Here is a 144,179-nt window from a genome sequence, read left to right on the forward strand (position 1 = left end):
ATGAGAAGAGAGACTTTGGATTTTTCCACACCAATCCCTTTTTCGGTAAATAATCTAAATGCCACATGTAATATTAATGGCAGCAACATACTGACAAAGCATTTTACATGGGAAATATTTTATTTGCGCAACTTACACTTGAAAAGAAGCAGAGATTATTACCAATAATGCATGAATGGAGAAAATTAGGAGATTGTCCAACTTGTCACAGCAGCCTGAGATAAATTAATTGAGAAATCGAGTCACTGTATTTAACAGACTTTTCTTTGAAACTTTAGTATGGGTATTCCGTATTCTTTGCAACTCAATATTTTTGGTATTCAAGTCCATGCTGACCAGGGGTAGAGTTTGGAGGGGGTTGTTATGCTCTAAGGAATGTATTGTTTACTTATATTTAAGGAAAGTACATCTATAAGATATAGTGCTACCAACAGAGAGAATATATGGCTTGTCCTTGATTATTCCCACATTTAATTAGAAACATCCCCTCTTGAACCTGCACTTATTCAACACTATTTGTTTAACAAGTACCAGGTGCCAGGCATAGCTCTGCTCACTGAGGACTGAGCACTGGAGAAGATCCCTGATCTTGTAGAGACTGCATTCTTATTGAGAGAAATAAACATAAACAAGGAAGAAGGAAATGCATAAATAAGGTGATTTTAGATCATGATAAGTGCTATGAAGATATTAAGAGTGATTAGATAAGAAACCACCAGAATATTTTTAACCTCTATTAAATGATGGCGTAAATAAGACAAACCAAGGAATTTTGACGAAGAAGACTGCATCTTTTACCCTGCTTGAGAGATGGGGGGTTGGAAGATGATTTTCTTCTGTACTACTTTCTGAATCTATTTTCTGTTCCACAGGCCCCCTGGAACTAGAGTGGGCATGAATGTGCTCAGCAGTGAACACCATGGGGTTAAAATGAACATTGACTTGCCATTATAATGAAATGCCCCTCCCTGTGCTCACATACACAAAAACACAATTTTTAAAAAATGCTTGTTAATTCCCACTGATGCAAATAAGCAAATACTTATCTTCCTTACCATCTCTTTTTTTGATAGCATATATGTTTATTGTTCTATTACTTAGAGTTCAGACTGCTATAAAAGTGCTTTAACTGAAGGAGGGAACGATGCCTTTGGCATTATTATATTCAAATAAGAATTTAGAAAAGAGAAAAAAAAAAAAAAAAAAAAACCACCAGAGAAGGGTAGTTTAAATTGAGTGATCAGGAAAGTCCTCTCTGAGTAGAAGGCATTTGGACAGAGGCCTGCATGAAAAGAAAGGGCATCAGATAAAGATCTGAAGGAGGGGCCTTCTAGGGGCGGAACAGCAGTGCAAAGCCCTTAGGGGAGACTTGAGAAACATAGATAGTCCAGTAAGGCTGAAGCTCACTGAGAAAGTGGAAAGTGTAGTATAGCTGGTTGAAAGCACAGGTCATGGCGAGATCAGTAGGATCAGGTGGGCCACAGTAAGATGTTTAGGAAGCCAGAAGCTTTCAATAGGGTAATGATATGGCAGGATAGATGTTTTTTAAAGAGTACTCTGGTTGTTGAGTAGAAACTAGATATTAGAAATCCAAGCATGGAAGATGAGAGACCTTTTAGGAGCCTTGTGCAATAAGCTAGAGGTCATCATGGCTGAGGTGGAGAGGAATGAAAGGTTTCAGGAAAACTCCCAGTAGTAGAGCAACAGGACCTTACTGTTTGATTGGCGAATGAGAAAAATATAGCCATCGAGGTATTTAAGTAACTGGACAAGTATTAGTACGTAAACAAAATGGGAAAACCACAGGGGAAACTAAAAATTCTGTTTCTGACATTTTAAATTCGAAGTGCTATCAGACTGAAAAGTGAAGATGTCAAGTAGACAGTTAAGTTGGGAATTGTAGGGACAGGTAAGATCTGAAGATATACAGGGAATTGTAGGGACAGGTAAGATCTGAAGATATACATTTTGGACATCAACATATGTATGATAATCAAAGGCATGATGCTCTGTGGGATCATATAGGGAGAGAGTTCTGATAGAGAAAAGGGCCCAGGACTCCAGTTCTGGGGAGCTCCCACATCTGGAGGTCTAACAGCAGAGGAGTAGCCAGAAATCAAACCTAGAAAGGGTCACAGAGATAGGAGGGGAAACAGAATAGCACATTTTAGGAAACAATAGTAGCTTTCATTTACTGAGAAATACCATATGCCAGGCACCATTCTAAATTCTGTTCCTGTATTAACTCTTTTAGCCTCCACAGCAACCATGACACAGGTTAAACATAGTACTATGTTCTCCTTTATAGAAAATGAGATGGAGACAGAAAAATTAAGAAAATTAATTATTTCAAGGCAGAGGGAATTATGTCAAATATTCTGAGAGACTGAGTTTGAATAAGATAAAGACAAAAAGTAATCCTTGAGTCTGACGAGATGGAGGTCATTGGAGGTCTTGGAAAAAAACAGTTTAATAGAATAATGAGGGAGGAAGTCCAACAAAAGTGGGTTACCTAAAGAATAGGGGGACTTTTCTGAGAAGTTTTGCATTGAAAGAGAAAGCGAAAAACAAATTAATTGGGGGGAAACACAGTATTAAGAATTTTTTTAAAAAGACAGGAGATGCCAAGAAATATTTTTATTCTGCTGGGGATATATATGGAGAGAAATCAACGCACAGGAAATATGATGGGTAATTGCAGTAGTAAAATCCTGAAAAATCAGACTGGGATCCAAACTGCAAGTAGAGAGAAACTGACTTCTGATGGGAACCGACACATGATGCATTTTAACAATTACTAAGGCAAAAAGAATGCAGATACAGAGGCAGGGAAGACTGGTAGATTTGATGTAGAGTACGTGAGGAAGTTCATGACTACTTCTATTTCCTAAAAGAAGTATGATGTAAAATCACCATCTGAACCTGAGGGAGAAGAGGGACTGTATAAGGATTAATAAAAGAGAATGTAAAAATAGCAAATCTACCAAGAAAGCATAGAGGGAAGGATGGGTAGTGTTGCCAGTCCCATTAAGATTGGGGTCAGGAGTATAATGAGACTGACCAGCTCTGTGGCTTCTCCAGCAATATTCAGCTGTTCTGGAGCAGGTGTGGGGCTGGGAAATGAGTTTTCCCAGGTGAGTAAGTAGACGGGGTTGGTTTTTCCCAGGAGAGTTTGATGAAGATCCACATCTGGAAGTTAGTGCAGTGTAATATCCATCAATGTGCCTTTGCTGGACTAAAGTGAGAATTTCTGCTGTCTTCACTCCCTGCCTCCCTCTCTGAGTAGGAGAACTTCCACTTTGTTTGTAAGATGCTTTTGGAGCTGTCACTCTCACGAAGTCCAGTGTTGAAGTATATGGGTTCATATACATTCATTCACAAACTGAATCTCAGCAAGTTGTCCTTTCCTATTCTCTAGGACCCCCAAAACCCTTGGGGATCTTTCATTCTTGCAGCAAAGTGGAGTCTTTCAAATCATGCCATCTGATGTTTTATCAATATACTTAGTCAAAATTTCTCTTTACAGTTCTCGAATAGGTAGCTGTTGCTTGGTTTCTTGAACTACTTGGAGTCATTCTTTTTATGTCTGTCATTGTCACCATGGCTATTCGTTAAGAGAGTTGGTAGAAACTACATTTAAGAATACTACTTATACTAGAATTCTCGACCTGGGCACCTTCTACAACATCACACTTCGAAAAAACCTCTTGCCGTCAAACTTATCGTTAGACAGTAGAGTCTTTGTGTGAAAGACAATGTCTTATTCAATCTGGTATCCGCACACACAGTCCTGTGCCTAGCACAGAGTGGGAGCTCAATAAATGTGTCTTTGAAAAAACAAAGAAGTGGATTATCCTGCTGAGGAGTCTGAATAACACACACACAGAAAAGCACGAAACCAAGAAGGGAGAAGGAAAGGAAACATTAACTTGTGAGAACACGTATAACTGAAAAGAGCGTGGAATTAAACATTCTGTTCCAGATCACTTGGTGAGATGATTATAGTATGATAATTTAGACCCACATTTTGTTTGCCTAGATATCCTACACCAAATATGTGACTATTCCGTTTCCCACTTCTCTTAGACCAAGGTCACTGATTGTTTTTCTCTCTTTAAGAAGCTGTTCCAGAACCAGCATCATGAGATCCTAAAGATGTAGTAGATTCTGAAATATTGGAAGAGAAACCCAAGACAGTCATTTCATTCATAAAGAATCTTAACAGGTAAGTCTTACAATTTGATGTAAGACTGAGTGCCCATGCGTATCACCTGGAAAAGATTCAACAAGTAAGAAGTAGTTTGTCTCCAAATCATCTGCCTTATTTTTAGTAATATCTATCCTATAAATATTAAATATCCAAATTTTAATTATATGTACATATACTTTTTCTTTTGCTGAAACATTCAATATATTTTTGTATATTTAACTCTAAAATAACTCTAAGGCTAGGGATAACTGAAAAGTGTAATTTCTTCATTTTGTCCTGCATCACTACTCTATATAGTTTATTCTATAAAATGAAAGCAAAAATTATGTGAATTTAAATGATTAGTATCCAAGTTTTAGAAGCATAAAATGAAGCCACGCTAAGACTACGAGTGAAACTTGTCCAATTATAAAAACTTTTGATGAATTTATATTATCTGGATATTCATGAGTAACCTGTTAATATCAGTTCATCAAAAGATAACAAAGCCTTCCAACATGGGGGAAATAGTGATTAAAGAACTTTAAAAAATGACTGTAGGTTGCCTGCCTTTGACATGGCTAAAACTGTTATTATTTTAAGTTTTCCATTTGCATTAAAGTGATATATTTGCATGGGTTTATTTTTTAATAACATCTTTATTGAGATATAATATATGCACCACATATTATAACACATAATTATATATACAGTGTATAAAATCATGGTAAATACAATATATTTGATTCATGTTTTCCACTAAACATGGAAAGCCAGTGTGTTTCTACCTTAATTTGTAACATCTATAAGTTAATCAGGGCAACAACAGAGAAAGGTAACTACTACACAAACAGTTTCAAAGAAAAAAAAGTTTATCTTTAGAAAATCAAGAACAATGTGGACTCAAGAAAGAAACAGAGGCTCTCCCACTCTTCTCCTAGACTTTCCCCTGAAGCGAATTAACTAATTAGTTAATTCTACAGCCTCTGTTGAGAACCTATCCTATGCCAGACACCAACTATACATCAATGGACAAGACAGATGTAGTTCCTTCGATGGAGGAACTCAAAGCTCAGTAGGAGAGAGGAAAACATATGCTTAGTGCTAGGAGAAAGCTAGGAAGGAGATCTTCCTTGAGACAGAGTGCTCAAAAGGTGACAGTTATGTTGTCTCGTCAAACATAAGTTTAGCCCTATCCCCACCCCAAATTCTTATCCCAGTTCCTAGCACACTGATCTGGAGGCAGTAGGACCAAAAAGAATTAGAATGCTCTTTCATTCATTCAATACACACTTTATGTGCGTTTCCTAGGTCTCAGGTCTGTTATGAGTACTGGAAATACAGATATAAAAGTCTCTAATACAATGTCTGTGGTGGAGAAACTAATATGTGAACAATTACGATAAGCAGCCATGAGTACAGAAAACCAGAAGAGAAATTGGGGGCCAGCGGCATAACTCAGACTGAGAAGTCTTTACCTAAAAGGTAATTTCTGAGCTGAGATTTGAAGAGGTTAAGAGTTAGCCAAGGAAAGGGTCAGGACAGAATTGGGAAGAGGAGAGAGAAATACTAACGCTTATATTTACTAAAGAGAGTATAATACATCTGAGAAGTTACAAGTAGTTCCATTTGGCTGATGAGATGGTATAGTAAGTGGTAAAAAATAAGTTTGGGGATGGTGTCAAGCACCAAACAATGAAAGGTCTAAGGTGCCAGTCTAGGTTTTATCTTATTATAAATAGAGAGGTATTGAAAGCCTTCGAGTAATAAGAAGTAACATGATCAAGTGTGCATGTTTAGATAGATCATTCTTTAAGTAGGAGAAAGATAGGTTGTAAAGAAAGAAATCTGGGAGCAGGAAGAACAATTAGGGAGGTGTGACTAATAAATCAGGTAAGAGATAACCCTCCAAAGTAAGACGATGGAGAAAGAGTAAAGACTCAAGAGATGCTAGGGAGGTAGAACTAGCGGAACATTCTTGTTGGAAGGGAGGTGATGAGTAAGGAAAGAATCTAAGATGATCCAGCTTTTATGGCTTGGGTGATTTACTAATGCTAATGTCAATAATTGAGAGAGGCAACAAGGAAGAGAAAGTGATTAGGGGACTAGGGACAAGAAGCAGCTGATATTGAGTGCGTTCTATGTGCCAAGCACTTTTCTTCTGCCACAATTTGATACCATTGTTATTTGTTGCTGAATCCTAAGGAGGTCTCTCCAGCCAGGTTTTCTTTCCTGAGTTCCAGATCTGTTTATTCAAATGCCTCCTAGATATTTTCATTCACATATTTTGATGGCGTGACAAAACTGAAGAATTCCAAAGTGGAGTCTAGATAATGAAATTAAATTTAGACACTAAGAGGGAATGTGTGTGAGTTTTGTTATTGTTCGTTTTGTTAGATTGTTATTTTTTCACTGAAAACTATAGAAAGGAAGAAAAAGGTAGGCATGGATAGAACGAGTTAGGAGAAATGGCAGGATGTGAAGGAACACTTGCTTATGGACATCTTTTTTCTCAGTAAAGCAAAAGCAAGTTCATCCACTGGAACAGTGCAGGTAAATTGGCAAGTTAAAAGACCTGAGGGGAAAATGATGAAGGTTCGAAATAGCTATGGAGAATCAGAGAGCTGAAATAGAACGAATAAAATGATGAGTAGGTATCATTGGCAGTCCAACTAAAATGAAGAGCTTGATTTTTCAGTAGCCTCGACCTATGTGGCTATTTGATTTTTGCCAGCATTGCTTACCAATCCAGGTACAGGAAGGAAGAACACAGGTGGTTGGGCTGATCCAGGATTGGACTTTGCTCTACAGATGCAGCAGGATAGTAAAGGCAAGAGTTTGTCAGTATAGACAATAGAATTTTTAAGTTTGGGATCAAAGGCTCAGACTTAGTATCAAAGAAAATACTTCCAGGAAGAAACTTTTAGATTGAGAGGAAAAAAATGGAATAGTTATGGAACTGGACACCAATAAATTGTAGAAATGGGTACTGGAATAACAGGAAGCTAAGCCAGAGAGTGAGATACTGGCATAGAATATTTCAGAAATGGAGAGTCTCCATGATAAAAAGCCCAGATTTGGTTGGAGGTGATGATTGAAGAGGAGGGAAGAAAAGGTCAGTGGCTTTGACAACACCAAGAAAATATGATACTCATTTGTCAGGTGGCCCACCCAATATTTGGAAAAACCTTAAAGGGCACTAATCCAACTTCCTTAAACAGAAACTTATATTAAGGCATAACCTTCAATAAATCTTGGCCAAGTAGCTGTCATCTTAATCATAAAGTAGTGACCCCAAACAGAACACTCTCTAGGAATGATTTTACTCATGTTCTTTAAAGTAAGTGTAAAATAAAATCAGGGATACTTTTTGTTTGTTTGAAATTAATGATGATTTGCATACAGTGGTTTGTAGTTTCTACTTTATTTTCAGAAGAAGTCGCTGACATAATGTGGAGAGAGGGAACTTTTGATTCACTCTGGGTCAAAACCACTTGAACAAAACTTCTAGTGAGAGAAGGAGTCAAGGATGTAACTAAGGTTCTCTTCGAGTGGACATTTAAATTACTTTTCATGCACAGGCATGAAACCAATCTCCGTTTTCCCAGCCCAGCTACTCTTGTTCAGCCAGCTCTACTACCTTCAATACCCAGGTTTGGCAACGTATCAGACAGCTAAATCCTATTTTTTTAACCTTTATATAAACACATCCCTGGACTTCATATGGAACCAAACATGATCCAAAACATCAATCAATACCTAACCTTGGAGCTTTGAATCTATCAGAAGATTCTACCATTATCGGCCTCTATCGAAAGAAAACTTAAAGCTGCTTGCTTCCTCAGCCTCTTTTTCTCACTTTCTCTCCAAAAATGAGTCAAGATCAAGGAAAAAAGTTCAATTTCCCCTCCTCCCTGAGAAGGAGTGTCGCTTATTGCCAGCTGCAAGGCAAGAATAGGCCTGTTGAGCAAGAACAAGTTAATCAAACCCTAGTAAAAAGCATTAGAAGATACATGCACATGCTTCTTAAAATTTTCCTGAAAACTTTCTTTATAGCCTAACTATCTTCACCCACTGGCAGAGAAAAATGAATCTGAGAAGAGAGCTAACTATTAAGAGACAGATGCCATGATTGCTTCATTTACCACACACAGTTCCTTCAACAGTCCTGCAGTTGAGTTTGCCTATCCTTTCCTTCTGCACTTTCAGGAAGCTTTAGGAGCCACAGCTGATCTGATTCTGGGACCTGGGTTTGGTGTTTGGAATACAAGCTTTTGTGACATGGAGATTAATAGAAATAGTAATAACTGCTAAAACAAAGCCCCAAACAAAACTCCAAAAAACCAAGTGTTAATTGGATAATATGCATGGCTACATTTAAAAGCTCTAAAAATTGTAATATAGAACATTTAGTTATATTTCTTGTACATTACTGTTGTTGCTATAGTAATTTCTCTTTCGCTGTTATGGACAACATTAGGTCATAACTGCTGTGCTCACATTTAACACATGACTGCCTAGATAATCGTAATGCTTACTCTGTCACTGGCTTTCTCGAGCAATCTGTCAGTCAATATTCCTAGACATTTGTTTTTCTTTACCATGTTAAGCAAAACATAAATTATAAACAAAATTTATACATTTATTTGTAAATGTAATTTCAGGATTTTGCTGAATCCTTTCATTACCAGAAAAGAACTCATTTTCCTTCAAACTAGCTAAGAAGTTGGACTTATTACAACTATTTTGCAGATTTCCTAAGTCAAGCACAAGTAAACTTAAGAGTGTTAGAATCTGGCCTTTTTCTACAATTTAGCAGGATAGAAGGGCCTTTACATTATGCCAAATAATGTGTAACACAAGAAGCTTGACACCAACAGTGGTGAAAGCTGTGCCATAAGACCAGGTGTTCAGCACTCAGGCACAGACACAGGCTCGGGAGGGGGGGGGAGTTACTGCCTAGCTAATGCAATGCAGGTTACATTTGAGAGTGATTAACTGAAGATCCAAAGGGAAGACAGTTGTCAGAAAATATTTTTCCTTAGTATGGTGGCCATCCCGTCTTCAACACATACCACCCTGTCAGAACAAACTACTTGCAGTTTCTGACTGTGCCGCACTGCTGCATAACTCACGACCCACCATAGGATCATGCCTTCCCAAAATTGCCTCTACTCACTTCTCTGCCTGGTGAACTTCTATTCATTCTTTATAATTCAACTAAAACAAGCCCCAGGTGGAACATCCCCTCATTCTTCTCTATGCCTCAACAGCAGATTGTCTATACCTAATTACAATATATATTCCACTGTTGACTGAAGCTGCTTACTTGCGGGTTTTGTCTCCTTCAAGTCAGGAACTGTGGCTTCTTCATCCTTGTATTCCCAGTGGCATGTACAGTGAGTGCCTGGCACTTTAGAAACACAGAAAACAATGTTGGATTGTGTTTTAATAAAGGCAGTATTGAGATCAGTGAGATGGAGAGGATAATAAGAATACTGACAAAGGAATGTTATTTAGTGGTGTTATAAATGAAGAAACAACCTTTGATTATGTGTAAATTAAATGTTATAGATGACATCCAACTTAGCATAAGAGATGTCGGTATGTTCAGAATTGGTAGCAAAAACAGTGGGCTACTTTTGATGTAACAAGAAGCGTTAGAAAAATAGGAGGGAGAAAGTGAATATAAGCAAATGATTCAAGGGCTTGGGATAAAAAGATCATTACAATGTAGTCAGATGGATATTTTTGGTAACAGTTTGGTAACAGTTTTAGTAGAGAATAAAGATCCAATAGATATATAAAAAACTGTAGTATACATGAAAAAGAATCATTTCATTAAAATGCTTATATTAATGAATGAAGCAAATAGAAAGCAATAAAAACACTGAGTTTATGGTTTAACTATAAAAACACCTTGAGAACACAGATAACAGAAGGATAAGTATTAAATGATCAGATAATTCAGAGTAGAATAAAGAGAAGTGATAAGCTGGTGTTAAAAGGAAGGTAAGGAACAATTGACTTGTTAAAGAAATGTACAGCAAAAGCCCAGGTGGGGAGTAAAAATGACCCAAGTATATCTGAGGAACAGAAGCACCAACCCAATGAGGACAAAGCACTGTTCTGATGGGTGGTAGATGTTTGAGTTGACACCAAAAATCAAGCCTTTCATTTCCATAGATCTTCAAATCTTTTTCTACTGTGCTGACAACGATGCCAATGGATGTTTGACTTATAATGAAATAGTCTACTAGGAGAGGAGACACCAGAACAAGAGCTACAGGAGCTATTTGATGCTGGTAACAATATGATGTTCTCCTATGTTGAACTAATAAGAGCATTTGGACTGACTGGTAAGGGGCTTCAGGGGCTGGGACATGGGTGAAGGCCAGGAGACAGGTAGCCTTGAAGAGCATTTTGTATTACAGCCCCAAACTAAGTAACCCACAACTTATAATTTTTAGTTTAAAATTAAATCCAAAAGCAAAGGTTATAAGAAAACCTCGAAAGTAACAAATAAACATGGCATCCCATGCCAAATGCAATGATAAATAGAGTAACAAATCAGTTTAACTGCATGAGTAGAGGGTTTATGTCTTCTGGAGGCTAAGGAAAAACATAGTAATGAGTGTTCCTCTGTACTTGCTTAAAGGATTTTAGGATGACCCTCTGAAGACGGAAACTTTAAAGCTTGACTAGTAGAAAGGAATGAGGTAAAAACAAAACTAGAAGGCTACTTACTATTCATTGATAGAATAAAAAGTTAAAGCAATATAAGTGAAATGAAATCATATAGAATCTAAAGCACCTTTTAAAATTATACTATTTCCCTCATCTGCTTCTTTTCTATATAGTTTTCATAGACTCCATGGTGTAAGGAATTTGAAAACCCTTACATTAAATATCTAGGGGTAGTTTCTTAACCAGTGATGTGAAGAACAGCAGAAGGAAATATGGGTGGCTATGGAAAGGAAGTGTTCAATCAATTAAATGAGAAAATTCTGATGTGAAAAAAAAAGGAGACATTTTTAGGTCTAAATTTTTTGAAGACATTAGAACTGACATCTGAGGCTGGGAGATTAATAGAACACACTTGGCCATAAAACAAAATTCCACGTAATCAAATGATAAATTCAATCTATTTACTTTTAAAACTGGAGAATAATAAATGATTAAATTGCTGTCATTTCCCTCTCATTTGAGAAAATATACAATAGCCAGCAGAGAGCTGTTTTGAACCGTTCCATCTTGGCATGGGAACACATGAGCTGACTACCTGCCCCTCCAGTGCTATAGCTACATTCTCAGGGATCACATCTGCTGCATGGTGAAAACATCTATGACATAAAAGGACCCACAGGGCTGTAGATGCCTGGATACTGCCAAGGTCTTGCATTTGCCAAATCCCATTGACTTCCCTGGGTCCTGTATTCAAGACTTTATAAAGGTCTTTGCTTGATTTTGTCCCGTCCCACCTTCATTTCGGTGAAGAAGAAGAAGAAAAAAAAAAAAAAAAAAAAAAAGATGGGCTAGCATTCCAAAATACAAATTGCATGGTTGGAGGAACGATTCATCCAAAGCATCCATTCTGAGGTAGTCATGGATCTGAAACTTCCGCCTCGTTCCCAGGACATCCTTGTTTTTTTCCCCACACCTGTTTACTGCTACAGGGAAGATGAACAGGCTGCCATCCTAGGCCAAGTTCTTGAATGGCTGCCACCTATCAGGTCTGGGCCTATCTCTGGCTCTACCTGACAACTGGCTGCATTCCAGCATCTTCTTTTAATATCAGGGAAAATGAGTGATGCTAAATAAATGAGAGTTAGAGAATCAGAGATAAAATGCATCCTGGTGCAGAAGTTCCTTTTAGAAGCTCCAATAAAGAATATGAGGCAGGCTCCCATGGGAGAAAGTTCAGGTCTCTATTTGTACAAGCCAGCTATATAAAAATTTTGATTGACCAAGTGGGAGGTAAGAAGGGGTATACATGGCTTGACAGTTTAAAGATCACTAAGCTACACCCCAAACGAGTTCACAGGGTCCCCCAGCCAGAGGTCTACACAGTGCCCTAGTCAGTGCAGCATTCTTCCCAAACCTATGAAGAGGCACTATCTGTGTATTCATTGTTTTTAGTGGAACTTCCATCCTAAATGACATTCAGCTAGTTCAAAATATTTTTTTGAATTTTATTTTTTTTATACAGCAGGTTATTATTAGTTATCTATTTTATACATATTAGTGTATATATGTCAATCCCAATCTCCCAGTTCATCCCACCACCACCACCCCCGCCACTTTCCCCCCTTGGTGCCCATACGTTTGTTCTCTATATTTGTGACAGACAAAATATTTTTTAACACAGTTGAACATTTTCTCAATTTGGCCTTTGGTAATTTGGAATGCTTGAACTTCCAATTGAGTTTCCATACTCTATTAAAAAACAAAGGCATCATTATATACATAAGCACAGTCTATGCACCATAAACCTGGAAATGCTAGGGCAACTTAGAAAACATCAAACAGCAGACAACCCAAGAGAGGAAACTGAAAGCTTGGAAGCAAGAAGATGGTAAGCAAGGAAGGGAAGAAGGTAGGTTATGCAATAAGTAGTACGAAATCTGGAACTGGAAGCCAACACACTCAACTAGACCTAGAGTCTGTCATACAGAGTGAAGTAAGTCAGAAAGAGAAAGACAAATACCGTATGCTAACACATATATATATGGAATTTAAGAAAAAAAAAAAAAGGTCATGAAGAACCTAGGGGTAAGACAGGAATAAAGACACAGACCTACTAGAGAATGGACTTGAGGATATGGGGAGGGGAAAGGGTAAGCTGTGACAAAGCAAGAGAGAGGCATGGACATATATACACTACCAAACGTAAGGTAGATAGCTAGCGGGAAGCAGCCGCATAGCACAGGGAGAACAGCTCAGTGCTTTGTGACCACCTAGATGGGTGGGATAGGGAGGGTGGGAGGGAGGGAGACGCAAGAGGGAAGAGATATGGGAACATATGTATATGTATAACTGATTCACTTTGTTATAAAGCAGAAACTAACATACCACTGTAAAGCAATTATACTCCAATAAAGATGTAAAAAAAAAAAAAAAGAATCCAAGGTGTAAGGCTGAAAAGTGCCTACAGGAGATCCTGACAATGTTTTGCTGCCATTGGGATGCTTGTGAATGTCAGCCCTTTCACCTCAGACTTCCAAACCCCCTGATGTAAAAAGTGTGATTTCCAGAACCCAATGTCTATCTACGTTGTCAAAATTATTTTGCACAAATTATAGCTAATGATTTAGCCATAAAAAAAAAAGTTAATTGCGCTCTCACAAACGGTAAAGCTGGCTTATCCATTCTCTTGGATCTGTGAAATAGATTCAGAGGTACATAAGTAAATTTCTTCCTTGTTCTCATCTCCTTGAGACCCTAAATGAAAAATTGTGTGTCAGTTGAATTCATTGTAAGAGAAAATATTATTCATAACTAGGATCTAGTTTAAATCTCTAAATCTCAAAATATTTTTTACTCTAGAATAAATAAGAAGAGGGAAGCTCCAGAAAGAAGACTATATACTCAGAGCAGTAGCTTGATTTTATTTTATAACAATTTCATCCTGTTTTCCACAATATTTTAGCAAGAAGTGTTACAGAGGTACATCTGAGTTAGATGCTAAAACTGGCTAGCTCTTTTGAATATCAATCAGTTTCAAAGAAGTTTTTGTCTTTTGAAACAGACTTTAAGTTTAAAATACCACCATTATTTAAAAAATAGGTGAAGAATTTTTGGTTTGAGTTAATTTTTATAATCTAATTCTAAAGAATGGTTTAGTATAATTTAAATGTTAACTACACATATGCATAGACTTAGTATTAACATTATATATTTATATAATGCATATATATATATATATATATATATATATATATATATACACACACACACACACACATTTGTATTTGCTTTTTTTCTATTGGCCAAGGCTTTAACCAGTTGTTCACAGTGGCATATTTAAGCATCTAGAAGCACCTTCTTATTCATAAGGTGAACTTGCTATATACAGTGGGCAGAATCAGGATTGGAAGAAGAATTGATGATTTTTTATATGTTAGCCTTGGGCTTTTCTAAATGCCTGATCTCTAACTACCAGTTCCTTCTATTTGAGAACAAAATGCCTAGACATCACTCAGAAATATAACACCACACATCATCGTTAACTTGAAATTTAATGTTACATGCTATTTACCTAATATGTTTATACTCGAAGTTACCATTTTCTGCTAAAAGTAAGGAATACTCATGGACTTCAGCTACAGTTTCATGAGGGTAACTAAAGCAGAATTAGCATAAATATATAAAATTCTTCCTAGCATTAGTTTTTGACATTCTAATGCAGTGCTGTGCTAAGAGTAATAGATCCTTCAACAGCAAAATTATTTGTTTGTATCTAGACTCTCAATAAGAAACTATTTTTTGTTACCTTGTCTTTTACTTATTTCTGACCTGGATGGAAAATTGACCTTAATATTAGGACTAAGGACTTACGGCTTAGTAGAAATTACCTTTTAAAAGTGTAGATGTTATATTAAATTCAAGCTAATTCTGCCTTTGTAATAAGAAACAATCGCTTACTGCATAAAATACGTTACTGAAAGTGTCAAAACTAACTGTAGATAGAAACTAACACAGCAATGAAATAGTTTTAGTTGTATAAAATTCAGTGAGGACTTCAGGTTTTATTATTTAATAAATGAAAATGCTTTGTAATACCTGAGATATTTAATGTTGGTGTTAGACTTCTTTGAGTAGATTTACACTATAATTGTTTTATTTGAATAACATAGTATAATTTTACATGTAGTTTTGATTTTTCAATGTGACCTTGGATTGTATCAATATTTTGCCTGCTGGAAAAAATCTGCTGGTTTTATCACACTAACTAGGCATATTATCAGTAATCTTGTGGGTTATATGAATTAATTTTCTTAAATTATGTCTTGTTTACCCAAAAGTAAAGAGAATTACATAATTATAGTGTGCCTTTTGGTTTCCATATCTTGAAAAATAAGACCATTCATGCCATTCCCCACCCTCGTCCCAAGTCAGAAACCCAAATACCCAAGTGATTAGGAACTTGTAACATTTTGCAGAATTCGTAGAAAAATGACAATATGTCATTTTGACATATGTCTTAATTGTACAGATTTCTAAGACACCACTAGCTAAAATTTGTTAGAAAAATGTTTTTGCTCTCTGCAAAAACTTTCACTAGCATTTTTGCATGAAACATATGTCTTCGAAAGCTGGCTAGGGCTTCCCTGGTGGCGCAGTGGTTGAGAGTCTGCCTGCCGATGCAGGGGACATCGGTTCGTGCCCCGGTCCGGGAAGATCCCACATGCCACGGAGCGGCTAGGCCCGTGAGCCATGGCCGCTGAGCCTGCGCGTCTGGAGCCTGTGCTCCACAACGGGAGAGGCCACAACAGTGAGAGCCCCGCGAACCGCAAAAAAAAAAAAAAAAAGCTGGCTAAAAATTATACTGTCTCAGAAGTAAGAAGGATAAGAAGCTCTTTCATAGAATTCACATAATTCTTAAACTTTGTCATATAAGATTTGTTTTCTATTTCAAATTGTTTTTGATAATACCAATTGCAAATAAGCATTCTCTAATGTGATTTTATATTTATAAACCAGCTGAATTACTTAGAAACAAGAATGAAAATAATTATACTTCCAATATTAAAACAGATCACTGTATTATCCCTTGAAGTCGATTTTGTCACCTTATACTCGTTCTCTCATTTTTAAACCTTTTCAAAGTGGAGTCATTCCATTTTCGCAACATTTTGGGATCTGGTGAATAGCTGAGCTATGAAGAGAGAGGACAAGATATAACTGTGAGAGCCAAGTGCGTCCACTGACACCTAAAATACCACCAGGTGAATAGAAGCCTTAATAAATAGTTGAATAAATGAAGGAAATGAATAAAACACATTTTCCTAAACAACTTTCAAAAACTGAAAGCATGATGATGTGAAAGAAGTTAATCTATTCAGTATATCCATGACTAATACCACAGATTTGAGGGCTCATCCTGTGTGGGCCATTATGCTAAATGTTTTAAACACACGCACGCATGCACACAGTGTATTAAACATTCAGTTTAACGGCCAGCACAGTGTATGCGTGTGCGTGTGTGTGTATATGCGTTCAAGATAAGCCCATGAGGTAACCATCATCACACAAATAAGAAATTCAAAAGTTAAAGATTAGTAAATGTTGGGGTAAGCCTTCAAAGTCATGACCCTCAGACAATCAGAGCTTGAATTCAATACCTGATTCAAAAAATAAATTCATGAGGATGTTCCTGATGAAGCAATTAATGGCATAGATATTGTGTTACAAGACAAGCCAGTGGTGAGTGTGGATCCTCTGGTGCACACAGAGAGGCTTCTTTGACATGTATTCTTGCCTCTCAAGTGTTCCCACAGTACCCTGCACATACATCTACTATGCGCCCCAGCACTTTACATTATAGTTACTTCTGTGTCCATATCTCCCACTAGATCACAAGCTCTTTGAAGGAGAGGCTGTCCTTATCATCTGTAAATTCTCCTGGTGTCCAGCATACTGTCTGCAATGGGACAGGCATCCACTGAACATCAAGTCACTTCCACTCCCCACCCCTCCATGGCAGTTCCTGAGTTCTTGCTTCTAAATATTCTCTCTTCAATTCACTACAGTTGTGTATTTCAAAGAAGGTTCTTACCATTTATAAATAACAATGGTCCACAAAATGTTTCACAACAAACTGAACTTCTTTCGTGTTCATTTCATCACAAGTTTTATGCCCCACAATGTCGAATTATAATGTCTAATCTGCCTAATTACAAGGCAAAGCTGGGAGCACGGCACTGAGACAGGTCATCTGAACATAAATATTCTTGTAGTTTTGGTGGAAACAGGAAATGGGTGGGAAAAAAAACAGGATGCTACATCTTGTCTCAGCAGTGCCTCACCACTACTGGTTCCTAGAAGGGAAGGAGGGCAGGGGCAGAGAGATCACCTGAACAGGTTTTTCTGAATTGGAGTCCTCTGAGGATCTAGTGTGGTGGATTCCTGCAGTTGGAGAAGGGTGCTGTGTATCACAATCTAGCGGGAGAGGTGGTCAATAAGTTGTTGGATAGGTAAGGTTCAGAGACGATTCATTAAGGACAGTACTCCCAAACCTAAGTTGATAAACACCACTGGAGACTTTGCCAGAAGATATCCATGTTGTATTTGGGAGTCTGAGAATGTCCCCAGATTGTAATACAAAGTGTCTACATCCTCAAGAGAGAATCTCTAGCTTTCTCCAACTTCAATCATAAACCACCGCTTTAACCCGAACATCACTCCCCTCCAATCCCGGACATTCAAATTCTGCCTCTATGTCTATGTGAAGGGATATTAAAAGTTATGGCTCTAGAGGAAAAACGATTGATGTCTTAATTCTCATTTGCATTTGATACGATGACCAGCAATAGAAATACTTGCAGAGGTTCTTTTTAAAAAATAAATGAATAAATACCTTCTTGAAAACTTTACTTTATTAGAGAATCTAGCCCAAGCATGGAAAATTTAAAATCACTCTATTTACCAAACCTGGCTAACAATAAGCTTAATAAAAAAACAAAAAACAAAAAACCAACAATGATCAGTAAATACCTACACTTAACATTCTTAATTATGGGACAATTTTAAGATCCATGTTGATGTACTTGTAAGGTAAATCCCTCTGTTTAATAATAATAAAAAAATTCTCACATGTAACACTGTTTTCACACTCATATACACATATAAACGTTGGGAGACCTGTCTCAGAAACATGTTTATAATGGATTTACATAATATTGTGAAATAAAATCTGAATAAAAATTTTATTCCAACAACATTTCTCTATTTTTAAATAATGTTTATTGTTTAAGTTTTTATCACAGTGGAGATTAATTTATGCTTAATCATCCAGTGAATGCCTACTGTCACCTTTATCCAATTCCAAAAAAGCAAAATCAACTCATTCATACACTCTAAGTCCTGTTGCCATCCCACCATTCATTGCCTGTGTCTTTTTTCCCTTTTAACGGCAATATTATAAGATTGTGAAAAGGTATAACTAATAGGCTTATATGTGTAATACCATTTCTTCAAGTATTCAGACAGCAATATATTTGCCTGCATTGTACATTAGAAAACTACTTGTGACATTATTTCTAAGTACAGGAGAGTGGCTCCTGGTGGGAGTGTGATGAAGTTGTATGTCATAGTGTATGATAAGGATTTAAGCATTCTAGAATTTTCACAACTCTTCCCATGTTAGCGAATGTCATTAGGTAAATGTTGTATTTTTCTACTCTCAGCTGTCAGACATAAGATGTCAAACTACAAATAAATAAAGCATACACTCAACATATGTAGTGCAAATGCTAAGTAAACAGAATGACAGGGAATAAACTCATAGTTGCCAGCAAGTGAATGGTTCAGTTGGGAGGTCCTGATTTTGTGATGTCTGTGACTTGCACCCCTGTCCTCAAATGAGTACTATTCCTGTCCCATGTCAGCCACAATGGATTGAAGTGAGGGGGAAGGCAGTGAGGAGGGGAGTGGGAACTCATTTTCCCAAACAAGTAGTACAACTTCTCTGTCACTTCTGTATATCATGTAAAGTTTGACTTGGTAAACCAGATTTCAAACCTCTCAGACAAAGCAGGTACCAATATGGAGAAAAGTAAATGTTCCAATGAAAAGAATTAAATGTTGGCACCTATGTAACAGACTGTGTGGTCCAGACAACAAAATAGGAATAAGGAGATGGTTTTTTAAAGTTAAAACTTTGGAAATACCACACCTGAACATTCAAAAATTACATTACAGAAAAGCCATCAAACAGTTACAAAACATTCAAATAACAACCCTGCTTAAAGATGCCATAGAAGCAGTAATCTTCAGTACTCTGAACAAAAGTCAGAGCTTTGTTGCTCTGTTTTAATTATACATTTAACATACTGTTATTCATTAAAATGAAATAGAAAAAAACTATAAAATTCTCCCAGAGGCAAATTATTGGTAGGGAGAAAATAGAAGTAAAACGTGACAACCAATTTATACATTTACTTAATTGTATGTTTTTTTCCCCCAGAAGTATCCACAGTCTGTAAGAAAAGTAAAACTAAAATAAAACAAAAAACCTAAAATGAATAAACAAAAAAACCCTAAAAGTACAAAAACCGGTGTCATCTATCTTTTCATTTTCTTCCTCTGCATTCAGTTTTGAGGGAAAAGTGTTCTTTCATGATAGTGTTCTGAGCTTCCATATATTAAATTCTAGAAGAGAAACATTTGGATCCTAACCGTCTTTCTATATCATTCTTGAATGTGTTGTACCGTCAACAAATATAACAAGCAGCTGGCTGAAATAATCTTAATTAGGAAACATCCACACACATACACACACACATACATACACAAACAAATCTTTTTAAGAGAAAAGAAAACATTCCTTATCTGGAACACACATATATCAAGACTTAAAACTAAAGTCTGACATGGTCACTTAACTGATTTAAATAATTAAGGCTTCTAAAAGGTTCAGTGCCAAAACTCTCTGCATCAGTGTTCGAATAAAATACATTTTTGCATTTTAGGTTTGTGCTTTTTACAGCCAGCTTAATTCCACAGAATTTCATTAGTAAGATCAGATAAGGGAGTGTTAGAATTGTTTACTGATGTTTTCCTTTTAGTAGTTGTTAGACTAAATTATAGCAATAAAAATTCAACAGATTTGTTACTATCAGGTGGGCTGTTGGCTCATTTCACCTTCTTTTCATGTTTAATGTGGCCATTTCTTTTATACTTGCCATTGGGGATTCCATTATGGTAATGTCCATTAACTGTGCTATGCTTATTTCTAGACCACAAACTTTTGATTTTTCTGTAGATAAATTTTGTGACCCAGGACAAGAGGAAGTAAAACAAGGCAGCACCAAGCAAAAGCACAAAGGCAACATCCAGTAAAAAATACTGACAGAAAGAGATTTGATGGACAGCGGCACGTAGGTGATGGGCTCCATTGTGGCGGAGAATGTAATCGATCCAATAGACAGTCCGATTGATGGGGTGACCAGGTTGATCCTTGTGGATTTCTGAAAGCTTCTGAGCCCTCTGACGGTAGCTATGAGGTGGAGGTAAGACACAGAATGATCATGTAGCTACAAGGCTCAGGATCATAACTCCCTAAAGTTAAAAATGGGGAAAATAATAAAAATAGCTATCCTGTATTAAGTACCTAGTATGTGCCAGGCACTGTGATAAGTGCTTTCAACACATTATCTTATACTAACACAGTAAAATAAATTTTACACAGATAAGGAAAATGAAAATCAGAGAGATCAAGTGACCTGACCATGATTATAAATTTGAGATTCAAATTCAACTTTTTCTGACTCCAAATCCCATGCTCCTTCTACACTACACCATGCCTCTTATATACACATAACCCTTCTCTTCATATGCTTTTAAATATTATTAATCAATGAGTCTCAACCAGGAAGAGGAGCAAATTTATTAGATTCTAAAACAGAGGGATGGTGGAAAAAATGCAGAATTTTGTCCCAACACCTTTTCCTTTTAGCAGTGACATTTAATTTTGTTCTGATTTAAAACAGTACTAGGTGACAGAGTGAGATTATTATATTTAGTAAACAGATGAAAAGGAGTTGATAACACTATGGAGCCATATGTGAGTGACATTATATGCAGTAGAGATACATATATGCATATGCATATACATATGTATAACGAAAACACTCAAATGATTGATAAAAATCAGCTGAAGAGGATCATCACAAAAAGTGATCAAACATAACGTAAACATCTTAATTTAAAATATTTAACTGTACATTTATATGTCAATCTTTGGTACAAAGCCCCTTTGAACATGGATCTCTGATTAGAGTTTGCATTGTTCAAATGTAAGAAATAATTTCCACATGGAAGGATTACAAAAAACATCATGGAGGGTGTGGCCCTCGAGCTGTGCCTTATACAGGAACAAAAGTTTGGACATGTGAAAACTTGCTAGGCCAAGAGAAGAGTGTGAACTAAGTAATAAAGGTGGGAGAGTAAGAGTATGCCCAGAACAAATTTATTTGGAAAGAGTATGTAGCACAGGGGTGTTTGGCTGGAAATTAGATTGGAACGTGAGTCTCCTTCACTTGTGTTCAGAATGACAAGATATGCAGCCCTGTTCTTAGAATCAAAGACCATTAAATCAGAGAGACTGGCTTTAAGCCAGAGCTTTGGGGAGAGGATTAAAAAAAGGAAGAGACCGATGGTGGGAAGATCATCCAAAAGACTGCCTCGTGGCCATAATTTCCTGCCTCCCAGGGTCCATAATCTTTCTCCTAAGCCATACTGTCTACCATGTGTTGAAAAGTTTGTGAAAAAACTATAGAACACTGTAAAATGTTGTTACCTATTGTTATTTTTAATTGTTTTCTTGGATTTTGAATACTTATATGAGTAAATTTTTTAAAAGAAAAAGCACATTTTCTGTGTCATCCTAGCCTTACAACAAAATTACTGTTATATAATAAACTCAGTTGCTTTAAAAGTGTAAAATCTCATCCAGATATTAAGAGGCCATCCTTGTAATATTCCTGGTACTATTAAGAGGCCTTGCTTTGTAATCTATCATTATTTCTAGTCAATGGCAAAAGGTAAATTAGAACCTTTTGATTACTCTGTTTTGTGAGAAAATTCTTACAGGATAAAAGGATATCTTTAAAATATGGAAGTGAAACATGGTATCTTAGAAAATGAAATTCAACCTTCTATTTTAACATAGAGGAAGGAGGATTAAAAACAATCTTGGTCCTCAGGTACCTTAATGTCATGAGACTATGGCCCATTCTCTAGAGATGATTAAACAGACTGCATGTGACAAAGATCCTTCTGCAGGGACTCTGGCTTCATTGCCACCTATGAAATTCCAATAGGCTCACTGGTCCAGAACCAGTCCTTACCTGCCTCAGCTTACGTGAGTATGGAGTAGGGCCTCATCGCTCAGACCTTTACTTCTCCCCAAGAGCAGACTCATAAAGCTCACTACCCAGCCCAATTTTCCAAGATTCTCCCTTTCAGAGGTAGCAAGTGGCATTGTCCTTTCAGCACAGTTTGCTTTACAACCCAAAATTTCTCCCAGTAGGAATATAAAGTTTGTGGGGGAAAAAAAAGAACAGTGTGATTAAAATGGTCACTTAAGGCCACTTCTAAACTCTCCTTTCAAATGTCTTGGATAAAATTACTTTTAATAAAACAAATTACCTCGTAAGGGGCTCATGTGATTTGCACATTTTTACAAAAGGGGAAGTATCTCCTATCAAAAGTAATAACCGGGCTTCCCTGGTGGTGCAGTGGTTGAGAGTCTGCCTGCCGATGCAGGGGACACGGGTTCGTGCCCTGGTCCGGGAAGATCCCACATGCCGCGGAGCGGCTGGGCCCGTGAGCCATGGCCGCTGAGCCTGCGCGTCCGGAGCCTGTGCTCCGCAACGGGAGAGGCCACAGCAGTGAGAGAGGCCCGCGTACCGCAAAAAAAAAAAAAAAAAAGTAATAACTAAGGGCTGGATATGTGTTAAGTTCATAAGGATTAACTACCCATCTTTCTCTACAACTTGCTTTAATAAAATCTCCAGATTCAAAAGAATTCCTTCCAAAGAACAAAAGCAATAGCTTTTATTAAATAAATCCAAACAACTCGTATGGGAAGAAGGAAGACATTGTTCAAGTTGAGTAAAAAAGAAATAAGTAATACTTCTTTAGCACTATTGGTTTAAACTAGAATATCTTGGACACAATATTAGTGAATCAAATCAGCCTTTTCAATAATTATGGCATGTTAAATATGGAACATAATCATGTATTTGAAACAAAAAAGATGAAATGCCTTAAGTTTACATATAATTACTTTTAGCAAAGAACATACTACCTGAATCATTGTCATTTTTACAATGAATAGAGACATCTTCCTACCCTGAATGTGCAAAAGGCTTTAGTTAAATAATTAAACTTTTCAAGGGTTATATGCAAATAACTATTTATCTTCTATGGATACTTTGTGGAAGAATATAAATTTATTCACTGAACAAAATAAAACCTATTTTGAAATCAAGCACACATGTATACTTGAAGATGGCATAGCTGGGATTTAATCGCAGTGTGACCTAAGACTATAGCCTGGTCTCTGATTTGGCCCCTTTTACACCTCACAGAACACAGCCAGACTGATTTTGTGTGGATGATCCAGACTTTTGCTTTTTCTGCATAACCGACCCAATCTCGGCAGCTCTGCCACTATCTCTCTACAAACTCTACTTGAGGGCTGCATTTTACAAATCTTCCTTTAAAAGCCTGTATGATACATATCATCTTCCATAAGAACATCACATTTTGAAAAACACTAGACTTTTAAAAGAAAGGCTACAGAACACAGATGAAGGGATCTCACAGGTACCTCAGATCAGCAAACATATTGATCCAAGTGCCAAGAGCTGTGACCAAGACACTGGATCCTCTAAGGGGTCAGCACATGAAGGCCACCTCCAAGCCAACATAAGACAGCATAATGAACTGCAGTGCACTTGAACCCAGCCTTTTACCTAAAAGCTACATCGCTTTATATGAAAGAATTGTTCTTAGTGTTGGTTGTTTCTTAGAATATGGCAGAGTTTCTCAGTCTACTGTTATACCATCTACCCTGGGTATAAACAGAAGAAGCTCATGCTCTTCAGACATTAATGCCATTTGAAAGGCAAGATCAATTAAATGTCACATAAAAATGGGAAATATTGTTGCTTTGTTTTAAAACTACACAGGCCAACTCTCTATTCTTTCAGGCTCAGTTGTGAACTGGGTTAACTCAAGACACGTCAAGAATTTAAGAAAAAAAATAAAGATTCTGACTAGTCATTCACCTGAGTAAAAAAATCTCAGCATTTCATTGACACCCCGCACTAGGGAAACCCAGCACCAGGCAGTATCAAGAGTACCAGCTTTGGAATCAGACAGTCCTGGTTCAAATTCCTACTCTAATAGCTTTGTAACTATGGGCAAATTACGTAAGCTCTCTGAGTTTCAAGTGCCTCATCTCTATGATATGAATAAGGAGAATGGTGATATATAGTTTTATGAGCATCAAAATGAGATAAAGGACACAAAAATGGACACACAGTAGGGACCCAATGGTTCCCATGTTAGTTTTTCCTTAGTTTGTCAAACCTTGGTAGAATATTATTCAAGGTCATACAAGGCTGGCCAAATGATTGCTATTTCTATTTTTCAAATGACAGAAACATGCACAAGGCATTATACACAGGAATCTCTAAAGGATATTTCTATAATTGGTTTATTGACAACCTCCTGGCAATAATAAGTTATTGACAATGTGCTGTGGTGTATATATTTAATCTGCTTTACTATTAATTGAAACCTTACCTGGGATTATTGATAACTTTCACTAGTGCTTCATACAGCTCTCCTTCAGTAACTGTCTTCCATTCTAGCAGTATCCCCATACCTTTTGCCTGTACCCGGGTCATAGTATCATAATGGTCTCCAAAGAGTGGGATTCCCACTACAGGAACACCATGATACATAGTTTCAAAAATACTATTCAAACCACCATGGCTCAGGAAGGCTTTAATATTTGAATGCCCTAAAGAAGGATTAAAAAAGAAAACAACTTAGAATATTGCGTATTATTCTAGGAAGAGATCTTCCAGAAATTTCTTAAAAGCTGATATTATAATAAATATGCATTTCAGATATAGGATTTTTAAAGGCGCAGTTTCACAGATTCCTGCTCTATACCAATTACAATGCTTGTTATATACATAATTATCTGATTTATATATATCAGTTAAAAGCCATTTTTAAGCTAACATTTATAACTTTAAGAATTATATCACAATATCTTCTCCCAAAACACAAATATCAACTGCATTCAAATGGCTAATAATTAACAGGATATCAATGAAAGCAAGAAATGACAAAAAGTACCAGGGGGCAATCACATTCTACTAAACACAGACACTCACCTTCTGGCTACTCAAGCATTTATCTATATTAAAGTCAAACACACTTTGCAAAAAAACATATGTAAAAATGTGGGGCTGGATTCCAGATGTCCATGAAGAGTTTCTGTGCTTATCCAAAGAGGAACATTTTATGGTGCTTAGCATTTACAACATTCAAGTCATATCAGCACCTGTGCTACACAATCTTAGGGTCTGATTTTACATTTTAGGTATAAAAACATGTAGGGACAGACAGTTACAAAAGTTACTTGTAAGAGATGGGACATCACGTAACATCTAGCTGTCATGGAGATAAAAGAGGTAATTCATCAAAATTAATGAGGTATTTAAAAATCCAGATCTCCTTATGAGCAGAAAGTTTTGCATAAAAAGTGTAAGACAAAGAAACACTGCACTCAGGATAGGTGCTATATGGCCAGAAAGGAATTATAGCTTGCAAAAACACAAACATTTAAAATAAATATACATCAAGTAAAAAAACGAACTCTGTGTGTGAACCTGGGTCTCAGTGGGGCTCCAGGACTCTCCCACCTCAACATCTAGCGGGCTGGTCACTCAGTGTCCCTTGCTCTGACCCACAAGCGGCTTCTCAACCCAGCCCAATTAAGGGATCTACCCTCGCAGTGGATTTCAAACTTTCTTTTCAGTAGTAGAACCAACCCTTTTTCTTTGAACAAAACTTTATTATCACCAAGCCCAGCAGTGAAAAATAATGCAGAGCTGGTGTATGGAGAGCGGGGGGGGGAGTGTCATGAGAGGAGGGGAGGGGAGAGACACTGATTTGGTTCCTGCTTTTCATCCTGGAGGAATCTTCTGAGCATAGTTAGAAACCAACAGAGGACCCACAAAGGTCATGGCTAGAGTTAAAAAGGATGTTAATCTCAGAAAAGGCAGAGAGCTGAGATTCTGAGGAACCCAGAAGAGATGTGAACTTGAGGAGGGCCTCTGGGTGTAGCTACACCTCGCTGTAGAGCCTCACAGAAAAAAAACCATGAGATCAATTTAGATGCTCCCAGACAGCAGTGTCCCCTGCTGAACTGAGATGGCTGATGGTCAAGATATCTTATTTAAATTTACTGCTTCCTTCCTACCTTCTATGGAATCTGAAGTCATAATAGTAAAGACATAAAAAAGAAAAAGAAAAAAATACAAACATCAAAAAAGGTGAACTGTCTTATTTTTTTCTCAGCTTTACCATTTATAGAATAACATTTATAATAAACTAAACAAAAGGAATTATTTATATATATACTTACTGTTTTTTAGTTACAAAATTCAATTTGCAGGGTTTTAGGGGGTCAATTTAGCTTCTAAAAGATGTTCTTTAAAAGTCTATTTTTAAGAATAGAACTTAAAGCTACTTTTACATAATCTGTTAGATTAGTATTATTGAACAAATGATGGTTGATATTGCCAAAATCAGTAACATTTTTATAATTTCCTTAATAAGTAATATCTTAAAGGATAATATGGCCTTATATTTTCCTAGAGATTTAATGAATAAAACAATTTACATTTTACTATCTGTGCTTATTAAACAGAATTAGATTCAGATATCTTAAAAGATATGCATATAATTGGTATTTTAATTTTGAGTTGAGGATCGGAACCCCAAGAAATAAATCAGAAGAAATAAAGTGTTCAAAAGTGCCCAGTGATTTAGGGTAAAATCTAGGCAGATAATCCAAGTAAAGTTAAAATAAATTGACTGTTTTTTTGGCTTTCTGCTTCTCTGTGGTTTCAAACAAATGAATAATTTCAAATTTCTCTGGGTTCTTGGATACATCTGTAGTAAAACTATAACACAAATTTAAATTTTCACTGTTTTAATTTTACTACTTTTAGCTGATCGGCATAACTAGGTATAACTTTACTCACCACTAGCTTATATAGTATTAAGTATATTTTTCAGAAAACTAAAATTTGTGACTGATCTAAAAATTTTAATTTATAGGCCTAAATGATTATACTTTAAAATTATTTGCCAATAACTAAAGGTTTGACTTGTTGGTCTGAAATCTAGGACTTAACGCACTAGATAACATAATGATTCTATCATACACCATACATGTATTGTATAAGCCACTCAAGTGTAAAACTCACATTTACACAATTAAAATCTAAAAGCCAAGTAAGCACCCACATGTCACTGACTTACCAAGCAGGTCATTTTGTGGTAACCATTCTATGAGCTTGGTGTTGTTTCCCAGATTCTTTGGTTTGGTTCCAGAAAACCTGAAATTTACACCAGACTATGAATCTTCCAAAAAATCACTTTACTCCTGGTATGAACTCTCTGATTAAATTTTTGGATTTAAAATAAATGTTACATGATCTTTTGCTGATATCCTTAAGAGGGAAGCCATGTTTTAGTAACAACAAAAATTTCAGTTTCTTTTTCACATTTTCATTGACTGAGGGATAAATAAGAAACACTCTGATTATACTGAGATCTATTTTCCTTCGCTCTCCTCCCCTATCCACAGAGATGGGGGAAATAGCAACCAAATGACCCTATGCTAGAAAGTCATTTTCTACCAGCATCTAGAAGGTGAAACAGGAAGCACCAGCAAGGACCACCAGTGGGCAGTCAATAGCTCCCATCTGGACGCCCAGAAACTGAGGGAAGGCTCGAGAATTGGAAGAAAGCAGGAAGTACTCTTCTCTAGCTGGGCCCCAGCTAGAGAATTATGTGGGGCAAAGGACAGTTAGGCTGTTGCCCCTACAGCTCTGTGGGGCAAAGGACATAATTAGGCTGTTTCCTGCCTTGATCTTTGAAAGATAAACCATAAAGTGCTTATCAACTGAGAGAATGGCAAGAGATTGAAATAAGCAGATACAAACTGTTCCAAATAAAGTAGAAGGGCACTTTCTGGGTTAAGCCTAATAGAAGAAATCCAATAGGACTGGAATGCAAAGGGAGAAGCCTTAAACCATTGGAATAAAATATGTATCCATTTCATAGCTTAGCCAGGAGAAGGAGGAGCTAATCCTCCCACAGTTGTTACAAAGGAGAAACCCCTATTACTCAGAGCCTACTTGTAATGGCTTGACACTGGGGCCGACCTTGATCACTGCTGTATCCCTAGAGCCCAATGGTGGGGACAGGTACTAAGTAAATACACACTAAATAAGTGTTCAGATCCAAGTGTAGACACTGGGTTAGAAACTCCAGAGACAGACACATGTTGGCAGTGCCTGCCAAAAGAAGTGGGGTCTGTTTTGACTAGCATTAACTGGCAAGTTACTGTATTTTTAAATGCCTGGTCTCTTGGATAAAGGAAATCGAAAGTATTTATAGACAAAGTGGGAGCCCAAAAGGTTCCATGAAATATTTTACCTATTTAATCATTCATCCATCATTTTTTCCTCATTCCAACACTGACTTGAAGGAGTATATAGAAATGCATGCAATTACACATTTTAAAGTGATAATAAATAACAGAAGGGTAAATGAGGGTAACATAAAAATGCACCCATCACAAGAATAGATCATTGTGCATCAGATCTTCTTTTTATGCTATGAGCTAGATGTCTTTTTAACCATCACAGAGTATTATATAAGTTAATCCCTAGATTTCGATACACTAAGAAACAAAATGAAAATTCAAAGGCATCCTGCTAATATTGCCAGGGCATCAATGGGCTGTGCTTTACTCAGACCTGCGGGCTAAGTAAGAGGATATGGAAAATCAACAGTGAAGAAACAATCTAGATTATTACCTTACCTCCAAATCACTTTTTGGGGCAATCTCCCCAGAGCTCCTGCCAGTTTGTTAGCAATGTCTTCTGACAGATACTTGACACCAGCTCCGAAAGATACCAGGACAAAGCCATGTTGATTAGCACCATTTACCCACCTTTGGAGATCCTGCAAATCAAAATGTGGCACTTAATTTTATGAAGAAGGAATACAGTTCATAATCAGTGTCATCACAGCCCAGTTTTTTAAAAGCCTTCAGATAATTTTCCTAAATAATTAAATAGTGAAGATAATATAATATTTTCCTTTAGATAACTGTTTTTTTATTCTTTTTTTTTTTTTTTTTTTTTGCGGTATGCGGGCCTCTCACCGCTGTGGCCTCTCGCGTTGCGGAGCACAGGCTCTGGACGCGCAGGCTCAGCGGCCATGGCTCACGGGCCCAGCCACTCCGCGGCATGTGGGATCCTCCCGTACCGGGGCATGAACCCGTGTCCCCTGCATCGGCAGGCGGACTCTCAACCACTGCACCACCAAGGAAGCCCGATAACTGCTTTTTTTAAAAAAATATTTCACTGAACAATGCTAACTAAAATAAGGAGGGCAGATAGTTAATTTGGTTAGGATCAATAAACAACAACAACAAAAATCAGTAATTAATGACCTAAGAGCTCAGACAGAAAAAACAAAAACTTGAAACTCATGTTTAAAACATGGTCAGAGATAAATTTGTATGAGGACATAAGTGAAAGATTAGACACATGACAAAGACATTAACTACCACCCCCCCACACTCACCCAGGGAGACTTTTATTTTAGGAGTGGGCTGCTTTTATCTTGGTCTAAGTTTGATAATTTTCATTTCTGAAGAGCATACTGTATTAATGACTGAGAAAGAGAAGGAATTAGCTAATGGTTCCAAACATCCATAGGCCTAACAAGTTTTACTACTTCTCTAATTATTTCTTCAACTCACACAGAATAGAAATCATGCATACTGTATAGTGAGGCATCCAGGGGTTCTGGAAATCTCTGAGCAGAAGCTTTCTCTCATTGTGTGGGAAAATGCTAAATTCTCAAACATGTCCATCTACAGCTAATAGATAAGGGGCCATGGAATATCTGATGTTAAATAGGGACAACTGTCAAATTTCAGGAATACTCATTTCATAGGAAGACACATTAACACATTTCTACCAGTATTATTGAGTTAACTGAAGATGAAAGAAGTTCGTTTTAAGGGATACCACCCTTGCTTTATGTTATTCTGTAGGCACCAGCTTTTTTTTATGGTAAGTTATCCCTCTGAATAAGTCTTTGTCAAAGACACTGAGCTTCAGTTTCCCATATAAAAATGAATAAAGCCACAGCACTTTGAAGAATACATAATTCTGCTGTAAGGAAAACAAACATACTGTCTACTGGCAACACCTATGCCATAATATAGTCATGAAAACAGGGGACAAGCCCACTGTGTATTCATAATGTGCAGAGCAAGCTGTCACTGTTACATCCTGCGGACCCCGTAGGTCTCTCGTTCAGGATGAAGAAGTTACCGAGATGACTGTGTCGCCCGTGCTCTTTGCATTTCACACCACTTTCTGGCATAACCTGATTTGCAGCTGGGAGGTAAGAAGTACAGTAAGGGGGCTTCCCTGGTGGCGCAGTGGTTGAGAGTCTGCCTGCCGATGCAGGGAACATGGGTTCGTGCCCCGGTCCGGGAAGATCCCACATGCCGCAGAGCGGCTGGGCCCGTGAGCCATGGCCTCTGAGCCTGCGCGTCCGGAGCCTGTGCTCCGCAGCGGGAGAGGCCACAACAGTGAGAGGACCGCATAGAGCAAAAAAAAAAAAAAAAAAAAAAAGAAGTACAGTAAGAAGTATCATCGCAATAGCATCACCACATAGCTCAATACTAAGTATTTATATGGAATGTTAGCCCTCTTTATGTCTTTATTTTCTTTGCTTTCTTTCCCTTTTCTTTTCCTTTTCTCACTTAATGAGATCTGTGTTAACTGGCTCTATCACACTTATATCCTTAGCAGGGAAGAGGGGACCACATTTTATGCCTCAAATGAATTAGTGAATAGTGTCATTATATGACCAAGAGTGATGATGGAAAGGAGGTACATCCTTCCAGCTACTGAGTAAAACAGGCTATAATTATTTGGGAGGGAAGAAAACCTTATCAAAACACCTCATTTCCCAGGAAACTCTATTTGTTTATGAACATATAAAAGAAATCGAGAATATATCAACTGTGGATTAAAGCTTTTAACTTATATTCTACCACATTTACCAAGACTATCACGTGCTGGAAATTTAACAGCGTAACTTGTAGATTCAAAGTAAGAAACAAATTTAGAATTTTCAATTTATATATAGTCTTAAGCCAGATATACTTAGAACAAATATAAACGCTGCACAGTAGAATAAACTGAATTCATAGGGTGTTTTCTCCCTATGGTTTGTCTTCAAATAATTTATCACCTACTATCCAATTCTCTAAAGACAAAAATTTCAGGGTCAATGCCATTTACAAAATGTTTACATTCAGAAATACTAAGCGTTATGGGAATAACATTATTTAATTTAAATTTTGTTTCCCGAGGACTTAAAAGGTCTTTGAGTTTCAACTGACTCTTCGTATACATGTTTGTTCCTTGTTTTGCATGATATAAAATGAAATCCATAAACCTATTTTTCCAGCTTTTTTCCTACCATAGTCATTAGCCGTAACAAGAATATATTCAAGTATATAATCTTTATTTGTATGGAAGGGAATAGAGAAAAATTTATTCATTATGGTTCCCTCCACGGAAAGCACTCAGCATTTTTAGAAGATAACACTGCACTTGGCTTAGAGGGGAGAGTGAGGCCCCGAGGTGATATCCCAACTGCTATGTCCTGAGCTGGAGACGGAACAGGGGAGTGAGAGGTCGGAGTAGAAAGAGTAAGGGGCAGGGGCCATTGGGCCGCTTGGGGATGTAACCCCTCCCCGTGATCTGTGATCTCCAACCTGCAGCCTCAATTCAAAAAATGTCTGGTGTGACTGATGTTTTATGAGAACATAGAAAGGGTTGGGTTTGGGGTTTGGCTGATACAGTGACCTTCTGGTAGCATAGAGCCAGAGGCCGAAGGGATCTAGAATTTGCTCAACTTATAGTGAAGACTTTGGAACCAGAACTTCACAAAAAGTGTGCTCAGGTCTCCAAAGGGCTGGAAGGCCAGGTGGCATCTCAACTCTATATATACATACCATATTTTCTGGAATTTAAGACCCCATCAGTTATAAAATATAAACTGATTTAATAACAACTCTTCACTAAACCTCCCCCTTCATAATAAATATAATTAATGTTAAAAAAAATTCCCAATTCCAGAAACTTACCACTGTTAAAAAATATAGGTACTTTAGAAACCCCCTGTCCTGGAGCAAATACCAGCTTAAAAAATTGGACTGAAAAAAAACCCCTCACAATATCAACAAAAATAATACATATTTAAGACTAGAGTAAACCTAAGGATGCACATAAAGAAAACAAGAAAATTTTACCGAAGGACAAAAAAGAAAATCTATTCAAATGGAGAGATGTAACATGGGCTGGGAAGGAAACATCAAAGTTATGAAGATGCTGATTTTTTATAAAATTAAGTTCAATGCAGCCTCAGCCTACATTTCAAAAGGATTGTTATGGAACTTGAAAAGCTGAGCCTAAAATTCATTTAGAAAAGAAAATGTTCAAGAGAGGCCAAGAAATTTTTGAAAAAGAACAGAGAGAGTTTACCCTTCAAGATATTAAAATGTACTCTAGAATCTAGAACCATCACAATGCATGTCTTCATTATTAGGAGAAGGAAGATAGGAAGTCAGCGTTTTCATCAGCAGAGAAAGGAGGCCTCCAGCTACTGATTCAGAAAAAATAGTGAGTTAGATCCCTCCACTAACACAAATTACAGAAGGATTAAGAAGTTAAATTGAATTAAAATACATGAAGTACCTGAAGAAAACCCCCAAAGATAATTTTCGTGTATTTGGGTGGGGAAGGTCTTCCTGAGCCAGTCACAGACTCCAGAAGTCATAAAGAAAAGACTGACAGATCTGACTGTAGAAAAACAAAAATCTTCTAGAATATGAAAGACATTTTAAAAAGCAAAAGAATAATAAATAGATGCAGAAGTATTTGTAACACAAAAAACAAAGAATTAATATCTAAAACAAAATAATGAGGGGAAAAAACCCTGCAAACAACATGAGAAAACACCTCTTTCACAGAAGGAGAGCACATGGCATAAAACATGGAAAGATGTTTAGCCTCAGATGGATAATCAGAGAAACGTAAACTCAAATTGTTTTCATCTCTTGTTCTCTCGGTAGTCTGTAGAGTACTCTATTAGATGCTGTCCATATACTATTACTTAATTGATTTTAACTTAAGAATTGACTGTAGTATTTCCCTTTAAGTATTACTGTTTTATAATTTTCTGTCAACTATTTTGTTTTGCTAGAAGGATAAAATGCCTTTTCCTAAGTGAACTCTGGGTTTATTTTCCAATTATTTAGCAAACTTTTCCCACTTTAAGATTATCTTTTAAATAGCTCTACCTTTTTTTCAGTAATTTTACAGTTTCATTTCTTTAATTTTTAACCTTTCCTCAACAGACTTTTTTTGGAGGAAAGAATGAGACTGGGATCCATCTTTATTTTTAACCAAACAGCCAGCCTTCTCAACACTACAGAGTATTTCATCTTGTCCTCATTTATTTGAAATGCCACACTCTCAGTCAATTTCTAAATTCTATTCTTTTCCACTGATCTATCCATCCATTCCTGTGTCCGTGTCAAAGAGTTTTACTTACTGCTCTTTTATAATACATTTTTATATTTGCAGTGATAGATTTCTCAATACTTTTCATTGAAGGACTTTGTTTTTTAAACACATCAACTGCCATTTGTTAGCAGTACCACTTTTTCTTATGTATGTTATGGATATTTGTGCATATATGTACAGAATACACACCTCACATCATGTACCTTACGAGTTTAGTAACTGCATTCAGTCCTTTATACTTAATTGGCCAGCACTGCATGCTCGCTGCTCCACTAGATGGCAGGGCAAGAACAGAGCATGGAAGTCCGGGCTCTGCTGAGTTTCCCAGGCTCTCAGCCATCATCAGAGGCCCAAACCCAGAGCCTGTCTCTACGGTTTTTCCTGCTCATCGTCCAGGGGAAAAACTCTGTCATTTCCACAATGTAAGTAAAAGCAAAATCGTCACAGGAATAGAACAAATACTGAGCAGGAAAGCAGCAATAGTCATAGGTGCTTCCCTCACTTTATTATCATGACTACTTCCATTTCTATGCAATTAAAGTAACCAATTTAGATACTTACCTATACTTTGCTATAATTTTATATACAAAACTTTTGAAAAGACAACGTTGCAATAAGAATAATCATTTTATCTTCTTGTAGAGTTAAATAGGGAAGGTGTCTTATGCCATTTGTGGAAAAAAGTAGAATAAGGAAATATGGATAACATATTTATCAGAATCAAATGCTATATACTAACATGTTTCCTTTTTTTTTTTTTAACAGTTGTGACCTGGTCCACATGATGCGTTTCCTGGTATGGCCAGATTCCTTTCGCTAGAGTAATTATACACCAAATGCCTTGACTTGGTGGGTGGAAGAATAAGGCAATGAAAAGTATATCATCTTCCCCCTCCCCACTTCCCTCCCTGGAGCGCTGTTCAGGATGAGTGGGTAATGTAACCTGGCCCTGTGAGACAGCAGATGGGGGTGGAACAGCAGCCAAGAGATGTACCAGAGTTAGACTGGGGCAGCAAAAGCCCCCAAAGTTGAAAACTTCCAATAACTTTAGGTAATATTTTGACATGGTGAATGTCGAGAAATGGATAGTGAAAAAATATTCTAAGAAGGAGTAGAGAGCAGATTCTGAGAATTTTAGAGAAGACAGTCATTGGCTGACTCCTTTCTCCTTTTTTATACACTTAGCCTCCTATCCAAAAACAAAACTTCCTCTTAACTGTACACATGTAAAACACATCCCAATTCCAGAAATGTAAAAGTAGACTTTTAAAAGATCATCACTTCAGAATCAATGAAAGAATATCTAATGAAAAGGTGGATGGTACAGGCCCACCTCTATCCTGTCTAGGCTTAATTTTGAGGACATCAGGAGGTGGATAGACCCCTAAGGAAACCTTTAACAGCTCAGAGCCTGGGGACAGACTGGGCTGCAGAGGTTAGCACTAGATCTGTCCTGACGGCAGCCTATGACCCAAACCTACTCCTTTCTCCCCACAAAATAGAGCCTTGAGAGGGGGCCAGTGCAGTGGAGACACCAATAACACTGCATCCTTTGTCAGCCCCATCCATTCTGAGGCAAAGAATGCCTGGACTGTGAGAGAATCCTACACAGAGATGGTGATGGGAGAAGGGGGGTGGGTGTTGGGACCTCTGTTCTTGTTCCCAACACCAATATCAATAGGCCTCTTTTCCCATTTTAAAGGGCCTGATACAAAGAATGCTCCAATTGGGTCAGGTGGGCTGCACAGAACTGAAATATTCATTCTGCAAAATCTAGTAGGTAAGATAATAATGAACATTTTTGATATAAAATGTTTTAAAAACACCGCGGGACATCAAACGTGATCTTTGACTACTGCTAAGATAGTTAACCAAGACTTAGTAAACAAACAGTAATTAAAAATACCATTGAAAATATAAAAGTGACCATTCAAAACGAAAACGGTCCAACCATCGTTTTTACTGAGTTAATTGGCAAAGAATTTGGTTTAAACCCCGATTCCACAGTTTGCTGTGCAATCTCCATCAAGCACCCATTCTCTGTGAGGCCCAGCTTTCTCTTCTTAAAAAATGCTGATAATACTTCACAGGGACATTGTGAAGATTAAATGGGATCAAATATATAAAGGTGCTTTGAAACATAAAAATTATGGTGTTATTTTCCCAGGGCAGGAAGTCTGAGAAGCAACACACAGATGATGGACTGAAACGACAGCCACATTGAGAAAAGGAAAAAAATAAAGTTATTCTGCAGCAAGACATTTTCTCTCTCTTCGCCATGTTTTTGATCCTTCAGAATAAAGCCAGTTAAAACAAATACATAAATGAGAAAAAGTACAAAAAATGTTTTATATGCAGTATCAAATCTAGTTGTCAGTTTTTCAGAACAGTCAAGTAATTTCTAAGATTATCCAAAGGGGTTAACCCACAACTAACCTGAAGAAGCAATAGAGTGATCAATGTCAAGGTGATGGTTCTATTAAAAAAGAAAAATCTCAGAAGATGCCTTCATTAACACAGTGAACATCTTCAGGAGGATGTAAAAAGTACCTAGAAGGGTGTATTCATTTCCACTGAGATTCTGAAGTATCTTTTTTCTTTCTTGTAAGATTTTTAATTGTTGCCATCACAGTTACGATTAAAAGAAGTAAGCAAAATTTGAAACCCTGATTTGACTTTGAAGACAGTTAAATTTTCAAGGTTCTTAAGACCTTCAAGAAACTCCACACAGTCAGGATGTCCCAAGGATATGATCACGGCAAGGTACCCAGGCACTATGGAAAGTAACCACTGGGTGTAAAAAGATGAAAATCTCACCAGGAAAAAAAAAAAAAATCAACGCAAAAAGTGACAGCTAAATCTTTCTTATGTTACAAAAGGAAAGCAAGAAGCCAGAGGTTTGGGGAGGGTGAGAGAGATTTGAGCACGATGATTTGTAACAGACAAGGGGGACAGGGTATGAAAGGGAGGGATAAAGATGCAGAAAGAGTAGGCGTATGTTGTCCTGGCACATGTGAGTGTGGTGTACAGATCTGTGATCCTGGAACATTCCAAAACAATCTGCCGTCAACTCTAAACATTCACATTCTTGCAGGAAAAAAAAGGACCATGGCTAACAAATACTTCTTTATCAAATAGTGCCTCGGCAAGTGAGGAGTCCATTCATTAATTCAGCAAATATTATCGACTACCTGCTATGTACCATACCTGGCATTCTTCTAGGCACTTGAGACATACCAAAGAATAAATTTATCCCCAAAAATTCCTGTCCCTGGAGAGTTTACATTCTTAACAACATGGCCACAACCTAACTTTCTACCCCCACCTGCCATCAGGTTTCCACCCCTCACCTACTCTTCCTTCTTCAAATACAGCCTGCCCCTCGGTGCCTGGCATATCCTCTTCACCTCATAGTTATTTATCACAGTTCTCACAAAGGATACTAACTCTCTGTGAGATGTGCTCTCTCAGAGGACACACATCACATACCTTGTAGTGTGTGAGTTTAGGCACAAGATTTTCTCTCTTCCTGGGTTGTGAGACATCGTAGGTGCTCACTACTTATTTCTTTTCATAAATCAAGAAAGGCAGTAGTAATCTACATCCTTAAAAAATAAACAGGGCTTCCCTGGTGGCGCAGTGGTTGAGAGTCCACCTGCCGATGCAGGGGACACGGGTTCGTGTCCCGGTCCGGGAAGATCCCACATGCCGCGGAGCAGCTGGGCCCGTGAGCCATGATCGCTGGGCCTGTGCGTCCGGAGCCTGTGCTCCGCAACGGGAGAGGCCACAGCAGTGAGAGGCCCGCGTGCCGCAAAGAAACAAACAAAAAACAAACAAACAAAATAAATAAACAATAAATGTACTGTTTTATTTTTTCATTCAGTTCCTTAGATAAGTAACACCGTCTCTTCCCTAGAATTTGAGCTAACGAAGAGAATGTTGGGCGTTTTAAAATTCGAGTTTAACTACATGGCCTGCCTGGAGAAAATAAAGGTAGGTTTGCCAGCTAGTCCACCCATCTGCCTTCTTTCCTTCCAGGAAAAGCAAAATGAAAGTTTCTTTGTGATAATCACAATATTATGCCAGAAAGACATGACTAAGGAGGCAAAATTCATGTCTCGTGTGAAGGCGGACAAGGGAAAATGGCTGTAGTAGAGTGAGATGGGTGCAGGAGGAGACCGTCACAGGACAGGATGAGGAGACCGGGGGAGGTAAGGTGAGGCTCTAAGGCTGAGAAGAGGAAGGAGTGGGTGCAGGTGGGTGTTTGTTAGAACCAAAGACAGTGAGGGGTTGGGAGAGGATGGGGCTAGCATGATTTTCAGGTTTCTGCCTTGGAATGATTCTGTAATTAACCAAGAGAAGAACCCTATAAGGAGAAGCAGGTCTGAGGAGGGGGGAAGAAGAAGAAGAGTTTATATTTGAACGTAATGAATTGAGATTTCTGTGTAATATCCAAGTGGAACTACTTAGAAAGCAGTGGGAAACAGAAAACTTGGGAGGGAAAATTGGGCTGCAGATACAGTTTTTTAGAGCTCTCAAATACATCAAGAGGAAACGCATGAGTGTTACGGACAACCGGCGACACAGTGGCCTCTTTAAGGAGAAGTGAGAAAAAGAGATTCTGGGTCTAGAATACCTAACAGAATAAATCAGTTACATTTCTGCTCAGAGCACTAGTTAGAACATGGTCCCCTAGTTCAGTAAGTAGGAGTGCAGAGGACCCATGGCACCCGCCTGCAGTTCTAGCCCAGGGAACCCCGAAAAGGGTCGAGTGGGCCCTATACTCAATCCAGTTCCTTCGGGGAGGATCCCAAAGCAAATCAAAACCACGAAATGACCATCAGTTACTCTGATTCCAGAAAGAGTCCTACTTAATCTGATGGCTTTAACTCCGTGGAGTCCCCTGCTGGGCTCTCCAGATGCCCTTCAAGCTGAGAGAAGCTGAGCTTTTCTCTGGAGTCTAACTCACTGAATTCAGTGCTATTCAGGCAGAAAAGACAATGACTTCTTGACTAGCAAAACTAGCACCTGGCCTAAAAGAAGGTGATATAAAACACAATAAGCAAGTTTGAGAAAGGGAGTCTATACCAATTTTTATTTTTCTTAGGACGATTTTCCACTGAGAAATTCCTGTATATCTGTGTAACTCCCTGTGCTATCACAAAATATAGCGTAGTAACATAAAGAAATGGACATGGTAGTTCACTGACAAGTATGTCTTTGCTATATGTCTGAATTAAGATGCCTTTGATTAAAATTAAAGGCAAGAGAAGAGTGAAAGAGCATATAACAAAAAGAAACTGGAAAAAATTACCTAGAAGGTGAGTATTCATTATTTACTTGTGCAAGAGAAGGATGAAATCATTTCATTCCTTTTACAATCTAATTTGATTATAATCCTAACTATTTGCTCTCCAAAGTATTAACAAACCTATAATTGCCTCACTGGGAAATACAAATCAAAAATTCTAGATAATCTATTAATTTTTATTTTTTAATTTAAACTTCCCTCCATCAATTTCAGCATGTGATCAACACATTTAACAGCAAGTTATTAAAAAAACAAACAAACAAACAACTAGATACAGGGAATCGGTAAGTAGGCTATTTGGTAAAAACAACCTAGAAAGATACAAATTATTAACCATATGTGAAAATTACAGCAAAAAACATGGGAAGTATATTGTGTGGCAGACTGTATTTTCCCAGCAATAATTCAAGCATTAGTTCCAGTCTTGCACATGCTTTCAGAACCTTACTGCTCCCTCTCACGACGGGGCTGTGTCCACACCCCTTGAACCTGGGAAGGCTTGTGACTTTCCTGATCAATTGATATAGTAGAAGTAACGCTATGTGACATTCAAGGCTAGGTCATAAAAAAGGCTACAGATGCCAACTGCTTCTCTCTCTTGGAACATGCACTGTTGATGCCCAATCACCATACTATGAGCAAATCCAAACCACACATGGAGAGGCCACAAGTAGGTGTTCTAACTAACAGCCAAAACCAAAGTCTCAGCCACCAGCCAATATCAACAGCCAAACATGTGACTGAATGAACCTACAGATGATTCCAGCTTCTAGCTCTCAAGTTGTCCAGCTAAGGCTGCAGATAAATGGGAAACACTAGGAAGCCCTTCCCACTGAGTCCTGCCTGAATTCCTCATCTACAGATTCTGTGAGCCAAATAAATGGTTGTTTAAATGTCACTAAAGTTGTCCTTACAGCTCTAGTAACTGGAATATCTCAACAGATCTTCATTTGGTTAGTTTCTCAAGAATCACAGATGGACTCTAAAAACAGGGCTAAGAGGGCTTCCCTGGTGGCGCAGTGGTTGAGAGTCCACCTGCCGATGCAGGGGATACGGGTTCATGCCCCAGTCCGGGAAGATCACGCATGCCACAGAGCGGCTGGGCCCGTGAGCCGTGGTTGCTTGAGCCTGTGCGTCCGGAGCCTGTGCTCCGCAAAGGGAGAGGCCACAACAGTGAGAGTCCTGTGTACCGCAAAAACAAAAACAAAACAGGGCTAAGAGATCCACATTAAGTCCCTAGCGTAGCATTTTTTTCTCAGAAAAGACTGGGAGAATAGGAAGTAACTGACAGTCACTGAATACCTATTCTGTGACTTTCAACCCATCTAAATTATTTCTTCTAAGAAAATAAGATAATGAATAAAGGTGAGGCCCAATAATACAAAAGAACCTAATTCTGAGCCATGGACCTGTGGTCCTCATCAATACTTCAACAGAGAAAAACGTAATATTTACCTGGTAGTTTTCCAAAATAATTCTTATAGCCACATTCCCTTTTGATGTGTACTGATATTAGCAACAGGGACTGAGTACAGTGCCCTTAATTAATCTGCAGCCATATTCATGTCATCAATAATTCAGCAACAGTTAAACTGTTACTGGTTGCTTTCTTTGCTCCAGGTAACAGGGGCCAGGAATACAAAAGAGCAAGACATGGTTCCCTGCCCAGAATGTCACAGTCCAGGTCAGATGCACAAGCTTCACTATCAGCATCGCATAAATACTGCTTTTGCCCCATTTCTTCCCTCCATGCTGGGGAAATGGAGACTCTAAGAATAAATAATTCAAAATATCCATTTACATTAAATTTCTGTAAATTCATTCTTTTTTTGTTTGTTTGTTTTTTTGTTTTGTTTTTGCATTATGAGGGCCTCTCACCGTTGTGGCCTCTCCCGTTGCGGAGCACAGGCTCCGGACGCGCAGGCTCAGCGGCCATGGCTCACGGGCCCAGCCGCTCCGCAGCATGTGGGATCTTCCCGGACCGGGGCACAAACCCGTGTCCCCTGCATCGGCAGGTGGACTCTCAACCACTGTGCCACCAGGGAAGCCCTGTAAATTCATTCTTGATTTCAGAGTTGAATTTCGAATGGAAGAGTGTGGCAACAAGCAATGAAAACTTGTAGGCTAACAGTTCCAAAACCAATTGGAAACACACTGATAGTTCAATTAAATAAAATATCAAAAAAAAAAATTCCTTGGCAACTAAAGAATCCCTTCATAAATCAAAGAAAATCTCCCTTTTTCTGATATTATAATACAGATATTGCTGTTTCTAGATTCTAAACTTATAAAAAAAAGAATAGTAAATGCAAAAACTGGTAAAAACTAGTGTAGTTCATATGACTTCCAGGGTAAATCATTCAATTAGATCCTTGCAGGTCAATAACAGCATCAGAGTGCACCTGAGTCAGCTTCTCCCAAATGCCTAAAGAAATACATAAGAAGCTAGACAAATACCAAAATATGCAATGAGACTGAATCCTAGGACCTAATGGATATTTCCATTAAGTCTTGTGTCTTTCCATGTTGAACATGAGTGGTGCACATGGCTGTGAAGAAGGCAGGAGAAGTCTTTGGTTTCCTTTGGCTGTCAGCTTGGGGTAAGAGGCTATACAGACTAGAAAACTAGGAACTGACCCACCTCTTCCCCTCCATCTCACTCCCCCTTTAGATAATCTATTTCTACAACTCTTCAGGAAGTACGACTCCTACTATACAACAAAGCCAATGACCCAAAAGGGTCTGGGCAATGGCTCATTGATCCTGGGATGAGTAAGTGAGTCATCTCAGGGAAAGCATTTCTCCCTGGGGCAGAAACATGCAGAGCCACGGTAACAGTGCCAGCTAGACTGTGTAACCTTCCATGCACTACCCTACGTAAAGACAATTTACGAAACAAATCTCACTCTCTGCTTGGATAGAGAAAGGGAAGCTCAGAATAAGATGAAGACCCTAGCTGAGCCCAGCAAAGGCTATACCAATGGAGGAAGGCTGTGTGGGTTGTTATGGCTCCTGGTCTCTCTCTAGGCATGCTCTGACAGGAGCACTCCCTCAGCATCTTCAAACTCTCAAGTCAATTCTGTGGAACTACAACTTGGATTGATCTGTTCTTCTATTTCACCATTATCATGACTTCCTTCCATCAACACAATTAACCACTGTGCTCCTAGAGAAGCTTGCAGTAGAAGTCTATCTTTGAACAAGAACCCCCAAATTTCCTTTCTCACCAATCTGCTTTTTGTCCTAATGCCTGGGCCCTCTCAAAAGTTTACTGCCCAACCTGAACCAGTGTATTTTAAAAGTCTTATTCAAGTACTCTCCACTCGGTGCTTGAGTACTCAATTTCTCTTAACTTTACCCATGAGAAAAATCTTAAAATTGTCATTGACAATGCAAGGTCAGTCTGTTTCTCACTTCTGACCCTGAACCACACCAGATCATTCCACATTCTCTTAGCCTATCCCATCCTGCTCTCACTGGTAACTGGGTTCTCTGCATCATGGTACTCCTAGCTATCCAAATTCAACAGGCCCTTCAAGGTCAGAACAAACACCACCTTCTACATCAATCTTTGCTCTTGCCAAGTTTAAGAATTTATTCTTTATTTCTCTTGATAGTACTTTACATCTCCATTATGGTACTGTCCATATTTGAACTTGTTATAAAATTATTTGCATACATATATCATCTCCTTTAGCAGACTATAAATTCCTTGAATACCAAAGTACCTAAAGTAGTGTATGGCTCATGACTCATCTACACTCAATAAATATTCATTGGATATATGTCTATCCGATGGGTTACATTAAGTTTTCATTATTGTTTTGTTAAACCAAACCCATGCAAACATCCATCAACTTATAAACAGGTTTATTCTTAAGGTTCATTTGTAAATCTTTTTCTGAAATCTATGTGCATTTTCACAAAATGTTATTGTTATCCATGGTAACTTAGGATAATTGAAGTTGGCTTCAGTACTTCAAAGATATTCTGGATAAATAATTAACTTAAAGGTCATGTGGGAGATGCCATAAGAACCTAGTTGTGATGGATAACATTGTTCCAGTGGGAACCTTGGGACAACAAATTCACCTTCTCTACTCCTATTCCTGGGCATCAGTGATGGATGGACTTGCTGCATCTGTTAAAAAAAAAATCATCTCTCTGCATATCTTTAAGTGTAAGCAACTTAAAGAGTTTATGAATCTGAAATATGGTTGTAAAAGAGGAGACATGAAGGAAACCCGTAACAGAGCATTACAGCAAGAGAGCAGAAGTGATGTATATATGGAAAACCAGCCAGTATTTGTTTTTAATCTTGAAATTGTCTTAAATTTCACATAAAATTAAAAATGTGAGACTTTTATCTTATAAAAGAGAAACATAGCTAAAGAAAAGGGCTTAAGTAATACTTCTCTTAGAAGAGGAGTCTTCAAGTATTCTCAATTGAGGAAAAATGGAAAGAATAAAGACTTGCCAAATCTTTTTAAGTCCAATTGTTCACATATTTTCCTGATATACGTGATTTATTTCACTATGTGGCTCCAAAGGAAAATTTGTATGATGATCATCCACTAGAATGAAAATTGGAAAAATGCGTAAACCAATTTTCCCTCTAAATTAACAGCTACAAGGAAGTTTGCTGGCAAAAATCTCAACTATCTCACCTAGTTCTGAAAATATGTCTGAGACTAGGCAAACTGAGAACAAAAGTACAGAAGAAATACTGCGAAGAACAGAGATCAGGTGTTTCAAGGATTGATCAAGTAAAGAGTTTTTGATGAGAAGTGAGTTTGCACATCTACAGGAGAAAAAGCCTTTCTATGGAAAAGCAAGAAATGAACATGGTCAATTAAAGAGCGTGTGCCAGAGGGCTCAAAAGTTAAAAAAACAAACAAACCGCCCCCTACCCCAATTTTGTGAGTTCATCTTGGATTCCTGCTACCTGACAGTTGATTCTGACAAACTGAATAATCCTCAAAATAAATGAAAAACCAACAACCAAAAGTCAAAAACAACACCAAGAAAGAAATTATTTTCATGGAATTAGAAATCATAGTCACAATATTAGACTAAGTATTGCAAAAAAATGTAAGAATGTACATATATTAATTTAAAGTAAAAATGGACAAATTAGCTTTAATATATTTGTAAGTAGTAGCTGTATACAGATGGTTTCTAAGCATACAATCCTTAAAAAAATAGCTCATTGGGCCTCCCTGGTGGCGCAGTGGTTGAGAGTCCGCCTGCCGATGCAGGGGATACGGGTTCGTGCCCCGGTCTGGGAGGATCCCATATGCCGCGGAGCGGCTGGGCCCATGAGCCATGGCCGCTGGGCCTGCGCATCCGGGGCCTGTGCTCCGCAACGGGAGAGGCCACAACAGTGAGAGGCCCGCATACCGCAAAAAGAAAAAAAAAAAAAAAAAAAAAAAAAAAAAAAAAAAATAGCTCATACATAAGAGAAATGTGAATGTGGGAAAATTACCCCACAAGTGCTATTTGTAATACTGTAATCTGCTCCAGGAGGAGAACATGCAGATAAAACGATAAGAAAAAGGGTTCCAAGGCTGGTCAATTGCCAGTCATTTTGAAATAATGCAACTCAAAAGGCAATGAATGTGACCACACAGCTGGAATCACAGTAAAGAACTTAGCACCTGGGAAAAGAGAAACCAGTGATCCCTACACACAACAGGTCCTCAGGGCAAATGCAGAATCTCCAGCTCAGCTTGGGAAAAATCTCTGCATACCAATCCAGTGTGGTAAAAAAAAAACAAAAACCCAAAACTCAAAACCCACTGGTCCAAAACACTGCTGCTTTTAATTAACAGTTCACATACCATTTTAAGTCAGTGTTTACTCAATTTAAACAATCACATATAAATCTGTACTTCTCAAAGTGACGAAACACCCAGGTGTAGGAGGGAATGCATACACCACAAAGCTATAAAATAAGTACATCCTGGAATGTTAATTTTAATCTACAAATAATGTTAAGTCCTTTTTTTAAAATAATAAAACAAATGAAGGTATAAGACTGTAGGAGAGAGTGCTAGTTGCCTAGCAATATCTATTTTCTCTACTTCCTTCGTAACAATTCCCAGCTTTTAGCTAGGCATATTGCAGCCCAGGTAAAGAGGACATTTTCCAGCCTTAGCTGAAGCTGAGCATGAAAAGGTGAGCAGCCAATGTTCTGGACAATGAGATGTAAGAGAAAGTAATTGGGCCTGCCAATGGCTGGAACACAGCAGCCATCTTGGCTATGAGGACCAGAGCTGCACTCCAGGATGGCAGAACAGAGAGCTGGATCTCTGCTGATGTCTCAAAGTTGCCATACCACCCTGGACTGCCAACCTTAGAAATTCCTTTTTGTGACACAAAAATACATTTCCATTGTGCACGACTATTTATTTGTTTTCTGTTTTTTGTGTTAAAACATAATTCCTAAGTAATGATATTATGAAGAAGAATGCAAAATAGGAGACTTCAAATAAATGTCCATGGTTATGGCTGACTGCATATGGTTTTCCCAGTATCACCCAGGTGAACAAATTCATTACTCTGTGGTGTAGGTTTAAGAAGTACCGCATTGCAAATTATTAATAAGAATGCTAATTTCTGGATCATTTGGGTTGCTTTAAAGCTAGAATACTCTACCCATACTATATCATCAGTCTCTAGTACCCTGGTGGCTAGGAGTTGCACCTGAAAATCCAACCTCATGCCAGCATCACAGTCTGAAGAGCTAAAACTCATGACAGTCCTACTAATTTATTTTATAATTGAAGAAACTGAAGAAAGACATAAACTGAAACCAGGAAATCAGAAGTGGAGCTAGAACTGAGTTCCAGTCCTAAGTTCTAGTGCCCTCTATTATAAAATGGTGGGACGGCCGTATAGTCTATGAGACAATACAGACTATTTTAAATTCCTCAGAAGAATAATGTTATATAAATTGAAGATATTAATTCAAGTAATCCACAAAGAATTTTTTTTACTTGATCAATGAAAAGATACTATGTTGCATTATATATCCTCCAAGACTACATTTTACCTTCCCCTTTGCAGTGCACTGGAAGGTAGTGAAAAACAGTGATATTCATGAAAAAAAAACTTAACTAATTTTGTTACTGGTAAACGCTGTGCTTCTTATTTTCTCTTTTATTTTCTTTCCTTTAATTTTTTTTCACTTTAGTGCATATGTATTAATCCACCTGAAGCACAGCCAATGGAGTTTTTAAAAATGTGCCAACTGCTTCTTCTTCATAAATGTATTTTTATTTAATTATGATACATGACAAAATTGGACTAAAAGTACACCTATGTCAAATCTCATTCTTGTGTCATAATGGAAAGATTTTTTAAAAAGGCCTTTCTCTAAAACCATTACATACAGCCTAAATAGTACCCTGGATCTGATTTGACTGAAAAAATATAAAGAATACAAAATAGGTTATCTGTGTGTCTGAAGACACATATAAGTGATGCTACTGAGCATACATGTTCATGACACAATCCTGCTTCCTCACCACAGGTAAGAAGTGCATACTCTTCATATGCTTCTGAATGTTAGTAAAGCACATAAATGTTACCACATACTGATCTGCTGAGAGTGAGCTCAATACACTGGAATGACATTCCATCTTACATACTGAAGATAAATAAAGGGAATCAAACCAAGAAATGTTCTGTTTTATATGCCCAGGTACTGAATAGGCAAACGACTTTGGAAGAAAAGCTAAATTCATTACATTTTAGATTCTTCATGGTAGAAAACTTCCCCAGTTGGCAAACAAATGACACCGAATTGACATAACATAACTATAATAATAAGCAAGAAAACTATGCTATACATGAGCTGGGATATCTGCTCGTGTTCACAGGTCTTCCACAGTTTTGTCCTGTAATAAGCATGAGGATGAAATGAAATGGTGTCTGTAAATCACTCAATGCCATGCCTCTTCATGGTAATCCCACACCAAAGGACATCCACCAGTATTATTTTCAACGACCCTTGGTAGTGAAATTCTTGATGCTTATTCCCATTCAAGGAATTCTACAATGGCTTTCCTAACAATTTTGACCGATTCTTAGACTTGTTAATTTAATTGCTCATTAATTTTTTTCTTCTATAAATACAGTCTGAATTCCTTCCACAAAGCATCCTTATTTACTTTCAGTTCTTAACGATGGTTAGGAAGTCTGTATCTCTGAGCCTTGTAATGTAGTAGGTGTTTTATGAATACTTAATTATAGTAGAAGCTGACGTGACTTTAATGAGCTAAGAGCACATTAGCAATATTAATATGTAAAGACCCAAATAAATAACTAGCGATGTGATGAGCCCCAGTAAAGGGGCACATCAAATTATTAATGGAAGAGGCAAGCACACTGCTTTCAGCTATAGAGGGACCAGGCAGAGAAGCATGTTCACCACTGCATACTCAGTACCCAGTAGAGTATCTCACAGATACTTAACACTCAGTAAGTTTTAACTGAACAAAGGAAAGAAGGAGATATGGGATTTTAATAGGCTAAAGCAAGGATAGGACATCTTAGGCAGGGAAAGATTTAAAAATGCATAGACCACAAATTATAAGTTGCATTAACTCGTTCTTTTGGTGCATATTTATGAAAGGCCTATAATATTCCAACTCCAAGGACACCAAAATGATGAAACAAGATGCCTACCTCAGGACACTCGTAGTCCAGTGAAGGAAAGATGAGTAAATGAATCCTTGCAATTCAATATGATGTGCTAACATAGACTATGGAATTCTGATAAAAGTATCTAAGGGTTCAGGAAGTCTTTCAAATGAAGTGATGTTAAAAATGTGGACCAGATCATTTGTGAGTGAATTGTGAGAAATAAAATTAGAAAGGTAAGCAGGTAGTCCTGACTGCAAGTATCAGGTTTTTGAACTTAATCGTTTATGTATGGGAACCACACAGAATTTATTAAGAGAGAAATACCAGTGCTGTATTGTTTGAAGATTAATTAGTCATTGTTTTTAGGGTAGATTAGGCTCAGGGAAGAAGAACACTGTGAGTGAAGTCTGGGAAAAAGGTGAGCAGCCTTTGTAACTGTCACACATGAGGTCATTACAATTTGCAGAAAATGGGAATGGAAAAATGAAATGGAACAGAAAGGGACAGAAAACATATCCAAGGAAGAACCACCAGTATTTGTTGAAACCAGAAAGAAAGATGCATTGAAGTAGTTTAAGAAATATGTTATTTCATTTTTGATGTGTCATGGCTTTTAAGAGCTTTCAATAGAATATTAAAAAGGAATGCATGTGGTTGGTTGGCTATTGTGCAAGATTTAGAGTTTGGTGTATATTTCTAATACAACATCTGGTTGAAAACCAAAAAAAAAAAAAAAGAATGCCTAAGTTAGCCAAAGTGATTCCCTTTCTATAACTCCTTATGTACTATACTTAAAGTCTTTGTTTCCATCTAAGCAACTAACATAAATGTTACAAGTGCATTCATGCATCCAACAGAGATCCACTGAGGACCTACTGTGTATATGCCAAACACCGAGCTCAGAACTGTCAGAAGGAAATAAATTTGAACGATTTATCTGTGAAATAGTACCTTACTCTACAATAATGGCAGGAAGAAGCTATTTAAAAGTCAAGTAATACTAACCTCACTCAGGAATCCGTGATAACGTTTATTCTAAGCCCCACAAGGGCTTTTTTATCAGTACCAAATGGAATACCACAAAACACATAACTACTTCTACCTGTTATTTTATGGCTCAGGACTTTTTTTGCCCCCAAGGATTTTCCCAACTAATTGTCTCAACTGTAGTTAGGTGTCATCCACCTTACTTAGGTGCTTCATCATCCACCAATACTGTGTAACTATTAAAATTTAAACTTAACGGTTATAGTATTTCTTTCCATCCTTCTGAACATAAGTGCCTAATGGCCTAGAAGCTGCTTTCAATGCCACTGCCATCATCTTGCATCCAGAGTTGGTTTTATAACTTTATGTTTAAACAAAAAAGTCAGAGAGAATGTGACTGTGCATCTTAAGCACTGGGTCCTGCCATTTCACAGTTTTTACCTTGGACCTTAAGCCACAATTTTACAAACTAAAACACCATTAAAATAACAAGAACAAAAAGCAAGCATTTTTGTTTTTCTTTTAGGCCCCCCCAAAATCCTTTCCCGTTTGGGAGAAAAACAATCTTTTAAAGGGTCAGCTGTTTCTAATTTTGTTCTGATTAAAGTGTGATACATATCAGAGATCACATCTTATCTCAGAGGGCCACCGGTAATATACACAAAAGAAAACACCATATTCTGCATTAAAAAGAATTTCTTGGACTTCCCTGGTGGCGCAGTGGTTAAGAATCTGCCTGCCAATGCAGGGGACACGGGTTTGATCCCTGGTCCAGGAAGATCCCATGTGCCATGGAGCAACCAAGCCCATGCACCACAACTGACTGAGCCTGCGCTCTAGAGCCCACGTGCCACAACTACTGAAGACCGTGCACCACAACTACTGAAGCCCACGTGCCTAGAGCCTGTGCTCCACAACAAGAGAAGCCACAATGAGAGACCCACACACCACAACAAAGAATAGTCCCCGCTCGCCGCAACTAGAGAAAGCCCGTGTGCAGCAACGATCCAACACAGCCAAAAATAAATTAATAAAAAAAAAAATTTAAAGAAAAGGAATTTCTCTAAATGCAAGAGGAAAATAGTGTCTTTAGACAATTCCACCCTATTAATTTTTCTATAAGTTATCTTTTTACGGGACTTTAAAACAACATATTTTTTAAATAAATACATTTTTCTCTTATACCAACAGAAAGTCAAACAGCAAACTTAAATCCTGTTGCTTACAAACTAAAGCAGATGAAAGAGAAAAGAGAAAAAAAATAAAATGTTTTATTTACTGAATTGTTGAGTGCTAGTTTATTCAGCTGTCCATACTGGGTGGTTCATTACAGCTGCTCATTCAAGTGAAAATGGAGAAGTGAATTCAGGAAGCAAAATATTCATAGCCCAATAAGTTGGTAAAAATAACAGGTTTCGCTAAAGAATCTCATATTGAAAAGTATACATCAATAAAATTTGAACTAAAATATTATAACAATACGTTTTTCTTGCTTTAAGCTAACTGCTGTTGATTATTGCATGCCTAGTATATGCTGGGCATGGCATGAAATAATGTGCTTTACTTACTCTACTATCCTATTTAAACTGCAAAATACCACTATAAGGTAGCTAGTTTCCCCTTAATACAGATGAAAAACCTGCAGGCTCAAAGTGCCAGTATCTCAAAGATATAAATGGCTTTAAAAAGTTCCACCAAGGGCTTCCCTGGTGGTGCAGTCGTTGAGAGTCCGCCTGCCGATGCAGGGGACACGGGTTCGTGCCCCGGTCTGGGAAGATCCCACATGCCGCAGAGCGGCTGGGCCCGTGAATCATGGCCGCTGAGCTTGCGCGTCTGGAGCCTGTGCTCCGCAACGGAAGAGGCCACAACAGTGAGGGGCCCGCGTACCGGAAAAAAAAAAAAAAAAAAAAAGTTCCACCAAGGTTAATGTAAGTTGGAAAAGCTCATGATCTTTCTGCCAGCCATTAGTGCATCTGACCTCACAATTCTGTTAAATACCTGGGGATCAAGTTACCAATTTTAACAAGAGAAGGCTGTTACTCAGCTTGATGGTAGCACTAACTCCCACGTATACTCCCTTACAAAACATAATGAGCCCATTTCCTCCTCTTATTGATGTTTATTTCTTTCCCTTTAAAAGAAATTTCCACATGCTTAAAAACTATTAAATTTCATCTTGTAGCATTTCAAATTCACTTTTTTAACTATCCATCATGTTGTAATATGCACAGATGGATGGAAAAATAATGACTATCAATTTTTCCTTTTTCTGTCAAATTGCAAATGAAGATGAGAAGACTAATTCAGGCAATGGAGAAATCTAGACCCTGTAATTTCTTCAAGTTTAATTGCATCTAGTTTAGGTTCTAAAAATCTAATAAAATCCCAGCCATGCCAGGCTGGTTTAACATTCAAAAATAAATTAATCTATCACATCAACAGGCTAAAACAGCAAAAAATCACATGATCATATCAATATATACAGTAAAAGCATTTGACAAAATCTAACACCCATTCATGATAAGAACTGCTAGTAAATTAGAAACAGAGAAGTACCTTCTCAACTGCATAAAAGAACATCTACAAAAAACTGTAGAGCTAACACCATACTTAAACAAAATAAACTAGAAGCTTTCCAACTAAGATCAGGAACAAAGGAAGGATGTCGCCTCTCACCACTCCTTTTTGACACTGTATGGGGATGCAATACATTAAGATAAGAAAAGGAAATAAAAATTATATCGATTGGAAAGGAAGAAATAAAACTGTCTTTGTTCACAGATGACATGATGATTAGAAAGACCAAAAGAATCTCCTGGAACTAATAAGTGACTCTATCAAGGTTTCAGGATACAAGGTTAATATACAAAAGTCAATCACTTTCCCATATACATGCCAGCAATGAACAAATGGAATTTGAAATTAAACAATATTATTTAAATTAGCATCTCCAAAAATGAAATGTTTTGGTATAAATTTAACAAAATATGTACGAAGTCTATATGAGAAAAAGTATACAACTCTGATGAATGAAATCAAAGAACTAAATAAATAGATATTGCATGTTCAGACAGGAAGACTCAATATTGTCAAGATGTTAGCTCTTCCCAACTTAATCTATAGATTCAATGCAATTCCATCAAAATTCCAGCAAGTTATCTTGTGGATATCAACTGATTCTAAAGTTTATATAAAGAGGTAAAAGACCCAGAATAGACAACATAATATTAAGAAGAGGAACAAAATTGGAAACCTGATGCTTCCCAACTTCAAGACTTAATTTACAGCTATAGTAATCAAGACAGTATGGCATTATCAAAAGAATCGACCAATAGGTCAATGTGACAGAACAGACAACCCAGAAATAGACACACAAACTGCTCTTTGACAAAGGAGCAAAGGCATACAATGGAGCAAAGACAGTCTCTTCAACAAATGGTGCTGGAGCAGCTGGATATCCACATGCAAAAAAAAATGAATCTAGACACAGACCTCACACCATTCACAAAAATTAATTCAAAATGGATCACAAATGTAAATGTAAAAGACAAAAATATAAAACCCCTAGAAGATTACATAGGAGAAAACCTAAATGACCTTGGGTATATCAATGACTGTTTAGATAAAACGACAAAGGTATGATCCATGAAAGAAAGAACTGATAAGCTGGACTTCATTAAAATTAATATCTTACTGCTCTATAAAAAATAATTTCAAGAGAATGAGAAGACAAGCTTCAAACTAAGAGAAAATGCAAAAGACACATCTGATAAAGGACTGTTATCCAAAATATACAAAGAACTCTTAAAACTCAATAATAAAATGAACCTGATTTTAAAATGGGACAAAGATCTGAACAGATACCTCACTAAAGAAGATATATAGATGGCAAAGAAGCATATGAAAAGATGCTCCACATTCTATATTGTCAAGGAAACACAAATTAAAACAATGAGATACCACCACACACCTATCAGAATGGCCAAAATCCAGACACATGACAATACCAAGTACTGACGAGGATGTGGAACAATAGGAACTCTCATTCATCGCTGGTGAGAATGCAAATATAATACAGCCACTTTGGAAGACAGTTTGGCAGTTTCTTACAAAACTAAAAATATTCTTACTATCTGATCTAGCAAATACTCTTGGTATTTACCCAAAAGAGTCGAAAACTTATAACCATACAAAAACGTGCATATAAGTACTTATAGCTTAATCATAATTCCCAAACTTGGAAGCAGCCAAGTTGTCCTTCAGTAGGTAAGTGGATAAACAAACTGTGGTCCATCCAGACAATGGAACATTATTCAGTACTAAAAAGAAATGAGCTGTCAAGCCATAAAGGAAACTTAAGTGCATATTCTCAAGTGAAAGAAGCCAATATGAAAAGGCTACATACTACATGATTCCAACTATATGCCATTCTGGAAAAGGCAAAATTATAGAGACAGTAAAAAAAAAATAAGTGGTGGCTAGGAGTTGGTGGCGGGGGATGAACAGGTGGAGTGCATAGCACTTTAGGGCAGTTAAACTATTCTGTATGACACTATAATGATGACTACACGTCGTTATATATTTGTCAAAACCCACAGAATGTGCAACACCAAGAGTAAACCCTAATGTAGACTATGAACTTTGTGGGGTTATGATGTAATGATGTGACACAAGGTTCATCAATTGTTATAAACTTACTACTCTGGCGGGGGGTGTTGATAATGGGAGAGCAAGGGTATATGGGAAATCTCAATTTTGCTGTGAACCTATAACTGCTCTTAAAAATTAAGTCTTTGAAAAATTTAATAATTTTTTTTCTCCATCCTCCTCTCTCATTTTCCTATCATTTACTTCAATGGTTAATCTCTCATTTTATGAATCAGTAAATATTGCCAAAACACTCGGGGTCTTAATCTCGTAACACCTGTCATATAAATGTATATGAATAAAGCTGTAGCTAACATCCACTGAGGTTTACAGACATCAAATATTTTTTTCTTTTCTTCTTTTTAACTAACATTATGAAAAATTTCTAGACCAAATATTTTACATAAGACATAGCTTTCTCATCACTCATATGAATTGGAATCTATGACTGGGTTATTGAGAACAGTCACCAAACCAAAATTTAATATGATCCAAAGTCAAGTACTCCTTTGTTTATAGTAATGGAAACAAAATGAGGTTGAGCAAAGAGGGACAGATTTCTTACACGGTTGGAAGAAAAGGAATAAACTAAAAATGATGCTGTATTTTAAAGTAACATTATTACCTATGGAGATAACAATGCCACCAACAGTAGGGCTTTTGTGATCCCTTTTTTAGCAACTGATTATTAGTTGACAAAGATTCACTGCAAATTTTTAGTTCAAACTTCATCCTTAGCCCTCCTAAAGGCTATTAATTTAGCTTTTAAATTTAGATTTTGCCTGTCATGTTTGAACACAGTGACAGTCAAAAGTTTGTCAGAATTTCTCCACAGAAATTACTCTAAGATTAACAATAATGATTAAAGTGCCAGAAAAATTAGGGCTTCACTTTTAAGGTGAGACTATCCTGTCTTTTTGGTGGTATTTTCTAGGCTACATCTTCAAATTAAATATAATCCAGTAATATATGGCTCTAGGACATTATATATATATATATATATATATATATATATTTTTTTTTTTTTTACTTTAACACTATTTTTTTAAACACTTTCTTATTTATTTTAGATGGCAGTGAGCAGTTACTGGAGTCAACAGCTATAAATGTATTCATCCTAAAGAACATTACAGATGTAGGAACCTGAGGAATGTTTCTCTTCTAAGGAAAATTCTTAAAAAGTTTTCTAATATCTCTATACATGAAAATGATCAATCTATGAGGTCAAAACAGTGAAAACCAAAGTGGAGTAAGTGCCACACGAAAGTAAAGTCAACAATGAATCCAATAAAGCATCTGCCATCTCCGTTCCAGTTCAGTGCTTACCTGTGATCCCCTTTTCCTCCTATCAACTCTATTTCTGGGAGACAATGATAGGCAGCCAAGGAAAAATAAGTCTACATGTGCCAGGCACTTACAACTTATCATGTTTATTTTTACAATGGAATTATTTTTCTTATTTCATGGATGAAAAAAGTTGAGGTTCAGAGAAATTAAATAACTTGCCCAATAGCCTAAAACTAGTAACAGGGAAACCATGATTAAAACATAGTGCCAGGCCTTAAAGCCTGAGTCCATTCTAGTAGCAGGAGGCCTCCTTACATCAGTTCCAACAAAGATGGTTTCCAAATGAATGGAATGGTACTTGGATCTTATGGGACAAGTCAAGGGACAATAAAAGAAAAAAAGGCAAAGCAAACAGATGGTAAAGATTACAGGGCAGAGATTCTTCATTCCATATTAACAGGAGGCTGCCTTTCCTGGTATTACTTTCTGAGCGCATAATCCCAATCCTACTCTTTGCCTTAACTGTGTGCCTAGGCATAATGGGGATATGAAAATCTTTGTTCAGCAAGAGAGCTGGGACATCAGAATGTCCATAAGGTCAGGTTTGGGGATGGCAGCCTCTTCCAGTTCCTATGATGGAGGGCACGGTTCATATACTACTTGGCCATGGCATTTACAATAACGTCTAACCCTCAATAAATATTTGCTAACAGAAATGATGAACGAATGATATAAGTGAATTGAGTCCATAAAGAAGGTGACAGAGAGCTAGAGACTGCTGTCCTTCACAGGAGGAGAAAACCCACTCGGGGTTTTCTTTCACAAGTGGAACCAGCATGGAAATCCCAATGGGCTATAACACTGACAGACTACATGTAAGACCCTTTGGAGGTTTAGGGACTATGATGTTTTACTCTGAATCCTCAGCATCTAATGGAGTATCCTGCACAAGGCAGGAGCTCAACAAATACTGCTCAATAAGTGAGTGAATAAACAAAGGATATAGGTTATGAAGGACTGGGCATTTTCTTTTATAAGGATGAATAATGTCCTCAGGTGAGATCCCCATCAGAGCAGGAAAGTCTACGAGCCTTAGGGATCCTCAGTGAGCTCGGGATGGAAGCTCAGGAAGACCTTCTGCAGTAAGAGATGTCTAAAAATGACGCTGGACCTAAGTATGGATGTGCTGGTGACAGCCAACCTGTTAAGCTTAGTGAAATTGAAAAATGACAAACAAGCAGCTAGTAGGAAGGAGTAACTTTCCAATAAGTAGAGAACATTCAGCATGAATCAAAGGTCAGAATGACCAAAAATGTCAGCCACAGTGGTGGCAGAAGGAGGTCCTTGCTCCTGTCAAAGGAGATGAGTTTTAAAATGTGCCTCACACATGGTGACCTTCAATAAATTATTATGGAAAGAATGGCAGAGAAGGAAAAGAGGGACAGAAGGAAGGAGGGAGGGAGGGAAGGAGAAATGAATGCCCCCAAATCTGCCCAGCCTGACGTTTTCCTTATTACTCCTGTGAAGGAGCTTTAGTTCTGCGTTCCCCAGAGGGTCTTATTATAAGGCGGTGGTCTTATCCTGTAAGCATTTCATAGCACAGATCCAGAACCCAGGGATAGAAAAACTGCAGTGGACTATCCTTGGGACTCCCAGGTAAAAAGCTCCTAATGGACACTATTTGTTATTCCTAGGTTCTAATGCCACATTCTTTAGGTACCTATGTTCTCCTTCATAGCATTTCCAAATATCACTTAATGTGATTAGAAGTTTAATATCTGTCTCTTCCACCACACTTAAGTTTTCTTTTATTCCCAGGAGCTAACACAGTCTCTGGATTTAAGAAAGTGGTTCATGTATATTTGTTAAATAAATGAATAAATAACTTAAAAATGTATAAGTGTTATTTTATGGTCTGACCTTAAAGATAAATGCTATTCCGTCTTTATCATATATATATATATATACATATATATATATATGTATATATATATAGTTTATGTAAGAATTGATTTCAAGAAATGTGGCTGAGTTTTAAAGTATACAATATTATTCTGGTAGAAGAGATAGATGAGGTTACATATTTAGCTTGTAGTTCTAAAGGTTAGTTTAGCCCAAGCTCTTCATTTTGCAAATGAATAAATTGGGCCTATCTTGATGAAGCAGTTCTGGATCCCTTCACCTAAGTACAAATACAAGCTATCTGAAGCCTGTTGTGAATTTGCATCTTTCTGGGTACTTTAGTTTACCTGATAGCTAGAGCCTATTATTGATGGATGGACTTATAAAGGTGCTATGCACACTTCATTCTTTGATTATGCAGGGAATATATAACATATGAACTTAATTTTGTTTTTGTGTCACTGTAACAGAGTGATGTCCTTTGCGTCTGTAACACTAAATGGCCCAAGGGGGCTATGTTCTTTGAGTTACTTATATTCTTCTTCTAGTTGTTTCAGAAGGGGTCTCCTTTTTCTGCCAGATTATTCAATTGTTATTTTTCACTATTTTCAGCATGCCAACATGAAAAATTTATTTGCTTTTTTAATCTTCCATAGTCTTAGAAATAAAATAACCCAGCTGTTTTACAGGTATATAATTAGAGTGAATTAACTCTAGGGGAAGAAGGTCTAAGGGTATCTACTGTGAGTCACGTGTATGAATTTCAGTTCCCGGACATTTTGGCAGACATTTTGGCTTCCCAAATGTCTTTCTGATTTAGATTTTAGCTCTTGGTTTTCATCCAGATAAGCAAAACTGCCAGAAAAAGCCTGTTTGTTATTGAAGTTAGTGGGGGACATGGCACTAAAACTCAGATCTTTGGTTCTCCACTAAATGTTCTCTTAAAAATGCAGCTCATCTTAATATATATCTTTTAAAATCCATAATGTATAGTTCCCATGAAATGGCTCAATAATCCTTTACTTTTATATAATGCTCTGCAATTTATAGATACAAATACCATTTCAACTGATCTTCAATGAACATTTTTGACATAGACGAAAATATCATTATCCCCCTCATTTTACAAATAACTGCACATGGAAAGCTCAGGTGACAAAGCTAGTAAGTGGCAGTCATGGGACACTTCAGTCTCTCGAATTCCAGAACTCTTCTGCTACTTACAAGGACATAGGTTTAATAATATGAATTAGTGTAGCAGAGCTAGTCTACAAAGGCTAAAAACAAACAACAACAGAAAAAACTAAGAAGTATGTATTTGTTGAATTTCAGACAGTCATAACTTCAGTACTTCCCCGAATGCATCCTTCTAACAGGAAGTGTTTTCAACAAAATCTGTGCCATTTAAACATTTTCAATGCATTTAAATATTTTCTGCACATCTTTGCTTCTCAACACAGTGTTTGTCTGGCTTATTTAATCTGTGAAATCTACAAGAGTGTTAAGCACCCATTGTCTTAGCACCACATCAGGCGAGGACTGTGAGATCCGGTGCTGTAAAGAGCTAAAATGGCTGCATTCCCAGAATAAGTTAGAACTTTTAAGCATATAATCACCCACGTGAGTGGGTAAAAAGAACTGATATTAGGGACACCCAGCAAGTGCCCCTCATTCTCTGGAACCATTATTTTTCCCTTTTCCTAACCTGACTAGTTATGCTGCTGGTATTGATTCATCTGACTTGATGTCTTACTGACACAAGACCTCCGATTTCAGTATAAAATATTCACTACTCCTAGAAAGGTAATACGTTAACATTGCTATCAGCCATTAACACAGCACTGAATAAACTTCTTAGTTCTCATCTACACTACAGCTAACTGACTGCATCTAAGGTTTGGAAACAAGGTGTTTTTTTAACAAAAAGAAAAGGAAAAGGGGATTGATTTGGGAGCACTGGGCAGCCTGAGCCACAGTAAGGCTGACTAAAGGGACTACAGCGGGGTTCAAATCAGAGGTAAAACACAGCAGAGGAGAGGAGAGCAGTAGAAAGTCTGTGTGTGTTTAGTGGGGGGCGGCGGTCAGGTTGGGGGTTATTACTGAAAGGGAACAGAATAAGGAAAGCAAAGAATAGAAAGAGAAGTCGAAAAGCCACATGTAAACTTGACAGTTCTGACTAAGGCTGGCCACATTTGAGAGGGATTATAGATTTCTGTGAAAGGATGATATTGATAAAGTATTCCCAGCGGGTTAAAACATTTTGCTAAAGATTGCCTACTTTCCATACTCGGCACAAAAGCTTATTAATGAAACCACTACTGCGTAAAGATTATTTATTTATGTTTCTCAAACAAAAATGGCATTGTCTCGACTCCACTGGGTATGCTTTGTCCAGTTTGATGTTCTAATTAGCAATTCGTAGCATGATTAAATGCTAAATACACAGCTGTGTGAGGCTTCAGCTGGTAGTAACCAGTACTGCCTAATACTGACTTTTTAAAGAGAAAAACAAAAGTACTCAAATACTGGGTATAAAACTTTTGAGGCCCTATTCAGCTGAAAGAAGTAAAGTTATCAATATAAGCACAGATTATGTACAATGTGTGCATAAAGCTAATAGCTATGCAGTATTTTTCATCTCTGTTGAAAAGTTATTTGGACTAGGAACAAAATTAGCCTAAGCTAAGTAGCTGGTTTAGTTTAACTCACATAAATAACATATTACATATGATTGCCATTAAATCATCATAGTTTTAAAAAGACTTAATTACTAAGCAAGTCTAGAGGAATAACCTATAAATATTCAAACATTATTACAGGAAACCTATATACTTTTTTGAATAAAATGAATTTTTCTACATTCAACTGAAAATAAGTTGTACATAATAAACTAGTAGATAAATAACTCCACCTTTTATCGTTACCTAACTTTAGTCCTTATAACATCTAACACTTCTAAATAGTTTAAAACAATGGCAACTTTTCTATCTTCATAATAGAAAAGTGATCCAAATTACACATCAGCATAAATTTCTACCCTTTAAATCTGTAAAGATCCAGTAAATAAACCTCATTTGAAGTTTTATTTATGAAGCAAGTTACTTAAAACTCGATTGAAATAATTTGTAAAGAGAAAAAAATACCTTATTTTGGTAAGGCATTGTTAACAGAAAACAGGTTTCTGTTTCGTGCCTCAGATGACTGATAGTTCTCAATCTTATACGTATTTCAATGTATAACTCACACAAGTTTTCATGCATCTAAGCTTTGGCAACATAGTGGGCAAATTCCTTCCTTTTTCTACTGCTCTACATAATGTTCAACTAAGTATGAACTTTACCAAAATGAAATCAAATTTGCAAAGGCTTTAAGCATTTTCCTATTATTTCAATTTTTGCCTTGGAGAAGAATATTTTACAAAATCCATTCACAAATTTTCATTAAAAACTAAAAGATATAATCTTTAAGGTGAGAAGAAACCACATTATGTGTATGACTTGATGTATTTTAAAATTCTCTTTAAGGTTACACTTCAGGAAAATATCCTTCCATAAAAGTGGTAATTCAATTATATTCCCTGAAAAAAATGCATTTTGTGTATTGTGCAAAATAAAACCAAACGACGATCTGAATTTTAATCAGCTTTTTAAAAAGCAAAAATCATTTCTCTTAATACTATTTCTAATTATTCTTTATGATTTACCAGACAATCAAAGCTTTACCATATGTAAATTACAAAATCAATCCTCTTTCATAGCTATCCCTTGTCCACTCTCTGCAAGCCTCCACTTCTATGAACTAGGACTTAAAACACACCTACAGAGAGGTCTGCTTGACTTTGATTCTGTCAACATTAATTGCACCAAAAGTAAAAATGTTTTAATTTAAGAATATAAGTCTGGATTTTAATGTATGTATGGTGCTCAATATGTTCGATTTCACACCATCACTGAAGTGGAAAAACCTTTAAAAACCAGTTTAATCCCCATCCACTCACCCACCCATGGCTTAGTGATAAAGAAACAGGAGCCCATAAAGAGAAATTGATCTCTCCAGGACCTAGCTAGAGACTCTGAATACGCAGCTGACCCCTGAACAACTTGGGGGATAGGGCTGCCAACCCTCCCCACAGTCAATAAGCCCAGTATAATTTACAGTTGGCCCTCTGTATCTATGGTTCCTCTGTATCGGCGCATAAGTGGACCCACACAGTTCAAACCCCTGTTGTTCAAGGGTCAACGGTATATATTTGTCCGGTTCCCAGTGGGTGCTCCTTCAACTTTACCAATGGACCGTTGCAGCAGATGCAAGGCTGATTCTTAAAGGTGAGCATGAATTTAAAGTCCTTTGTTGCTATTATCTACTTAGCAACAATTAAAGTTGTCCGGTGACATACGACCACATGTATATGTCCCCAACTAACACATGGAAACATCTGATTTGTTGGCAATGATAACTGATGGACCTTCCCTTCCTGAAACACCCACTCCTTGGATTCTAAAACACCACTTGACTTCTCAGAGTTCTTGGAGGCTCCTCTGAGTTTACCCAGCTGCTACATGATAGAGTATCAGGGGCTCAAACCTAAGTCCTCCTCTTTCTCTACACTTCTCTGTAAGTAATTTCATTTATTCCCACCACTTTAGTACTGTCTTCTGGAAGATCAACCCCACCTTTGAATACACAGCCCTGGCCTTTCCTATCAACTACATGCTCACATGTTCAAAGGTCAACTGAACATCTGCACTCAGACATCCACAGGTTTCTCAAATTCAGTATGTCCCGACATGAACATTGCATTTTCCCTCAAAAATCTGTTCATCCCCCACTCTTTCCCATCCAGGAAATGACACCTACTGGTTATTTAAGTAGGAAACCTGCCTGTTTTCAAAGTATCCCCACTCCCCAAATTCGACCCCAGTTAATTCTACCTCCCAGTATACTTGGAATCATCCCTCTGCTCACCACCTCCACATCCATCAACCCACCTCTTTCCTGAGCTACAGCAACATGCACTTATTCGGTCCTCCTGTCTTCTCTCTTCCTCTCTTATAATACTTTCTCCACAAAGCAACCAGAGGGAGTCTTTCTAAACACAAATCCAATCACATTTAAACTCATCTAGTGAAATCCAAATCCCTTTTAGTGGCAGGATCTTTGCTCACCTCTCCAAACCCAGCTGAGCCACCTGCCCTAGCCTCACGCCTTCAGCTCTTCAGCCTCACTGATTTTTCTGGGGTCTTCAAAGTGCGAGTGCCTTCCACCCTGAGGATGGGTGTGTCCTTTGCCTGGAAAGCTTTCCTCCCCTTGGCTCTACCATCTCCTAAGGCCCTACCCTGTCTCCTTGTTCTCTATCATTGCACCCTGTTGGTTTCCTTCCCAGTGCTTCAGCATCGAAATTATACTTTTTTTTTTTTTTTTTTTTTGAGGTACGCGGGCCTCTCACTGTTGTGGCCTCTCCCGTTGTGGAGCACAGGCTCCGGACGCGCAGGCTCAGCAGCCATGGCTCACGGGCCCAGCCGCTCCGCAGCATGTGGGATCTTCCCGGACCGGGGCACAAACCCGTGTCCCCTGAATCGGCAGGCGGACTCTCAACCACTGCGCCACCAGGGAAGCCCAAAAATTATACATCTTATTAATCTGTCTACATCTTTACTAGTCATTTCTCCCATTAGACTATAAGCAGCACAAAGAAACTAACTTGCACTTAACATTACTAGCCTGGTGCCAGGCACATACTAGGAACTCAATAAACATGCACTGAATATATAACTAAGTAGCTATCTATCCTTTTTATGAGTGGCCATCCCTTTGTGTTTTGCAAAACCTTTTCCCTGCCACACACAGGGAAAAGTTCTCAAAAGACTTTGCAGTGAAAAAGAAAACATCAAGCTGGTTAAGCTGTTCCTCACACTGGGCTGACAATGGTAGGCAGGGAACTTAGTTATTAGCCTCAAAGTTTTAGTATATCAAGCCATTTGAGCTGCTTTTCACAGATAAAAAACTCTGGCAATTTACAATGTAAAAACAATTTTATCCCACTTTTGCAAAATAAATTGGGCAAATGCATCAGCTTTTACAACTTGAAATTATATTAATTCAAAATGTATGTATGAGGGCCTATACTTCGCAAAGTGCTGCAATACTAGGTATGAAAGTGGGTGGGATATAAAAGATGACTGAGCCGAGAGCACTGCTATCAAAGAGTTTCTTCCATTACTCTTTCTGAAAGGTCTTCAGTTTTTCAGAGCCTAGTGACTTTCTTAAAGATCTACGCAGATGAAATCTTTTCAGTTACTATCAAAAGGACTTTTCTCTAGATCTAACTGAGCATAAAACAATTCAATGCAACAGATAATTTTAAGTAGTTGGTATATTCAAAGATGTATAAAATAAGGTCAGCTTACTTTGACAGGTTTATTTTTACTATATCATATATCTAGGAGAAAAGAAGAGAAGCAAATCGAGGGAAAATAAATAATATCCTGGGGCTTCCCTCGTGGCGCAGTGGTTGAGAGTCTGCCTGCTGATGCAGCGGACGCGGGTTCGTGCCCAGGTCCGGGAGGATCCCACATGCCGCGGAGCGGCTGGGCCCGTGGGCCATGGCCGCTGGGCCTGCGCATCCAGAGCCTGTGCTCCACAGTGGGAGAGGCCACAGCAGTGAGAGGCCCACGTAAAAAAAATAATAATAATAATATCCTGAACATGGCATTAAGTTTTCCCTTCTTGCATTTGAACACCAATTTTCCCAAAGGCCACCCTGACAAAAAGCCACCCATGTGAAATAATCTAAGTATTAACTTTAACAGGCACTCTTCTCAGAAGGAGACAAACTTTTTTAGGAAAAAAGAAGACATGCCTCCCTCTCACAGCACTTTCTAGAATGAATGCTCTGTTAAGAGACTAATTAACTGACTAGATTTATACTGATAGAATCAGAATTCTTAAATCTCCTACTAAAAGGGATTCCTAAAACAGCAATAAATGTTGCTTTACAAAAGTATACCTTGATAGAAAGCCAAAAGAAAATGGTGGAGGTATGTGTATCCCACTCTGGTCCATTCAGTGCCCATCCAGCAGCACAACTGTTTTTAATTGTACAGAAGGTCTCTTGGGCTGCAATTGCTTTGTGATCAGGGTTTAAGGAACAGGCCTTCCACCACAAATACTCAGGGTTCTGGTCTGCATACTTTTATCATTTTTATTTTGGTGCCAATTCCTATTACTGAGTACAGGCATTGTGAGTGTCCTGCCACCCTCTACACTGTGTGAGGAGGAATTTTCTATACCCCATGATTTCAGTTGGAATTAGAATACATTCTGGATTAAGAAGTACCTGAAAAATTCCATCCCACTACTTCAATGCCTATTTCTCTCTGGCTATCTGTCCTGTTTTCTTGCTACAAAAATACCCCTTACAAAGCAACTCTCAGCTCCAGGAGAATACTGGGTTTATCAGGCAGGGGCCAGTGTTTGCCTTACATGCATGCTCAGGGTTTGTTAACTTGCAAGAGAGATGCCTTCAAAGTAAAAACATAAAAGTGGTTGTCGCAGTGTAAAAATACACTTGACCCTTGAACAACATGGGTCTGAACTACATGTATCCACAAACACATGGATTTTTTTCAATAGTACATACTACAGTACTACACGATCTGTGGTTGCTTGAATCCGTGAATGAGGAACTGCAAATAAAGATGAACTGTGTATACAGAGCAAACTGTAAATTACTCGTGGATTTTTGAGAGGAAGGAGGGTCAACGTCCCTAACCCCTGTGTTGTTCAAGGGTCAACTGTATTTTCTGAGTAAGCAAGCTAATGTAAAGATTGGACACTAAAAAACAAACCCTTTCCCATTTTGTTATATTTATAATATTGATATATTATAAATACAAAGAAATGTTAATGGGTAGTGAGCATTTACAAAATGCTACATAAAGTAAATGATATTCTGCTTACTACTAGATTTCAGATATAAGATTGTACAAAAGAACAAAAACAATTTCAGCATATAACTTCTTAGGATTTTAGAAATAGGCATTTCTGTAATATGATTTTAAAATCATAGCCTGTTTTGATCCAGTGCTGTATATTAAGCTGAGATAAAATATTTTTAGAATGTTGTAAAAAAAAAAAAACAGTGATAGTTTCATCTTCTCCAGAAGGATAGTCCCCCAAATTTGGCAATATCTAAATCGTGCCACTTCTTCTGCATACTTAAGGTCCTGTGTGGGTCTTCCCTTCATGAGCAAAAAGATTAGAAGATTAAAAAATAAAAACCGGGCTTCCCTGGTGGCGCAGTGGTTGAGAGTCCACCTGCCGATGCAGGGGACATGGGATCATGCCCCGGTCCGGGAGGATCCCACATGCCGTGGAGCAGCTAGGCTCATGAGCTATGGCCACTGAGCCTGTTCATCTGGAGCCTGTGCTCCACAACGGGAGAGGCCACAACAGTGAGAGGCCTGCGTACCGCAAAAAGAAAATAAATAAAAAATAAAAAATAAATAAAAACCATAATAACAAATGTTAAAGTCCCTAGAGGATCGACTTTCAAGATGGTGGAGGAGTATGATGTGGCAATCACCTTCCTCTCCACAAATACATCAAAAATACATCTGCAAGTGGAACAACTCCTACAGAACACCTACTGAATGCTGGCAGAGGACCTCAGACTTCCCAAAAGGAAGTCCCCCACGTACCTGGTCATGTGGCTGACACGGTATTGGTGTTCCAGCCGGGTGTCAGCTGAGCCTCTGAGGTGGGAGAGCCAAGTTGAGGACACCGGTCCACCAGAGACCTCCCCGCTCCATGTATTATCAATCAGCGAGAGGTCTCCCAGAGATCTCCATCTCAACGCTAAGACCCAGCTCCCCTCAACGACCAGCAAGCTCCAGTGCTGGACAACCTGTGCCAAACAACTAGGAAGTTAGGAACACAACCACACCCACTAGCAGAGAGGCTGCCTAAAATCATAATAAGTTCACAGACGCCCAAAAACACACCACCGGACACAGTCCTGACCACCAGAAAGACAAGATCCAGCCTCATCCACCAGAACACAGGCACTAGTCCCCTCCACCAGGAAGCCTACATACCTTCCTGAACCAACCTTACCCACTGGGGGCAGACACCAAAAACAATGGGAACTACGAACCTGCAGACTGCAAAAAGGAGACCCCAAACACAGTAAGTTAAGGAAAATGAGTAGACAGAGAAATATGCAGCAGATGAAGGAGCAAGGTAAAAACCCACCAGACCAAACAAATGAAGAGGAAATAGGCAGTCTACCTGATAAAGAATTCAGAGTAATGATAGTAAAGATATCCAAAATCTTGGAAATAGAAGGAAGAAAATACAAGAAATGTTTAACAAGGTCCTAGAAGAACTAAAGAGCAAACAAACAGTGATGAACAACACAATAACTGAAGTTAAAAATTCTATAGAAGGAATCAATAGCAGAATAACTGAGGCAAAAGAACAGATAAGTGACCCGGAAGATAAAATAGTGGAAATAATTACCGCAAAGCAGAATAAAGAAAAAAGAATGAAAAGAAATGAGGACAGTCTCAGAGACCTCTGGGACAACATTAAATGCACCAACATTCGAATTATAGGGGTCCCAGAAGAAGAAGAGAAAAAGGGACTGAGAAAATATTTGAAGAGATTATAGTTGAAAACTTCCCTAATACAGGAAAGGAAATAGTCAATCAAGTCCAGGAACCACAGAGAGTCCCATATAGGATAAATCCAAGGAGAAACAAGCCAAGACATGGATTAACTAATCAAAAATTAAATACAAAGAAACAAATATTAAAAGCAGCAAGGGGAAAGCAACAAATAACATACAAGGGAATGCACGTAAGGTTAACAGCTGATTTTTCAGCAGAAACTCTGCAAGCCAGAAGGGAGTGGCAGGACATATTTTAAGTGATGAAAGGGCAAAACCTACAACCAAGGTTACTCTACCCAGCAATGATCTCATTCAGATTCAACAGAGAAATTAAAACCTTTACAGACAAGCAAAAGCTAAGAAAATTCAGCACCACCAAACCAGCTTCACAACAAATGCTAAAGGAACTTCTCTAGGCAGGAAACACAAGAGAAGGAAAAGACCTACAAAAACAAACCCAAAACAATTAAGAAAATGGTAAAGGGAACATACATATTGATAATTACCTTAAATGTAAATGGGTTAAATGCTCCAACCAAAAGACAGACTGGCTGAATGGATACAAAAATAAGACCTGTATATATGCTGTCTAAAAGAGGCCAACTTCAGACCTAAGGACACATACAGACTGAAAGTGAGGGGATGGTAAAAGACAGTCCATGCAAATGGAAATCAAGAGAAAGGTGGAGTAGCAATTCTCATATCAGACAAAATAGACTTTAAAATACAGACTGTTACAAGACACAAAGGACACTACATAACGATCAAGGGATCAATCCAAGAAGAAGATATAACAATTGTAGATATTTATGCACCCAAAATAGGAGCACCTCAATACATAAGGCAAATGCTAACAGCCATAAAAGAGGAAATCAACAGTAACACAATCATAGTAGGGGACTTTAACACCCCACTTTCACCAATGGACAGATCATCCAAAATGAAAATAAATAAGGAAACACAAGCTTTAAATGGTATATTAAATAAGATGGACTTAATTGATATTTATAGGACATGCCATCCAAAAAGTACAGAATACACTTTCTTCTCAAGTGCTCATGGAACACTGTCCAGGATAGATCATATTTTGGATCATGAATCAAACCTTGGTAAATTTAATAAAACTGAAATTGCATTAAGCATCTTTTGCAACCACAACACTATGAGATTAGAAATAAACTACAGGGGAAAAAATGTAAAAAACACAAACACATGGAGGCTAAACAATACACTACTAAATAACCAAGAGATCACTGAAAAAATCAAAGAGGAAATCAAAAAATACCTAGAGACGTATGACAACGAAAATACAATGATCCAAAACCTATGGGATGCAGCAAAAGCAGTTCTAAGAGGGAAGTTTATAGCAATATAATCCTACCTCAAGAAAAAAGAAACATCTCAAATAAACAAACTAACCTCACACCTAAAGCAATTAGAGAAAGAAGAACAAAAAAAAACCCAAAAGATAGCAGAAGGAAAGAAATCATAATGATCAGATTAGAAATAAATGAAAAAGAAATGAAGGAAATGATAGCAAAGATCAATAAAATTAAAAGCTGGTTCTTTGAAAAGATAAACAAAATTGATAAACCATTAGCCCGACTCATCATGAAAAAAAGGGAGAAGACTCAACTCAATAGAATTAGAAATGAAAAAGGAGAAGTAACAACTGACACTGCAGAAATATAAAGGATCATGAGAGATTACTACAAGCAACTCTATGCCAATAAAATGGACAACCACAAAGAAATGGACAAATTCTTAGAAAAGCACAACCTTCCAAGACTGAAACAGGAAGAAATAGAAAGTATAAACAGACCAATCACAAGCACTGAAATTGAGACTGTGATTAACAATCTTCCAGCAAACAAAAGGCCAGGACCAGATGGCTTCACAGACGAATTCTATCAAACATTTAGAGAAGAGTTAACACCTATCCTTCTCAAACCCTTCCAAAATATAGTAGAGGGAGAAACACTCCCAAACTCATTCTATGAGGCCAGCATCATCCTGATTCCAAAACCAGACAAAGATGCCACGAAGAAAGAAGACTACAGACCATTATCACTGATGAACATACATGCAAAAATCCTCAACAAAATACTAGCAAACAGAATCCAACAGCAAATTAAAAGGATCATACACCATGATCAAGTGGGGTTTATCCCAGGAATGCAAGGATTCTTGAATATGCAAATCAATGTGATAAACCATATTAACAAATTGAGGACAATAAACATATGATCATCTCAATACATGCAGAAAAAGCTTTTGACAAAATTCAACACCCATTTATGATAAAAACCCTGCAGAAAGTACGCATAGAGGGAACTTACCCAAACATAATAAAGGCCATATATGACAAACCCACAGCCAACATTGTTCTCAATGGGGAAAAACTAAAACCATTTCCTCTTAGATCAAGAACAGACAATCTCATCACTATTATTCAACATAGTTTTGGAAGTTTTAGCCACATCAGAGAAGAAAAAGAAATAAAAGGAATCCAAATCGGAAAAGAATAAGTAAAGCTGTCACTGTTTGCAGATGACATGATACTATACATAGAGAATCCTGAAGATGCTACCAGAAAACTACTAGAGCTAATCAATGAATTTGTAAAATAGTAGGATACAAAATTAATGCACAGAAACCTCTTGCATTCCCATACACTACTGATGAAAAATCTGAAAGAGAAATTAAGGAAACACTCCTGTTTACCACTGCAACAAAAGGAATAAAATACGTAGGAATAAACCTACCTAAGGAGGCAAAAGACCTGTATGCAGAAAAGTATAAGACACTGATGAACGAAATTAAAGATGATAAAAACAGATGGAGAGATATACCATGTCCTAGGAATGGAAGAATCAATATTGTGAAAATGACTCTACTACCCAAAGCAATCTACACATTCAATGCAATCCCTATCAAACTACCACTGGCATTTTCCACAGAACTAGAACAAAAAATTTCACAATTTGTATGGAAACACAAAAGACCCCAAATAGCCAAAGCAACCTTGAGAAAGAAAAACAGAGCTGCAGGAATCACGCTCTCTGACTTCAGACTATACTACAAAGCTACAGTAATGAAGACAGTATGGTACTGGCACAAAATCAGAAATATGGATCAATGGAACGGGATAGAAAGCCCAGAGATAAACCCACACACATATGTCAACTTCTCTTTGATAAAGGAGGAAAGAATATACAATGGAGAAAAGACAGCCTCTTCAATAAGTGGTGCTAGGAAAACTGGACAGATACATGGAAAAGAATGAAATTAGAACACTACCTAACACCATACACAAAAATAAACTCAAAATGGATTAAAGACCTAAATGTAAGGCCAGACACTATCAAACTCTTAGAGGAAAACATAGGCAGAACACTCTATGACATAAATCACAGCAAGAGCTTTTCTGACCCACCTCCTAGAGAAATGGAAATAAAAACAAAAATAAACAAATGGGACCTAATGAAACTTAAAAGCTTTCGCACAGCAGAGGAAACCATAAACAAGATGAAAAGACAGCCCTCAGAATGGGAGAAAATATTTGCAAATGAAGCAACTGACAAAGGATTAATCTCCAAAATTTACAAGCAGCTCATGCAGCTCAATAACAAAAAAACAAACAACCCAATCCAAAAATGGGCAGAAGACCTAAATAAACATTTCTCCAAAGAAGATATACAGATTGCCAACAAACACATGAAAGAATGCTCAACATCATTAATCATTAGAGAAATGCAAATTAAAACTACAATGAGGTATCACCTCTCACCGGTCAGAATGCCATCATCAAAAAATCTACAAACAATAAATGCTGGAGAGAGTGTGGAGAAAAGGGAACCCTATTGCACTGCTGGTGGGAATGTAAATTTATACAGCCACTATGGAGAACAGTATGGAGGTTCCTGAAAAAACTAAAAATAGAACTACCATATGACCCAGCAATCACACTACTGGGAATATACCCTGAGAAAACCATAATTCAAAGAGTCATGTACAACAATGTTCATTGCAGCTCTATTTACAACAGCCAGGACATGGAAGCAACTTAAGTGTCCATCGACAGATGAATGGATAAAGAAGATGCGGCACATATATACAATGGAATATTACTCAGCCATAAAAAGAAATGAAATTGAGTTATTTGTAGGGAGGTGGATGGACCTAGAGTCTGTCATACAGAGTGAAGTAAGTCAGAAAGAGAAAGACAAATACCGCATGCTAACACATATATATGGAATCTAAAAAAAAAAAAAAAAAAAAGGTTCTGAAGAACCTAGGGCAGGACAGGAATAAAGACGTAGACGTAGAGAATGTACTTGACACAGGGAGGGGGAAGGGTAAACTGGGACGAAGTGAGAGAGTGCCATGGACATATATACACTACCAAATGTAAAATAGCTAGTGGGATGCAGCCGCACAGCACAGGGAGATCAGCTCGGTGTTCTGTGACCACCTGGAGGAGTGGGATAGGGAGGGTGGGAGGGAGATGCAAGAGGGAGGGGATATGGGGATATATGTATATGTATAGCTGATTCACTTTGTTATACAGCAGCAACTCAGACAACAATATAAAGCAATTATACTCCAATAAAGATGTTAAGAAAAAAAAAACAGTGCTAGAGATAAAGGAAAATAGGGAGAAAAGTTAAAGGACTTTAGTACTGAAGACCTCACCTATTATTAACATGGCTGCACATGGATGTTGTATGTAGATCTGCTTTCTAAAGCAAGGGAAATCTAGATATGTATGTACATTTCTGGTGGTACAATTTATACTGAAAATAATTTTCTAGAAGAGAAAAAATCTATAATGATCAAGAAAAAAATGATTCTCATACAAAATATATTACATAATGTAATTAAAATGTACAGTTCACACTTATTGTCTGAATCTAAATGAGTGGTTCCCAAATTGTGGTTAGTCCTTAAACCAGCAGCATCAACATCACCTAGGAACTTGTTACAGATTAGTAGGCCCATCCCAGATCTCCTAACTGGCCCTACAATCCATGTTTTAACAAGAATGTGATGAGATTCTGATCTAAACTATACTGTAGAGAGTGAAGAAATTACAGTATACAAAAGCTACAACTTGGGCAGGCTATAGAGATATAGGAAGAAGTAAGGATAAATATGGAGGTTGATTGCAGTCTGCACTCCAGATCTTAGAGAAAATCTCAAACTTTTTTTTTTTTGAGGGTTATGGATTATCTAATCTAATACTCTAATTTAGCAGGGCCTGAGTGTGGAGGAGAATCTGGGTAGAATCTCTGTCTAGAAGGCAGGTATTTATTTGTCTGGAGCTTCCCCAAAGGTCCCTCAGGAATGGGAAGCCCAGAAGGAGAAGGAACAAGCCTGGAGGCAGCAGAACAGGAGCAGAATCCCTGCTCCTCCATTTAAAGGACTGAAAAACCACAGATAGGATCACTGAACCTGAAGAAACCAGCATTCGGAAGTACCAGAGGGCTACTTCCTTAATTCTCCTGCACTTACAACACACACCTGTCAGCTTCTGCTCATTTCTTAAGACACTCAGACGGTCTAAGGGGCACCTATTTCACTTGTCATTTTCATTCTACTTCAGTGAGAAAGACAATGAAAGAAAGGGAAATAAACATCCCCAAGATGGAAGCAGAAGTACCAAGTGCCCACCCTTAAAATGAGTAGACGTGACGCCATAGACACTTCCTCCACGTGCTCCCTACACCTTTGAAACCATTCTTCTATCTGCCAGGTGGACAACAGCAAGTGATAGTGAATCAGTAACTATAGCGCATCTTAAATAACGAGTTATCACAACAATAATAAGAGCAACAACTACCACCACTAGTTATTGCCATTGCGCTCATTTATGGAAAAACCCCGAGGTAAGCACTGCTGTCCTCGTTTTAATGAGGCTGACTCCCTCCCTTGTCCGAAAGAGTCTTATGAAGGCCAGGACTAAAAGCCAGGACCATTTGGCTGAAAAGGCCCATGTTTTTCCACTTTGCTACGTTGCCGCAGCCCCTGGAAAGTTGGTATAAAAAATTCTGTAAACAAACTATGAAATAGGTAGCTTGTCTCCAGTGCCACTGCTTCTTCAGAAGCTCATGCTCACTCCATCCTCTCTGTCAAAATCTGCACTCAGGAACAGATCTGACAAACTCATTGACACTAGGCAAATTTAATTTCAAAACTAGAACTGTTTGGCTTGGAATGAGATTATTTGTGAAGAGTATCATTCTAAAAACCGGTGCCAACAGCAATTTAATTATGAGAACTATCATTTGTAAAAAATGATCAGGTAAAAAATATTTCCCTTGACATCACCAGCATTTGAATTAATATCTAAATGAACAACTCTGCAGGGCATCTTAAATACTTAACAGCAGAGGGAGGAAGGTGTTTAAAAATCATGTCAGACTCTGCAATTTCAATTATATTCGGGTCTCCTAATGTATCAGGAATCCCTTTTAAGCCTATGATGCTTACAGAAGCAACTGATAAGCTATTTAAAACTACAGCGCTTCTTAGAAAATTACCACATCAGTGAACTAAACAGTAACTTATTGATGTTTGCAACAGTGCCTCATTTACTTCTTGGATAGATTCACTTAGCCAGGTAATCTTGTTTCTTACTACAAAATAAAGACAAAAATATATGATCAACCTACAAAACCTTTGCAAGAAATATCTGCAACAACATTTTACATTACTGAGTTCCCATAGGGAATCTATTATTTATGCCCAACTATCATGTTGTGGTGAATATTTAAGCTAAGAATCAGTAACTGGAATTAAATCATTCATCTCTTCCAAATATTAAGAGTTCTCAATTTTCTGATCCCTGCACAGCTACCAATATAGCACAGTAGTACTGCATGGATGAAGACCTCCTAAAAAATTATTTGTGAGTGATGGTATCCAAAATAAGGAACTTACTATAAAAGATATATATTTTGATTAAATGATACTTATTTAAAAGGGGACATTTTAATCAATATGATACAATGGTTATAATTTTATCTCTAGCTTTATATTTCAAGAGATAACTTATATGCAACATACTATTAAAATGGCCTTAATTTTCCACATCTGCTGTGCAACCCTGGATCAATCTGTTAGCCCCAAGGACTCTGGTCCCATAACTCAGCTTAGACATCCATTCACTCTTGGGGAGGTCAGCTTTCCATTTCCATATGTAATAATAAGTAATGGCTTCTAGGTGACTCAATGAAAACTAAATAAGAAAGCCACTGTCTTGCTTCTTGGTTTTATTCTTCTTCTCATAACCTGATCTGCTCACAAGTGGGTTAATCTAATGAATCCATTGCACAATGTCTCTTTTTTCCCCCCAAACCTTTCTCTGTGAGGGAGTTCAGGCAAACTACAAAATGACAAACTGTGAGCATCTCATGACACTGTCCTTGGCCTCTTGCTCTTTCTTATCTGGTTATCTCTTATCTGTATCTTTCCCCAGGACTGTGTTTCCCTAAATTAAGAATGTCTCTACAAATGGTGAAATGAAAATGCCTTTCACACTCCTCGCCTGGCCATAAAGCACCTCTGAGGTCCACCAAATGAGTGACATACCACCCCAAATCATCTTTAACACAGCAACAGCTGGCCTGACTTGCACTACTAACCCTGTTCACAGGTACATTTGGAACATAGTAGAGATCATTTAGCTCACCAGTTGGGTAATGTATGATGATCTCCTTTTCTCAATATCAGTATCATTAAGTGGCTATTCTAATTCATTAAAATAACTTAACCTGGAATGTTTGGTTACTTAATGGCTGCAATGGCATCTGGACATAACTTGGAATAAACAAATAATAGTTATCATATTAACAACACTGTTGTACTAGTTCAATCACCTATTTTTTGGCAACTATTTCTCTTTGATGCAATTCATTTAATTTTAAACATTCATTGAGTGGCCACCATTTTCCAGGCACTCAGGGTACAGAGGTTACCCACCTTGTTGTCCACCCTTTATGGCATCCACACCCTAGTTAGGGAGAAAGCCGTGTGAAAAACCAATAATTAAGGTACAATCCATTAGGTGCAATTATGGTTCAGGGCTATAGAAGCTGAAAAGTGGCTGAGGTCAACTGCTTGGCAGGGCTAGACCACTTCCCACCAATGGGAAATCATCTAAAAATTATCACCTGAAACGTGAATTTTAATCATCAAAAGACTCCCTAAGTAAATGTACTATTCTTTGGTAGTATTATTGTTATTACCCCCTAATCAAACCACTAAAAGCTACAGTCACCCCCTATAAGATGTTATTATTTCATTCACATTTAATACTTGAAGGATCTAATCAAATAGGGATCTATTTACAGACCTCCTTCCTGACCTAAGTAAAGCTTTTTATTTTTTTAATTTGTTTCCATGTTCTCTACCACCCTGTAAAGATAGAGATAAGCCACTACATGGATATAATCCAACCTAAACCTCTTCCCCTTAAGGACATTTTAAGGTCTCCTACTGTAGGCAGCCCGGTAGTAAATAGTATAAGTTAGGCGCATGCATTTAGAAATGATTCTATTATCAAGGCAGACAATTTCTTCACCCTACACCAATGCAACATTTCGTAATCAAAAGCATTTGGATTCCGCCTGATTTCTATCATTAAATCTCTAAAGCACAAGGAAGAGTCCAAAGGGTGCAATGTGACTCTCATATTAAGTCCTCACAATCTTTGAGATAGCAAATAAAGATTAGCAAAATTGTCTCTGCATAGTTTTGTATATACTATAAATGTGTAAATGAGTAAAATGAGTGAAAAGAGATGCAGGCAGCTTGACAAAGTATCTAACTAATCGCAAAACAATCCACTTGGCTTTGTTTAATAGCAAAACAATTCACTTGGCTGTGCCACAAACTCTGGCCTGGACGAGACACTCAAATTCTTTTAATCTCCTATGTGACAAACGAATTTTTGTATTTTGAGGAGGAAAAATAGAGCTGAACTAGATGCTCTCTAGAGTTTCTTTGGGCTCAAACGTTATGAAAGCTCCTGGAAAATGTCTTTTAGACATTTTCTCTATCTTTTCATCCCAGGTTGTGAAATGAAATCCCACTGTCAAATCATTTCCAGACATCTGGAAAATTTAATCCATTGCCAGTGTAAGATACCAAGGCAGTTAACAATTAAGCTGTTATTAGTGAATCATGTGTTCTAGGAGGCCACTTGCTGGGCTCTATTATTTTAGTGTCACAACCATGACCTGTAAGTAATACAGGCATTTGAGAAACTCATTAACTTTTAGAAACCTGAGGTACAGTTTACTGTATCAGACAAATCTACTAGAGAAATCGCAATAGGAACACATGTGTTCCTACACATATAAAGCCTCACTAGTGTGAGGAATATATGAAAGGATAAGACACATCATTCTTCAAAATACTCCCTATTGAAGAACTTTGTAAATGGCACACTGAAGTGAAAAAGGCCATTCACACTTATAACCTAACAGATTTTCCATGATAATAATATACTTATCTGGTCCACATACATAACACACGCACATGCCAGATGTGTATGTATCTGAGTGTGACACCTAACTGTCACAGCTAAAGCAATAATTGTAAATAAAGAGCACATTTTCAAAAGAATCATTACAAAAAGCCCAAAGAGGAAAAAAGAACAGGAAAGCCCACAAAGTAGGTCAAGCCAGTGTCAAACTAGAAATCATGGCAAATCAGAAAACATTTTGGGTAATAACCTTATATGAGGCTCCAAAAACCACACAAAATATGCTTTTAAAGTAAAACAAGGTACGGTAGCCCCCCGCTTTATCCACAGAGTATACGTTCCAAGACCTCCAGTGAGTGCTTGAAATCTTGAATAGTACTGAACACTGTACATACCATGTTCTTTCCTATACATCCATACCTATGATGAAGTTTAACTTCATAAATTAGGCACAGTAGATTAACAATAACTAATATAAAATAGATCATAATATACTGTAATAGAAATTATGTGAATGTGGTTTCTCTCTCTCTCAATATCTTATTGTGCTCTACTCACCCTTCTTGTGATGACACGAGATGATAAAATGCCTACTACGGGATCAGATGAAGTGAGGTGAATGACATAGGCACTGTGACATAGAGTTAGGCTACTGTTGACCTTCTGATGATACAGCAGAAGGAGGATCATCTGCTCCAAGCGATGCTGGATCATGGAGCCATTACGATGGCAATGGCTGGATGTCAGGAGCAGACCATGTGGATGGCTGGGTATTCTGGGCAGGACAGAGCTAGGCTATGTGAGATTTCATCAAGCTTCGCTACTCAAAATGATGTGCAATTTAAAACTTATGAATTGCTTATTTATGGAATTTTAATATTTTCAGACCGTGGGTGACCGAGGATGACTGAAGCTGCAGATAAGGGGGGACTACCATAGTGAAACTAACAGGCATAAGGACCCATGCTATTTGACTAAGCATACAATAGTATTCTGTACTTATATAGTTCAAGGTGCTGCAACTCAAGAAAAATGTACAGGGATGGAAGGAAAAAAAAGGCAATCAGCAGATTCCTTATCATTGGTTCCTTCTTCAACCTGAAGAAGGGAGATAGCATTCGAACAAAAACCCAAAAGAGCAAGCAGAAGGGCAGTACCCTGGTTGGGAAAAGATGATGATTTGAGGGAGTACGGCTGATCTGCCTGACATTATGAATGGCTCAGTTAAAGTAGAGACAGACTTGCTTCCAGGTCTCTTGGAAGCTGCTTCTGAAGTTTGATTTTAGTTACCTTTAGGAAAGGGATAATGCATCACACAGTGACTCTGGCAGAGACTATCTGGGATTCAAAGTGGTCTTAAGTAAATTCACAAATGGCTGAGACATGCTGAGACTAACCCCTATCCTTCACAGCTGGCGTCAGAGAGAAGGTCTGAGCTCACTCCCACAGCCTCTACCAGCGGCATCTAGGGTTTATGGGCCAAAGATCTGGCAAGTTCTATTTCTTCATGTTACATGAAATACATCAAACTATTATTTATTAAATATGCTTCTAATGGAGGTGTTAAAGAAGTCTACAGGCTGTATATTCCAATCCCCTTATTTCTCCACGAGAAAATTCTGCCTAGTGATTATGCTTACCTGATACCTATAGGAGAAAAACTAGATTTACTCTTCATCAAGGCCCTGGCAGATTTTTTCTTAAATGTAGTGACCAGAGTTAGGGATGAACAATTTAACAGGTGTTGTGAGTGGCTACTTTAAGAATTTTAAGAGTAGAAATGGTTGCAATAGCAAAAATCATAGAACAGGCCCTACACTTCTGGTAAATGCCATTAGATGTTGAGATTAAATCCAGAGTCAACCTGAGGTTAGAAAATCCCCTACAACAACCGATACGTAATATGCCTCCTGTCAGTTTGAGATACCTAATAAAAAAACAAACTAGGGTGGAGAACAGAACACAAGGGTATGTGCTGACAGCTCAGCCAGCAAAAAGAATTCAGGTTTGACTCAGAGTAGAAGGGTTTTGTTAAGACATAATTAATTCCATCTTTGAAATGAAATCACAGTGGGGCATGATTTCTTTAAACAGTTATATCTGCTTACTAACTTAAAATTAGTTAGCTTCCTAGGCTAATGGAAGTTACTATCTCATTTTCAATGTTGGACATAAACTTTCTAGCGGTCAGGACTGCTGAAAGAAGAACCACTGTTCATGTCATCCTACTTATTTGAGTTCACAGGACCTAACCTAGATGCAGACAACTATGTTTGTGCTTTCTGGGGGAGACAGAAGGATCTCTGTGTTTAATTAAAAGCAAAATCACTGACACTCATTAAAACGAACTATCTAACTACATTCTCTGTTATACTACAGTTATAACTTAATCAAAAATCTACTTTCCAGGGGCTTCCCTGGTGGTGCAGTGGTTGAGAGTCCGCCTGCCGATGCAGGGGACACGGGTTCATGCCCCGGTCTGGGAAGATCCCACATGCCGCAGAGCGGCTGGGCCCGTGAGACATGGCCTCTGGGCCTGCGCGTCCGGAGACTGTGCTCCGCAACGGGAGAGGCCACAACAGTGAGAGGCCCGCGTACCGCCAAAAAAAAAAAAAAAAAAAAAAAACTACTTTCCAGTCTACTGACCATATGGCAGAGTGGCCTCTCGGGGTTACCGAAATGCTCCTCTGATGTAGGAATGCATTCCAGGGGAGTGAGGCACCCACAGATAAAGGGACCTTGGGAGGCTCTGTGTCTTAACCACTTTTTAGAATAGCGTTTGTTACCCAACAATGCCCAACTCTATCTCTTCAAAACTCAAAGCCGACAAATTGACATTTATATTTAGAAAAGATTCCCAAGGAGCTCAGCAAACCTTACTTCTGGTAGTGGGCTGGCCGGTCTGGTGAGGATGCCTCCTACATAAACAACATTAGGCAGGGTGGGTCTCGGAAACTCCAGCGCTACATCTGTACACAGCATCCACAGGCTGGACCCATGGACCAAGTCATACATGGACTTCTCCGGCAGCAGGTTGTACTTCTGCATTATCCTCTCATATTTGGGAAGAACCAGAAAGCTGACCCCTAATCTGGAAATGAGGTAAACGCCGGTGTTTTTCATCCTTTGCAGCAGGTTCATGTGGTCTGTGAGGAGTGAGTTAAACTCCGGGACGTAAGCTAATGGGGCAGGAGCACCCACTTCAGCAGGATACCAAAGGCCAGTTGAAAATACAGCATATTTAACCCCTAAAAGATGAGCTATCACAAATCCACACATGTCATTAGGGTCCACCAGCAGCAGGTCAAACTTTTCCTTTTTTAGACCCTGAATCAGGGCATGGTTGCCAACCATCATATCACAGTTCTTGGAATAGTGATCCAGTATGTCAAACAGTTCGATTGCTGTCAATCTCCCAGAGAAAATATTCCGCATTTTGGACTGCAGGAAAGCATCCGAGGTGGTACTGTTAAAGATCCCTGGGTAGCGCTGGAGGCTGTAATGATTAGATGGCGTGATGTCTCTGCCTTCAGAGAGGAGGAACACTGTGTGGTGCCCACTCTCGTGCAAGGCAGAGGCTAGTGTCTTGAAAATGTACATATGGCTTTCGAACATAATTGGCGGCACGATGATGATTTTGGCGGCCTTCGCTATCCCAACAGCACTCCACAGGAGCATGAAATACGGAGTGTAAGACTTCATAGCTGAAATGACAACCAGAAAACTACTGAAAACAGAATGCAACCCTTACCATTCAAAACAACCAAAAAGACACTTTTTCAAAGTATTTGATGATCCAGTACTTTGCCTAAAGATCACTTTAAAAAATTATCCCAATGTTTGTTCTAGTTGCCTCTTTATTTTTGAAAGGTATTTTTCAAAGTATAGAATTGACAGCAAAACTGGCATAAACTGAAATACATTTAATTTAAATATATATATTTAAAATGTGTCCGTTTTGGAACACACAATTGCATCAATAATGGAGAACTAATTTTTTTTTAATTTGAAATGAAACCTGTAAGATTGAATGACAAAAGATCTCTCTTCTTTGAATAATAGCTATGAGGTATCTATGAAACATTTGTTTATCTTTTAATTGAACATCAATGTTAATCCCAGGAAGAAGAGCCAAGACTTCTTATTTCCAGGTATATCAGCATGTATGTTTCTTTTTAAATCATTTTATCACAGCAGTAACATTCCCAGTTATGACGAAAGCATACCTAAGAAAGATTATGTTTTAGAAAATAATTATTTCAAGTAGTAATTCGATAGAAAATACATTTTTCCACAGGAAAAAATGACCTTGAATGTGACTTTCTCCTTTATCTAAATACCCTTAAGTATCCTGGCAGACTCTGTTTATGTAATTTACATCAATTTGCTGATTCATTTCAGGGCATTATCTAGAAGAGAAACTTTTAATAGGAAAGTTCAAGAAAGTTAACTGGATCTCAGTAAATGTTTGTGAAAGAAGTGACTGATGAGTGACTATGTCCTTGACTACACTTCCTGTGTTGTACCTGTAACTCAGGTGCAAAGGGCAAGTCAGATGATGGCTGTATCCTTGATGTCTAATGCTTCTTCTATGCTTTTGTGTTAATAGAGTATATACAATAGTTAGATTCATCCTCTATCATTTTTTAGAAATAATACCTATGGGGGCCATGGAGTGTGCAGACTCCCCCTACCTATCCAAAATAATTTTTTCTTAGACTCTAAATTAGCCTCCAAATAGGGAAAGATCTGAACAATAGTCACCCATGAGAATTGGACACTTTTACTTCAAGGAACAACTCAAAATAGATTTATATGCAATCACCAAATCACTATCTATTTTTACTCATTATCATATATTAATCATCCTACTTGTACAAATTCCCACCACGTAAATGCAGTTTAAACAACTATACCTTCTCAACATTCAAACACTGCAAGCAACCTAAAAAAAAAAAAAAGAAGAAGAAATCAATAGCAGGCAATGATAGATTCTTCCAATACCAAGATTAAACTATAAATATTTCCAGGTGCTTTTTCCCTCTCTCATTACAAGGAAATATTCAAACCATTTCTAAATGATACTACATCATTAAGAGTAAACAGAAGTAATATGCTTTATAAACATATAAAAGTCTATGCTAAATGTTGCTTGAATTAACGTGAGGGCTTTAAAGAAAAAAATTTGGAGAAAACACTGTTTATGTAACAATAAAGTAAGTTTATTCTATAATTACAAGGTCACTTAAGGAAGAAAGTTAAGTAACCAATCTTGGAGAAAACTTTCCAGGTCCTGATTCTCCTGTGTTGTCTCTCCAACATGTCTCTCTGGTGTAGCCTCCTTCCCATGCCAAGAAGGAAAAATTAGGAATTTTAAGTAGACATGTTATTAATTTTAGGAGTGAGATTTATATAGAAACAGCTATTACAGCAGAACTGTCCACTGCTGTGATTAATAGTGCCTGTTACTACATGCATGTCCAAGAAGACACACAGGGTGATGGACCAATGGTAGGCAACTGCTCTGCTGACTGTGTTTTGCATTTAGCTGAGCAGACTCAGTTCCTTCAGCTGCAGTTAAAACTATTACTTTATCATAAATCACTAAGAAACAAAACAAAAATAGTAGGGAAACAAGTCCTTTTACCATGTTTCTTATTTTTTTTCCTTTTTCATTTTATTTTAGTACCTACTGCAAAGTAAAAAGAAATCATACACAATGATGATTTAATGCACAATTGCTTATATTCTAGAACAGCAGTATCTAATAGAACGATCTGTGATGATGAAAATGTTCTATCTCCTTACTGTCCAATATGGTAGCCTCTAGGGAGCAGCTAAAATGTGATTAGTGTGACTGAGGAACTGATTTTAAATTACTACTAGTGGCTACTGTACCAAAATAAGGTTAGAAAAAGTACATAGATTCTGTACATAAAAATTCTAAAAGTAACTATTCAGAAATACCAATATTCATGTGATAAAATATGTTCTACAAATAATGTCTACTAGGTCTGCATATGTCTTCATGAAAAAAGACTGATCACCAACAAAGAAGCATCATTTGCACAAGCGTGTTATTCGCTGTTCAAATACAAAGTTCATTATGAAGGATGACAACAAGACTTTAATCGCAGAACTATCTCTTTCATGGATAACAGAATGACTAACGCAACTACCAACAAATGGTGAGATTCTTGCTAGTCCAGAAGTATCAGAATGTGTCTACTGATAAGCTGGACTTCATTAATATTAAAATTTCTCCTCTGAGAAAGATAAGGTCAAGAGAATGAGAAGATAAGCAATAGACTGGGAGAAATATTTTCAAAAGACATATTTGAAAAAAGGACTGTTATCCAAGATACGTAAGGAAGGAACTCTTAAAACTCAACAATAAGAAAACAAGCAACCTGACTTAAAAAGGGGCCAAAGACCTTAATAGACACCTCACCAAAGAAAATACAGATGGCAAATAAACATAAGAGAAGATGTTCCATATCATATGTCGTTAGGAAAATGCAAATGAAAACAATAATGAGAAACCACTACACATCTATTAAAATGGCCAAAATCCACTGACAACACCAAATACTGGAGAGGATATGGAGCAACAGGAACTTTCATACGTTGCTGGTGGGGATGCAAAACAGTCTTTGGAAGACAAATTGGCGGTTTCTTACAAAACTAAACATACTCTTACCATATGATCCAGCAGTTGTGCTCCTTGGTATTTACACAAAGGAGATGAAAACAGATGTCTGCACAAAAACCTACACAGGAACGTTTATAACAGCTTTATTTACAATTGCCAGAACTTGGGAGTAACCAAGTACACCACCTTAGGTTAAGTGAATAAATAAACTGTGGTTCACCTATATAATGGAATATTATTCAACACTAAAAAGAAATAAGCTATCAAGCCATGAAAAGGCAGGGAGGAAATTAAAATGTATATTTATTAAATGAAAGAAGCCAATCTGAAAAGGCTACATACTGTATGATTCCAATTACATAACATTCTGGCAAAGGCAAATCTCTGTGGAGATTTAGGCAATCTCTAAAGAGATTGGTGGTTGCCAAGGGCTGCAAGGGAGGGAGGGATGAACACGTGGAGCACAGAGGGTTTTTAGGGTAGTGAAACTGTTCTGTAAGATGTTACAATGGTGGATACATGTCATTATACATTTACCCAAACCCACAGTCTATACAACACCAAGAATGAACCCTGTAAAGTATGGACTTCGGGAGATAATGATGGGGCAACATTCACTGATCAAAACAAATGTACCTGTGGTGCAAGATGTTGATAGCGGAGGGAGGTGTGCATGTGCAGGGGGAGGGAGGATATGGAAACTCTATGTATTTTCTGCTCAATTTTGCTATGAACTTAGAACTGCTCTAAAAAGTAAAGTTTACTGGTTTAAGAAAAAATTTTAAAGCAACCTAACCTAAAAAAAGTAATGAAAAGAAAATAAACTAGATGATAAAAAAAGGATGTGGATGTATTAAACGCACTATAAACAAAATTAAACGAAAACTGATATCCTAGAAAAACAGCCTGCGATATACATAATAGACATTGAACTTCTATAAGCATTTTCATGAAGCCATTATTTAGGGCAGGAGAAGACTGTTACTAATTGCAAACATTTAGAGATATGTTAGATTCCCAACAATTGGAGACTGGTTAAATAAATTGTCGTTCATGCATACAATGCAGCCCCAAAACAACCCTGTAAAAGAACATTTAATGGCACGGAAAGATGTTTAAGATTAGGTTACTAAACATGCTTATAGTACGTAGCACTCTGTAAAAGATGTATATGTATATATAAATAGGAATGCTAAACACCAAAGGGCAGTGGTGTTTTCTGGATAGTATGAATTATAAGGGATTTTAATTTACTTTTTCTACATTGGACACATGTTACTCTTCTCTTAATAAAAATAATGATAAGTATTTTTTAAAAATAATATGTGATGAAAAATATCTCATTCACAGTAACAATAAAGTTCATAAAATACCTTTAAAATTAATTTAAAAGGATATATATTTTTTGGCTATACTAAGTATGGCAAGCCTTTCCCTGAAGGTATACATGGAAATAATACTAAGTGTATAGAAATACTATATTATTTTAATGGAATACGATATTCTAAAAAAGCCAATCCTTCCCATATTATAAATGGACTGAATAAACTCCTCTCAAAATTCCACTGGATGGCTTTGTTTTGTTTGGAATTTGACCAAACTATAGCCATGTTTCTTGGTTAGAACAGGCAAGGAGAGAGAATACTCTTTTGAAAAAGAAACAGTAATGACTTGGGACAGAAAGATAAATATTAAAATACATTTTGTAATTAAAACACTCTATGTATATGTGTGGTGCATATATACAATGGAATACTAGTCAGCCATAAAAAAGAATGAAATAGTGCCATTTGCAGAAACACGGATGCAACTAGAGATCATCACACTAAGTGAAGTAAATCAAAAAGAGAAAGACAAATACCATGTGATATCACTTATATGTGGAATCTAAAATATGACACAAATGAACCTATTTATAAAACAGAAATATGTGGCACATATATACAATGGAATATTACTCAGCCATAAAAACAAATGAAACTGAGCTATTTGTAATGAGGTGGATAGACCTAGAGTCTGTCATACAGAGTGAAGTAAGTCAGAAAGAGAAAGACAAATACCGTATCCTAACACATATATACGGAATTCAAAAAAAAAAAAAATGTCATGAAGAACCTAGGGGTAAAACGGGAATAAAGACACAGACCTACTTGAGAATGGACTTGAGGATATGGGGAGGGGGAAGGGTAAGCTGTGACAAAGCGAAAGAGAGGCATGGACATATGTACACTACCAAACGTAGGGTAGACAGATAGTGGGAAGCAGCCGCAGAGCACAGGGAGATGAGCTCGGTGCTTTGTGACCGCCTGGAGGGGTGGGATGGGGAGGGTGGGAGGGAGGGAGATGCATGAGGGAAGGGATGTGGGAACAGATGTATATGTATGACTGATTCACTTTGTTATAAAGCAGAAACTAATAAAAAAAAAAAAAAAAAAAAAAAAACAGAAACAAATTCACAGACATCGAGAACAGACTTGAAGCTGCCAAGGAGGGGGACTGGGAGAGGGATGGAGTGGGAGGTTGGAGTTAGCAGATGTCAGCTATTATATATGGAATGGATAAACAACAAGGACCTACTGTATAGCACAGAGAACTATATTCAATATTCTGAGATAAACCATAATGGAAAAGAATATGAAAAAGGATGTGCATATATATATATATATAGAAAGAGAGAGAGAGAACTAAATCACTTTGCTGTACAGAAGAAATTAACACATTGTAAATCAACTATACTTCAATAAAAAAATACAATAAAAACACTACAGAACTAGCCCAAGAATCCTAATTCAAATCAATGGATCAAAGTAGGTAGCCTGTAAGAATTTCTTGAATATGAACATAATATGAGATGAAGGAAGTACCACAAGTAAACGAAGAAAGAACAACTCACTCAATATGAAGTGTTAAAAACTGGCTTTATATTTGCAAAACAAAATCACTAAATTTTTTACCTTAGAGTTTCCCCAAAGTAAATCAGACAGAATAATGTCAAAAAAATTTTTTCTAATAAAGCTGTTAAGAGTGTTGAGCTTTAAATGATCTCTGGAAAGAGAAAGATAATTCTGAGCATAAAGCAAAGGAAAAAAATCACTATTATTTGATTCTATTACATAATCATTAAATATTTTTAGAGTGTTTAAAACATCTGGTGCAAAGGTTTCCAGTCCAGGAGGGCTGACCGAACCCAAGTGTTTCTACTCCTTTCCTCCCAAAGCTCCTTTGGAATTATAGTAAAGAATATAAAAGGGAATAAATACCTAATACCCCTGAGAATTGACAGAGGAGGTGAGGTATGGGCAAAACTACAGTCATCAGTGGAATGGAGTTGTGACACCGTTTGTGTCAAAAATTTGACAGATAGCTTACTGAGAGAAAAGAATGCAGGGAGTCATAGCCCAGAACACACAGAGGGAAAGGCTGCAGCAGGGACGAAAACTGCTTCCAGAATGGCTGAGAGCTTGAGAGGACACTGGAAGAGCAAGAGCATGGGGGACGAGCAAGAAATGAAGGAGAGGGACTTCCCTGGTGGCACAGTGGTTAAGAATCTGCCTGCTAATGCAGGGGACATAGGTTCGAGCCCTGGTCTGGGAAGATCCCACATGCCGCGGAGCAACTAGGCCTGTGAGCCACAACTACTGAGCCTGCGTCTGGAGCTTGTGCTCCGCAACAAGAGAGGCCACGACAGTGAGAGGCCCGCGCACCGCGATGAAGAGTGGCCCCCACTCGCTGCAACTAGAGAAAGCCCTCGCGCAGAAATGAAGACCCAACACAGCCAAAAATAGAAATTAATTAATTAATTAAAAGAAGGCTCAACATTTAAAAAAAAAAAAAAAAGAAAGAGATGAAGGGGAGGCGCTCTCTAAAGAGGAACTGATCCAGTTTCCCATCCATCACATCTCCCCTTCACTCCCACAGAGGCAAAGCAGGGGCTGCTGCATTTACCCCCAAAAGTAAAAATGAAGACCAGTTCTCTAGAAAAAGTGGATTACCTGCCTAAAGAGCAGTGAGAGCTGATAACTCGGGCTAAAACCCTCCTAATGTTGGCGTATGGGAAGTGGCAGATGACTCCTTGCCCGTGCGCCCAACAGGTGGCACTGGGCATGCCACCCCTCCACACGCAGTCTGAACTCAACCTCCCAGTTAGTCCAAGGAGCTTAAAACTTGCTGAATGATTGAACAAATGAACAAACGAGATTTCTTCTTTCATAAAATCAGCAAGGATGTCATTTTTAATGATAAGGCTCAGTCCTTGCAAAGGCATAGCACAGTCTTACGCAGTTGGTGAAAATGTAAATCGGCACAAGTGTTCTGAAAAACAACTGGCACATTATTTTACATTTATGAAGCTATCCCGAATCAGAATTACCAACATGTATGTATGAAGACATTCCCTGCATTCACTTCCGACAGCAAACAGGCAGAAACTACTAAGAATCCAGCAGTAAAGGATTGATCAAAGTATGGTATGTCTTACAATGGAAAACCACAGAACCATCAAAAACCATGATTTGTAAAAGAGTTTTAATTTGAGAAAATGCCTATAACATAATAAGAAAGCAAGAAAACAAAATTTTACATACATATACTCGATATATGCATACATAAAATGATTATAATGACAACAAAGTAAATATCAAACTGTTATCAATAGTAAATTTGGATTGTCAGATTGAGTATTATTGTTTTATTTTCCTATTTATATATTTCCAGATTTCTGAAGTTTTCTACCAAAAATATATAATATTTATGACACATTCCTTCAACTTACATGCCCCTTGAGCATGCCTTACGCTCACTCTCCCTTCAGAGTCGAGTGTCGGAAAACATCAGTCTCTGTTTGCTGGGCCCTACTTACTCTCCAAATGATTACAGCCTGCCATTGGCTGCCCCACAGCTCTGCCTGCACACTCATTGCCGAGGGCACTAAATACCTCCTAACTTTCACACAAATGCCCTTTTTTTCCCAGCACTTATCTGATTGGACTTCTCTCCCACCCTAAATACTACTGATCCTCTACCTGCTCCAAATTCTCTCTTGGCTTCTGAGATGCTACTGCTACTTGACAGTACCTCACTGCCAGAATACTGAAGAAATTCCACAATGCAAAGACTCTAAACAAATTTCATTTTGCACATCAGTCTGCCCTTTCTTCTTTACATAAAAATGATTCTTAGGCCTGCATTCAAGACAAGAAACAATGCCAAGTTTAATAAGTGTGCTCACCCCTCAACCATATGGAAGCCATTCAACATTTAAGAGTGAATTAATTGGGGCAAAACAACACGGATATCGGGGTGTACCTAAATGTTGCATGTGCAAAACACTCATTTGCAAAAGTGATCCAAGGTCCCCCCAAATTGTTGTAAACCCTTAAGAGCACCAGAAAAAAAATCAGATTAGCTATATATTGTTCCTGCTCCTAAGCAACAATGGTTCACATACACTAACATTTAACACAGGAACACCCCAGCATACCATTGAGATTTTTAAAGATGACAAATAGACTTCATGAATCCATATTGCTCCCATTTTCGCAAACATCAGAGCCTAACACCATACTAGACCTCTGGCAACCTTACTATTTCCATCTACTTATTTTTTTTTTTAAAGTGGGGGCATCACCTTTGGCCACCATTTGAAAGAATCATTTCTCTGTTTTTTTCTATTTGAAGTTGGATCGTTAATAACTCTGAACTGAGCATACATGAGGATGAACTATATAGGAAGAAAAAATGACAGGCACATAAACCAAAGGAAAGAACTCAGGTTTTGACAGCCTACCATCCCAGCAGCTCAGCGATTCACAGTCTATCATTTTAAACAAGAATTAATCAAAGTGTTTTCGCATTAAAGGAAAAACAAAACAAGAGCTAATGGGAAATTTAAGATCATGTCTGTACGTGGTGAATTGGGCTATTTAGAAAAATGAAGTGAGTGACTTAGTCCTCAAAGCAGATTATGTAGTCTAGCAAGCTGAACAGCAGAATTTCTTTGTGCTTTTAAGTTTCCTTGGCATTTAGTATTATGTAGACTGCAATGAGAGAAAATATATCAGTCACAACTGCCACCACAGGTTGACCTTGGTACTATATGAAATATTGTTGAGTAATTTCATCTCTCTTCAAAGCACCTTCTACAAGTAAAGCCTTGGAAAATGCCATCTAGTAAAATAAAAATAAATCCAGCAAAGTAAAAACTAATTGGGCACCATTACTAGTGCTTTTAAATAAACCTAAATTTTATTTTAAAAATCTATTTTTCTCTAGCACAATTTAAGCTCTGAAAGGGTAGAAACGGTAGTAAAAGTTGATAACTGTTTTATTCCCATTGCCTAACCACATGGTGCTCAATAAAGATTTACTGAATGAATGACTGCGATTGTGATTCTGAACCAGGATACATAGTTGGACCACAGTCACCTCCACTAATGGCCTCGTTTTTGTCCTTTAATTTTAAATGAATGAACTTATAATTATATCTATTGCCTTACTTCTGAATAAAATTCTAAATCAAAAGCTTTGGTTGGCTTGAGGCATTGGAGTTAGTTCACATCTCAATCATGGGGAAAATTTCTGGGGTAATGGATACTGCAGTTGGAGAAAGTTATCATGTTAAAGCACAGATTCATTACAGCTTTTCCTTAAGTCTAGGTTTTTTTTTCATCTTATTTGTTAACTTCCTACACATTCACAGCAATGTTGTGAATGGCGAAGAAAATTACCACTTATTAAATAATAGAATATGAAAGGAAACTGGAATTTGTTGGATGCCATGTATGGGCATATAAGAGACAGCTGTGGCATATATTTTCCTTCTCTTTTCTAGTAATGGAATCCTCTACTTTAGCTTGGCTCGTAGCCAAAAGGACTAACAACATTTCCCAACCTCTCTAGGGGCTAGTTTTAGCCACAACTTAGACTAAGTTCTAGTAAAGGGGCATGGGATGGAAGCATAGTGATATGTGCAATTCTAATTTATACACTTAGAGATTTCACTTTTCACCTTCCTGCTGGCTGGAATGAGGATGTGGTAATGATTAACATCCTGGACCATGGGACAGAAGTACAAACCAGGAAGGGTGTAACAACAAAGACACCCAACACCGTGGAAGCAGAATATCAGCTCTGCCTGCTTCTGCCCATTGTAACCATCATCTGCGAGACAACTCAACTACCTCCTTAGAGTCATTGTTATTTTGACACTGTTTCCAGCACTAGGGTGATCAACCATCCTAGAACTGACAGCATTTCCAGGATGCAGAGTTTCAGCACTAAAACTGGGAACGTCCTGGGCAAACCAGAAGGAGCTGGTCACCCCACCCCATAGCTTGAAATCTATATGCTAACATAACCCTACCAATAAACAGCAGCTTGTAAAAAGAGCTGTACTATGTACCTTCCCTGCATCACAGGGTTTATGAGTATTATCTCATTTTATACTGAGATAAAGGCAAAAATAGTTGTTCCCATTTATAGATGAGGAGAATATGATTGAGAGTAAGACTGAGATAAGAAATTATCTAGTATATTGCAGAGCTTCATATCCATTTTTAATCCACTTTCATCCCACCATGCAAAGAGAGGAAGAAAACAAAGCTGAAAAATCATATTGTAACTGTGGTCAAACTGGGGGAAAACTCAGCTTTATTGCTACAGAGTTGTTAAACGGCCCAGGTTTAAACATTCATCTTTCATATGTAAACAATATCTTGTGTTCTGAAGTTAATTATGACCATCTATTTGCAATTAAACTATGAAAGCAAGGAGTCCCCTAAAATCACACTGTGAAGTGGGAACACCTTAACTTAGGGTGGGTGATGGGGAGAGATAATTCAGGAAATTAAGGCCACCTGCTGTTGGCTAATGATCCCACCGAAAAAAAAAAAAAAGCGGTTATCTGGCAGTAGTCTGGCACCTTTAATTAATCAAGAGGGCAATCCGGGTAAAAACCCTACATTCAGTTGGCTGTTGGCAGTTAATAAAAAGAGAGAACAGATTTTCAAAATTTGCCACTTTATCAAATTAATGGTTTTGATTCATTCAGAAAAATTAAAGACATTTATTTGTTTGGAAGTGCACAGCTTAACTAGAGAAATGCAAACTACTGAAGGAAATAAACCATTAGCAATAACGTTCAAAAAATTCATTTCTGCACTTGGTCCTCTGAGGAGTGCCAAAGGGTACAGGAAAAGCCTCCTTTTGAAGGAGAAGTTGTAGGGAATGTTTTTGTTGTCACTTATTGTTGCTGTTGCTGTTGTTAACACTCCAGGCTAGCTGCACTTACCACTTGTCTACACTGCCAGTATTTGCAGTTACCTCTTCCCAGACATCTATAGTACAGGCGGTGAAGCTGTAATGAGAAACTCGATGCTATTTGCTTAACAATGATAGCTGGCCCAGGCCCACTTGGGATCCTTCTCTGAAATCATCAGGTGGGAAGGTAAGATAAAAAACAAGAAAATAGGAGAGAAAAGAAAAATAGGATCATATGGATACCAATAGACATTGCACTCAGTACTCAGTAAATTATATGTATCCAATTAATGCTCAATGATGGCAATTAAATTTAACTATATTAAACACAAATTTAATCGCCTAATGAAACGATTCTGAAATGTTCACATCCAAAAGAAACACCCATGGTGCTAACTAAAAATGCAGATTCCAGGGTCTTTTCAACACACAGGCTATTACGAAGTCTGGGGAGAAATCCCCAAACCTGTAATTGTAAGAAGCAGCTGGAGATTTTGATGCAATTCAACCACCAGATTGAGAGACAGGGATCTCATACTTAATCCTTATGTGCAATAAGAGAAATACAAGTGATGCAGTGGACGTGTGGATCTGAAATTTAAAGACCCGATAAAGCTCAACTGTCCTGGGGCTTCAGAAAATGACAATGCCCAACCACAGATCCTGAGGAACCCAGAATCAACAAATAAACACTCCCCAAGTATTTTTAAATGTCCTGTGACAAGGTGCCTGCAATCTCTCAGGAACCTGTGAATACAGTTTTAGTAACTTATAAAGACATGCGGTACCTTTCAATTTTCATTCAGTTTAATATCACATATTCTACTTTCCCATTATCACTAAATTATACAAATTATAAGATAATTTGAAATATTGGTGTATTAGTAAAGTATTAGCAATGTCCCTTTGGATAGATAATTTAAATAAATGTCAACGTGTATTTAAAATTTTGGTGTTTTGGATATGTATCATATTTAGGTAACCTAAGATTGTCTTTTCAGGTAGCTCACATTTCAAGTTGTTTATATTATGATAATAAAATCATTTTAAGTGACCCTATCATGAAGTCTCTATAATTAAAGGAAAAAAAATATATATATATATGGCATGCAGCTATGGATGCCCAAATCCACAGCTTTTGTAATTTAGGCCAAGTTATTTAATTTCTCTGCACCTAATTTGCTTCACCTGCCAGGTGAAGATATTAAATTAGATGGTCTGGAACATCGCTTACAATTCTAAAGCTTACTGAAAAATGGGATTAAGAATAAGTTTAATGAGACATATAATTTGGTTCACAAAAGTAGTTAAGACCAGATCAATGGATGCTGAGGAAAAAAATGAAGAAAAATGAAATTCACCCTGATTTTAAACTTTATGTTCTAGAGAATCTTTACTGTGAAGACAAATTTCATAGGGATACTTTTAAAATGCAATTCTGATTCAGTATGTCTGGTATGGGGCCCCAAATGATTTCTTTCTGACGAGCTCTCTGGTGACACGAGATGCTGTAGGTGTTCACACCGCACTGAGAGTAAGCAAAGATTTAGTCAAGCCGAGAGGTAGAACGAAGAGTAATAAAACATGATCAATAATGAGGTCAACCAGTCAACAATACCAATAACCTACTGGAAAACAAATTGTTTTTCAATCACACATAAACAAAAGGCAATTTGCTTAAAATAATGAAAGAGCCTAATGGACTTAATATGCAATTTTTTTAAGGAACTGATATTTGGTAGGTGAGCCAATCTTCCAACACACAGCTACACTCCAGTGGCTCTCAACTCTGACTGCTCTTTATAATCATCTGGGGAGCCCGTGAAAACCAGAGACGCCTGAAAACCTGCCACTCCCCACCCAGATCAATTAAATCAGAATTTCTGGAGGTGAGGCCTACCTAGGTCTTAAGAGTTTTTTGTTCTCTTTTTGATGCTCCCCAAGGGATTATGATATTGAGAACAAAGTCATAGCAAAATACACAAAAGTAAACTAATCCAACCCACTTTTTGTTGTTGTCTTTTAATAAATTGAGGAGCTTGTTTGTGTGTGTGTGTGTGTGTGTGTGTGTGTGTTGGCAAAACTAAGAATACGTGAATACCCCTAAACAACCAATTAGTAAATAAAATACAGTATCATGAATTTAGGTTATAAAAACTAACCACGAAAAGTGTTAACCAGGAAAACATTTTGAAATTTACACTAGATTTTTCTTTTGTCCCTAAAATGATTAGAAATTTTTTCACCACATCAAAAAATTGGAACTGATTATATTTAGTATCATAGATCAGTGGTTCTCAAACTTTAGCATGCATCAGAATCACCTGAAGAGTTTGTTATAACAGACTTTTAGGCCTGTTCTCAGTTTCTGATTCTGTAGATCTGGGAGGAGTCCAAGAAACTGCATATCTAACAAATTCCCAGGTGATGTTGATGCTGCTGTCCAGGGACCATTTTGAGAATCACTGATAGAGAAAAAAGTTTGCAATTTTAAAAACCGCAATTTTATAGATATCCATATCCATATCCACAGATACAGTGTGGATTTCTTTTTCTGCACCTCCTCAAGACCAGCTTGGTACCAGTTATCTCCATGCTTCTGTGTCATGTGATCAACATGCAGCAAACAATAAGGAAATTCTTTGTTTTGATTCTGATCTCATCCTTAAACAAATGAGAAAAGTTTCATAAACCGTACAACTGAGTTTGTATGAGGCTTTAGGTTCTCATAGGTATATGCTTTCTTAAAAAAACTGATGTTAGATTAATGTTTTAAAATGTTTCATTAGGACTTTTTATAACTCTTTCATTGGGATTTAATTAGCAGAATACCACAATGAATGTGGAGGAAATGCAGATCAAATTATCTTCTCCCACAATGGGACAAAATCACATGTGCGGAAAACAGCTTTTCAATACACCATTTCTTAGAGAGTCTTAAGGCTTCAAAAATGTACTAGGATCACAAAAGATCATGGGATTGTTTCTCTTATTATTAATATCCTTTCTTTAATATCACTAGTTTAAGCGAATTTTTAACATTATCTACATTAACATTATAAGAGTCACAAAATAAATCCCCATGTGATATCTTAAACATGTTTTGGGACCCAAAATGTCTGGCCAAATATAACCAAAAAACAAACTTAAAATAATTCTGGATATTTCCCTATTCAGTTCCTTGCAAGTCCTGTAGAGTGAACAAGTAGCAAGCTTCCCCACTGCTGTCTCATAAAACGCTAGTCAAATCACAAAGAGAAGGTTGTTATGTAGTATCAGATAAAACAGCAACCTTATATTGTTCTCCAGAAGAGGAAGATTTTGGTAGGCAGAGAATGCATTTCTCTGATACTCCCTTACAAACAAGTAAAAATGTAGTTTTGTGGCTTCTAAGCATCTAGGATTAGACTTGATAGTCAACACAATGAAGCAGGTCTAAAGAAGTCTTTTGTATATCATTGCCATTGGTAATAGTCTTGCAAACATAATATTAATATGCTTAAATATCGGTACTTAATATATTTGTTATGAAATGATGCCAACTATATTTTAAAATATGTATTTTCATATTTTATGAAATAAATCAGAGTCCCAATTTAAAAACTAAAGATAATTGAGTCCAAACCCCCTCATTTGTAGAGAAAGGGACAAGGTCTCCAGTGGGTGGTTGCCAAGCATCACTTGGCTAGTTCATAGTTACTCATTGGCAGAGTCAGAACTAGCACTCAGGTTTCCTAGGTCCTAATCCAGTATCTCTTATCTATACCACATAAAGACTCTCCGAAGTTGCCACTGCCACATGCCAGATAACAGGCTTTTTCTTGAATTCTGGGATCCACAAAGCAAATCAGCAGTCTTTGAAAAGCCTTACTAATGACCTTCTTACACTTTTATACATAAAAACCTTTCAATTTTATACTAGATTTGAAAAATCACCGTATATTTTGGCTCTAAGGCAGACGAGTTCTATCATATAATAGGCTGCTTGTGAACGAATGGTTGGATTAATTCTTTCATTTTTTATTTTTTGGGCTGTGTTGGGTCTTTGTTGCTGCACACGGGCTTTCTCTAGTTGTGGCGAGTGGGGGGCTACTCTTCATTGCGGTGCACGGGCTTCTCATTGCAGCAGCTTCTCTTGTTGCGGAGCATGTGCTCTAGGCCCACAAGCTTCAGTAGTTGTGGCACGTGGGCTCAGTAGTTGTGGCCTGCGGGCTCTAGAGCGCAGGCTCAGTAGTTGTGGTGCACGGGCTCAGATGCTCCGCGGCATGTGGGATCTTCCCGGATCAGGGATCCAACCCACGTCCCCTGCATTGGCAGGCGTATTCTTAATCGTTGCACCACCAGGGAAGTCCCTGGATTAATTCTTGTATGTCACAGATGTTCACTAGACAAACCTCCAGGAATTCAACATGTCTGGTTCAAAGTGTCTCCCCTTCCACGCCTTGTGAGCAGAGTAGGAATAAGAGTAGGACTGCATTTATGTAGTATCAAAATGATAAGCTAAATTACTTTTACTGGTAAAAATAATGATGAGAAAGCATAAAGCAGTTGGGCTCGTATAGTGGCTGGACAACTACTATACAGGATGATTTGAATAAAATGACCAGACCCTACTCTAGTGATGGGCAGACTCTACCACCCTCCCCCAGCCCCCCAAACACACCTCTACCCACATCCTTACTGACAATTTGCAAGCCAGTCACTGGGATTTCTCTTCTGAACTCCCCACCAAAGGCAAGGACATTATCTCCAGAAAGGCAGACAAATGAAAGAGTGAGAGAGCAAAAAGAGGGAGGACAGCCAGAGGACCAGGACAGCCAGAGGAACTTGTTTCTGCAAATTTAGCATTGTTTAGAAATGTGAACAAAAAGTATACTCTGAAGCATATGCTGGTCAAAATAACAGTCACCTCTCAATGCTCTCAAGAATTATTTAAAACTGGCAAATAAGAGTCAGGCATCACTTCTTATTAATAATAGTCTTATCTAACCCATTAATTTCCTTTTTTTGAAGAGATTTCTTGAAATCTATTCTTATTCCTATTCCTATTCCTACTGCCCTGCCCAGAAGAGATGGAAGAGGAGACATTCTGAACCAGAGAACTTTGGTAAGAGGGAAAAGAACTCGGCCTGTGCTTTTGGTTAATTGATATAAAAGGTCTTATCTGGGGGGCGGGGGGAGAAGGGAGCATTTAAATGCTTCTGAAGGGCTTCCCTGGTGTTGCAGTGGTTAAGAATCTGCCTGCCAAGGCAGGGGACACAGGTTCGAGCCCTGGTCCAGGAAGATCCCACATGCCGCGGAGCGACTAAGCCCGTGCGCCACAACTACTGAGCCTGCGCTCTACAGCCCGCGAGCCACAACTACTGAAGCCCGCGCGCCTAGAGCCCGTGCTCCGCAACAAGAGAAGCCACCGCAATGAGAAGCCTGCGCACCACAAGGAAGAGTAGCCTCCGCTTGCCGCAACTAGAGAAAGCCCGCACACAGCAACAAAGACCCAACTCAGCCAAAAAAAATAATAAATAAGTTTAAAAATAAATAAATAAATAAATGCTTCTGAAGTCACAGCTTCCTAATATTTGTAATCATTCTCTTTTCCAACTACTATTCCTTGACATCAGACATATTTATATTAAAATATAAATACAAATTAAAAACTAAATAGGGCTTCCCTGGTGGCGCAGTGGTTGAGAGTCCGCCTGCCGACTCAGGGAACACGGGTTCATGCCCCGGTCCGGGAAGATCCCACATGCCGTGGAGCGGCTGGGCCCATGAGCCATGGCCGCTGAGCCTGCGTGTCCGGAGCCTGTGCTCCGCAACGGGAGAGGCCACAACAGTGAGAGGCCCACGTACTGCAAAAAAAAAAACAAAAACAAAAACAAAAAACTAAATAACCCTTAATTATCTCTGTCATTATTTCCTCTTATTAGCCTTTCTTAGAATTAGCTGTGAGTATACTTCCATCCATTAGAAGCCCCAGGTAAATTTTAAAAGAAAAATCTACTAAACCATTATAAATTTTATAATGAAGAGTTCAAAGAACTATATATAACCTTTCTACAGACCAACGTTTTTCTTCTGTTGTAACTAAATGATACAGCAGTCTATACAGAACATTTCATTTAAAAACAAAGGGAACATTTCAAGTTTGAATATGTGGTTTTGAAAAAAAACAAAAGGAAAAAAAGCATCAATATACATACAGCATTTTAGAGAATTTACCTCCTTGCCTGCTTTATGAGTCACTGAAGGTATCATTCAATTACATTTAAATATCTTACCTCTGATTAGTATGTTTGTCCAAGGCCTTATGGGGAAACTAAGAGTGAAAGTCCACACTCTAACTGCGCATACTCTTCTTAGAGGGAGAATTAACATAACTAAGTGTTCAAATATCATGGAGAAATGTAGACATGAAAGTCAAGGAAAAGCAAAAGAAACTGGGAAGCAACAGTCTGAGGTGGGACTGAGTGTAGAAACCATGAAGGATGAGAATTTGAAAGCACAGACGAAAAAAAAGTAGAACAGTTCAGGTGTGGGGTATCCTAAAGCAAATGCCTAAAGAGAGAAATGAACTCAATAAATGGAACCGTGCTGGGGATAGGAGGACGTAAACAAGGGTGATCAGAAGGCAGCCAGACAAGAGAGAGCCCTGAAAGCCAGGATTCCCATGGGAAAATGAATAGCCAGGAGCCTGGGTTCGAACATCAAATCCCCTGCAGACTGTCCTGGTGACTTCAGAGCTCTGCACCCCCAGGTCATGGTTTGTAAGATGTGACTACCTACCGGACAACAGACAACACTCAGGGGCAGAATGAGGATAAAATGACAGAATGTATGAGTCAGCAATTTGCAAAGTGCAAAAAAGCTGTATGAATGTAACATTTTACTGTTGTTCAAAGGAACTGAGAATTTCCCACATAAAGGTAGTATCTGAGATGGTAACTACATTTGCCCACCAACATTCCTCGTAAACCCCAGCCCTAAGCCAGTAGACTGTTCCTTCTTTGGGATATTGAGGATCACAGCTATTGGTTTTAATTAAACTCATGCTCAGATCAATACTATGGTTTCCTGCTATGATGCTCTAGGTTCACACAAAGCTCACATTCGCCACTGAGACACTTATCCTTTTCCTCTTTTTTTTTTTCCTTCCCCTCCACTACTGTCCTTCCTTGTCCACTCTCCATCTTGCTCTAATTCCCTGTTTCTTATTTATTTCTCCTTCCAGTTTCCCTTACTCTTGCTTTAGCTCCATTAAGATATATTCTCACAAATGTCCCTGAAGTATTTTCAAAACCAGGAAAAAACAGAGTCAGTGATTAGCATTAATATTCCTTAAAATAGTTTCACCCTTGACCTTATCCACAAATTTCACTGCCCCCCCTACCCGCCCTTCTAAGTAGACAGGCAAACCTGTTTGACTAGTTTTCCTCTAAGCCCCACTCTCCTGATTGGCTGACGAGTACAGATGAACCACAGGTACAGCAGCACGCATGCAAAGGCTATGTAAAGCACATGGCCTTCCTCAGAAGGAGAAGCCACAGCCAAGGGGCTGCAGGGCCTGTGTCATCCGCCCAGTCTCAGGGCAGCTCTCTCAAAGCAGGAAGGCAACACTACTGGATGGCTTATTCCATTGCTAGTTAAAAAAAAAAAAAAAATTCTTCCTGTCAACGCCTTCTCTTCTGAATAAGGGATATTAAGGTGGGGATGAGGTCTAGAATCAGATTAAGCCTGTATGTTACAAGCTTAGGATGGTGGATGTGACTATATTTACAATGTGGTACAGAGGTGTCTCCAAGTTTTGTTGTTGTTGTTGTGTAAGTCCATTAGGAAAGTTTGAATTTGCAAAACAGATTAACCAAAATGGGATTCCTTATATAGAGAGGTGGACTTTGAGATTGCTTTAAATAAGCAAAGTCTCTGGGCACCTTTAAAATAGGATATGCTTTAAAATCATTGTCCATATATTTTGGACTGTTGACTATTTCAAACCTATGGAAAAGTATAAAGATTAGTATAGAAAACATCTGTATACCCATCACCTATATTTTAACAGTTAAAATTTTGCCTTACTTTCAAGTGTTTTGAAAATTTTAAATTCTATAAATATTCAATTTATAAAAACTGAATTTTATACTACTTTTCAGGAACATATTATAAAAAAATACAGTATATTCGTACACTTGATTCTACTTTTTAAAGTTTTTAAATCCATGGGAACATTTTGTTTACAATAAAACAACCCACTTGAAGGAAAATCAGCCCCATGGTTATTATTAAAGCAAGTTATAGCCAATGCAATAGCTAAAATAGTATAACTCTTGAAAATGTGTCAAGTATTAAATTTCTTCAAAATAGAATTGAAAAGTGCAAAATAATTTTACACGTTTGTATTCAAAATATTCCCAAATCAAGCAAATATTTACCAAATCTGTTACAATGTAAATTTATTTAGTGGACTGGAATCCCAAAAGGTTCATTTCTGTTCTCTAAATCAAGTCAAGGGAAATTACACCTCCAATATAGTGACTGTTTCCATTATTAATAATTCAGACAAATAGCACAAAGCTATTAGCAAAATACACAGTATCACTGAAATGTTCCTAACTACACATTCTTTCTAATTCAAATGTTTTAATACTTACATAAATTTCCAACCAGAGTAGGAACTGACCTAGGCTGTCCTACATACCCTGCCATTCACAAACCCAAAGCTTCCGTTTTTGTTTGGGCTCTGCACTCCTAAATGCTGACCTCACGTCTAAGTTAATTTCAATGTGGCATTTGTCATCTCTGTAAGGGAGTCCTGAGCAGGACAGTATAGAGTCCAAAACTGAGTTGGTGAATATGTAACATGGAACTGTCAGAAGTCCTAAATTGAAAATCACCGGCACAGACCACTATGCTTTGCAAGAGTGGGACCATACACTGTGAGGGAGTTAGCGCAACAGACTGAAACTCAACTCCAAAACAGAGAGGTCCTGATAACAAAAAATGTAGCTAGAGAATTTCAGGGAAAGAACGTCATCAAAGGTTAAAAACCACATACATAATGGACTTCAGTTCACCTTAAAAATACTGAACATCTAATTTCATTTTACTCAGAAAACATTTACTGGGTGTCCTAAAAACTATGTACTATGCTACATGTTATATAAACAAATGAGGGACTTCCCTGGCGGTCCAGTGGTTAAGACTCCACACTTCCACTGCAGGGGGGCACAGGTTTGATCCCTGGTCAGGGAACTAAGATCCCGCATGCCACACTGCGCAGCAAAAAAAAAAAAAAATTATATATATATATACATATATATATATAAACAAATGATAAGCAGTGAATATTGATAAGCATGTTTTGAAACAGACTTACTAATTTGAACTAAAAAGGAATAGATATTTATAACCAATTAACCACCAATATGCCTAAAAACCAACTAGTAAACATTATGCACCATGTTCAATTGTTGATTGGTTCCCAAACCAATTCATATATGTAAATTTTTTTTCAAAATACCCATTAATTACAGGGTAAAAAAATATATACATATTAAAATAGAAATCTAATTTTAGATGTTTGTCTCTAATATAAAGCATTACTTTATCCAACTAGAGAAAATCCTAAGGAAAAAAGTAGATTTTATTTTATTTTATTTTACTTTACTTCTATTTTTGTGTGCATTGGGTCTTCGTTGCTGCACGTAGGCTTTTCTCTAGTTGCGGGGGCTACTCTTCATTGTGGTGCACAGGCTTCTCATTGTGGTGGCTTCTCTTGTTGCGGAGCACAGGCTCTAGGCGCACGGGCTTCAGTAGTTGCAGCACGTGGGCTCAGTAGTTGTGGTGCACGGGCTTAGTTGCTCTGTGGCATGTGGGATCTTCCTGGACCAGGGCTCAAACCCGTGTCCCCTGCATTGGCAGGTGGATTGTTAACCACTGCACCACCAGGGAAGCCCCAAAAGTAGATATTTTTAAATATTACTATGGTCAGCTCAATTTTTTAAGAAATCTACAAATCAATCCTTCCCCTATTACACAGGTTAACACCTGATTTCCATGGTGTTGATTTTTAAGACCCCGTGGAAATGCCTTCCATGCCTTAGACATGAAAATGCCTTCTGAATTAAACATTAAATTACACTGCGTTCAGTTTTAATATCACCTATCTTGTTTTTGTTTTCAGAGTCTTTTAAAATGAATAATCTTTGCCTTATATTATCTTAGAAACTAGAACTCACTTAAACTCACTTAAATACCAAGAAACCTTAAATAAGACGTTAAAAATGTCTAAGATTTGATTACCAGATGCTTTTAAAAAGCAACAAAGATGCTGTGGACCCTCCAGGCTGTTGGAAGCATGGCTTGTCCTGAGGAAGTTAACATCTCCCAGAGCTCCTGAGCCAACCCCGCCCCCCAGCCGAGGAACATGTTCCAATGGCTCTCTCTTTTCCCTTCAAAATTTTCAAGTGCCACTATTGTACTGGCTTCCTCCTCGAAGGCTACAAATATGATCAAGTCTCCATCTGAAACATATCTTTTAATCACCCTCCCTAAACCCTGAGAGCAAGTACTGCTGAAAGCAGCAGTCTCTACAGACCTCCCTGTGACCAAATCCAAGTTCTGTTTTCCATAAAAACAGCTAGCACTTATTGAACACAAACCAGATAACTTCCAGTCACTGAGCTTGATAGACTTTATCTCATTTGATCCTCACAGTAGCCCTGGGAGGTCACACTTTGATCTTCATTATGTAAATGAGGAAAGGGAACTAAATTCTGAGTTCAAGGTCACATAGCTAGTCAGGGGCAGAACCAGGACTGTCTGATACCCCTCATTTTAGTACTTAGCCCCTCATTGCTTGAAATTCTTTCCTCCTTCAGCTACTAAAAGTTACTCTCCCCTAATTTTCCTCCCGACTTTCACTCTGTACCTTTTCCTTCTTTACTGCTCCCTATATCTCTAGCCAACAATTTGATTTTAGAATAGCCCCAGGCCTCTTTTTTCATCTTACTCTCTGAACCTGCCTTAGAAGATTTACTGACTTTTTTTTTTTTTGCAACCACCTAAATGTTGAAAATGGCTAAAGCAGTCAGTCTATCCACCCATCCATTAATCTATCCATTTATCTACCTACCTATCTAGCCCAGACCTCTCTGCTCAGAAGTTCTGTGCAATGATCCATGGGACACTCATCTCCAGCTGGATTTTCTATAAGCACTTCATATTCTGCATGTCCAAAGCTGAGCTCTATCATCCTTGGTCCTCAAATCGGCTTCTCCTTTAAAGTCCCTATCCCATCCTCCCACACGACCCACCATCTAACCAGTCACCTAATCTGAGAGATTCTACCACCTTAACATCTGTGTGACCAAAGTCTCTTCTTCATCTCACTGCCACAACTTTGATGTAAGTTCCTCAACTTCTCTTAGCAAGATCACCCCAATACCTTCTAATCTGTTATTCCTGTCTCACACCTCAGATCCATCCTTCTAGACTGCTGTGAGAGTTGTGTTTTCACCACTCCTTTGTTTAAAACAACCTTGAAGAGAAAATGGTCCACACACCTTAGGATGGCAAACAGTCCTCCATGATCTTGCCCCTGTCTACACTGACTCCTCTGTTGTTGCCTTCACTATGAAGCCTCTTTAGTCTCTGTCCCCACGTAGAACTGGCCACTTCCAAATGCCTGTTCAGGGCACTCTGCATTTCTCTATCAAAGCACTCAAGAACATATAGCACTATTTTGTACTTATTGAAGCCAACTTGTTTTCTATCTATCTAATCCTCTTAAACCTAGGGTCCTCCCATGGTCTTATGTGTCTGCATATCCCCAGTGTACAGGACCATAGTGCCCAGTGCATAGTATGCTTTTAATAAGTATTTGTTGAAAAAAAGAAGGATGTTTGTGAAATGCTTTAGATTAGGAAGATATAATTATCACCGTTTTCAACACTAAATTAAACAACTTTATTCAAACTCATTTGATTATGTAACCCCATACGTGGTTATGCAAAGTAATACTGAAATGATTCACCTAGCTTCAAGTATGGGCACCAGGCTTATCAAATCACACTTCTTATTCCTAGCGTCCAGAGTAGAGAAATAGTGCGAACATTACATACAGCTAGTCAATTTCAATGGCAGAAAGCAGGATGTAAAATATCATCGTACACGTATTCCTCAACAAAGACAATCTGGGCCTACCATAAGAAAAGTTAACTTTTTTTAAAGCCTGCTTCAATTTCTTGGAAAAGCAAAGATCTTCCAGAAGACTGAATGTCTGAAATCAAGACACCCTTCTAAAGATCTCATATACAAAATTTTCTATTAAAAAAACACATTAAAACCATTTACATAGAAGTCACCCTTCTAGGAACCTCAGCCATTGAGCTCACTATCTAGCCCAGAAACAAAGGATGAGAACAGCAAGTACGTGTCACAAATTACGCAGGCTTTATACTCGAGCAATAGCCCACATCATTTCAGGAAAAAAAAAGAAATTAAAAAGACAACAGATAATAGAGCAGCAGGGCCCGCTCACAGCCTGACAGCAGCAGAAAGTGATAGCTGATAACAGAAAGAGGACCCAGAAAAACCATTAAAAAAAAGAATAGTACTTCTGTCCCCAATCTAGTATTTCAACCAGGCAGGCTGAGGCCATTTACTATAAACAAAAACAGCTCTATACACCTCAAGGAATAGCACTATTCAATTCTTTATGAATTCATGTTCATAAAGACAGTCCAACAAAAAAAAATAATTTACATCCTGGGGAGCAAGTAGGAGTGTAATATTTAGAAATTACTTGTTTTAATAGCTAACTTTTTAAAGTGTCAGTAATTAATGGTGTGAGGGGTCAGCTATTTTGAAAATGTGCTTATGTAAATAAGTAATAACCCAGATAGTGTCAAATAAATGAGATATTATGACATATTGCAAAAACAATCAAAAGTTCTTACTCTCCTGGTGTACTTTGGAAATCTAATGTGAATTAAACAGCATCAAGTCAATATTATCTTATAAATAAGCATAAGCACATAAATAACTTTGAAAAACGGTCTGACAATTGAGAGTGTGGTTATTTTCTTCCTTTGCCATCAATATTTACATGGTAATTAAGCTGATAATTATTCATAAGGTACCATGAAATGTTTTAAGTAATTTAAATCAAATGTGAACTGTCAAACTCTTTACACGCAAAAAAGATTTTACAAAAAATAAATTTTTTTACAAATATTTTTTACTCCATTGGTTTACTTATTCTAATATGCACACCAGGCATTAGTACAACAAGCATAAAGCTCTGGAAATTTTAGACTTAAAAAGAGTTTGAATCTCTACAGTAGTATTATCAAGAGAGAGTCACAAGTACAGTTTTTACTCAGTTATGCCCAAGCTACTAATACACTGCCAAGCTATTACTAAATGTCACAGAAGTATGCTTCACTGTAGTTTTTAAACTCTGCTATAGCACTAAATCACACAAGATGTCAACCTTACCTTGTGGGTGACAGGCAAATCAAATAGCACTTGAGTGTTTCCCTCTAGAATTATCTAGAATAGTTGCCGAACAGAAACATTCCAAAAGCAATTATCTCAAACTGCCTGGAGATAGTTTCCATAAGAGAAAACTAGTCCACTGTTTCTCTCTGAGACAGAAAAAATAGTCTGGTTTATGATCTAATTCAATTAACGCAAAGTTCGGATTCCCTCACTATACAATATTGATGTGCATGACTCTTCCATTAATTTAAAACTCTCCAGGGAATAAAATGTGATTACTCCTAACACTATTAACATACCAATTAAAAAGCACTTCCTAGCCTTCCTTCAAGTGGCCTTTTTTTCTGGGAGTAAGTGGAAATAAAGCACACCAATTACACCAATTCCGAGTGGAGACTTATTTTTTCTTTGAACATGAAATTATCATAAATAGAAACAACAGCACACTTGGCATCTAGCCAAACTACAACACCTTCATGTCATTAATCTTAAACAATTCATTGTACGAGATGACAGCCCAAGGGAAACCGAAAGTTTTTAGAGTAGTGTTTTTCCTATCGTTTCTGGATGGAACCCACTTGAAATAAAAGGCTACCTCTATTGCTAACACTGGTTCATAATGCAGGTTACTCGAGTGCTACCCACTCCTCCCCCTTGTGATACGCCCTCTCCCCCGTGAGAATGACTAGTTAACACAATCTAGCCTTCCGAGTTAGAGTACTTTCAGAAGTTCTCTCACTTTCTGCCCTCCTTACCGCCCCCACCCCCACCCCTTGGGGTTGCTTTTCGGCGACGGGAACCAGAGGTACAGGTACCGAGGTGGTGCTTTCCCTAAGGAAGTGCTGCAGAGTGGCACGTTCCCCGTACTCAACTTCATAAACCCTCCATTAAACCAGCGAATTTACACATACAGATTGAGTAACCCCCTCGCCACGCGTGACTGTCCTTTTGCCCTGTCGCATTCCGATGCGGTTTGCCTCATACAACTCCAAACCACGCATCCCAGGCCCCCTCGCCGCTCCTCCAGCCCGTGGAAGGCGCCCTACTTCCTGCAGCGCGTCCTTCTCTCGCCTCCTAACCCGCACACGCTTCTCTAAAGCAAGGGCACGCCATATGGTTCCCGCATCCGCGCGGAGACCCTGCCACCACTCTCCGTTCCCGGGGGTCGCACAGGCTTGTGGGCACTGAAAGGTCCCTGTGTCTGTGCGTCTGCGTGTGTAGCCCCAAAACACGCGCTACCCCCAATGCACCCAGGTCTAGTTCCCCCTCAGGGAGAGGACGAAGTAGAGGAGAGTTGCAGAGTTTCCCAAGCACCTCCCGGGCTCCCATCCCTGGCTGGCGGCGGGGGCTCCGCGGTGCCCATGGCTCCGGGGTCAAGTGCAAGGTCCTTGGCCAGATCCACGCCGGGTTATCCCCTCTCTCAGCCTGCACGCACGAAACGCGAGAGGACCCTCAAACGGGCGCCATACGGCAGGGAAAGGAGCACGGGCGCGAGCGGGGCAGCAAGGAAAGATCTCCTTTACACCCCTCCGCCCCACACCCTACCCACCCCCAACCTCTTACCCCCTCAGTCCAACCCCATCTGCACTTTCTGATGCCTACCCCCCACCCCTGGGTCGCAGCCATCCTCCCAGCACTCACCTCCGGGAGCAAACAACGCCCCTCTCCTCTTGGCGCCCCGCCCCCCTTCCGCCCGCTGGAGCGGCGTGGTCCGTCCGTTTACCTCCGCTCTTGGCTGCTGAGCGTGAGTTTGAGTGTGTCTCCGCCGCGAAATTGTATCCGGGGACAGAAGGGACCTGTTTGTGTGCTGGATCAGGTGTCGCCGCCTTCGGTGGCTTGGGGTCGTGAGGAAGGCTGCAGAGTTAGTGTGTTAGCTTAGGACTAGCTCTCGGGTCTCACAATTGACGGCAAAGCTGTAACCGTGTCCTCCCTCGGGTCCGCGGCTCGCCTGCTCTTCCGCGGCTCTCCGCGGGCGGACGCGCGCCCCCCCCTCGGCCCCGCCCCGCCCCGCCCCGCCTCGTGCGCGGCTAGCTGAGCTGGAGCGCGCCCCTCTCCTCCTGCGCCTGGCTCAGCGGGGCACGACGCGGGCAGCCACGCGCTCAGTCTCGCTTCAGACGCCTGGGGCTGCGAGCGCCGCCTGCTCCTTCGGCTGGGGCATTGATGCGGACGCGCCTTCGTGCCACGCGCTCGCGGGCTGAGCGAGGGCTTAGAGTCCTGGAACTGGGATGCTCGCGAGCGGAGCGGCGGTCGGCGGACGGGCTGCGACGCTCGCGAGCCCTCCGGTGCTCGAGCTCGTAACCCTGGAACCGGCACGTGGCCCCGCCCCCTGTTCCCCCAGCGAGGCGTGCCCTGTGCCCTCTCTGGCACCTCCCGTCTGGTCCCCGTGCCCGCCTTTTTTCATCACACCAGCACCGCGCGAATCCGCGTGGTGTGGTGGTAGTGCGCCTTCTCTCCCTTCCCAGCTTCCTAGTCTGCCTCAGTCCTCCCGCATCCATTAAAAAGTCAAACTTGGGCTAGGAGGTGGAGGAAATACGCGAAGGAAAGGGGGTGAGGGGCACTTAGGTGATCAAGCCACCTGCCTCGTGAATTGGAAAGCGTTCGAAAACACGAGTTTGGGGATCACGGAGAAAAGAAATTGGGTTGCTGCGCTCGCTAACATCCCTCCTCGCAGGCATGTGCTGAAAGGGCCATTTATGCTTTGCTTGGTTGAGTCTGTGGCGACTTTATCCTGACTAATCTTTGTTTGCCAACAGCAGATCCTCGCCAAGTTGGCGTCCCAGCCAGGAAGCACCTTTGCGTACCCAGGCCTGCTGGAGCGGCCCTCCCCGTGGCGCCTCAGACCCGATAGCCCAAGCGCCTTTAAGAGTCTGACCCTAGGGTGCGAGCTTCCTGGGAACCAGGAAAATCGAATAGTGTTGTTGGCTTTTCCTTTGAGCATGATTGGTAATGTATTCGATAAATATATATACGACATAACTTTCAGAAAAGCAAAAATCATGTCGGGTGTAAGCTCCAGAAGCTAAGATGCCGCCACTGCACGTGCACGTTATACGTTTAATCACTGGAATTGGGAAAAATGCCAAGTCAGGCCATCCTTTTCTTGCTCCAAACCGAATTTCAAAAGTAGATTGGGACTTTTCGCTCTTAGAAAAGGAAACGGAAATTATGTTTTATTGTGTATAATATTACTTAATGTTAAATGGGGGAAAAATCTAACATACACTGTTATTCTCATTTTACTTATGACTCTATGTTTAATAAGTGCAGGGTCCGAAGTCCATATACTAAAGAATGTTCACCGATAGACTTCCAAATGTGGATTTCAGAAAAGAATGTGCTTACTTTCTTTGCAGATCAGAAATTTGAAATATTGTGAAAAGCACAGGGGATATTTTTTCAGCCTTTGTACCTAATCCAAGGAGATTACTGTCCTCTATTTTTTATTTAATTTCATTAGAAAAACCTAAAATGTGAACATAGGTAACAATCTGACATAAGAGAATTTAAGCATTTACTTTGAAAGCTCTGTTCTCTCAAGTGTCAAGCTTCAAGCATTTGTTCAAGCAATTGCAAGCTCTTTGTTGCATAATGCATTTGTAAATTCATGGTCAAAAAAGATTACTAGAAATTAAGTGAAAACGTTAAATTTTATTGTGTGAAAAATTTTTTTAAATCTGTGTCACATTTCTTTGCTTATAAAGTCATGTACACTGATCATTGTATAAGATTTTGGCAGACTTTTGGGAAGAAAATGCGTTGCTCTATTATGTGTGGATATGTCTATGTCTGTTGTTTCTTTGGTTTCTCTGTTGCCTCCCACATTCTTTATATAATGATTATCGAATTTCTCACAGCTCTGCACACAAAGGACATCCCATAATTTAAAACAAGTTAAGTCAGTCATTGTATAAATAGTTCAATTGCATTTTGGGAGCTTGAAAGTATAAAGAAAATTGGCGAGTGTCTCTCTCTTTTTTAAAAAATCTACCAGCACTTAGCACTTCATATTATTGACTGAATGGCTGGATAAAGTAAATAATGAAAGCATTTGCTCCTTCTCTTGAAGGTAGAGTGCGTATTTTTCATATTTAATCCATCTTCCAAGCTCCCATCCAGATTCACACAAAATTCTGCCTATCAGCTTTAGTTTATAGAATGTTGAATTGAACAGCATATCTGTAGTAAGGAAGTTCTAGCCAATGTGAAATGTAATATTAAAATTCCCTCATTATTTCGGTAGACCAAGTGTATCAGTATACTGATAATTTTTTAATTTTTAATTTTAATTTAAAAATTTAATTTACAAATTTTTAATTTTAATTTAAAAATTTAATTTACAAATTTTTAATTTTTAAAAAATGCTTTTGGTTCTTGAGTCAGTTGGGCCCATATGATTTTATTGGGAGATAAACAATAACTTATGAGAAATACTAGCTTAGCCTGGTGATTATTAACCATGAACTCTGGGACTTTAATCAGTTATAAATGGTACAGTTTTATATCATTTGCCTTGTAACATAGACCATGTAGTATAGAATACAGCAGAATGGATTTAAGTTTAATCATGGGGAGAAATATGGGTGGCTGTACATTCCAAAACCCCTTTGCTAATAGTCCCAAATATCTGAATATATTGCAGTGGGGTACCTTATGACTGGAAACATCACTGACTTCACAAACTAGGCCTTTGAGCTCTGCTTAGTTCCCAAGAAATGTGATTATCTACTTTGGACCTCTGAGGAGCATAGAGAGTCTAAATGCACACAAAAAGTCTTCAGGCCTAATTTGATGCTGCTCTCCATAATAATAATAATGATTATTATGGCTCCTACTTGAGTTTTCAAAGTGTAATTCCAGGCACAATGCTAAGTTAATGAGTGATCTCATTTAATCTTCATAAAAATCCTGGAGGTAGGTACTATTATTTTTTCCTGTTGAAGACAAAGTAGCAGAAGTTTGGGGAGTCAAACTGGAAAGTGGCAAAACTGAGAACTGAATTGAATTCTGAGTCTAAGATCATGCCCGGAGCCACTAGTCTATTCAGACTAGATGGCATAGTGGAGTTCAAGTCTTGGTCAGAGAAAATGTTGAAGTACCTAAATCCAACCTGACTATTTGGGGAACCCTTGGAATTTAAAAAGCACATAAACCCAGTCTGCCTTGCTGTGTCTCCTCTTTTACCCCAGAACAGCTGCTAAATAGGCAAGTCACAGTACAAAGGTACCTAGTGATGAGAGGGGCTTAATTTTCTGTGTATCCAGTTTAAAACTGTTGCAATTATTTTGTTTAATTCCTGTTTCCTGTAGACTCTGACTTACTGTAAGAACACTAAACCTGAGGGCAAGCAGAATGAAGATCATACACAAAGTCCATAAGATAAAAATAGGCAGATTATCTTCACCTTCACTTTCACCTTCACTTCATCTTCACCTTCTCCTTTTGGCTCTTTCCTTTTTCCTTTTCCATCATCTCTTATTTTCTTGCAGACATCAGCTTCTTGCTTTCGGTTTCAACTATACACTCTACTTAGTTCCATATCCCATTTTTTTTAATACGTGCAAATATTTTCATTTTTGTACGTTTTAATATATGTAGTTGTTTTCATTTTTCATCTTAATTCTGATTTATTATGCATTATAGGTTTCTTTAGAAAATGTTGATCTATGGATCAAATTGTAACAGAAGGATTGGAGAAACAAAGAGGGATTTCTAGAATTGTGGAAGTGATGGATAACTACTTGATTCTCATCAAAAGATACATTTTTTGAATTGTCTAAAGGAATACCTGATATAAAGGGCAAGCCAAAAAAAAAAAAAACTTGTATTTTTAATCATTTTGGTTACATGATTATAGACATCACTAGCTTAGACATCACTAGCTTATTCTATATGTCCTTCTAAAGCAATATTTCTTTTCATGATTAGAAAATGTCATCAGTAAAACTTTACTCTCTAATCTAGTACCCAGTAAGTTAAATCTTTTAAAATAATGTCTAAAACTTCATGATGAACCCTGTTCAGAGTTAGTTGTGGGAAACTATGGAGATAGAATATCTGTCTTAAGGCCTTTGGCCTTTCAGAACTGGAAAGTTTGCTATCCTGGATTCTTATGTAGCCCTGTGTTGAGTCTCTGTCAGTGATACCAGCCAAGATTTTAAAAGAGAAGAGGTGGTACTACATGACATCACACATAGATAAGCCTGGGTCCGCAACAGCTTCCTTTCCCACCCATTTTGCGGGTGTTACATAGTACAGCCTTTCTATGTTCAGCCTGTGGTGCCTCCTGGGAATAAAGAGCTTCATAATATATTACAATTTATAACATCATAATTTATTTGCCCTAAATACCCTGCAAACTCAAGGCAATACCAACTAATTCTAATATTCCAGCACTAGGTGAATGAGGTCATGTTTACCATATCTGCTTTATACTTTCATAGATACCAATCTTCATTTTTTTTATTAATCACCCTTGTACAGTGGCTCTCAGATCCACTGAACATAATTCTAAAATATCAAAACTTTATGACCTAGATTACATCCCCCAGTACCATGGTCTGTGTGCTTCCCTAAGTAAATGTTAATTTATCTGCCTAGTCAACTTGCATTTATTGGGAAAGTTAAAGAAGACCCCCAGAATCCACAATTTTTTTTAGAATTATACACTCTGCCTTTTAAAATAAAGAACTAATTGTATTATTTTCAGAAAAGAAATAAAGGTCTTGCCCTGGCAGATTGGTATTAGCAAAATTTTGTGACTCGTTTCATATGGTTATCTTAAAATCATGGTGCTTAAATAGTCACTTTCTCAGGTCAGGCTTTAACTCCCAGATGAAACTATTAAGTATATTTTTGTTCATAAGTGTCAGGCCTAAGCCTGACCCTCCCAAGGTATGCAAAGAAAGTAGGTTTCTGTATCAGTGAAAAACAATAAACACTAAGGACTTTGACCCTAGTGTTCAGATCATTGTTACCTGTGTGTATTTGATTTTATGGTTGGAATCCTGTTTTGAATATCTCTTTTCTTGCCTTGTTTTTCATTCACTGGCTGTGTAATAAATAAACTGTCTGATGGAATATCCCATCCAAAGGGCAAGCCATGTAGGAAAAAACCTAGTCAGTGACAGCACTATTTCTATAGAGGACATCAAGATTGAGTGGGTCTTTCCAGGGTATAATTAGAAGTTGAGGTTCTTGCTGTAAAGCAGATGTAGACTACTTTTACAATTGTTTTTAAAAATGTGATGGCTAATTTTTAAATGCCCCAGTTATATTGACCAATTCCCTATCCTTTCACACCAAAAATAATTCTCTCTACCAATCCATCTTCCCCAAACCATTTGGATAAATACTTCTTTACCATTAAAACATACCCAGGGTTTCAGAAACTTGTCCTAACCCTGATAAGGTAGAAATTTTTGATGGAGTAAGATGGCTTCATATGTTTATGCTTTTACAAAACCTTTCTGTTTCAAACACAAATTTATGCCTGATAAAATATAAAAGGCTAAAACACACCAATTAGATAGACATAGAGGAAGTGAGAAACAAGGTAAACATCTTCCTGAACTAGTAATAGAACAGAAATGCAAAGCAGGAGGCCAAGCTGGGGCCAAGAGTTGTGTCTTCTGGGACTGGACACTGATGCATCGATGGTGGTTTGGGGACTAAAGGTGCTTGTAGCAGACAGACCCCAGGGTAACCCCATGATTCTCACCTCCTGACATCATGCTCTCTGTAATTCCCTCCTTTTGTGTGTGTGGGTGGGACCTTGACTTGCTTCTGGCCACTAGAATATGGCCTTTATGTAGTTAAGGCCCCAAATCTGGTAATGTAGAATTAATCAAAAGCTAGATTATTCTGTGTGGGTAGGACTTTAAGGGTATCAGGTGAAAGCCCTTAAAAGAAGTAGAGGGTCCTTCTTGAGAGGAGAGACTCTCCTTGCAGGCTTGAGGAAATAAGCGGCCATATGGGGGAAGTCCTCGTGGCAAAGAACTGAGAGCAGCTTCTAGGCCCTAAGAGTGGCTTCCAAGCAACAGCCAGCAAGAAGTTGGGGTCCTAAGTCATACAGCTGCAGGGGAATGAATTCTGCAAACAACTGAATGAGCTTTGAAGTATATTCTTCCCCAGTCAAAAGGCAACCTGGCCAACACCTGGCATGTAGCCTTGAGAATCCCTGGTTATAAGACCCAGGTAACCGATGCTCATATCCCTGACCCATGACTGTGAGATGAAAAATGTGTCTTGTTTCAGTCTGCTGGGTTTGTGGTAATGTGTGATATAGCAATAGATAACTAATTCAGTACTCCATACAGGAAGAGGAACCAAGGGCTGGACCAGAACTCCCACAAATGTGAATGGAGTCTGAATGAAAAGGCTAGAAACCTAGCTACATAGAAAACAGTGGTTATAGGGGGTGTGAGGACTGAAAACTAGGAATCAAATCAAGTTGCTAGCTGACTCTAGTTGCATGGACCTTTGGTGTCTTCAATATCTCCCCACAGCAGGAGACTTAAAATGCCGTTATAGAACTTGGTTCTGGATTGGTGGCTCAGGAGTGCCAGGTGAAGGCAATCACAGGCACCTGAAAACTATTAGATGAGAAAGGCGAGACCAGGATAAAAAGTTGTCCCTCTCCAGTCAGGATAAAATATATACTAAAATCCAAAGACAAACGAAGAACTCTAAGGTTAAAAAAAGGCAAACAAAAACTGCTTTGCTCCAAGCATGAATTCTTTGTAAATTATGTTAATTTATGGAATCATCTGACAATGACTTTAAAATACATTTAATAAAGAAATAGCATCTATTAAAAACCAAAATTAAAAATTCATTCTGAATCTATAAGGCAAAAACATCTCAAGAAAAGTTTGGACATGCAAAAGGAAATAGAAATCTTAAAAATTCATTGTAAGGAATAAATTCTATACATCTGTGAAGAGAAATTAGTAGATCTGAAGATTGTTCTGAGAAATTCACTCAGGATGGAGGAGAGAAAAACATACACGTATACGTGCGCACCAACATTAAGAGACCTAGAGAATGCATTAACTCAATTATACATGTAACTGGAGTTTCAGAAGAAAAGAAAGGATGAAATATCAAAATAAATTTTGATAGCTGAGAATTTTCCAGAACTGAAGAAAGATTAGATTGTCATATCTTAATCCTTAACTGGTGTCTGGTTGTTACTAGACAGAGCAAATAGCACCCACCAGAAGTAATGATTGAACCCTGAGGGGACTTTGAAAAATTTTAAATTCTCAGGCCCCATCCTAGATCCACAAAATTATAAATACAGAAATATATTTTTAAAAATCTCCAGTATTCTTCAAAGCTCATAACCCTAGTCTAATCATGAAAAAAGCATCAGGTAACCTCCAATAGAGGGACATTCTACAAAATACTTGGTATTTCTCAAAAGCGTAAAAGTCTTGGAAAAATAAAGTCTAAGAAACTACTACAGCAGACAGGAGCCTACAGAAACATGATGACTAAATGTAATGTATGCTGGATGGGGTCCTGAAACAGAAAAAGGACATTAGGGGCTTCCCTGGTGGCGCAGTGTTTGAGAGTCCGCCTGCCGATGCAGGGCACACGGGTTCGTGCCCCGGTCTGGGAGGATCCCACATGCCGCGGAGCAGCTGGGCCCGTGAGCCATGGCCGCTGAGCCTGTGCGTCCGGAGCCTGTGCTTCGCAACGGGAGAGGCCACAGCAGTGAGAGGCCCGCGTACCGCAAAAAAAAAAAAAAAAAAAAGAAAAAAAGAAAAAGGACATTAGATAAAAAATAAGAAAATCTGAATAAAGCATGGACTTTAGTTAATAATCATGTATTAGTATTGGTTCATTATTTGTAACAAATGTACCATATTAATATGTTAATACTATGGAGAAATGGACATGCAGTGTATAAAACCTTGATGTACTATTTTAGCAAGCTTTTTGTAAGTCTAAAATTATTCAAAAATTTTAAAAATCATTAAAAATAAAAGCTCCCAATTTTATTTTGATCAGCCAGATTTCAGAATTAATCAATTGTTTTACTCTTTTATATTATAGGTGAGAAAACTGAGGCAATTTGATTGTAAGCATTTGTGTAGTTCTAATAATTTTTAGAGATAATAGAAGTGTTAAAATTATGATTGGTGTAAATTATGATTGCAAGTTTCTTTGAAATATCTTAGAATTAACCCTGATTTGGATTCTGTAGTTATAACTGAAAAATAGCCATATAATAATTGTAGCTAATTACAACAAATGCTTATTTTTTTAGGAATGTTGGCACTCAAGAAAATTATTTTAAAGTCCATCAGAAAGAATGGACATAGGAGAATATCCATTTGTGAAAACTAATAACCTGTAAGTGTATTGCACAGAGTTGTGCTGATGTTCAATCTAATCATATGTATAAAGCTGTAATTATGTCCTAGAACATATAAAACAAGAAAAAATTTTCAATTTCAAAAATGCACCATAAATAATATTCAACTTTAAACAACTCATTCAATAAATATATATTAAACATCTACTACTGTAATATAATTAAAATTATATTTAAATTTTTTTTTTTTTTTTTTTTTTTTTGTGGTATGTGGGCCTCTCACTGTTGTGGCCTCTCCCATTGTGGAGCACAGGCTCTGGACGTGCAGGCTCAGCGGCCATGGCTCACGGGCCCAGCCGCTCCGCGGCATGTGGGATCTTCCCGGACTGGGGCACGAACCCATGTCCCCTGCATCGGCAGGCGTACTCTCAACCACTGCGCCACCAGGGAAGCCCTATATTTAAAATTTTAAAAGCATAGCCTTGACCCAGTTTGGAGGTCCTGGCTAGAATCTGGTCAGTTTTCGTTCCTGAGTAGCTGATTAAGGACAAATTATGCCCACTTCTGTTATCAGGCTCCCACATTCCCTCATCACTATGCACCAGGCCTACTCTCCCCAGGGTAACAACTAGGGACAGGTCCTTTGCCCCAGAGCCTTCAGAATTATTCAAATTAAACAAATGCTTATTTTTAAAACCATTAAAATGGTAATGAAAAGTGGAGTTGATTGCAGAATCAGCTCCCATTAATAGTATTAAAGTTTGTTCCTAAAATATTTTTCCTGCACCATGCTAGCATTCATGCAGTGTACATAAAGTTAATGAAGAAGCATGCATTCTTAAAACAATAAGAAATTCTTTCTTCCTCTTTTCTCTTTTAGTCCCCTCCACTTAAGTATTTCCTTAAAGCATTCCACCTTTCTTCACACCCACTTTCTGGTCGTTTCATAGAAGAGAGGGATTCTGTTAATAAAAGCATAAGACCATTAACTAACTCTTGCAAAGGAAACCATTAGTGTCTGTAATATCACACAAGATCATTAAGACATAGACAGGAGACATTTGTTAGCCTTGGTTTTCATTAATTAATAAAAATACCTGAAAATCCTTTAATGCTTCATTATTGAGTTTCAAATGATCCCTTCAAAGCTTGGGTGAAGTGGCAATAAGAGCTGTGTTAATTTATAGGATCTGTAAATAACCGTAAATAGCAGAGAAAATCATTAACTCACAATGCCTAATCAAGTAACATAAATTAATGAAACAGACTGTTTAAACAAAAATACCAGAACTTAGACATTCAAATAAATCATTTCCTACCAAGCCCTTACCTTGGGAAACTGTGTAACTGTCTACAGTAGCTATTAGTCAAGGAAAGCTAGAACTAATCTTGAAAAGTTGCCATCAGGGCCTGTGGCACAATTCTCAGGAGCATTTTCAATAATGAGAAATCTTTGTCTTTTGTGAATGAATTTGCTTGTTGGAAATAAATGCTATTCTGAGCCAAGCAAACCTGGTGAACTGGATCAAGTCAAGATGGTAAAGTCATATTTTGGTAAAAAAAAATAATAATAATAACATGATTATTAAGAAACAACTTATGTAAAGGGAAAATCAAAATGAAGTTGGGGGCCTCCCTGGTGGTGCAGTGGTTGAGAGTCCGCCTGCAGATGCAGGGGACACAGGTTCGTGCCCCGGTCCGGGAAGATCCCACATGCCGCAGAGCACTAGGCCCGTGAGTCATGGCCGCTGAGCCTGCGCGTCCGGAGCCTGTGCTCCGCAACAGGAGAGGCCACAACAGTGAGAGGCCCGCGTACCGCAAAAAAAAAAAAAAAAAAATGAAGTTGGTATTGCTAGGAGAGTTCTCTTAAAATGGAGTTGGGAGGCCCCTGAGAAAGGGTGACTTATGCACATCTCAGAGTCTGACTTTTTGACCACTTATTTTCCTAATGAAGGCATCCAGAACATCTGTCAGAAACTCGAGATACTTTCAGATCCTTATCCTAAAATTACTCATGATTCCTTAAGGAGAAATATTTCCTGACTCGTGTCAGAGTCGATCACAATTCTTGCCAGACAACCTCAATCATGTGGCTTTTGTCTGTATAAGACCCTGACTTTTTCTCTTCTCCTGAACATTCTTTCAATTTTACCCAAATCTGTGTTTCTCACATTGCAATACTTAAGACCCCACATAAAGCTCTTTGGTTCTTTGCAGCCTCGATACTGATTGCTGTTTGAAACTTACATGTTTACTGTGGCTTGTTAACCTGCTCTAAAAACAGTTCCAACTGGGAAATTTCAAATCTACTTTGAGAAATAGAAACAGAGTTGAAGGGCATCCCAAAGCATAGCTGAAGGACAACTGTGTTTTTAGGCAGTTACATTTGAAAGTATTTTAAAAATCAGTTTGTATATGTATAGCCACTTTCAAATCAAATCAATTTTTAATAATATTAGCCTCAAACCTATGAGTCAATATAATTATTTTGGAAAATATATTTTGAAGCGAGATTCGCAATTATTATATACATTTGTCCTACTGCTTAGAACATTATAGGCAGTTGATAAATGCTATTGGATACTTGAGTTTCAGTCAATTTAAATAAATAATAGGTTGAAGAACACTTGCTTGGAAATGGTAGTTTTTTAATTATGATTTTATGATTATTATCTGGTAGTAAACGTAGTCTTACTATTGACACAAAGTATTTAGAAAGTGAGCTTATAGAAGAATAGCCTACTTAACTGTATCATAATAGAACTGATATTTTTCATTCTGCCTACTACTTTCATATTTAAAGATACATTCCTGTGAGAGAAGCTTCGTAATATAGAATAAGTGCCTAGGTTTTTAGAAGCAATACAGATTACATAGATCAGGATTGCAAATCTGACCGTGGATTTGGCGGATTTGGACCGTGGATTTGGTGGATTTGGCCTGTAATAGAGATCGCAACCATTAAAACATTACAAAATAAGTGACTAAGGTAGTTGACACAGCCCTAATGGTTTAAAGGCTTTGCTCTCCCCTGTAGATGTCTTAAGCACTAAGATAAGCAATTAGACCACTAAGTCATTTAGAACTTTAGGTATCGAATTATGTCTTACCAGTACTTTATGGAAATTACCCGGAAGTAGCAGTAACTAGTTTATCTAACAAAATGACTGGGCTTAATTTTAACAGCAACTGTGAAAAGGGAAATTTAGTCCACAAAGAAAGGGATATATTAGTATAGGTGAGTGTGCCCTCTAGATGCAGAGCTACTCCTATCTTTAATTTAGTATATTGTAAAAACAGACAAACATAGAATAGTGAAAGATGGTCAGGTTTTTTGAAAGTGTAACTGATATGGTATCTTGGTGTACTGTGCTTATATTAATTTGATGAATATTTATTCTTAGTGCAAAAATTCTTCATAACAGATTTTGTTCACTTTTAACCTGTTGCATTTCCCTACTTTGTTCTCCCAAAAGAGTTAACTTTCCAATTTATGTGGGAATATTATATATTATATATATAATATATATAATATGTATATAAATATATAAAACACATTACTCTGGATGTCTCAAAATGATGTATTTTTATCACAAGGACCCCCAGTTCATTCATGCCTTTCTTCAAACTGCTTCCCTTAATACAATATAAATGTATGAAGAGCTGGAAACCATACTAAACTGTATATTCCTGAGGAACTGTACCTTACTCTTACATTTCCCAAAAAGGATGCTTGGAATGTGCTTATTATTTACTGATTTAATGTGGAAGGGGAGCAAAGTATCCTCTCTTGGCCATCTCTCTATTTGTGTGACTTTGGAAAAATAACTTTCCCTTTCTGAGTCTTTTTCCTCATTGATTGCTGAACAATTTATGGTTATTCTGTGTATCCTATGATTAGTCTCAATTTGCATGTGCGTACTGTCTCTACAGAAATTAAGGCATCAAGAATCTCTGTGTTTTCCAATTATTCTCCCCCAAGCTAGTTTCTGCTCACAACATATATACACATATATGTAGACACATTTCTATTTCATCATTTTTTCCCTCTTGATAGAGAACATTATAAAAATAGTATGTTGACTTCTTAATAAGGTTTAAGAGTACACAAAATGTAAAGGATTATCATTATTTCTCATTTGTATATGGATGCACTCTTCTATTTAATGCTAATTTCATGCAATATATTTTCCCCAGAGAACACCAGACAGCTTTGAAATTATTGTCTCACTAATCATTTGTAGAATTCTTGGAGGTAGGCTGGTGATAAATATCACATGTATTTTATAAAGAAATAATGGTCTAATGCAAGGTATGACTTATTAGCTCAGAGAATAAGAGATCATTAAAGGCAGATCTGCAATTGAACTAAGACATCTAGGTTTTCTGGCCAATGATATTGTACAACAAATAACATCATATATGAAAACTGAATACAAAAAATTATCTTGTATAGTCAAGTTGTTATTTCAACAATAAAAAGAAGTCAGGAACGTCTAGAGTCATTTCACACTGAAACAATAACTCCACCAAGATGTTCGCAGCAATAATTCTTTGATCTCTATAACACATGGATGTACAATCAAAACCAGGGACCAAGAGGGAAAAAAATGTGATGCAACAGCCTTGGAAGCATCACCCACTACTGTTGTGTGTAGGAATTCAGGGCTATTCATATATATATATATATAATAGAATTCTGAAATTATGTATATATGATATATAAACTGGATTATTATTAAATGGATTAACAGAACACAATTCACTTCCTTCCCCACTTTGTAATCTCTGTTCTAAAATGTCAGTCAGGGCACTCAGCTGATAACCCTACTGTATGATGGATACCAATCTCACCAGACAGACCCTGAGCCATAACAGTACAAAACTATAGACCTGTACTTTCCAACAAATATATATTGAGCTTTGTCTACTCAGCACTCCACTGAATTCTCTAGAAGGATTGAAAAAATTATATGACATTGTCTTAAACCTTTCAAGAAATAGGATTAAACGTTCTCACTGTACAATCTGAAGATCTTAACATGTTCCTTGAATGCTAGCTTTTCCATTGTCACTAGTGGTGCAAAACCTTTTGCTTATAAATTCTTTATTTTTAATTTTATAAAATATGTGGAGTGCCTGTGTTCTCTGCAAACTTTGCCTGGCTAGGCTACTCGGGTCTCAAGCTTCTCTTCCTTGGAAAATATCCTTTGAGCCCTTGTTGAGGTTGTTGCCCATCTCTGTTATATCCCTATACTTTCCCTATCCTGGCCTTTATACTACTTTATTGTAATTGTTCAGTTATCTCTATCCTCTGCTAAAGTGTAAATTCTACAATGACGGGGACACGGCACATAATGGGAAGATTACAAATTAATGAATGACTGTAGTTATACTTTCAGAATCTTACTGCTTGAAATATGCATATTAATTTCCAGGAATGTTACTATAAATTGAAGCCTTCCCAGGTACTGAGGACTCATAAGTTGAAAACCACTGATCTGTTATGTAAGTCAGAAGTTATTACTCGAAATATATCAAGGTACTATCTTGCTATATAATGCAAATAAAATTTATAATAGCTCACATTTGTCACACACTCATCTGTGCCTGTATGATAAGCAGTTTACCTCATTACTGAATTCACTTCTCACAACAACTCCAAGACGTTAACACTCTTCCTATTTTATACCTAGGGCAAATTAATTTTATCAAGTATAAGTAACCAAAGATCACATAGCTATTAAGTGATGAGGTCAGGAACTAAATTAGGGCAACCTACCAGTGTCCTCTTATCTACCATGCAACACTTATCACTATGCTTCTTGCATCAGTTATTAACTTATCTCTTGGCCTTTCTCCCCTGTGATTTGTGATTCTCAGGCTGAGAAGCCATGTTTCTGCTTCTCCAGCTGTGTCTATGTTAGTCTCTGCCAAGAGGGGGTGTGTGAGGGTGACTGGAAGCAGTGAGGAGGAGAGAGAGGAGGAGGAAGGCATATGCTCTTTCCTGTTTCATGTGGGATTCCTCTAGGCTTCTTGTCTGCATGTGTGTGCTACAGGTATTAGCCCTGAAGTTTTCTCACTCTCACTCCAACAGAAGTCCTTTCTCTACCTGCATGAAAATCCAGTTTGCAATTGTCCAACTCTTGCAGAACCAGCTTCATTAAGCTCTTCTCCTCGGAGGTCTGGGTCCCATGCCCTACGGTTCCAAATTTCAATAACTTCATCTCTTTTTCCCCTAGTATTAAGAGATGAGGGCTGCTTCCAGCACTTGCAACCTCTGAGAAATCTAGACTTCTATTTCATTTAACTTAAATAACAACTTACACTGAGGTAACAGTCAAGCTACTGGTGTTCTCTGTCCTGACTGGACCTTGACCCATACAAAGTCATATGTACAGCTATTAAATGATAGTTAGGAACTAGAATTGGGCCAGTCTACCAGCCACTGCTCTTATCTCATGTGAAATACTATTATTACTATGCTAACCTATATGAAATTTCATTAACTTGTCATCAATTTCTAAATAATAATACCAGCAAAGAAATAAATTAACAAAAACAAATTAAGTATAAAACTTGGAAATTGTCAAATTTAAATCATGCAACCCCATAGACTTCTTTAAATAACCTTTTCACTTCCCATATAGGCCATATATATAGATATGAAAACATGCACCTCAGATTGGGACTTGAACCCACACGCCGGGACTCGAAGCCAGCCAAAACCCAGATTGGGACTTGAACCCATGCAGCTAGGGACTCGAACCCGCCAACATCCACAGTCTTCCAACTGAGATCACAGACTTGGTTTTGGGACTTAATGAAGCTCAGGTTCTTGATGTCTCATTGCAGACAGAATTTAGTGAGAGACAAAAGTGATAAGAAAGAAGTGAATTTATTTAGAGAGAAACACACTTCACAGACAGAGTGTGGGCCATCTCAGAAGGTGAGAAAAGGCCCCAGGGTATGGGGTTGTCACTTTTTAGAGGAGTGTGTAATTTCATAAGCTAATGAGTGGGAGGAGTATTCCAGCTATTTTGGGAAGGGGTGGGGATTTCCAGAAAATTGGGCCACCGCCCCCTTTTTGATTCTTGTGGTCAGTCCTGGAACTGTCATGGAGCCTGTGGGTGTGTCATTTAGCTTGCTGACATGAGCGTATACTGAGGCTCAAGGTCTAGTGGAAAAAGTCGACTTGTCTGCCATCTTGGATCCATTTGGTTCTAGTCAGTTTATGTCATGTCCTCAGGCTATGTCATTCTTTCAAAGGTTGTGCCCTGCCTCCTTCCCTTCTGTTTCAGATATATATTTTGCTAGCTTTAGAACCAGCTATATCTGTAGATATATAAACATAGATCTCTACATAGATAGAAAGCTATATTAAAAAGCTAATATTAATTACATAGCTAATATAAAGCTAAAAATACCAAGTAGTCCAACTCCTAATTTGGGCTTTGAGATGTTTGCTGAGGGAGTTAAGAATCATCACTTTTCACATCTAAAATAGATAATTAGAATGTCTGTACTTCCTATCCAGAATAAATGCCATAAGGAAATCTGTGAGTTTACTTTGTATTTCCAAGTTTAAAGTTACTAGATTGTCACTGCTGCTGCTGTTATTGTTTTCCACACCATTCTAGTTATAAGTTTAAGTGAAATTTTTTTACAAACTTGTCTTATTTGGATAATTTTCAACAAGTGATATATATAGCCTTCATTTGATCTTCAAATAATCAAATATTTTAGTCACGTATATACTAGGTAGAGTGCCAAGGGCTAGTTACACAATGGCAAACAAGACAGAATATACAGTTCCTGCACTGCCCCACATTCTAGGGGGCTAGACATGTTAAACAAGTGGGTATTTTATAAAAAGTATTTAACTTTAGGTCACTTATTTCTGAGGGGTTTTTTTTGGGGGGGGCATCTTTGGTGAACATAAGAAAATGCCTCAATATACAACTGGAAGATAATCAAAATTTTAAGATTTTTTTTTCTAGAAAATGAATTTATTATCTCAAGTCTGCACTACACAGAAACCTCTCAAGAACAAGGAGCTACAAAGCGAGTGTGTATTGATAACCCTACTTTCCCTAATTTTAGGCCATGTTCCCACTTAAATGTCTACACAGAGTTAAGTATGTTTGTGGGTAACAAGGTGCAATTTCATTGACTTGTGAGTCATATTTACCTTTCATATGTACAATGCTCACAGTCCACACGCCAAGCACTTTCAAAAGCTTTCTTTAGTATTACCACAGAGTGGCTTAGTTTGCTTCTATGAATGGTGCCCTGACTGGAGGAAATGAGAGCAGGATATTAGTATCTGCCTCCTGAACTCGCACCATTCATTGTCTTCTCTTGCTCTTGTAGTCTGTAACTTTTGGCCGTACCCAGGTACCACCCAGGAGGCTTAGAAATACAAATTTCTGAATTGTTAGAAATGCAAATTTTTGAACTCCACCCTCAGAGATCCCCACTCAAAAGGTCTAGGGTGTGGCTCACTGCATTTTCAAGAACAACTGCCAGTTGGGAAGCTCTGATGTAACAGAATCATTGCTTAGAATATTAATTAGGTGCACCAGAGTGAGAGTGAACCAGAAGACAGGTGTGATATGGGGTCAGGATCCGGAACATAATGTCAATTAAACCCCACATGGGTTCTGAAAACATCTTGGGAAGAGGATCATCGTCATCCAAGATGATCATCTGAAGTTCTACAAACCTGCCTGATGATTAGGTAACTTTGGGGAACTTTGTGAAGCAGATCATTCCTGGCTTTGTCTCCTAGGGCAGTTTTTCCCAACTTCTCATGCTCCGTAGAATCACCTGGGGGAACATTTAAAGATCCAGATATCCAGGCCACATGATAAAATCTCTAGGGCTTAGCCTGGGTGTGAGTATTTTTTGTGTACTTATTTCTGAAATATATTTGACATATAACATTATATTAGTTTCAGGTGTACAATGTAATGATTTGATATTTGTATATACGGTGACTTGATCACCACAATAGGTCTAGTTAACAGCCATCACCATGCATGGTTAACAAATGATGTTTTTCTTGTGAGGAGAACTTGTAAGATCTACTCTCTCAGCAGCTTTCAAACATACAATAGAGTACTAGTAACTATAGACACCATGCTCTACGTTACATTCCCATGACTTATTTATTTTATAACTGGAAGTTTGTACCTGTTGACCTGCTTCACCTATTTCGCCTCACCCCCTACCCTCGCCTCTGACCTCAGTCAACCACCAATCTGTTCTTTATATCTATGAGCTCTTTTGTGTTTGTTTGTCATTTAGATTCCACATATAAGTGAGATCATATGGCATATGCCTTTCTCTGTCTGACTTATTTCAAGAGCATGAGTATTTTTTAAAGCTCCCCAGTGATTTCAATGTGCAGCCAAGGTTGGAGTGATTAGAGAATGATCCCAGAAATCAAGGGTCAAAATACTGACCAAGAATCAGTATTTTTAGCAATAGCTTACAGGTAATTCTTATGAACACAAAGTTTGGAAGTTATTAAATTTGATATACAAGGATATATTTCAAGTTATTTAAAGAAATAACTATCCACATTTGACTAACTTCAAAATATGTGGTTCGTAATATATATAATATAAAGTTTCTCTTATTTGGGATTGATGATTCTGACATTTCCTGGGTCAAAATGCCTACTTTTAGTTGTCACTGACAACTGCATTAAATGCACACACACACACACACACACACACACTGTAGCATTTTTACCCTTATATTGTGAAATAAGGCCTAAACACACAGATGACAAGTTATTATCTTAATAAGATTTGCTTTTTGACTAACGTGATGAAACATTACCTCCCTGAAAGATGATTTTTTTTTTTTAGGGTGTGGTGTTAAAATTGCTTTTCCTGATTTAAACTTAACATTCATTTCCACGAAGTCCTTTAGAAGTCAAAGTGGAACAACTTGTTCCCAAGAAGAAAAGATTCCACCCACCTTCCCAAAACTTAAACTGGAACACAATGTATGTCCCACTGAGTACAGCAGAACAGAGGGTATGTCTTAAACTGTACCCAAGAGGGAAGAAGGTTACTTATTAAAATACCTCAATGATATCCTACAACTCAGACATCAGGGTAGCACTGTGGCTTGAGTCCATGAAATCTTTTTTTTTTAATAAATTTATTTATTTTATTTATTTATTTTTGGCTGCGTTGGGTCTTTGTTGCTGCGTGAAGGCTTCCTCTAGTTGTGGCGAGCGGGGGCTACTCTTTGTTGCGATGCACGGGCTTCTCATTGTGGTGGCTTCTCTTGTTGCGGAGCATGGGCTCTAGGTACGTGGGCTTCAGTAGTTGTGGCACGCGGGCTCTAGAACGCAGGCTCAGTAGCTGTGGTGCATGGGCTTAGTTGCTCTGCAGCATGTGGGATCTTCCTGGACCAGGGCTTGAACCCGTGTCCCCTGCACTGGCAGGCGGATTCTTAACCACTGCACCACCAGGGACGTCCCGTGAAATCCTGACTGTGATTTCCTCCATCATGTTCTGCAACCATCTCACAGAATCATAAGACCTCAAATCTGAACTAGACAACAGAGACCTCTGGTCTAGTCCAACTGCCATGTTTGAAAGAAAAGGAAAATGATGAACAAAGAAATGAAATAATTTGCCTCCGGTCGACACCAGGAGTTAATGCCTGGTTTCCATGCCTCCCGAATTGAAGCCCAGGACTCTTAACCGCCCCCCACATTGTCTGTTTCCTAACTCACTCACCTTTAGACCAGAACTCTAAACTCTAGTAATTTAGGGGGGATCTAACACTCCTTCTCCTTCACCTCTGAGGAGTAAAAACACAAACACTAGTCTGCTAGGAGGATGGAGCTTTGGCTGTGATTCAGAAGGCTTTAAAAGCCTTTGTGTTGTGCCCTTTCAATAGGTTTTCTATCTTTCCATTCCCTTGAGTCTTTTAGGGCTAAGAGCAAGGCCTGAGTCAGGAAGATAAACACATGAGCAATTTATTAAGATGTGTTCTAGTCTTTAAGGAGATTTCACTTTTTTTGACCCTTGTTTCCTTATTTCTGCTCATCTTCTACTATAGCCTCTGTGATGGTAAGATCTCATGAACAGGGTATGTGTTCCTGGAAATGGCCTGTTTTTCATTTAGGCCAGAATTTCTCCAACTGGTATGTATTCTTTTGCATCCTAGAATTCTCTATGAGAAATTAAAATTAATTTGAGTGCATTCTGTAGCTTTTGGAAGACAACCTTTTATCCTAGTGCCCACATTTCTGTTGTGTTCAGAGGTGTGTTCTCATCAAATGAAGCCCAAATAACAGCACAGGATGCTATAGGAAGGAAAGTTTTGCAGTACAGTAAGTCCCCTACATACAAATGAGTTCTGTTCCAAGAGCAGGTTCATAAGTCCAATTTGTTTGTAAGTACAACAAAGTTAGCCTAGGTACCCAACAAACATAATCGGCTATATAGTACTGTACTGTAATAGGTTTATAATATTTTTCACACAAATAATACATAAAAAACAAACACAAGAAATAAAGAAAACATGTTTAATCTTGCAGTGTAGTACCTTGAAAAGTACAGTAGTACAGTACAACAGCTGGCATACAGGGGCTGGCAGCGAATGTACAGGAAAGAAGAGTTCCTGACTGGAGGAGGGAGAGGAGGTGGGAGATGGTAGAGCTGAAGGGTCATCAGCAGTAGGAGATGGAGGGCAAGCTGCAATTTCACTCATGCCTGACATTGATGGCACAGGTTCTGGTTCCTTGCTGGATTCAATTCTATCTACCCTCTTGAGAAAACGATCAGTGATGTCTGGGTAGTAGCTCTTTTTATCTCATCATAGATGACACGGTAGCACTGGATTGCATTCTGAATGGTTGCTGCAAGCTTCGTGTATGGTTCTACCTTCAGGTCCTGTGCCTCAAAAACTAACATTGTCTCCTCAAATAAAGAAAATCCCCTTGTCATTTCCTGCGTCATGAATCTCTTCACTCCTTCACTTACCTCTTCTTCCTCTTGTCTCTCTTCATCCTTTCTCTGGGCCTCCAAATCCATCAGGTCTTCATTAGTCAGCTCCTCGTGTTGCACAGCAAGGAGTTCAGTGAAGTCATCTTCTTGCAGGTCTAGTTTCAGCTTCTCGCTGAGGGTCACTAAGTTGCTGAAGACCTCTTTGGACTCCTCATCCACCTTCTCAAATCCATGAAAATCATGAACAAACTGCGGGAAAAGTTCTTCCAAACCCTATTCAGGACAATGGCTGTAATGTCACGCCAAGCAAAGTCAATGTTTTTTATGGCCTTGTAGATGTTATAGTGCTTCCAAAATTGTCACAAGGTTGTTCCAGATTTGTCACTCACCTTTACTGCCTGATGAAAAGTGTGACATAAATAATATTTCTTGAACGTCACTATAACTCCCTGGTCCATAGGTTGGATGAGCAACATTAGTATTCAGTGGCAGATGCAGTACTTTGACATTGGGATGAAAGTTGTCCATGAATGGAGTGTGGCCCAGAGCATTGTCGAGCAGCAAAAGAATGTTGAATGGGACATCCTTCTCTAAACAGTATTTCTCTACCTCAGGCATAAAGTGGTGGAAAAACCAGTCCTGGAAAATGGCCTGCATAACCCAGGCTTTGGGGTTACTCTTCCACACAACAGGAAGAGCCCTTGGTTACATTTTTAAGGGCCCTTGGGTTCTCTGGATGATAAACTAAGGCTTCAGCTTCATATCACTGGAAGCATTGCCACAAAACAACAGAGTTAGCCTACCATTTGTTGCTTTATAGCCTAGCATCAACTTTTCCTCCTTACCTTTAAATCCAGCACTGGTGATTTAGGTTCAGTAAAACAGCATTATCTGTCACAGCAAAAATATTCATTTTAAATTTCATTTAATGGGTAAAGAAGGTGCTGCCTTTGGAGTTAGGCAAGAAAGTCTCAGGGTGGGGGAGGGGGTCAGTATGTTCCGGGATGAATTTGGGTAAGTATTAAGAAACAAATGTTAATGCTAGTTTGATTTGAATGGGACACAGGATTATATGGTACAAGATAGAAGTGAAAAGGTAGCTTGTTTTCATTTATTCATTCATTAGATATTTAGTAAATATTAAATAAGTACCTGGAACTAGGAATATAAAAACCAGGGGACTGCCTGTCTACTAAACCTATAAACATGTCATTACAATTATTTCCAGTGTTTTGGGAACCCAAGAGGAGATAAGCCATGGAAGGGCCAAGCAAGGCTTCTCCAAAAAGGTGATTTGTCAGTTTGGTCTTATAGGTTAGCAAGAGTTTCTTTTTCATGTGGAAACAGAGGTGGGAAAAGCATGTCAGGTCAAAGGAAAGCAGATAGTATGAAAGATGACAGTGAATTCCTTGGTTTGAGATAGAAATGGCGGAAGGTGCCAACTGGAACCCGACTTGAGACTTTATCTGGTAGGGAGTGGAGAGTAGTGATCAGAACTGAGGGAAATGAACCCAAGTGGGGAGAGGTCAACATTTCAATAGGTTATAAAACAAGACAAAAACAATAGAGTATAAGATCTTTCTTTATGACAGAGCCAATGAGGAAGGTGAATGTATTTTGAAGACTATTCTTTTTGTGTGTGTGGTGCAGCTCAGATAAATGTTTATTTTATTGAAAATATTTGCAAAATTACAATATAAATACATGATTATATTAAGATAGGATCACTAATTCTTCTGAGTATCCTGAATATTGTAGAAAGAAGGGAATCGACAAGTAACTTGAGAGGTTAAAAAGAGGGAGATTCTTTTTCTTTTTTCTTTTTCTTTTTTTTTTTTTTTTTTTTTTTGAGAATGAGTTCAAAGGGAGAGAGAGAGAAGGCCCAGGGATCAAGGAGAAGGGAGTACTACCAAAAAAGAGGGAGGTGTGCATGGAGGAGTGAGAGAGAGAGAGAGAGAGAGAGAGAGGAAGGGAGACAGATGGAGGGAGAGAGATTAAATATAGGAAAGAGAGAGAGAGAAAGACAAGTACTAAAAGGAAGAGTTAACCTTGTAATATCTGATCCTCTCCACCCAGGCTCAGCTTCATGAGGACAAGAACCAAATTTATCTTGCTGTGCACTTAGTAGGAATTCAATAGATGCTTGTCTCAGAGGAGATAAGAGGGGCCTGGATCATAAATAAGAAAAGGATGGTCTATGAGACTGCTCAGGTTGCCATAACAGAGTAGCACAGACTGGAGGACTTAAACAACAGAAATTTACTTTCTCACAGTTCTGGAGGCTGGAAGTCTGAGATCAGGGTGCCAGTATAGTCAGGTTCTGGTAAGAGCTCTTTTTCAGGCTTGTAGGCAGCTGCCATCTTGCTGTGTGCTCACTTGGCCTTTCTTTGGAACAAGACAGAAGCCAGGGTCAGGGTGAGGGGAGCATCTCAGAGATTCAGAGATCCCTCTCTGATGTCTCTTCTTAGCTCAGGGCCTCTGCCTTATGACCTCATTTAACCTTAATTACATTTATAAAGGTCCTGTCTCCAAATACAGTCACATTGGTAGTTAGGGCTTCAACATGTGGATTGGGGGATGGGACGTGAGGGGAGGGACACAAACATTCAGTTTATAACCAATGGGTTAGGCTGTGAAATAAGAGGGACAGGAAGGGTAAAGAATCCTTGCAAGAGAATAAAGAATAATTAAGTTGTTTCATTCTTTCGGCGTTAAATTTAGGCAAATTAGGGAGGAGAGCTGAGCTGCAGCTTTAAGGCTCTGGAATAAATTCAGAGGAGTTGCTATTGGGGAATTATGGACTTATCTATGCATTGTTTTCTAAATTTACCAGATTAAAAGAATCAGCTAGAATATTATTTTAAAAGCCAGTTTTCGTTGGATATTGTTTCTCTGGGCCTGGGTTGAGGTTCTAAAATTTTTAACACGCCTCTAGAAAGATTTTTCTAGCTTCCAGCTGTGGGAAACTAGAAACCACAGAAAGAGGAAGTTAAGAGTGAGTAAGAGGATTGGAAGATAAAGGTTGGGCTCAGGTCGAGGGGCGAAAGGAATCAGAAGTGTTGGTGAGGGGCTTCCCTGGTGGCGCAGTGGTTGAGGGTCTGCCTGCCAATGCAGGGGACACGGGTTTGAGCCCTGGTCCGGGAGGATCCCACATGCCGCAGAGCAGCTGGGCCCGTGAGCCACGGCTACTGAGCCTGCGCGTCTGGAGCCTGTGCTCCGCAACGAGACAGGCCGCGACAGTGAGAGGCCCGCGCACCGCGATGAAGAGTGGCCCCCGCTTGCCACAACTAGAGAAAGCCCTCGCACAGAAACGAAGACCCAACACAGCCATAAATAAATAAATAAATAAAGCAAAACTGTCAAAAAAAAAAAAAGTCTTTATAAAAAAAAAAAAAAAAGTGTTGGTGAGAGTGCAGACAAAAACATTGATCCCTACATTGCAGGCTGAATAGGGATAGGAGTGAAGCCAAGAAGGGAGAATAGGCTTGGACAAGGAAGAAAGATTAAGGGGCTATTAGTCCTAAAAAATAATGAGGGTGTGTTTACTGGGAGACTTAAAGAGCAGGCAGTTATAGTAAATGAATTCAGAGATCAAGGTTTCACTAGTAGCGTAGATTCCGAATTTGTGTCGACATGAATGCCATGGAAAATGACATAATAATTCTTCTGGCTTTACTTCCTTCAAATCCATGATCTATATTGCTGCCAAGGAGCTCTTTTTAAAAGGAATGATCATTTTTTTCTGTGGCATTAAATACTTTCCTCACTCCCTTCTGTCTAAGGTAATCCCAAAACCCTTACCATGGCATTCAGGGTGCTTCATTATTGCCTGCAAACATTTTATATCATTAACACCTTACTACCTATACATCCTTGAAAATGCTTCATTCATTCATGTTATGCTTTTTATTGTGTATTTTCCTCTGCCAGGTCTACCTGGAAAAATGGCAAATTCATTTTTGTTCTGTAAAATCTCTATAGGGAGGTTTTGATAAACTATTCCTCCTTCCCATGCCCATCACACGTTAGCTCATCTTTTCCTTTGCTAGACTACTTTTGTACTATGTATGTGCTTTCGTTGTTGATCTTAACACTTTAGGGTAAGGGTCACAAACCAAATACCTGCAGAAAGTGTGCATTTAAAATAAATGCCAGAGATAGGTAGGATGAAAGAACTTCATGCTACTTCATGGTACTTGTACTGTACCTAAGTATAACACCTACAAGTTAAACTGTTCTTTTAAACACTGTTGGTGTAACAAAACAAATCAAACAAAACACATCCAAGGCACATAGAGCCTTTTGCTACATAGGTCACGGCAGTTATGAAATGAGAGGTCCACGTTGAGAAGTAGCAAATAAGCAATTTCAATTTCTGGTCAAAGGGAATTGCATGTGTAAATAGAACGACATGATTAATTCAGCATGGTATTGTAGGATAACAATGCCCCGACAGATTTCCTGATGTATGTGTCTCTTACTCAAAGAGGCTCAAAGAAAACTAGTGACACAGAATCACTACTTAACAAGGAGATGAAAGGATGAACTTTGAACTGCGATGTAGAGACCTATAGAGTCCAGCTGTCACTTTGTTGGCTTTGCCATCATAATGGCCTCTACAGTGTCTGAAAAAGACCATGTGATTTTTCCCAAAGTTATAAATCTTCTTCTGTGATTTATTTCTCTGTGCATGGATTGGCTGGAGTCAGCCTAGAAGAGGACCTTTAAGAGAGTGTCTATGGAAGCAGGACTTGCAAGAACCCTTTCAGCTGCATCAGCAAAGGACAACTTTCATGTTTTTATCTTCCGATGGCTCACAAATCTCTAACCCCAGCCAAAATTTCTCTCATGAGCTTCAGAGACAGATATCCATTCAACTCCCTCCTGAACATCTCTTAGATGATGTTACAGGCATTTTAAACTTAATATGCTCATAACTGAATCTCATTTCTCCATCACCGAAAACAAAAACAAAACATTGCTTTACTTCATGATTCACTTAGCTGCCCCATGCAGAAACCTAAGAGTCATTTTGGAGAACTCCATTGTTCTCCCCTTCCTTATCTAACCAATCACTAAACCTTTTCAATTTCTCATCCTAACTGTCTTTTAAGTCCACTCCCAGTGATATAATTTCAGCTGGCTCAGGTAACTAACAAACTGAGTCCTGGCTCTTTTCCAATCTGTTTTTTTACATTGCAGTCAAAGTGATCTTTCTGAAATGCAAAGAGTAGCTCAAAGCTCTTTATCTCCTACTACTCTTGGAATGAAGGTTCAGGACTCCTTAATACGGTCAAGAAAGCCCTGCTTAATTTGTCTCCTGGCGGTCTCTCTAGCATCTTTTCTGCTATTCCCTCCCTCACCTCTCTGCCGCTTGTTGATTCCACAAATATTGACTGCCTACTATATGCCCAAAAGTGGGGTAACAAAACAAGCAGAGGAATGATAGACATTTTTAAAAATTATATAAATATAGAATTGCACGTCGTGTTAAGTAGTATGTAGGAAAAGTAGAGGGCACATTGAGAGAGTATTAGAGAGTAACATAATTTATATTACGTGACGTTATGCAGGGACCCCAATCCTGACATTCCAGCCGTAGCTTTCCTGAAAGAGCTATGTCTTCACAGCTCTGTGACCCTCTTGTCCATCAACCCACTAACACCTGCTCATCTATGTCTCAGCCTATATGGTACTTCTTCCAAGAAGACAGCCCTGAGACTCAAAGCCTAGGTTTGCTACTTCTCTGTCCTCTGAAGTTTCCTCATCTGTTGTATTGTCCTTTTAGTTTCCTTTTCTGTAAATCCATGATGCAGGGACTCTCTCTTTTGTCACATTGGATCTTTACCTTCTAGCACAGTGACTGTTACAGAGTAAGCCCTCAATAAACATTCCCTGAATCAATACATGGAAGTACTGCTGACACTGACAGAGCTGAAGAAATTCTAGGGAATTCATGTTCATGAAAACTCTGCCTTTTACCACTGACCCCTAGAATTAAATCTTAAAATCTTTCTCTTGTCTAATTTGCCCAAACATCAACCCTATTTGTATTAATTGTTTGATATATGTCAGGTGCCTGACAATTGCAAGAGGGTAGAAGATTGCAAGTTGTATAAATGGATAGATGTAAAGGAGTTATTACTTAGGACCTAAGACCTGTGTCTTTATGATAAATATAGTCTTCTTCTATCGCCAACTATTTTATCTACTGGCAGCCATCTTCAGCCCTACCCGTCCATGAGGCATCAACAGTTTAAGCCCTTATTTATTTGTTCTTACATTAATCAACCTGAAATGTGGCAATAAAACCCCTGCAAACCTGACATATTTGAGAAGAAGCATAGGTACTTGTGAAATAACATTTGTGAACAGTTGAGGAGGCATTATGGAGATAGTGGTAAGCTTTAGGAAGACTACTTCATAAAAGGGCTAATGGGTGAGGGCAATTTTTCTGAAGAGGAAACAATGAGTTCATAACCAAATGACTGCCTTTCTGAATCCAGGTGTATCATAAACACATCATCTGATGTAAATCACGTTATTGGTTGAGAACAGATTAAACAAATTCATACAAATCAGTCAGTTTCCACTTCCTTAACATCATTTCTTGGTTTACCAGGCCTGGTGGGCACTGGGCTGGTCAGTGACTTGTAGCCTTGGCCATAGCCAGACCTTGTGAAATTCTGTAGTTGATGACCCTCACACGTTGGGCCTTTCCTCCTGCACTTCACTGTTTAGCAGAAGACCCAGCATGACTATATTGTAAAGTTAGGAGGAAAGGCCTATCCATCTCATCTCACCCTACTGCTCAATGCATATAGAACGCCTGTGATGTAGCTCACAGAATTCTGATTGACACACACACATAATTTCTTGCAAAGGAAAGTGGGAGACAGAAATGTGAAAAGGTCAAGTTTAGGTTTCACAATAATCTGTTGAATTTTAAAACTCAAGGATGTTTTATAAGAGGAATTTCAAACAGTATGCTATTATTACCTAAACAACTTATCTCTATGCTTTTACTCATGTTGTTTCCTAGAATGCCTTCTTGTGTCCCTCAGCATCATCGTATTTTATGTTTAAATCCTACCCACCTACCCTAGCTGAAATGCCAACTCAACCACGAAATCTCAGATTTGCCCAGCAAGAAGTGATCTCTCCCTGTCTGTATGAGACCTTAACTTCTGACACAAAGTGTATACACCTGAGCTTTCCTATGGGTTAAATTTCTTGAAAGGCTTTTTATTTGGTAGGTGTTTACAATTTTTTTTTTAAAAATAACTTTATGGGCTTCCCTGGTGGCGCAGTGGTTGAGAGTCCGCCTGTCGATGCAGGGGACACAGGTTCGTGCCCCGGTCTGGGAAGATCCCACATGCCTCAGAGCGGCTAGGCCCGTGAGCCATGGTCGCTGAGCCTGCACGTCCGGAGCCTGTGCTCCGCAACGGGAGAGGCCACAACAATGAGGCCCGCGTACCGCAAAAAAATAAATAAATTTATTTATTTATTTATTTATTTTTGACTGCATTGGGTCTTCGTTGCTGCCTGCGGGCTTTCTCTAGTTGCCGCGAGCGGGGGCTACTCTTCCTTGCGGTGCGCAGGCTTCTCCTGATTGTGGTGGCTTCTCTTGTTGCGGAGCATGGGTTCTAGGCACAAGGGCTTCAGTAGTTGTGGCTCGCGGGCTCTAGAACACAGGCTCAGTGGTTGTGGCACACGGGCTTAGTTGCTCCGCGGCATGTGGGATCTTCCCCGACCAGGGCTCGAACCCGTGTCCCCTGCATTGGCAAAAGGATTTCTTTTTTTTTGTTTTTGTTTTTTTTTTACCAAAAAGACTTTATCAGCATCCTTAGGGCAACGCGTCCCAGGAGGGGATGCTCCTCAGCACACAGGCCACCCAGCTGCAAGTGATGAATCAGAGTGAAACGATTATTGTACACAGTGAAGACAAAGTATCACCCCAAACCTCCAACAGAAGAAGGAAAATTACTTTACAAAAAAGTAAATAAAAATAACGCCCATTTTTCTGTTTTAAAAGGTGCAAGCTCTCGCGTGGCAGAGCTGGAAAGCCTGAGGACCGGGCGCCCTGGAGTACCGATGCTCGAGGGGCTGGGCCCGCCCTGGTTTCTGAAGCTTAATTTAAGCCTCTCAGGTCTGCTTCTTCGTACTACTGCTCTACGATTCTCGTTCCTACTGATTTCTTCAGCGCGTCAGGCTCACAGCTACCAGCCTTCATCAAAGCATTAAGACCAGAGACTCTCCCTTTGCAAGGCTTACACCTGAGTAAAGAGTGAAGCGATCAAACACCAGAATCTTAAAAAGCCAAATGATAGTGGAGACAGTGCCCATTTAGAAAAGCTCTCTTACCCCCCACCCCCCTTCCAGTCCTACTTTGGTAAATATTAATGTTTAACCCAGTTAGCAAAATTAACACCGTCATTTCCATAGTTGCTCTTTTGTGAATAGTAACTGTGGCCGGATGAACTTCACATTGGATAAAGCAGATGTGAAAACCAGCTTGCAAGAAAGGGTGCCTCCCTCAACAGCAATCTAAGCCCAGGGAACCGGCCCGAGGCCGTGCAGCTACTGCTGGTCCGCAGCGCGTGCGGGCGGCCGGCTAGATGGTCTGGCAGCAGGCGTGGCTCCTTTTCCGGCCAATAAGGTAGGCGATGAGGACGCTGAGGACCAGACCTGCCAGGGCGCCGCCCACGGCGATGGGGATCAGCATGCTGTTCTCACGCAGCTGACATTCCTCCACAGGCCCAGACTTGTCCCCGTCCACGCGGAACGCCGACTCACACCCTGAATAGGTCTCGGTGACCTGCACGCGCCCCTCAGCGTTGCCCTCGTAGGAGTTCCCGGCTGCTGCCTGCAGCGCGCTCAGCGGGCCGTGGGCGGCCTTGAAGGCGGGGTCTCCGGTATCGGGCGGAGTCAGCGTCAGCCGGACTCCTTGCAGGAAAACCCCCAGGCAACTTGCGTTCATCGCACACTGGAGCGTCAGGAGCTGGTTCCTGCCGCGGAGCTCCAGGGTCACCAGCTGGGCTGTGCAGCTCCCCGCAAAGGTGGTCTTGTTGGGGTTGATGCTGAACTCTGGTCACCGTTGTGTTGTCCCTCGTCCTGCAGGTGACGTTCAGCTGCAGCCCCATGCTGGCCGGCAGGCAGGTCCCGCTGGTGACGCTCACGTTGTACTTGGACCCCGAGGGTCTCTTGGGTGCCGAGATGGGCGAGGACTGGGGCGGCGCCGCCGGGGTGGGCGGGGAGGGCCAGTCTTACAGTGCGTCTCCTCCCTGCAGAAGCTGTTGTTGGAGAGGTAGGCCTGGAGGGTGGCGTCACGGAGCCCGATGGTCACGTTGCGCATGCGGATCTGGTTGCTGCTCACACACCTGTACTTTTTATTTATGTCTGCCTTGATGTCGGTTACGGATTCCACAGTCTTGATTGCCCTGCAGCTCGAATTGGTGAAAATCCCTGTATCTGACAAGTTATAAACAAAACGCATCAGCTGGACACTAACGTGTTGCATTTCTTGTTAAACTTGTGAGGGTCAGCATATGGCCTCTTCCAAAAGCCATGAGACTGGAGACAGAAGCATTCCCTTTGGGCAGGCAGATTCTTAACCACTGCACCACCAGGGAAGTCCCCAAATACTTGTTGATTGAATAAATAAATGAATTACACTATTAGGTAGAGTAGATGACCTCAAGTGTTCTAGAATATTGAATTAAATCCTTGATTTTGAAACGTCAGGATTCTTTGTAACTTTCTGCTACATAGGGGAGTTCATATTCAAGCTTATAGTTAACAACACTTCTCTGACTTCACAGCTTCCTTCTCTTTCCCCTGTTTCTTCAACCATAGTTTTAAACAGTTCTGTTTATTGAACTGGTTAAGTTTGGTCCCGTCTTAGGTGATTTGTACTAGCTATTTCCTGAGTCTGGAATTCCCTCCTGTCAAATTTTCTCTCTCTACATGACCGGAGCTTCATCATTCAGGTTTCAGGTCAGATACTCCTTGCTCAGAAAAGCCTTACTTAACTATCTAAGCTAAATTAGCCTAGTCCATCATACCACCGTGTTTGATTTTCTTTATAGTATTGACTGAATTTATCTTCTCTATTTTTTTCCTAGTTTATTTTTCTGCCTTCATTAGATGGAAATTTCTGTGGGAGAAGAAATCTTGTTTGTCTTTGTTGGTATAGGGCCAGCTCCAAGAAGAATGTTTGAAAATGGAAGATGCTCAATATATAACTGTTCAATGAATGCATGAATAAAAGAACAGCTTCCAAATAGAAGTGCTTTTACATATATTTTTAGTGAGAAGCATCAGGGCACACCAAAGCACATAGTTTTTTTGTTTGTTTGTTTGTTTTTTGTGGTACGCGGCCTCTCACTGTCGCGGCCTCTCCCATTGCGGAGCACAGGCTCCGGACGCGCAGGCCCAGAGGCCATGGCTCACAGGCCCAGCCGCTCCGCGGCATGTGGGATCCTCCCGGACCGGGGCACGAACCCGCGTCCCCTGCATCGGCAGGCGGACTCCCAACCACTGCGCCACCAGGGAAGCCCCAGCACATGGTTTTATATGCTGAACTTTCACTGGGGAGGTGGCCTGATTTAAATTCTCTATCGTATAGGAACTTGAGTCATAGCATCTGTAACACCTTATTAAACTTATTGTTTATGCCTTAAAGACAGGGCAGGCCCTTGATAATACATGTATTCACCTGTACTTAGCACAGTGCTTCATGGCATTTAGTGGAACAAATTAAGTAAAGGATTAAGTAAATGTAGCTTGACTCTCAAACTCTGATTTATTTTATTTAGTACTTACCCAATTCTTAATAGCTATCATTTTTGGAACAGCTACTCACTAGACAGGTGTTTTATATCCTTTATATTAATTCTTTTAAATAACCTTTTAAGGAAAAATTACCATAATCCATTTTAAAGATGACTCAAGCAACCTTTGCCGTTGGACCGAGGTCTAGTTTCCAAAATTCATAATCTTAGTTTAATCAGTCAATTGCCTGTTCTTGCTAGACTAAAAATATTTCAAATATACTTGACAGTTAGCTTATTTGAACACTATTATCTCAAATTTTGCTAAATACTTCCTAATTCTCTTCATAGCAAATAAATAGTTTGTAGCATGAATCTGTTCTTAATATCTAAACAAATCTATGGAGATTTTTGCTATACATCCAACCTGTTATTTTTAATAGATTAATATAAAAATAGCTCTTTTGTGATTGTAAAAAAAATAATATAGTCATTGCAGAAAAAAAGCTCAAATAATACAGAAAATATGGAGAAGAGAATACAGCCTAAAATTCCATCTTAAGTATATATAAAATTTTACATAAACTGAATCAAATTGTATGTGATATTTTCTTGTCTTTCACTTAGAATTGTCATGCTACTTTTACAAAAAAATTTTAGGCACTATCATGTATATTTGGATTTATTATCTCTGTTTAACACAAATAGCACAAGTAAAATCTACCTGAGTGAAACCCATTCTGACTTCATTCTAAAGTAGTTCAACTAATCTAACTCTACTAAAAACGAATTGGTCTAGTTTATGTTGTCAGGTTTATCATCATATATGCCTTCTCTGAGGCATAAAATCTACAGAAGTCTTAACTTAGGAACTGTATGCATATTTATTCAATAAACTACAAAGAACTGAAGCAGACTGGTTTTTATTTTTTAAAAATGCCTTTCAACTTTTGACAAAAACACTTTTTTTTTTTTTTTTTTTTTTTTTTTTTTGCGGTACGCGGGGCTCTCACTGTTGTGGCCTCTCCCGTTGCGGAGCACAGGCTCCGGACGTGCAGGCTCAGCGGCCATGGCTCACGGGCGCAGCTGCTCCGTGGCATGAGGGATCTTCCCGGACCGGGGCACGAACCCGTGTCCCCTGAATCGGCAGACAGACTCTCAACCACTGTGCCACCAGGGAAGCCCGACAAAAACATTTCTTCACCAAAGGTCGCAATAGTGAAGGTACCATTGGTTACTCCTTCCTTTCTCCCTATGTCCTTTCTCTTTCATTTCATCTGCCACTGTCCAATCTTAGAAGCCTGAACCCAGGCTATTACAATTCTCACATATATTTTACCCGCTCCAACTCATACTGTATATATCATATCATTGTCAGACAGATGATTCTGAAATATCTATTTTTTATACGATTATACTCAAGCATCTTAATCAGATATTCCAAGTCTTCCATAACCTGGGCTCAGCCTACTTTCCACCTCCTCTCTACCTCCCGGGCTCTGCATTACATCTAGGCTACCCTACACACATATTCTTTCATTCAGTACCCCTTTCTAGGAAAAATGTTCCCTAAGTCTTTTGTACCCTTTAACACTAAAATATCATCTTCTTCTGAAGTCTCCTGTGACTACTCCATCTAATATATTTCTACGTAATGCAGGTATCTTCCATATAATTCATTCATTCCAGAATTATATTTATTGAATATTTACTATGTACCAGATACTGTTCAGGGCACTGGGAATATATCAGATAATAAAGTGGACAAAATCCTCTGACTTCATGGAATTTGTGCTCTTATGGAGAGACAATATACCTACTATACAAGGACAGTGTATGGTACAATGTGATAAATGTTATTTTTAAAAATTGAGAGGGAAAGAGAGGGCATTAGGATTGCCGGTTAGTACTTCCAGTAATTAACAAAATGTTAAGTGTATCCTAGGTGTAGGCAAACTTATTCTGTAGATGACCAGATAGTAAATATTTTACACTTTGTGGACCATGTGGTCTCTGCCATAATCATTCAACTCGACCATTTTAGCACAAACGCAGCCTGTGTCTCAATAAAACTTTATTTATGAACACTGAAATTTGAATTTCATGTAATTTCCATGTGCCACAGAATATAATTCTTCTTCTGACTTATGTATTTCTCAACTGAAAATGTAAATGCCATTCTTACTTTGTGGGCCATACAAACACAGACAGGGGGCCAGATTCAGCCCATGGGTTATAGTTTACCAACTACTGTGAACACCATTGAAAGGCTGAGATTAGTGAAGACTTGGGGAAGATAACAGAGTGAGCACGTGGACACATGAGAGTAGAGTATTCTAGGCAGAGGGTATAGTCATTGCAAAGTCTGTGAGACAAAGACACACCTCCAGTGTGGCTGGAGCAGGTAGAGTGAGAGAGAGAGGTAGGAGATGAGGGGGGAGCAGCAATAAAGGTGAGAATGGATAATGCGATTGATCTACATTCACAGGTGACAATGACAGGTTCTTAGACCTGGAAAAGGAAACTCTTAGAGACTGTCTAGTTCCTGGAGAGCCAGCTTTGATTGGCATACTGTCAACAAAGATTCTGAGGCTGCATTGTCTTAGCCAGAACCACTTCTATGATCAATTAGCAATGCACACTCGGGTGTGAGGGTTGTTGGTTGCTATGCATTTGTGTTCTTCATCTAGTCTACCCACTGCATTTTCACCACTAGGACACACTAAGCTGTCAGCTGTTTACATGACATAACTCAACATTATCATCTAATTAATAACAGGAATTCTGAGTGCCAGATTAGTGATCTTCACTGTATCTTGGTGCTTCCCTGTTTCAGTTTTTACACTTAGGGCAGTGATCAATACATATCTTTCCTGGAGAAGCTGAAAAGATACTAAAATTAAAAGCTGTATAGAGATAAGAATTACCAATGTAAATTTTATTCCCTTAGCTCTATAAAACCTTTATAGTTTCTAAAGTACTTATGTCTTTATCTTACTTGAACTTTAGGGTGGTCCTATGAATCCTTATTATCCCATAAAACGATCCCAGGGCCCTAAAATGAAAAAAGCAGGCCTTCCAGGCAGCTCTTAAATTGCATTTTCCTGTGATTGATGAGATTTTTTTTCACAATTCCACGTATAAAGTTTAGCTTAAAATTATTACCAATTTTTTTTCATAATTGTTACTAAAATACTTCTTAGTGTATTTACAGCAAAAGGAAGGAAGAATCAACATTTCCAAAATGTTCAATGATAAACTTAAAACTGCCATTCTTACTGTACATTGTGGGGAAAAAGAGGAGGAGTTCATGCTGAGCTACTGTGATGACTAATGAAATTTTTATTCTTTTCAATAAGAAGAGCTTTAACAATTAGGCTGTGTTATAATGAAATGTTCATTTGTCCAAACTCTGATTCCTGGTCCATCAATACCTCTTTGTGAGAGGTACATCCCTAAAATATGCCTTTGTCTTGAATGGAATGCAACCAGAGGCGTTTAGTGCAAGGACTCTCAGTAAGGCAGCCTGAAACGAACAATGGGCTTCAGAAAAGCTAAAATTAAAATGTATATATATATTTTCTGTACCATGTGTTATTCATTAGTCAGATATTCACCTGACTAAATATCTAAAACAATGAGTAAAACTTCACATTTTAATATGATTAAAAATAAATGCTTAAAAATCCAAATTGTAAGGGAAGTATATTTTACGTTCTCCATATCGGTATAAAGGACATCTGGAAAATACTTTTTTGTTGTATAGTCTTAAAGGATTTCAGTTCAAAACTATCTATCTAATGGTCTTAAATAGCCCACAGTTTCCTAGACATATCTTCGGTTTTATAATTTGATAATAAGTGTTCACTTTTCCCCCTTATGTTTCTAATGCAGCTGGAATCGATTGGGATCTATTTTAATCACTTTCTTGTTCTTGTGCTACTTCATCTCCTCTCATTACTATTTAACATTTAGGGAGTGCCAACAAAATGTTGGATCTGTATTAAATATGACCTTAGTCACAGTGGGCTCACATTTCCAACACGACAGGAAAGAATGTTGAATTTATAAAGAATGTACATAGCAGAGAATGGAAGCAACATGATAATTATTGGGGGGATTTACATTACCTGTAAGTTGATTCTGGTTCTTTTCATAGCTTGAAATAATTCCAAAATGCCACTGATGGTGCTAAAGGGGGACATTTTAGCAGGGATGGCATTTGTGTAGAGTAGTGGAGACTGTCAGCCTCCTGGAGATGGAGAGACACAGGCAGAAGTGGAATCAGTGAGCAGCAATGACAGTAAGAAGGGTCCATGACACGACTCATTCATCTTACAGTTTTATGGTCAACCCATGGCTTCATGGACACCTAAGGAGTCTTTGGTCTCCGTTCTGCTATCTTTATCTTCCAACCCATGTTACAGCATCTAATGGGATACTGGAACCATTGGGCCTAATTATTTTCTCATGGACAATTCTTATGTTCTGTTTTCCTGCTCCTGGAATGATATCCCACTTTTTGTGTCTAGGTAATTTTACACACACACACACACACACACACACACACACACACACACACACACACACACACACTCTCTCTCAGTGAAAGTCAACTGCTCTGAAAAACTTTTCTGGTATCTACAGTCTGAATTAAATGTCCCTCCTTTGAACTCTTATAGTATCTTGAGCACACTTGCATTCTTACATGATTATATGTGTTTTTTTGATCATATGTACTTTTAACATATGATTGTATCCTTTTATATTTTTCTAAGTTTCTCTTAAAAATTATAAAATACTTGACAAACAAGGAAAATCTCTGATTGAAATGCATATATATCTCTAGTGCCAAACACACTTCCTGGAGAGTGATAGGCACTCTAGAAATGCTTATTATTCTTCTTTCTGAAGAACAGAGGAGTGATATTTCTCATTCCATTTTTTTTGCCCCTTCCAGATAATTTTTTAATGTTAGAAAGATGTTCTAGGTGAAAGAGAAATAGAATTCCAGGTACTATGGCTTTATAGGAGCTTTTGTAAAAGTGGAAGTGATTTTAAAATGATAAAAAGTGATTTGTTGCATTTATCAACACATAGTATATGTTACCAATGTCACCCATAAAAGTTACAGTGAAAAACTATTGCAGGTAAAACTAGCTTGTCTTAACAGGGTCTTTTGTAAAGCTTGTGTAAAATATCATCTCAGGCAGAATTGACCTAAACAAGGAACATGTTTTATCTTCAGAGATAATTTGCTTAGAGACATCATTGATAGAATAAGTAGTGCCTGCATATAATCATTGATATGGTCCTGAGAAGCTACCAGCATGCATACTGGTCATTTCTTCTGCCCACCATCATGTTGAGATCATCATGAATTATTTTAGGCTAATGTTGTATCTACTAGGAGAGATAACACTAGAAAGTTGTCATTTCTCACTTGTTAACACCAGTGAGAGCTTTCTACTCACTGCTTTCTAAGAACTGTTTGCAAGAATAGGAGCAGAAGACAGGTTGTGCATTAAGAAAAGAAATGTGCAAACCCACAGAATCTGAAGTTTATCTTATAACAGCACTAGCTAGAAGATATTTGTGGGACTTTGTAAGACAGTGTCAATTCTTGGGGGGCTTTCATTGATCATCTGTTTTATTGATTATCTTTTATTGATCATCTCCTGGAGATAGAGAGAACTGAGGCACAGGCAGACGTGGGAGCAGAATAAAGGAGTGGAAATTTTGAACTTTATACTTCCATATTTCTTTTTTTTTTTCCAAGTGAAACAGTGTTTTTATTGGAGGCATAATAGCACATGCATGTCTGTCACATAGGATGAGGATGACTTTAGGGTTCTGGTTTCTAAGATCAGACTTTATCTTAGACACACTTTCCATCACAGCTTCTTGGGAAATGAATCAGGAAGGGAGCAAGACACTGCCTGGAAAGAAATCGTTGCTGTCGCTGGAAAGTTGTAAAGCAAGAGAAGAACTTATTCAAATCAGTGTACATGTAAAAGAGCCCCAAGGAGGAAGAGAGTGGTGTGGGGAAAAGTGATCTAAGTTCTGGTGTTGGCGGTGATGCTGGCCTTTTTTGATGGCAGAGATTTGCCTCTAAATGGAGGCAACAGGATTGACTTGTCAGTTTTGACTGCAGCAACATTTCAGGGCTCCCCAGTTCCCTCTCTGGCTCCCCAGTTCAGTCCCTCCTTTCCCCTGAAGAACTCAGAGAGGAAGGGCAGGGTCTATGTCATGGACACTGCTACTTGCTCGATGAAGCTGGCCAGATTTATGTCCAGTTCTGAAAGGTCCACACACTCATGAGTGCTCAGGGTGATGTGGGCCTTGTCGTAAATGTTAAACCATTCAGGATGGTGGTCCAGTTTCTCAGCCTGCAGGGCCACTCTCATCATGAAGCCAAAAGCCCTACTGAAGTCTTTAAAATGGAACTGCTAGAAGGTGACATCCTGGCCTTCTGGCTCGTTCCACCCCATGGCCCACATGTCTGGCAGCAGCTGGTCCTTCTCCTCAGCACTTAGCCTGTGTGCTTTGCCAGCCATGCTGTGTGCAGCGTGGACGCTGGCCACAGCAGGTGGCAGCGGAGGAGACAAGCGTGTCCTATAGTTCCATATTTCTAAGAGATACTTACCATCTAAATTTTTATAATAACTGAGAGAATAAAATGAAAGGTCCATACCATATCATTAGAAGGCTCTTGGGTGGGATGCTTTCTTTTTTTTTTTTTAGTAACTCAACTTTTTTTAAATTAATTTTTATTGGAGTAAAGTTGATTTACAATGTTGTGTTAGTTTCAGGTGTACAGCAAAGTGAATCAGTTATACATATACATATATCCACTCTTTTTTAGATTCTTTTTCCATATAGGTCATTTACAGAGTATTGAG

General features: G+C 38.5%; 1 protein-coding gene and 2 pseudogenes across 3 annotated transcripts; all 3 read right to left on the reverse strand.

The window, feature by feature from the left end:
• Positions 1–17,587: 17,587 nt before the first annotated feature.
• UGT8 (UDP glycosyltransferase 8) lies at positions 17,588–106,139 on the reverse strand. The gene is made up of 7 exons (XM_082610913.1): positions 105,848–106,139; positions 80,718–80,746; positions 78,682–79,505; positions 29,058–29,200; positions 27,488–27,564; positions 24,728–24,947; positions 17,588–20,408 (listed from the first exon to the last, which is right to left on the reverse strand). Exons 3-7 carry the CDS (start codon positions 79,501–79,503, stop codon positions 20,045–20,047), a joined length of 1,626 nt encoding a protein of 541 aa, XP_082467039.1. The 5' UTR covers positions 79,504–79,505; positions 80,718–80,746; positions 105,848–106,139; the 3' UTR covers positions 17,588–20,044.
• Positions 106,140–135,119: 28,980 nt separating this feature from the next.
• On the reverse strand, positions 135,120–141,482 carry LOC309816111 (lysosome-associated membrane glycoprotein 1-like; annotated as a pseudogene). Its single transcript has 2 exons — positions 141,408–141,482; positions 135,120–136,149 (listed from the first exon to the last, which is right to left on the reverse strand). The product of its transcript is annotated as a lysosome-associated membrane glycoprotein 1-like (transcript).
• Positions 141,483–143,451: 1,969 nt separating this feature from the next.
• Positions 143,452–143,834, reverse strand: LOC309816864 (pterin-4-alpha-carbinolamine dehydratase-like; annotated as a pseudogene). The gene has a single exon. The product of its transcript is annotated as a pterin-4-alpha-carbinolamine dehydratase-like (transcript).
• Positions 143,835–144,179: the final 345 nt, after the last annotated feature.

This window comes from Mesoplodon mirus (assembly GCF_964341445.2).
Source record: "Mesoplodon mirus genome assembly, chromosome: 2".
Taxonomy (NCBI): Eukaryota; Metazoa; Chordata; class Mammalia; order Artiodactyla; family Ziphiidae; genus Mesoplodon; species Mesoplodon mirus.

Bases quoted from the DNA above. Each gene is read 5' to 3' on its own strand.
- UGT8 (XM_082610913.1), bottom strand. From the start codon at position 79,503: ATGAAGTCTTACACTCCGTATTTCATGCTCCTGTGGAGTGCTGTTGGG. The intron at 29,201-78,681 runs GTAAGGTTTGCT...TTTGATTTGCAG, and splicing joins CGGCCAGCCCACTACCAGAA to GATCTCCAAAGGTGGGTAAA. The intron at 27,565-29,057 runs GTAAGGTAATAA...TGTAAATTTCAG, and splicing joins CCCCAAAAAGTGATTTGGAG to GTTTTCTGGAACCAAACCAA.